Source organism: Felis catus, chromosome B3, assembly GCF_018350175.1.
Source record: "Felis catus isolate Fca126 chromosome B3, F.catus_Fca126_mat1.0, whole genome shotgun sequence".
NCBI classification, from domain to species: Eukaryota; Metazoa; Chordata; class Mammalia; order Carnivora; family Felidae; genus Felis; species Felis catus.
The window spans coordinates 36,566,836-36,688,731 of record NC_058373.1 but is presented as its reverse complement, the minus strand read 5'-3'; the positions used below and the strand labels follow the sequence as shown (position 1 = coordinate 36,688,731).

Genomic DNA, 121,896 nt, shown 5'->3' with positions numbered 1-121,896 from the left:
ATCCCATCAACACTAACCCAGTCATCACTATGCATTTCACCTTACATTTTATAGCATGTATGTCCATTATCTGCATGAGTCAGCTAGTGTCTAAAGCCCCCAAGGAGGCAGTCAGGGTCAGAACACCCAGGGCCAGGTCGGAGACGCTCTCAACTTCACCCCCTCCCCATGTTCTGTGGCCGGCTCCGGGAGGCACAGAGCACGCCCACCAGTTGATCTTCACCACCCCGTTGCTTGGCATGGGACCTGGCCTCTGGGAGGTCATCTTCCCCGCCTTCCACCTGGGGCTGGAGGATGTCTTTGCCAAAGAAGAGGACAGCAGGTGTCTGGGCACCGCCCAGAGACGGGGTGGGTCAGTCTCTCCCCAAGAAGCACCTCATTCTGCTGGAACCACGCAGAACCAGGCCTTGCTAGAACTCAGGGTTCAAAGACGTAAGGCAGAGAATGAACATAACGTGCATACGCATTAACTACCACAGTATTCTACCATGGCGTGATCCTCCTGGAAAACACAGAACCTTGCACGGGAGCCTTAGAAATGTCCAACTTTTGGTTCAACGACCCTGCTTCTAAGGCTCTGTGCGGAGAAATCCACAAAAAGTAGAACAGAACCGCTGCAGGGGGAAGTGAGAAACAACTCAAACCTCTAACCACGTGGTTAGACTGAGAATCAAGCGGGTCAGAATAGTTAATGGACAACTACATAGCCATTTAAGATCCATGCTTTTGAACTCTTCAGAGGTAAGAGAAATTACCGTAAACGGTGGTTAAGGAAAGAAGGAACAAATCTGTTTTATCCATCCCCGGGGGCTTCAGGTGAGTATTCTTTCCAACAGAACCACGAAAGAGAACTCAAAATAAGGTCCCAAAGTTGGCCTCACTTTTGGGTGACTGTTTCGGTGTTCGAGGAGCTCTTTTTCTAGCTTTACATCTTTTGGGTTTTTACTCTGAAGACGAAGCTTTCAATGAAGACCGCACACCACTGAGCCTGGCTTTGAGAACCCCAAGCCTCCAAACTTGGCACCAGGTTGCATACTCTGTAAAGAAGCTATTTTAATCGGGTAACCGATGCTAACGCTTCCCCGCCTCAGCTAGCAGGTTATCTGGAATGCATCTTAGAACGATCAATGGCCTGCTGGACTCAAAGAAGCCATCCCCAAAAAAATTGTATAAAAAGATTTATTGAAATTTATCAATGACAAACAGACATAAAACTCAAAGTTTGGCTCTTCTGAGGGGGAGGGGAAAAACCGGTGCAGATGTTCTTTTGTACAGATGAAACGCGGGCTAGGAAAAAACACGTCACTTCTAAAGCAATCCAGAAGGGGGACACGAAAGCAAACCTGTACACTCACTAGGAATTTGCAGTCATTTCAGATTTCCACTAGGTAAGAAAATACAATTTTGTGTTAGTTTATCCGTGCTCGGGTGTATGAAAAAAAAAACCCAGCCGACATGCAGCACTGCCTCCCGTGCCTAGGTTTGTAAAAACGGTCTAAGCACAGAAGGACACGTGGAAGAATTCTCTGGTCGTTTTTTGTGAAACAAGGCGTTCGAGTATTTTACAGAACAAGATAGGACAGTTTTGTGTTTCCTTAATCTTATTTTAAAGAGGTTGAAGTTTGAGGGTTTGCTTCTTCTCTTTTAATTGTCATGACCGAATCCGTTCTACTCATAACCCATAAGCCTGCTGTTTTCGGCTCTCTGGCTCATAGCTCTGAAGAGTGACGCCACAGTCTTCTTCACAGAGCAAAGCCCACCACCATCTGTGAAGAGGGAAAGGAATGAGAGACGGGGAATGTCCCCCAACCAGTGCCAAAATACGCCTTTAGGTTGCTATTTACAAACCAGGGCGTTGGATGCCTCTAGCAGGCCCAAGAAATGCAGAAATCACGGGAAGGAGCACAAGAGGTAAGACGTGGCTGGTGCTCAGCGCCTTCTGGGCTTCGAGAAACCAAACGGAGGCCAGCCACGACCTTCCAACTGACTCCAGAGACTCCGGAAGTACCAGGAGACAGAAGAGCCCTCCAAACCATCCTCTTTGAGAGTAAGAAACAAATGCTCACTTGGTGTGTACCTTAGCTATCGCATTTACAGGGACAAAACCAGACACAAAGAAAAAGTAGGGGAAAAAAATAAAGAGTGGCAGTAAAAATAGTATTTTATTCCACCCCCTCCCGCCCTCCCTCCCCCCACAACCCCCAGTACACGTTTCCCCTCTCGTTCCCACAGCAACGTTACAATCAGAAAAAAATAAGTTTCGGGGGGCGGGATTTCGGGGGGGGGGATGGGTAAAAACAGTCAAATCACAATAGGAATTTTTCAAAATAGGTTATTCCACTTAGTCATCGTCTTCTCCCTCATCTTCAGGTTCTCGTTTTCGCTTCTGACCCCTTTCTTCTTCTGGAAGAGGAAGGAAAAGGCGTTTAGGTTAAAACACTGAGCCTGCCTCTCACTCGACCCACCTGCTGGGAAACCAGGGGACCATACGTCTGGGAAGCTGGGCCCTCCCTGGCAGATCTGAGGGGGCAGATCTGCAAGCCAGGGAGGCACGGGGGCCCCGGATGGGTGTGTTCTACCCTCGGGCAGGTCCCCAGGGCCTGTGCGGTCCGCTGCCGACCGAGGGGGCCAGGCTAGCTGAGAGGAAAAAGGCTGCCATACCACCAACATCTTCTTCATCTTCCTCGTCGTCTACTTCCCCATCGTTATAACCCTCTTCATCCTCCTGGAAGAGAATACAGACAGCAGACATTAGTGATGCCCCTGGCCCAGGGACCCGCTGAAGGGGCCACTTCCCCAGACAGTGAGATCGAGAAGGTGGGGGCCTCTCAGAGCCTCACAAGAACCTGCCACCCCTGGATGGATCCAAAGCAGACGTTCTCTTGCATCAAGGATCCCTTTGAGAAAATGACAAAGCTCTGAACCCCTTCTCCAGAAGAAACCGCCCACATCACACACAGTATCTGCAAACAATGTTGGGGGGATGGCAGATGCTACCCCAGTTCAGAATTCTGACCCGGAGTCCCCGTAACTCAAGCAGCTTTCCAATCTGTGCGCTCTCGGGAGAGAAACTTCCCCAAGCCGACTCTGTCATGCACAAGCCAGCCGTGCTTTTATTTGCCCTCCAAGTAGTTTTCGCTTCAAGGGAAGACCCCGGTTTTAGCAAACCCAGGTTCTGTGGGCAAGTTCAACCTCACGCTACCCAGCCTGTCCACCGCCTTGCACACTTGGATCACTCGGAGGGGACGATCAATCCCAGGCCCCTGGAGGACATCATTCCCGGCTCCTTGAGATTCAGCAAGGTGTGTGAATTCATTCTCAGCACAGGATCCCTGTTTCACGCCGCTTCTGAAGTCCTATGCTAGCTGAATCTCTACATGTTGAACACTGTTCCTAAAGCACCAGGCAACCAGCCCATAGTTTAAGAAGAACCTGGTGTGGGGCAGTCAGTTAAGCGTCTGACTCTTGGTTTCAGCTCGGGTCATGATCTCTCCGTTTGTGAGTTCAAGCCTGACATCAGGGTCTCAGCTAACAGTGCAGAGCCTGTTTGGGATTCTCTCTCCCTCTCTCTCTGCCCCTCCCCTGCTCATGCTCTCTCTCTCTCTCAAAATAAATAAGTAAACTTAAAAAAAATAAATAAAAAGATCTTGATGAGAACCTTCTTTTTGTCAAGAGACATACCCTTTTAGAAGATCACCAAATAGTTTTTCAGTCTGTCTGCTAAGACTTTTTTGGTCTGTGTGTAAGTTCAACTTCACTGGAAGCTAGAACTCTTGCAGATGGTCAATGAGATTACAAAAAAAAAAAGAAACAAAAAAAACACAACAAAACCCTGCACGTTGGGACTCCTGTGACAGGAAGCGCAAGATGAAAAATCCATTAGCCAACATGACTTACTGCCCTGTCCTGGGGGGGGGGGGGGACTGTTTTTCTAAGTCTTTATTTTTTAAATATTTGCAATATTCTTGCAGCCTACACCTAGGGAAAAGGGAAACCCAGCAGCAGAACTAGGCGGGAACAAGGCCGATCTTTTTCTATTTGCCTTGCCTTGTGCCTCTCCTGAGTTTGGGGTGGGCAGGAGATCCTGTCCAAATGGGTCTGTGGCAGGATAGAGACAGGAAATCGGAGAAGGTAGGTACCCTGTCCGTGTTGTTCTCACTTTCAGCCTCTCCAGGTGTAAATTTTTGTTTTTTTAATGTTTATTTATTTTTGAGAGAGAGAGAGAGACAGAGTGCAAGCAGGGGAAGGGCAGAGAGAGAGGGAGACACAGAAACCAAAGCAGGCTCCAGGTTCTAAGCTGTCAGCACAGAGCCCGATGCGGGGCTTGAACCCATGAGCTGTGAGATCATGACCTGAGCCGAAGTCAGAGGCTTAACTGACTGAGCCACCCAGGCGCCCTTCCGGGTCTAACTTTTGTAATCAGAAAGAGCTGATTTAGAATTCTGAACAAGTCACGGAAAATGACTATTACAGAGAGACTCCGAACATCCAAACACAAAACCTAGCACAAGACCTTGGAGAAGGGTGTAAAAGCCTAAAATAGTAAGTGCTATTACCTACAAATTTTTATATTCTCTTAAGAATTCACTGAATTGATCCTTCTTTACAACTCAGATGTAAAACAATACCTATCTTACAGATGAAGAAATAGGCTCAGAAAGGTTAAGGAACTTGTCCAGGGACACAGAGCCAGCAAATGGTAGAGCTGGGATCCGCCCTCCTCAGACTGTGCTATTAGTAACCCTCACAGACACGCACAAACCTTGTCAAGACGCTGGGAGCAAGCCAATGTATTAGGATCACAGCATTATTTCCACGTGTGCTAGGGACCCTTGTCACTCTGAATGGCACCAAGCAGGGCCTTCTCCTATCACCCATGAGTTCAAAGCAGTCTTTGATTTTCTCTAACACACTCTAAGTGCTCAGTAAATATCTGAATTAACGTATGAATGCAAAAAGGCAGAAAATAAGGATGTGGATTCCCTAAGAACTAATTTTCGCATATAAACCAGGGCTGGGTTTATTCCATCAGCACATGGCTCCCCTCCTGACCTGCCTCCAGAATCTTCTCCCTCTTCCTCTCCTGGGGCTGGCTGCAAGCCTGGACTCCCCCATAGCAGCCCCATAAAAGGCCCCGAAATGGTCTCGTTTCCCCAACCAGGGTTTCGTGGCTGCCAAAGGCCGATCACTGAGGCCTTTAAGTTGAACAGAGTCATAGGCAGCAAGTAAGGGGGACTCTGGGAGCTGGTGCCCCTGCCCGGTTCAGCCTCTTACCTCTTCTTCTCCACTCACGTCCTCCTCTTCTCCTTCCTCCTCCTCCTCTTCATCCTCCTCGTCTTCCACTACCTGAGCATCTTCATCATACTCTTCCTCTGTGCAGCAGAAATGGGGACAAGGGAACTGGTGGTGAGCCCGCCTCCCTCACAGCACGCGCCCAGGCTGTGCACGGGTGTTCCGTACAGGTAGTCTCGCGTGGGGCCCAGGACCTTCCCACGCCCACTCAGGCCCAAAGCCTGGAAGCCCCAGTGTGACTGAACACACCCTAGGGTCATCCAAAAGCTAAACCCTCCTCCCAAGTTGTACAAAAACGAGACTGGGTGGAGGCTCAGCCCACAGAGAACTCGCTGGATCAGAGGAACAAGTTACAGGGTCTAGGAAGGCAGAGAAGTCAATTCATTTGCCAAGAGCATCTAGCCAAATTCCTTGCTTTAAAGGTGAACATCCGAGTCCCTGAGGGGGGACGTGACTTGTTCAAGGTCATACGTCAGAGTTAGCCACGGAGGTGGGCCTAGAAACCTGGCCTCAGGACTCCTGTCCTGGGCCCTTCCTGTCATACCACAAGATGGAATAAACTAAGGCAAATGGGTGTCTTGAGTATCTGACCTAACAAGGAAACTCAAAAATCCTATGTCTGAATTAATGGGCCAAATGTCTCAACTCTCTCTGTTACTGTGGCCATCAAGAACCCGCTGGGAAACTACACTACGCTGGCACAGGGGGGAAGGAGACGGGACACGCTCCTTTCCTTTCTTCCTTCCTTCCTCCCTGCAGGTCCTGCCGCTCACGGCTCAACCTCACCCTCCCCGGACCACCAGGGGGCCCAGCATGCCACGCGAAGCAGCCTCTTGTACTTCCGGGGCCCCTGGGGGCCCCTGGGGCTCCAGCATCCACACCCTGCAGGTCCCGCCTGTGGTCCTGTGGGCTGCAGCCACCAGGGGGCCCCACAACCTCTCCAGCTCATGACCTCATCTCCACTGCTGGACACCCAGGTGAATGGGACCCTCAGGCCACACCCCACCTTCCTCTGTGCGCTCACCAGCCCTGGGCTGGGGAGTCCACGGTCACGGTCACAGTCACACTACAGAGAGACACTGTAGGATCTCATTCCGGGGGTGGGGACTTCGGAAAAGAGGAAAAACCGGAAGGGAAGGTTTAGTTAGATTTCTTAAAGAGTTACCGCACTGTCAGGCAGTGTCACGATGCCTCTCTGGGGTTCGAGCCCCAGTGAGGAAGATGAGGGATGGTGGCAGCAAAGCAGCCCCACTCTCCCCACCCCACCCCACCCCCGACACCCACCATCCTCGTCCTCCTCATCGTCGTCCAGCCCCTCCACATAGCCCTCGGCGTCTGAGTCGGGGGCCTCCTTGTCATCCCGGTCGTAGCCGTCGAGATACGTGAGCTGTGGGAGGAGCTTGAACACGTTTTCTCGGTAGTCGTTCAGGTTGGTCACCTCACAATTGAAAAGGTCTAAGCTCTTGAGGTTTTCTAACTTTTTCTGCAAGCAGAGACATGAAGTCGACAGTGAATGATCTGTGGGAGGGCGGGAGGGCAGGGGGGAAGCAGGAGGGGGGACTGAGCCAGGTGGAGGAAACAGCTTTGCTCTGCCCAGCCCCGTCACCCTGGTTGGTGGGCCTCAGTTCCTTCACCTGGAAAATGGGAGGGCGGACTTCAGGGCCTTTGAAGCTCCATCCAAGGCCAACACATTTAGTCTGCAAACACAGCTTTGGCCGTGTCAGTGACCAGCTTCAAATTAACCTGGGGCTCCCTGGGGCTCCAGCCAAGAGCTTTGCGGCTGCCCCTGTGACGAAGGAGCCAGAGGGGAACGAAAAAGGCGCCACGAACAAAGAGACTCCTGATGTGTCTATTACTAATGATGGTGTGGACGACGGCCATTCACATAGCACACTAGGTATTAACTCAGTTTATCCTCACAGCCCCGATAAGGAAGAAGTGATTACTAATGTTCAGTTGCTCTCAAGATCTCAGGAGCGAGAAGTCATTCTCAGCAGGCAGGGAAGGAGTCTGGGCTGTGGTCTGGGTGGGCGAGCCCAACACCCTTCCCCAGCCTGAGGAGGTGAGCGTAAGGCATCAATCACATTGATAACCAGGGAAGGAGAAGCTCCAAAACCATGTGTGGTCTGTGCAGGAAGAATAGGGTGTGTCTGTCTGTCTGTCTAGGTCAGACCTTTCATCGTAAGCCGAATCACCATGTTTTATATACACATACGCTTGGCCTCTACACCTGCCTCCCAAAATACACATATACAGAACTTCAAAGATCTTCCTATGAAATCACGAAATCAAGGCTTCCAGGTAGATCCAAATAGTTTTGCTTTGCCCTAGGAGGTTGGTGGAAGACCTAAAGAGAAGTTCTGTGGGCCGCATATACTCGTAGTTGACTCCACGCCACAGCTGGCGAAGTCAGAGCTTGGGAAAGATGTGCCGGCTTCTGGTTCTGCCGTTCTGGCCCATCAACCTGCCCCTCGAGCGTCCACAGAGGGCAGGGAGTGCCTTTTGGACAAGAACCCTACAAACCCGAACTGAGGGATGCCCCAACTTCTACTCTGTAAACCTAGAAAGTGTGGCAAACTTGGCAAAATACCCTCATGACCTTTCCCTGACTCTAAGGTGGATGGCTTGTGAGAGGGTTCTTACGTGTGTGTTCGCAGTAAGAATGCTTATTTAACGTGTAAGTATTTCCGTATGTCAAGAAAGCTATTAGTCAAGGACAGCTGAAATCAAGGGAACACACTCACTCAGATCCAGGTAATGGAGAAATTGTTATTGTGACCATGCCTTATCCCTTTCTGGTGAGTAAACCCATGAAGTCTGGGGTGTGTTCAGCTCTATGGAAATGAACAGGAGCCAGAAACACGGCCCGCGTCTCTGAGGCCCTGGTCACTATCACACCAAGGACTAGAGACCATGGCTCAGTCGCTCTCTGCCCCTCAGAGCAAGGCCTGCATCGAGGCTCTTGCCCCATGCCATTCTGTGCCATCCAGGGGGCCATCCCACCATTTGGGGGTACCAGCCTCAGGCCAGCAATCCAAGGAGAAAACAGGTGGGCTACTCCCAGGGGCAGCTTAATTCTTGGGTGGCTCCTCCCTCCCCAGCGAGGGACTATGAACCAAGCTCAGGTTCCCAAAGCTGAGCAGAAACTGTAAGAAGAAAAGCACTGGACCAGAAGTTGAGGACAGGGTCCTACCCCACCCCGGCCCCCTGACTACCCACTCTGGCAGTGTGAACTTGCTCAAGCCATTTAACTTCGCTAGGCTTCAGCTTCTCTGCGGACAAGGCAGAAATAGTAGCTCCAAGTTGATCTCATAGCACACGAGAGTCAAATAACGTAAAAGAAGTGAGAAGAAGGAAAGGAAAGGAAAGGAAAGGAAAGGAAAGGAAAGGAAAGGAAAGGAAAGGAAAGGAAAGGAAAGGAAAGGAAAGGAAAGAAAAAAGAAAAGAAACAAACCCCAAACATTCTACAAACGCAAAAGTAGTATTCCCTGATATCAACTCCTCCCCCCTCCCGCCCCGAGGAGAGGGAAGGACCCGAGGACCCGAAAGACTCACCAGTGGCTCTATTGTGCTGAGGTCTTTAATTTTGTTGCCACTTAAATTTAGATGCGTGAGGTTCGGACACTTTTCTGCCAATACTTCCAGGCCCCCTGAGATTCTGTTATCGCTTAGTTCAAGCTAAACAGGGCAGGGAGGGGAAAAGCAGAAAGAGCTCTTAACACGAAGGCGGAGGGCCCAGGGTGCCCAGCCCTCAAAGTCATCTGAGGGCCTCGACCACGGGCGTGTTGGCGCACGCGGCCGCCTCACCTTCGCTCGCGCCCCCTCAACACCAAGCAACGAGTGACCCTCTCCCCTCCTCCCCGTGCACAGTCCTAGACCCTATTTACCTTCTTAAGTTTGTTTAACTTTGGTAAGTTTGCGACTGAGGTGAGGCCTACGTTGATTGTACTTAAGAACTCCAGTTCTTCAAATTCATCTGTGAGGCCCTCGATTTTGCCTTCGATTGACCGGCAGTTGTCCAGGACGAGCTCTTTCACCTGCAAAGGGAAGGCCAGCGGGCGGTCAGACCCAAAGAGCAGTCAGTCCGTCCTACACTGCAGGCTGCACCTCCTCTGTCTCTTCAGGGGCATCGTGCGGCCAGCACCCACCCGGGTCCTCCTGCCGTCTGCGGTCCTGAGGGGAAGGACGGAGGGGGTGGGCACACGCTCCGGGCATGGTGGTCTCGTTCCAACGCCACGGCCACACTTCTCCAAAACTCCCCTTAAAAATAAGCCGCCACAGTCCCCAGCTTCCCACCAGCACCAGCCACACCGTCGGATCCCCACCGCCCTCCTCCCAGGCCCTGTGGCCTCAGCCTGACCACCTCCCACGGCCAGCTACTTCCCCTCCTTCTGCCTCCGTGTGCCTGTGACCCTCGGCGTGCGGACGGGGCCCAAGACACACACGTACACCACCCTCACCAACTCACTGGCCAGAGCCTGCCCACTCGTCACCACAGTCACCCACTTGGCCTGGCCCCTGGTAGGGGCCGCAGACTAGGGGGCCCCCCACTCTCCGTTCTCTAGACCAGCCCCGTGCAACAGAACCTCCTGCAACGATGGATGCCTCCTGCTCTGGCCAAGAGAGGAGGCGCTAGCCGAGGGTGGCCACTAAGCACCTGTGACCCGGCTGGTGAGACTGAGGAACTGAGTTTTCACTTTCATTTTCCTTAATTTAAATGTAAAAGGATACTTAGAATTACCATACGGGATAGTGCATCTCTAGACCCTGCTCTTCCGGGCCCTGAGCATAGATGTGAAAGGAAAAGAATGGAAATCCGCAACCCTAGGACGGCCCCATAACGCATGCTGAGGTCGTCAAAGTACAAAAAGTCAGTCTTTGGAAGCACCTCTGTGACCCTGTCTGGCCCTTCTTTAAAACTCCCTGGAGGCAATTTTGCCACTGGAGTTCTTAGATTCTTTTCTCTTCTCTTCTTACTCCAATCTGGGTCCAAATCCTTTATTTCTGATGATGTAGAAAGACGAGTTTGGCTCAGGTCATGATCTCATGGTTTGTGAGTTTGAGCCCCACCTCAGGCTCTCTGCTGTCAGTGTGGAGCCTGCTTGGGATTCTCTCTCTCTTCCTCTCTCTCTGCCCCTTCCCCGCTCTCTCTCTCTCAAAATAAATAAATGAACGTTCAAAACACCCCCCCCCAAAAAAAAACTGAGTTCCTTTATTTAAAAAAAAAAAAAAAGACTCATGAAAAGCAACTTCTCATTAGGTGGTTAAAAGGTAGATTTGGCTGAAGGGAAGATTCCAGGCTCCAGGACAGACGGTGGGGAGACAAGCTGAGGAACACATCAAGTCCCAGGCCTCAACGTCTCTGGGGAGTCAGCAAGGGAAGCCGGGGTGCCCAGCCCTCCAGGAGGATGCCCCGGTGACCCACTCCTGCCCCAGCAGTCTGGCTGCTCCTTGGCCACCCAGGGCTGGCGGGCACCTTAAAGGTAACTTCCTGGCCGCATCTGGTGCTGGACACAACACCCCCACCTGTCTGCTCCCCACAGCCTCAAGGAAACACACATCACCATCTCGGGATCTGCTGCCCCCCTAGGACTTCCCCCTACAGGTTCTGATTGGTCACAGATGGTTCAGACAGTACGATCTAGTTCTTCCAAATGGCAGTCCCACACCGTTCGAGCCCCTCAGAGCCTTTTCTTCTCCTGGACAAGCAGATGGCCTTCTGTTCTAACCAGCCCCTGTCCAGAGCTCCTCCGGCCCCCTGAGCAGGCCAATTTGCTTAGACCTTCCTGCCGGGCCCAGGATGACCGGCTTGCCACAGTCCTCCAATCCTCCTTCCTGCTCAGGCGTCTCGAGGCCAAGCAGAAACCTGGGGGGACAGAATCGACAGTGGGCCTGCTGGGCCCCTTCTCAGCCCACCCTTGTCAGCGGGCAGACCAGGGGCGCTCGGGGCACATCTGGACTGCAGAGCCCCCACAGTTCCCCTGCTTTCTTCTTCCCTGGCAGACAGAGGTGGTGTGCCTAGCCCAGCGACAGTGGCAATCTGCCAGGAAGGGCAAAGCCAGGCGCAGGAGCTCCTTCCCAGAGCTGACCCGTTCTGGGCCTAGGCAATGGCCGCCAAGTCCTGCCTTTCCCCTCGGATCTGGGATGGGAGAAGTTAAATCCTTTTCCACTCCCTCAGTCCCCAGGAGAGGCCAGATGTCCAGGTCAAGCCACCTTCTCAAGGTCACTGGCAAGAGTGCCTGGGAATAAATCCTGAGAGGCCTTCTGCCCTAGGGCAGGAAATCAGCGTAGAGCCAGGAAGCCAGGCCTTAGGGGAGCAGGGCAAACGGAGGGAGGTTCACAGTGCCGGGGAAGGGGGTAGGCCCACCTCCTTCATCTGCACCAAACTCTGGAGCCACAAGGCCTGCGGTCTTCGGAAGGCGCTGCAGACTCTTGGAGCTCCACCAGAGAAAGACAAATACGAGCAGGGATTCCAGTCCACCCTCAAAGATTTCAGACATGTGGTTTTTCCAGACGGGTCAAGGGCTTCTCCTCTTAATGACCATTTGCCAAGGAAAAGAAAGCCTTAGAGATGGGGGTGGTGGGGCTGGGAGTCAGGGGAATTCCTCCCGGAAGTCGGCCTCTTTTCCAGAGAGGCACGGCGCTGCCTGGGAATTCTACGGACAGGCACAGGGTCCCAGTCCCGGCACCCCACACGACCGCCAACTGGGGGCCATTCCTCCCGGGGGATGATATGCAAGCGGCTACCACTAATGTTTTTATTAATAGGAACCATCAGATCTTTCCAGAGCCTGCACAGGCCCTCTTGAAGTGCTTTGCTGGCACCAGCTGGTTCACTGGTGGGAATGGGATTTTCCCATTCCACAGCCACATCAGAACCACCTATCCTAATGGCCCCTGGAATGGACATAAGACCCCATGCAGTGAACCAAGGTGGTCAGTGTTGACTCCCGACTGGTCCTCAGATGTTCCCAAATATGAGGCGCGCTCTCCCAGACTCCCCCAACTCAACCCTATAAGCTCTCCTGAAGCCCCTTCCAACAGGTCCACCAGCAGGGTGGGGACCGCTCCTGGCAGTCCCCGCCCTGGTTACACTTCCTCTGTAACCAACACAAAATCCAAGCCAGCCCTCCTTCAGATGACACTGCGATTAGGGAGCAAGGATGTGGAGAGGGGCTGGGGGACCTGGCACCCTGCTCTTGCCAAGCGGGAAGAGGCTGCTTCCAGCCGCTTGGGCAAGTCTATGCCCTCTGGAGTGCCAGCAGTGGCCAGTTATAGGTCAGGTCTGCGGGGCCTCTGGGACCACCACTGGTTTCTGCATTTCCTTCCTGGCAAGAGTTTCGGCAGTGTTTGGGGTGAGATCAAAGATGTGAGAGAAGGGCAAGGTTCAGACACTGCGGCTGCTGATATCACCAAAAAGCCCAAAAACCACGAGGGGGAAACCCACTGCTGCTTTGGGGAGTGACTGTCACTTTGGGGATGGCAGGTAAGCCGCCTGTGAAGTGCCTGAAGGTGACCAAACAGGAAAAAACAAAAACACCGGCCCAAGAGGTGATCTGGAGTCATTCCATGCCCGTCCCCCGGGTCCCCCTGGGTCCACAGAGGGTGGCCCTTTCCTAGAGCTCCAGGACAGACTCCCACGTTTGCAAACATCTAACCAGCCCCAGCGCTCCTCAAATCCACTCTGAGCTCCTGATCCAATTCCAACCCACTTCCTCCCGTCTCTGTGCGGTGGCCGCCACTCCAAGCCCTTCCAGGCAGAGAACATATCCCTGTTACATCCAGGGTGTGTTCGCCTTAAAAAAGAAAAAAAAAAAAAATTAAGGTCCACTTCCCCCTGCCAAATCCTGGGTGTGAGCTAAGTGCAAAGTTAAAATTAAACTGGAAATTTGTACTTTGGGTTGAGACTCTCTCCCAAGCTTCACTGGCCCTTTAAAAATATCTGAATGTGGTTGTTCTCTAGCCCAACAACTGGCTTACTCTGCTGGTAGCAGAAGCTTTTCAAACACCCATGGACAAAACTACACAGGATTCTAGGCTTCACTCCTCAGGTGTCAACACCCAAGAGGAGTCTGCATGTTCACACTCAGCCCTCGCGAGAGGTCAGTGGGGAGGCCACTGAAGCTTCCCAAGAAATCAGACTGTCCGGCTCCAGCATTTCCTGAAAAACTTGTCCCCAAAGCAAGGACACAGCAATCATTTCTCACCAATGGGAGCTGAAACGTCCGTGCTAAACACAAACACATTATTACTCTAAGGAACAACCCGTTGCTTGTTTCAAAACTGTGAAATCTTGTCTTCACAGCTCTCTCAAATGTGACCATTTCCTCTCTATTCTCTACACCACAGTCCTGATCACAGTCATCGAAGTCACTCTAAGTCCGATTCTGCCTCCCAGCGGGGTCTCTGTGACAGCGGGGGGTGCACTGGACTACACAAACCGGTCAAGGACCTGGCTGGCTGAGGACCCTGACTCTGTCCCTGAGGGCTGGGCTCTGCCTCTGCGGAAAGAGGAGAATGGGATCTGTTTAACTTGTGAAGTACAAACCCCAGCCTAGAACACATTCCTTGTGTGTGTGTGTGTGTGTGTGTGTGTGTGTGTGTGTGTGTGTGTGTTTGGGGGGGGGAGGGACGGGGGGCTCCAAGTTCCTACACTGACCTAAGTGGGCCCTCCACTCTGACCTCTCCTCAATCTCACCCTTGCATCACAAATCGAGTTCAGGCCCCCCCCCTCCCCAGGAAACCTTCCCCACACCCAGCTCTGAGCATCCCAGGGCACTGAGGGCAGCTGCCACATGAATCATTTAATCGTGTATTAAGCATCCGATCCTCCTAGAGGTCAGGGACTGTCCTTCCCCGTAATCAGCCTAGCGGGGAGCGGACACCAGAGCAACTGCTTAACAAATGTCCTGCTTACCGTGCCAGGCACAGCACTAGGTGCCGGGAGTACAGAGTGAGTCAAACTTACAGTGTCGCGGGTCCCCTATACACTGAATGAACCCGACCTCTAACAAACAACGTTTTCCACGTGCCTTGTGTCCCCCAGGAGGCAGGCCAGCTGCGCACACTCCTTTTGACCTGACCCGGTGCTCTGCACGCCAATCTCTCGCCTATTAAAAAAACCCTCCCTCCACCAAGGGTGCTCCTATGACACTGTTCACCTGGGTAAATGCTGAGGGGACTCAGAGGCAACGGTGAGCCAGTGAGCCGCAGCGGGGTCCCTGCCAGCAAGAGGTGTGGTGGCGGCTGGGAGGAGGCAGACGGCTGGTAAATAACCTCAGAGCAGCGTGCCAGGTAGCAGACCGAAGGCTGGGACAGAGTGCATTCTTCAAATGCCTCTGCCCCAGACGGGACAGGCATGTTAAAGGAAGACAGGAGGGACCCAAGAAAGGGGATGTACTATATCAAAGCCAGGACTGGCTATATAGTTGGCAGGGCTTCGTGCAAAATGAAAACATGAGCCCTCTTGGTCAAAAATTATTAAGAGCTCCAAACCCGCGACAGCAGCGCATTGAGCCCAAGGGAGGGCCCTCCTAAGCACAGGTCACATGCCCGTGATCAGCTGGCCCTGATTTAAATGGACAGCTTGGGCCTAAAACAGAGCCCTCTGAAGGCCAGAGCCAGAGAGAAGGAAGCTTTAGTGAGAACAGCTCTTTATTTTCCCAGCACTTCCGGAGGCAACGTGGAGAGGTGGACAGAAGGCAGGCTCTGGAGTCAGAGAGACTTGGCTCAAGTCCACATTCTCGACTTGCTAGCTCATCTCACCTCTCCTGAGCTTCCGCTTCCTCCAGTGACAACAGTGCCCATCACCTAGGGCTGGATTAAGTGAAATAATGAATGCACTTAGAGCATTCCCAGTTTGGAAAAAGCCACTTGCCTTCTCCGTGATCCACAAGCCACCTTTACCACGGTGTCCACAGCCATGCCACCAGAATGGGAACAAAGGCAAGCCGCCACATCTGAGCCACCAAAGCTGTCTCTCATGGAATGCACGAAGCCTCTTAACATTCTGGAGAACTAAGGTAGTAGGCCCAAAATATACCCCTCTCGACCTTACATCTACACCTCTCGTTTTTGGCATTGTTTTCCCCCACTGGCCTCGAGTCTCGATTTTCTTTTCTTTCCCTGAGCAAGAATGCAACACATATTTGTAGCTTTGGTCTTTACCTGTCCGTCCCCGACCAATTTAGTTTTCAGGTTCCAGTCTTGCACAGAAGACGAGACTCAAATCAAATTGACCCCGAGTTTTTTTGGTGCTCGTGGGTTTTAAATAGGTCAGCTTTTAAATGGGCCATCCCCCGCTGCAGATCCCATTTCTGGCTAGAAGGCCAAACTCTAGTTCGGCTTAACAGTCTTGTGTGGCAAGACCTGCCAAAACCCAGTCAGGTTCCATGGAGGGGAAAGTCAGGCTCTGGGAGAAAAGTCAGACATTTCGAAAGCTGGAAAGGCCTTTGGGATCATCTAGGTCAGTGGCTTTCTGACCACAACCCACAGTAAAAATATATTTATACCCTGGCTCAGTGCACACATGTCCTGTGCATACGAGACATGCACACCGAAACGAAACGTACCCTATTACAATTACTGTTTTCTGTTGCATTAAAGAAAAAAAAATTTTTTTTAATGCGATTTTTTTAATGCGATCCACCGTGTGTAAAATGCTGGTCAAGTTTAGCCCTCTTTTTTTCCAGAGGAAAGAGCAAGGTGCAGAGTTGGCCCCGAGTCCAGGAACCTTGAGCTGGGTGATTCTTCTGTCAAGCTACCCCATACCACCCCTCTGAGCAGAAATCAGACGCCCCAGTGGAAGACTGGGGAATCATCCACATAGCTTTTGAATTTCTGCTAACAGGAGGGTATTCTGCAGCCTCAGTGGTAGCCAAGACCCTGGCCTCCACACCTTAAAGATCTTTTAAAATCTTAACTTAAGGGGCAGGGTCCCAACACTACCTTAAAACCAAAAAAAAAAAAAAAAAAAAAAAAAAAATCTCTCCAAGAAAAAAAAGCATCTGAGTGTCTGGATTTTGTTTGTTTCCTACAATAGAGCTCTGAAGGCACGGGTGGGAGCACATGGCCGCGGGAAGTCGGTGACGCCATCCTTATTATTTTAGGGAACCGTGGAACGCAAGCCGAGGCGCGCTGCAGCGGTAATTAAGCTGTCGGCCAGGGCCCGGGTAATAGGCTAAGCGCCGGCTGGGGGAGGGCCCGCATTAACATAAACCCTGTGACTGGCTCCTGCTCTGCCTGGAACCGGCTCCCTACCTCCTCCAGCGGGTGCGGGGAGGTCTCGGTTTCTGCCTCGGAGACAGAGAGGAGCTGGTTCCACTGCGGATGCTTCCTCCAGCCAGAAGGACAGACTCGCAGTAACCGGAGGCGGGCGGGGATGGCTGTTGTAGGACCTGGGCTTCCGGCTTGTGGCATGGGCCCGCTTGGCGCAAGTGAGCCCCCGGCACAGGGCACAGCCGGGCCTCCTCCCTGATGTTTCGGCCCTGGCTTTCCTCCCCTAACACCTCATTCCTCCCTCCGGGGCCAGTCTACATTCTACTCCCCTTCAAGACTTGTCAGTTCCACTTCCCTGACCGCCCAGCCCCTGCCCTAGCCCTGTCTGCCTTAAGAGTATGGGAAGCAAAGTATTCCCAGAGCGGCAGAAAATAGGGCCAGAAGGCTGTTTGGACCCAGGACGTGGGGAGGGGGTGTCTTGGTCTGACTTTGCTGGGGGAAGGCAGTGTAGTGGGAACAGGGAGAGATGAGGTCTTGGCTCCGGTGGATGATGCGATCGGTTGGCAACCTAGCAGGCTACATTTTCTCTCCATGGTTGTCCCTTCCCACCTTTAGTGGGTACTGGATGAAGCAGGAGTTTGAAACTGGTCCCAGAAGGTGGTATCTGAATGGTGACCAGAAGGAGGAAAGAGGGACAAGAAGCATGAGGGTGCTGATCAGGCAGTCAGATGACCTGGACCCTGGTGCCCACCTTGCCAGGGACTTGCTGTGTGCCTTGGGGGAGAGCCACATCCCTCTCTGGGTTTCTGCCAGCCCCCTAATTCACACACTGGACAATGGAGCCTGAGCACAGAGAGGAGATCCTTTCTAGCTCCAAAATTCTGTGGGTCCATCTACTTTTAGTCCCACTCACATCCAAACTCAGCCTCTGTTCCTCCAAAAGGAAGTGAGAGATTTCATGGACCAAAAGAGCTCAGGAGTCATCACTGAGGGATGCCAGAAAGGAAATTTGGGGCCCCAGGCAATTAATGAAACACAAAAATCAATCGTGTAGTCTCTTAAAACACACCAGGGTCACAAAAACAGCCCCCAGAGGCCCAGGGTGCTGGGTTCCAAATGCAGCAGTCTGGCATCGTCCCATCTGATGTCTGCCTTTTCCCAGGGCAGCAGGGAGCAGGCACCTCAGCTCACGGGGTCCTATTCCCTGCTCAACAATGCTGCGGTTCATAAAAAAACCACACTGTTCACAATGATCTTATTAAATAGCCACAGCACTGGCCCCTCGCAACAGAAAAGCCATGAGGAGATTGAAGGGGAAGGCCCAGAGAGCAGAGGGGTAAATCCTGACCAATCTCCTAAAACGCTGCTTTGATCATGTCCTATCACGTCCCGTCACTCCTGGTCCACAGACTTTCATGGCCACAGGGACTGCAAAGCCGGAGAAGGATTCCCAGCCCCCCAGCCATCAGTGCTCCTGGACCAAAAACCCTGTGCCTCTTCCCAAGGCAGCTTGTCCCCACCTCACCTCTCTGCCAGCCTCCCTGCCCTGCAGCAAACACGGTGGCACCACCTGGCATTTCTTCCCTATATGACAGTTTACAAAGTGCTTCCCCAGGCATCACTGCATTGAATCCTCAGACAACCGGAATTCTACTCATCCTACTCGTCTCCCAGGGAAAGTGCTCCTTCCACCAGGGTCCTCTGAGAGCTGCTGCTCGGCCACAGAGGGCATCTGGCAGTTCTTCTTCCTGTGATCTTTTCTCCAAACACAAGCTTATTACCAAGGGCTGAGGTCTCAGTGTTCCCCGCTGGTGCCCTGCCCAGAGGGGCTGGCTTTCAGTAAATACTTGCTAAATGGTCAAACTGGAATGGGTCACTGAAGCTAGAGCAAAGAATGGAGGGGGGGGGGTGGCGATGGCTCTGAAGAATCTTCTAGATTCTAAAAGGCTAACTAATCCCTAATTCACTTTCCTTTTTTTAAATTTTATTATTATGTTTATTTATTTTGAGAGAGACAGAGTGTGAGTGGGGGAGGGGCAGAGAGAGACAGAGACACAGAATCTGAAGCAGGCTCCAGGCTCTGAGCTGCCAGCACAGAGCCCGGCGTGGGGCTCGAACCCATGAGTGAGATCATGACCTGAGTCGAAGTCGGACACTCAGCCAACCGACTGAACCACCCAGGCGCCTCCCTAATTCTAATTCACTCTCTTTAAAAAAAACTTTTTTTCTTAAGGTTTATTCATTTTTCAGAGACAGAGAGACAGAGCGTGAGCGGGGGAGGCACAGAGAGAGAGGGAGACACAGAATCTGAAACAGGCTCCAGGCTCTGAGTTGTCAGCACAGAGCCCGACGCGGGGCTCGAACTCACAGACCGCGAGATCATGACCTGAGCTGAAGTCGGACACTTAACCGACTGAGCCACCCAGGCGTCCCCCCTAATTCACTTTCTGAAGCAAACCATCCCATTAGTTCCACTCCTAGACAAATCAACAAGCATGGCTTCCTGGGCCCTCTGTCCCAGCTGCCTGATGTGGTTGATGTGGACTCCTGAAATCAGATTCAGGGACTGTCAGCCTGGCTGGGGTCACCTGTGGACAGCAGGGGCAGTCTGATGTGGAAATGCCACTGGAGTCCTCAGGTCAGCAGAGTCCAAAAAGAGGGCCCAGTGTGGACCTTGACTGCTACCCACTCCCTGTGGACCCCCAAGTGGAAGAATGGTCTGCAAAACAAAAGTTAATTCACTTCCTCAGATCCATGAGCTGGCAGGTCAACCCTCTGCCCAGCCCAGCCCAGCAGCACAGCCCATCTGAGAAGACACCTCACTACCCAGACTCAGACTCAGAGGATGGGAAGCGTCCCACAGCCTCTGGACGTGCCTCAGCCAAATTTGCAGCTGGCTATTAAAAAGTACATCACAGAACCAAAGGACCCCATCATCACCACCTCTCCAGCTCCTCAGGCAACTGACGAAGCTCTGTGAAAACCAACCCAGTGACTCACCCAAGGTCACACAGCCCATTATGGAATCAGACCTTGGGCTGTTCTCAATTCTCCCACACCCTAAAGCACAGGCCTCTCCGTGATGAACTCCTGGAAGCAAGAGGAAACAAAGGAGGAAAAAGAAAATAGCTGTGAGGAAAAGAGCCCCATGCCTGAACCTGGCCCTCCTCCCTCCCTCCCTCCCGCCTCCACACACACACACACACACACACACACACACACACACACACACACACCCAGCAGGACCGGAAACGCCGAAGAGGCAGAGAAAGGCTCAGTGGCCTCAGAGTCGAAACTCTCGACCTTGGCCTCCTTCCCTGCCACCTCTACCCAAAATGACAGTGGCATTGGCAATGACAGAAGCAGAGCAAGTAGTGCGGTGTGGAAGGCCTCATGTCCAACCACCAATAGGAAACCGCTGATTTGGGCAGAAATGGGAACCCATCATGCAGAAGAGCCTAAAGCTGGGGGCTGAAAGTTTTTTCTATCCAAGGCCACAAAGCAAATTAGCCAAGGGTCACACATGAGAAGCAATTTAATCTCCGTTCTTTCTCCTTGAGAAAAATGGGACACGTGCACCTTAGCCTAAGCCTGTAAATGAAAGGCTATGGGTAAAAGTATTTGCAATGGAAATGCTGAGAAGGAAGTGTTAGCTCCCCCTGTCTACTAAGTGGGAGGGCAGGGATGGGAGCAATGGCAGGAGGGAGAGGGAGGGAGGGGGAAGCGAGGGGTGGGCGGGAGATGGAAGGCAGAGGGACAGACAGACACTGAGGAAAAGACACAGGCAGTCAGAGGCGGGAGAAAGGATAAAGTTGAAGGCTCTGCACGTTTTGCTTTACTTCCAGAGTTCCACCCTCTTCACGTGGATTTTGGAGACAGAACTTTATTCATGTTTACTATCTTTTAAAATAGGGCATAGGGTGGGGCGCCTGGGTGGCTCAGTCAGTGGAGTGCCCAACTTCAGCTACGGGCATGATCTTGCAAGTTCATGAGTTCGAGTCCCAGGTCAGGCTCCGTACTTACAGCTCAGAGCCTAGAGCCTGCTTTGGATTCTGTGTCTCCCTCTCTCTCTGCCCCTCCCCTGCTCGCTCGCTCTCTCTCTCTCAAGAATAAACATTAAAAAAAAATAAAAATAAAATAAGGTACAGGGGCACCTGGGTGGCTCAGTGGGTAGAGTGTCTGAATTCAGTTCAGGTCATGATCTCATGGTTCTTGAGTTCAAGCCCCGCATGGGGCTGGCTGCTGTCAGCTTAGACCCTGCTTTCAATTTTCTGTGCCCTCCCCCACACACCCATCTCTCTGTCCCTTCCCTGCTTGCGCTCTCTCTCTCAAAAATACATCTTAAAAAATTTTTTTCTTTTAAATGCCAGAAGCCAAAACCAAAACCAAACCCTTATAACCTTTATGATTCTTGAAGAGTCTGAGAGGGGCTCAACGACTAGAGACAATGTAAAAGTGAACCGAATGTGTTCTGTCTCCCAGACGAGGTCATCCCAAGGCTGTGCTGACAGCAACAGGTCAACAAGGACTGAGGCTCCTTGGGCAGGGTCTCTATATACACTCCGCTCCGACGGGACTAAATCTTGAATTCTGAAACTTGAGGCAGAACAAACTTGAGGAAGGCACCCAGGGTGGGAAGGCCCCTGACAACGGTGGCACTGGGAGAACCATCAAAGGGACCGGTGATGTTTTGGCCGGAGGGTGGGGGAGCCTTTCGACAGCCATCTTTTCCCAACTATCTTGAAGGAGTGTCCTGTGCACACAGAAGTGCGTTTATTCCGTGCTCTCCTGTGCTTCGAGAACGAAGATCAGTGTGCAGGAATTACAATGAGGCAGTTTTCGGCCCCACGTAAACTATGAGAGTGTTTAAATCATTACAACTGTCCCAGAAAAGAATAGGCTGCTCTGGAAAAAAAACAAAACAAAACAAAACAAAAAAAACAGCGAGCGGTCTCCCAAAGCATACAAATCAGAGGCCTCTAAGTGACCGTCTGCAGAGGGCTCTAAACAGGGCTGAACAATTATTAAATGGAGTGATACTGTATGATGAAGCGCTGCAGACAGACAAGCCTTGGGTCTTTTCGCCTTTAAAAAAGAGACTATGATTTGCTTCTTTCCTCTTTAAAGAAGTGTTACTTGTTTAGGCCACAGGGCAATTTACAATTTACCCATTCAATACTGTGTACGGAGTATCTATTAGATGCTGGGCACCTGTGCTAGGCAGACGTTAGGGATACCGTGCAAAGCCCAACTTGCCAGGCTTCGTGGGCTCACACATCAGAGGGGACCGGGGTGAGGCAGGAAAGCGATCAATGTAGTCTGTATGTAATATGAACAGATACCATAAAGAGAAAACAGCAGTGGTGGGGAGGGATGCCACTTTCCTATCCAAGGGAGTTTCCAGCGGAGACTTGAAGCCACGGGAAGAGCTTTTCAGGCAGAGGGAGGGAACAGCCAGGGCAGAGACCCTGAGCGGGGAGCATGTGTGGCTCTTCTGGGAAAGAGGATGACAGAATTTGTGAAAGAAGGGAAGGAAAAGAAGAGGAAACGGTGGCAGGAGAAAGGGGTGGCGAGAAGGATGCTGTCACATCCACCCTTACACACGCCTGGGACATTCTGCACCTAACTTGTGGCAGGGTGGTGGGCTTCACAGGCAGTGGAGGTCCGAACTGTTGGGACCACAGCAAAGGGGGTTAAGACCCAATGTGTGACCGTAAGCCTGAGGTTTCCACTGCCCTTCCATAAAGGCGAACAGTGAAGGAGGCTTACTGAGGACTGCGCTCACCTGACTGTTTCCAGGTAGAGACTGGCCCACACCACACACCTCCGGGAAATCTCCTGTGGCGGAATGTTCTGCTTACGAGTGTTTGGGCTCATGAAGAGCATCAGAGAAAACCTGGTTTAGTTCCAGGCTCTACCACTTAGGAACTGTGTGGCTTTCGTTGGGCAAGACTTCACTGAGACTCCATTTCCTCATCTGTGAAATGGGGAGAATCCCCACCAACCCCACACGTCTCTGAGGGACCAGATGAGGTAAACTGTGCAGTCCTGGACGGTATGAGGAGGAATTTTACACTCAAGTTTCTCACCCAACACTTCACACTCCGGAGAGCAGAGATGAGGTGTTATGGAGCTCTGACTCCCCCACGCTGCCTTGCACTTAGCTCTCAATTAATGTTTGCTGAACTGAAAAGCATTAAAAATAACCTGGGAAAACATTCTGCCATTTTTTTTTCCTTCCTATTAAACTGCAGCACTTTGCCAGAAAGCTCCAGAACAGTCTCTCTTCACTGTAATCCTCCTGTTTGAGGGAAGAACCAACTGAGTCACACCAGGGCAGGGTGTTCAGAGGACAAACTGCCAGGCACGGGGACAGGAACAAGGCTCAGACCTCGGCAGAGGGCTCCTTGCTCTCTGCATCGCCCTGGCCTTTCTCAAACAGCCAGAGCTGATCCAGGTGGAGGCCACCAACAGAAGGGACTGCAGACCGTCCTAGGACCAGGTCAGTGTCTCCTGGAAAAGCCCACAAAAGTCAGACATACACACAATATACACAACGTGATGAAGCCTTGCTCTAATCCAATCACCTCGTTGTTCAGATGGGGAGACGGGTTGCCCCGACAGACAAAATAGCGAGTCCAAAGTGACTTCCATTATTTTTTTTCTTTTTACTTTTTTGAAGAAGTTAACGTTCATTCTCATGGTTTCAAAACCAAACAGCAGGGGCGACTGGGTGGCTCAGTCGACTAGGCGACCAGCTCTTGACTTCAGCTCAGGTCATGATCGCACGGTTCATGGATTCGAGCCCCACATCAGGCTCTATGCTGCCAGGGTGGAGCCTGCTTGGGATTCATTCTCTCTCTCTCTCTCTCTCTCTCTCTCTCTCTCTCTCTGCCCCTTCCCTGCTCATGTGCTCTGTCTCTTTCTCAAAATAAATACTTAAAAAAAAAAAAAAAGCATAAGATAAACAGTTAATTCTCCCTCCCATCCTGCCTAGTTAACCATCCCACCCATTAAGTATATCCTTCTAGAATTTGTTTACACATACACAAATTCAAAATCTTATTTTTCTCCCCTTTACCCAAAACTAGCATATTATATACTGATCTTTGCCTTTTTTTGTTTTTGTTTTCCATGAAGTTCATGTAACATAGTACACAAAAACCTTTCTTGTTTCTTATTTGCACCGTTTGGAATGTGCCATCATTTTTCTTAATCGGGACCTTATTGATGAGTATTTGGGTCGCTTCCAATCCTTTTCTACATTAATGTTGCGATTCAGATAAACGGGTACATATGTCATTTTGTGTTCATCCCACTTATTAACCAAAGAGCTGGAATCAGATCCTACTTCTGACCCACAGAGCAGCTGTCCTGGAGCCTCGGAGTCCTACAATGGAAAGGCTTCACCACTGCACCTGTGTGGACAAGCTACTTCCCCTCTGCTCATTCAACAACGCTTAGAGCCTACCCAAAACGCCAAGATGGCACCGCACCAGGCACCAGGGACCCAATGATAAAGGTGTCCTTGCCCTCTGCCCCCAGATTGGCCAGTCTGGAGGGACAAGCAGAAGGGACTGTCAGGACACATGGGGGCAGTTCGGCGTGCCTTGAGGGCCACCTAACCTCAGGGGGCCAGTTTCCCTGTCTGGTAATGGGTGTCCACATGCATACCTTAGGGGTGTTCTTGAGGATCAAAAAAGTGTTGTTTGCCAAACACCGAGCTGGACACAACGCTTGCAGTAGGTGCTCTGTAAGGGAGCAGCCTGACTCCTTTCCCAGAAGGGGTCCTGCTGATGGCCAGGCTGCAAGGGGTTCCAGGGAGAACACGCCGTCAGGCCCATTCCACAACCTCCTACGCTCTCTTCTTACTCGAGGTCAGAATACGCTGCTGTGCGGTTTTTGAGGCAGCACCTAAGCCCCTAATTGTCTTGGCCTACTTTTACCGGAAAAGAATTTGGTCTTCCCCCACTTTTCAGACCCTCTTTAGTACTCTGAGGCACCCTAGGTAGGCTTCTCATCTGTGCGCCCAGGCCCTCGTGGTTGAAGAACGTCAGAAACACGGAGACGTGCAAATAAGACTGGCACAGAAAGGCAAAGGAAGGCACGTGGAGAGCGGATTTTGCTGGGATTTCCCCGACGATGCAAAAAAATCACTTAAGGGGAAAAATCCGAAGGAGGGGCGCCTGGGCGGCTCAGTTGGTTAAGTGTCCGACTTCGGATCAGGTCGTGATCTCACAGTTCGTGAGTTCGAGACCTGTGTCCGACTCTGTGGAGCCTGCCTGGGATATTCTCTCTTTCCCTCTCTCTCTGCCCTTGGCCTGCAAGCTCTCTCTCTCTCTCTCAAAATAAATAAATAAACCGAAAAAAAATCCAAGGGAGAAAAATCATTGAACCTCACATTTACTTCATTTACTTTGATGTGTTCCATATCACAATAAAAAATATATATTTTAAACCAGATATGTTGGCATCATATGTCCATCCTCCTAGGGAAGACAAATGCAGCAGATTTTACAGAAAAGAGAAAGAAATGAAAGTCAGGAATCTAGAGCATTCTCATATTATCAGCAGCCCCAAAGTGGCTGGGAAGATGGGGGAAATCACAGTTAAGATTTGAGGCTATGTGCACAGCTCTGAAGTCAATGACCTGGCTTGGTACCCAAGCACAGCTCCTCAGTAAGATGTGACCTTGAGCTAGTTGCTAAACTAGCTTTCTGAGCCTCAGCTCCCTCATCTGTTAAAGTGGGAATAATCCCACTCAGCTTGTAGCATTTTTTTATACAGATTAAATAAGAACAGCTACTCAACGGTTAAAAGCAAACAAAACACATAAAAAGATACTACATTTTTCTCAATATTTAGTAAAAGGATGAAAACCTAGCTCCTCCTTTTCAGAACCCCAAACCAGAACAGTGGTCATCAGATTTATCCAGCCCCCCTAATACTGGGAAGCCGTTTCCCTAACAGGCTAATTAATGAAGTCTTACTTCACCAAAAGCTCCTTTCAAATTCACGCAGGACACCTTCTTCTAGATGAAAACTATCAGCCAATTAAGGCTCTTCCTGGTCCTTGGGAGAAGACGTGGGTCAGGGCTGGTTCTCTGACCTGATTTTACAGTGTGTTTCTCCCTGAAAGTAAGCCTGGGGGGCGGGGGGCGGGGGGCTCTGAGTCCTGCCTCACCATCTTGGGTCAGAGGTAAGGGCAGGGTCTCCCTAGCCCACCCAAAGGCACCTGGCCCCTCAAACCAGGGTGGGAGGGCTAGATGGAATCCAAAACGTAGCAATGGGACCTTCCAAGAAATTCTGCCATTTCAGAAAGAACACGAAAAATCCCACTTAGGGGTGCCAGGGTGGCTCAGTGGGTTAAGCGTCCAACTTCGGCTCAGGTCATGGTCTCGAGGTCTGTGGGTTCGAGCCCCATGTCCGGCTCTATGCTGACAGCTCAGAGCCCAGAGCCTGCTTCAGATTCTGTGTCTCCCTCTCTCTCTGTTCCTCCCCCACTCGCACTGTATCTCTCAAAAATGAATAAATGTTAAAAAAGAAAGAAAGAAAGAAAGAAAGAAAGAAAGAAAGAAAGAAAGAAAGAAAGAAAGAAAGAAAGAAAAAGCAAGCAAGCAGGGAGAGACCAACACCAGGTGGTCAGCCCTTGCCCAGAGGGCTCACTAGTGGTTACAAGATGTGTTTAAACTTTGTGCCCCCCACCCTCTGACTCACACAGCCATAAATGAGAAAATAAATCTGCTATTGTTAGTAAACACAAATTTGCAAGTACAGATCTTTCAAAGCCGGAGCCTTAAGAGAATAATAAGACCTTCTGGGATGAAAAGGCAGGGGGGGTCAGCTGGCCTGGGGAAATGACTAACGCTGGTGTGAGCAGAGTACTGGCCACTTATGTTTTGTCCCGCTCTTCTATCACATCATCTTTCCTACTTATCACCTCACGAATCTGCACCTTAACCTCGCTGGGCCTCTACTTGCTCGTCAGCAGGCTGATTCGTAGGTACTCTGAGATCAGATACTTTAGGTTCTGGTTCACGGGGGCCAGGTGTCCAGTGTAGGTTACCGAGTGATTGCTCAAATGCCACCTCATCAGAGAGGCCCTCCTGGATCACACACCCCCTTCAGCACAGCTCTGTCTTCTTGGGGCTTAGCACACAGGCATCGTGACTCTTTACCGACCACCTCCCTCAATGGAATGGGAGCACGGCACGGGCAGCGCAGATGAGAAGTTTGTCTAGTTCACTGCCGCATCATGCAGAATGCCTACCCGGTGCACAGTGGTCATTCAATCAATATGTGAAATTGATGCATTGAATGACCCCTCCACAGTATTTGCTATCTGCAGAAATCACCCTCATAACTCTGGTGAACATCAGACGCTAGCCGGCCAAGTGCTGTTTATCACCAGAGACATCTGGGGCCGTCATAAGCCTCCCAGGGCTACTAACGAAGCATCTGCCCGAGACGAGTCTGGTTTGCCAGTACGGTGGGCACCTTGCAGACCAGGATCCCGACCTTGCTGGAGTCTATGGCCCCTGGTCAAACTCACAGATGCATTTGCACTTCCACTTTAGACACTCCCCTGTGGCCACTCCTGGCAGTGACCACACTGGCCGCTGGGACTGAGGGAAGGTTCCCAAGTGCCTACAGAGGCCAAATGCCTGCCCTGAACCACGTACTCCTTCACTGTTAAGAGGAGAGCATTCCACTTCTGCTGCCACGACCGCAGCTCCTCCACCTCCACCCAGAACAGCAGCCCTAGAGGGAGGGCCCTGCTCTGGGAGAAGCCTCCCGAGACTCACAGAGCGCACCTAAAAGGACAGACACACCAGCTCTACACAGGCACATCTGCAACAGAGCCGCAAACTAGACGGGGGCTAGGAGCACAGCCACTCATCATGGCGGCAGGCCAACCTCTGCAGAGAGGATTCTCCAAGCCTTCCAGACAAAGCTGAGGAGCTGTACCAAAGTGCATGCCTGCCCACCCTTCCCAGGCTGCACCCAGGGTGCACCCGAATCTCCGTAGGGAAAAGGAGACAGGCAGAAGTGGCAGGAACGCCCCGGGTGACTGTGATGGCCAATTCCCGGCCCTCCATATGGAACAGGCCCCTGTGCCAGCACAGACAGATCCTTCCCACAGGCAGCTAGGCGGGAGGCTGGAGACACATGACATCATCACAGAGCCTTCCTGGGGCCCCCAGCTGCAGGGGGGCTGCCCCGGTCTCTGCAAACCCTCAACGCCACCCTCAGGCAGGGGGAATAAAGAGACACGAACCTGACCCCACAGAGAGCTGAGCCACAGTGGAAGTGAGGTGCCATGGAAATTAGCGCAGAGGAGAGCACAGCTGGAAGTCCTGGGGACTTCTGCATCTCGACATCACCTGGGAGGGACATGAATCGCACCCTTTCGTCCGGGTCAGTAGAGGAAGACTTCCTGGAGGAGGCCCATCGGGAGCTGTCTGAATGAAAAAGGCCGGACTGAGGCACGCCTGGGGTCCTGCAGCCAGGAGGGGAGTTGAGAGGCAGGAGGGCCTGCGGGCAGAGCAAGTGCTCCAGAAAAGAGAAGCCAGGCAGAGAGCCCAGTCACCCCTACTCCACAGGGAGAGGGGGGCCCTGGGGCAGGGGTGTCTGCAGCTCGCAAGCAAGCAAGCAAGCAAGCAAGCAAGCAAGCATTCCGGCTGTCTCTTGCCCGGGGCTCCTCCAGCCCCCTCCCACCTGCTTGAGCAGCTCCAGGGGAGGCCTCCTTCTGGGACAGGCAAAGACAGCTCTCCCCAAAATTGCTCTGGCCACACACAGGCTCAGACACCGAGCAAGGGCCTTCTTCAGACAGGCTGCCCCCTCCCCAACCCTGTTCAAACACTCCTTCAAGCCTGGGCTGGTTAGAATCCACTAGCCTTCAGGGGCTATCCGCGACCCACACCCGGCACAAACATTTCTTTCGGTCCTGACAACAAGCAGGCGTTATTGTTAGTCACCATTTTACAGACGAGGTAGCTGAGGCTCAAACCTGCTGGATGTGCTCTAACAGTGGAGTCAGCAGCTCGGGCCCTGCCCGAGACACCCGACTGCTTGGCCCTGGGGTCCCGTCCTCCTTACATAAAGGTCCCCTGGAGATCAAGAAGGGCCAAGTGCAGTCTTGCTCAAGAAACCTCACTCGACACTCCAGTAGCAGCCCCGTGAGGTCCAGGTTCACGTGCAAGTGTGATGAGCCGGAATGTAGGCCCGTGAGGGGGCCAGGCCAAGGACCAGAGCCCGGCACCCCGGCGGCGGGGGGATTCTGGACCCCTCTTTCCTCTTCCCCATTTTCCTTTCTCCATTTTCCTCGTCTTTTACCTCCACTTACTTTACTTCTTCCTACCTGCTGTGGAGTTCTGCACCCTGCCTCAATGTGGCGGTTCCCAACTGTGCTTTAGAGCCCCCTTTAGAGCAGTCTAAAAATACACCGACTGGGCACCACCCTCGGAGACTGATTCTGTAGCTGGGTAGAGCCTGGGAATTTCTTAAAATGCTCCCCTGGTGGTTCTGATACACAGCTGGGGTTGAAATCTGCCTTTCTAGCCACATGCATTCTTTCCCCTGTCCACGCTCTATCTCCCCAACCCCACCACAGAAACCACAATGCCACTGGTCTGCAACCCACTCCCCACCCAGCTCGCGTACCACCCCCCTCCCCCGCCCCCCTTCCCCCCAATCCAGAACATAGGAACTGGATTCACTAAATTCAAGCTGCTACCCAGATACTTACGTGGCATTCACAGAACTCCCTGCATCATTCTGGACGCTAGGCACACAGGCCGTGTCAGTGAAAGTGGGCTCCCCTCACCCTCCCTTCACAGCCACGCCATTTGGGCCTGCTGGGGAGGCCAGCAGCTACAGAAAAGTTGGTTACATAATGGGGGATGAGGGCCTCCACGGGATGCATGCCCCTGAAGAAATCTGTAATCCTTTTAAATTTACTATTACAGGTTCTTGCTTCAACCCCGCCCCCTACGCGCGCGCACACACGCACACACGCGCGCACACACACACACTCTCACTCTCTCTCTCTCTCTCACCAACCCCTCCCCCCCCCCCCCCCCCCGACTTCTGAGGGACGCAGCAGAATCCAGAGACCTGGACCTTCTGGACACTTCTGACGGCAGAGTCCCAGCACAATGTTGCTCACAGAGACACCACAGGCCTTTCTCCTCCAGACTTCACTCTGGCCCTCCATTCCTGTTCTTCCAGCCCGCAGCAGAACCCTGCCTTTTCCTTATTCCCAGCCGGAGGACAACTAGGGGGAAAGCCTCCTCACTCCCACTCTGCTAATGGAATGCTCTCACCTCAGACGTGTCTGAGCCTCACAAGACATCTGCAGAACAGCCCAGGGGGTTGCCTTCGCTGGACCCTACGGGATGGCCTGAGAGGACTTTGGTGGGTCTGTGCACACAGCCTAACCAGACAGCACCTACTAACACAGAGCAACGGATGCTTCCTCTGCTGGGGATCTCAGGCAGAGCCCTGCACCTTCCCTGCTTGTCAAAGAAGGGTAAAGAATGCTCTTCACCCCTAACCCATCACACACCAGGGCTGGGAAGTTCTGAGTAAGGAAAGAGTGCTTGGTAAGGTACAGGCATTTCTTGTACGGCACGAACTTTCGTGACCAAATTAAAAATAAAATAAGCCACAGAGTAGAGTTGTAGTCTCCTAACACAATCCACTGACATGCAGGAAGAAACTATTTGGACCTTGAAAAATACTTTTGTGTTTTATTAGTTTTTTGGTGTTCTGCTTTGCTGTGTGTGAATAATCCACTAAACTAAAAGGTAGACAAACTAGGGCTGAGGTTCAGATGTAAAAACCGGAAAAATCGGAGAAGCACAGGGCGCTAAGAAAGTGTGAATCACCCACTCAGAGGAAGAGCTCACACTCACCCAGGGGAGAGCTGGAGGGGAGGGGGTTGGTGGGCAAAAAAACCCTACATTGTTTCTGGTGCTTTGTTTCAGGGGCTCGTGCTTGGCTTTCCAGAAGGCGATGAAAATGACAAGAACATGCAAGGACCCTGGTTTCTTCATTCACCTTCATTTCTACAATGCCCGCCATGTGCCGAGTGCAGTGCTGTGCTCCGAGAGCACACAGTGATGTGTACCAAAAGCAGGGCCTTGAAATCATGCGGCTACACAGGGGGACAGAGATGCTAATTAAAACACTCACATTCGGGACTGTGAAGGAAATTTCTGTGAGAGTTTCATAACAAAAGAACCAGACCCAGAGCTGAGGAGGGTGGAGGGTGAGGGAGCTGGTGGAGACAATTAGACGCTAAGTCGGTGATGGTGGCAGTTATGGCCTGGAGTAGATATGCAGGAATAAAGGCGGCAAGTGAGGCCAGTGCCGTGGCAAGGCGGTGGGGGAAACGATGAGGGCAACCAGTGGCCAGTCCCTGCAGAACCTTCTCCTGAGAACACCACGTATTTGAAGCACGGCGACACAATTACATCCGTGTTTCGGCGAGAGCATGCTGGCTCAAGTCTGAAGCGTGGCTCGAGGGGGCTGTGGATGCAGGGACATCAGCTGGCAGGCAGTAGAGGACGTATTGCGAATAGACAGGACTCGTGACGGATAGAAGGTCGCGGCGCATCTAGGGGAGGATGGAGGTTACAGAGGTCATGGGTTCTTCCTGGGCATTTGCTTGTGGGGTGATTTGGGGACACTCAGGTGGAGACATCGGGTGGGTCCCGAGCTTAGCCAGGAGTCCAGGGCGGGGATGCACCCATCAGTCACAGAGCGAGCACGGTCCTTTCAGCTGTCAGGGCGGGAGGACACCACATGGTGTGGAGGGAATGCAGACCGAGAGGGCCCAAGGCCCGAGCGGGCAAAATGCTTCGTGGCCACAGAGAGGAGGGCAAGGGACACTAGAAACGAGGAGTGACCAGAGCGGTAGGAGACATACTGGAGAAAGGGAGCGCGGGAGGGAACCCGTTTCATGAAGGTCAAGGGTGCAAATGCTGCTGAGGAGTGATGTAGAAGACGACAGTGAAGTTGTCTCTTTAGAGCTGTTTAGGAAGCAAAGCAGACGGAGGAGGGTTGAGGTGTGAGAGAAGTGAGGGAATGGAGAAGGTGGTTCTAGACAACTCAGGAAGTCTGACTGTAAATGGGAAGACAGAGCTAGGCAGCAGCCACGGTGATACAGAATCAAGTGAGGTTTTCTGCTGGCTGGAAGATGGGAGAAACACCACAAGCCTGAAAAGGTCCGAAGGAGAGGAGCGGCATAGGTGCCCAGGGCAAAACACCGAGGACACCTGAGCGGGGCACAGATTCCGGCTAGGCATTTCTTGGGAAACCAGGCGTCACTTTTCCATGAAGAAGGCGGGGGTGGCCAGCAAGGGGGCAGGCTGGGAGGGCGGTGAGGAACAGTGCCGTCGCCCCGTCCGGGAGAGAGAGAGTGGTGACCTTACCCTCTGCACAGACTACCTGGGACCCATGGCTGGGGCTGCTCTGTGATGGTTAGATGTGCAGCTATACTCACATCCAGAAGCCACGCGTTTACTACTGAATTGCTTGCTCGTGGGGAAAAGACTTCTGCCAAGTTAAGAATCTCTAGCTTCTAACCTCTTTTCTCACTGAAACGAACGTTACTTTTTAATATAATGTGTGTTGGTAACGTATGGGGTGTTTTTTGGTCGTTTTTTGTTTTTTTTAAAGCGAATGCCAACTATGCGGTTCCAGTGGGACAGAGCATAATACCAATGACAGTTCTGGTTTCCTGAGTGCTTACCGTGGGGTAAGGTACTATCACATCATCACGTTACAGAGACAAGAGGAGGGAGGCGCTGTGAGGTGAAGGGGCTTGCCCAAGTGCCATGGCTGGAAGTAGGGGAGACAGGATGCACCCCCCAGGCAGGCTGGGTGGGAGCAGAAGCCCAAGGCACCCTCCTCACCCTGCAAGTCTCTCCTCCACGCTGGAAAACGTGGAAGCCAGGCCCCAGGCAACCTGCACAGTGTGTGGCACCTGAAGGATGGAAGGCACTGGGTGGTGAGCGTGGAGAGAAGGGGGTGGAGGAACAGGCTTGGCTGAGGGCCACTGGCACAACCAGGAACCTTGGAAGGCATCCACTTGGGGGTAGGAACTTAGGATAAGGATTCCTTAATGCCATGAGAAGGTTTGGGGTGGGAAAGAGCTAGAACTAAGGAGAGAGTGTGCAGTTGGAGAACATGGGACCCAGGGACAGGCGGCTTTTTTTTTTTTTTTTTTTTAGTTTTATTTATTTTGAGAGAGAGAGAGAGAGAGAGAGAGAGAGAGAGAGAGAGCCCAAGCAGGGGAGGGGGTGGGGGTAAAGAGGAGGATCTGAAGCAGGCTCTGTGCTGACAGCAGAGTCCGACGCGGAGCTCGAACTCACGGAGACCATGACCTGAGCCGAAGTCAGGCATTAAAGGACTGAGCCACCCAGGTGCCCCTCGAGCTGGCTTAAAAGCTGGAGAAATCACTATTGACCCTCAATGGAGGGAGTTCACAAAGCTACACATGGCATTCCCTCATTCCCCCAATCAAACCACCAAGTATTTGAGTGCGAAGGAAGCTTAACACTCATCTTTTAATGTCTTTCAAACAATAACAAGTGACGTGATCAATTTATGGGTCAAAGCCAGCACACTTTTTTTAATGAACAGAAATGTTTTACATGTAGTAAGGAAGCGTCTTGTCATTTGTTGGTAGAACATATGTACGTATATACCTACCGGGTAGTGGTGCAAAACATATTTTTACTGTTAGGATCAAGAAGTTTGAAAGCCACCAATCCAATTCAATACTCTCATTTTAGAGTGAAGGAGACAGAGAGGCCCCAAGAAGCCCAGCAACTTGTCCAAGTTAGTTAATAATAGCAAAACTGAGAACAGCACACAAGTCTTTAATAGCCCTCTGCTAATTTGCTCACCAAACCGGAATCTCCAAACGCAAATATCTCTGGGAAAGACAGCCTTGACTTTAATCCACATTAGGGTAAGTGATAGTGGAGGAGTAAGCTGATCTTTTAGATCTGCTGCCTAGGGCAAGTTCTGGTAGAGAAGATAGATGAGCGTCCCAGGGCAGCCGTGGGGCTAAAACAAACTAAATGCGAGTGGATGTATGGGGGTTGCAGGGTGTGGCTCGCTGGGCACAAGACAGGGACTAGTGTGGGAGGACAAAGATATTTTATCTTGTTTACAGTCTTTGTATTAACAAATATCATCAGGACAACTGGTTCTATGTAAGGAGGCTATTTCCACGTCCAGGCAGGTGGCCCAGGGCCACGGGTGCTTGGCTCATCTTGTTTCAACAAATTTTATTAAATGACAAGTTCTGAGTAACAGGTGCCTTCGCAATTCTCCATCCCTGCCCAACTCCATCTCTTTAATGAAAACATCATTGTTGGGGATTTATCATGTGTACAATTGTATTTCAATGTAACGTAAGATTCTAAGATTCAAAGTCAGGTCCCTTTTTCTCTGTATTTGTGGGAGGAAAGCGGTGGTGATGCGGAATGGGTGGAGTGCACTTCCCCAGGAGCCGAGACAACTAGCTAGGGCAGGGGGTGGGCAGGTCAAAACGGGGTGGGGAGACACGGCAGTACACATCTGTGAGGGAGTGGCTGCCTCTGGACAGCAGAGTAATGAGCCTCCTTTTCGTCTCAGAACTCAGGCCAAACAACTGGGCCAACCAAGCTCATGTGACCAGGGCTTCTCACCACTCAGCAACAAGCTCTGTGCTCCCCTCCCAGACGGAGACACCAAGGTAGAGGGGGCAGGCACAGGGGGGAGGAGCCGCCTGATGAGTAGCCGATACGATATCCATAAAGGGTCACCAACAGTCCCCGAGTTTTTTATTTCAACGTGGGATCATTCATTCGGATGGAGGTCCTGGGATGGCCAGCCCCCAAAGCTCAGTTAGGTGCCTGTATTACAAATAAAAAGGATTGTGTAAGTCTAGCATAAGTCACCTTGAAAGGCTGGTGGTGCAAAAGCCGCCAAGACAGGGACCTGGGTCTGCAGTCCGCTGTCCTTAAAGCATACGCCGAAGTTGTGGGGACTGGGATTCTTCCCCTTGGATTTATCTCCTCCTCCCCTCAGCCTGGCCAGTCTTATTCCTGTTCCCTCTGCTCGTTAGCTCGGGCACAAGTGGCTAGAGGTAGGAAGAAGGCTCTGAAACTCAAAGCCACTTTGTTGAGGGTGTGTTCCCCAGGAAACATGCATGGTGGGAGAGCAGCAGGGCAGGACCAGAGATTTCAGGATTATCTGTGGCTTTCAATGATCTGTGTTCTGAGGGTCTGATGTCAGCCATGGAGGACACAGCTGCTGCACCTTCTGCAGGCCTCAAAGCTCCGAGAAGACATTTGAAATTGAAGAGTAACCATAGAACTACAAGATACACAACACCCTTTTGAAATACGGAGTATGCAAGCTGAAGAATTTTAGTTGGTTACACAGAAGAACTTCTAGATAGAAGGGGCACTCAATTCTGAACTGGTAATGAGGACAATTTCTCTTCTGATGGAGGTTCTTGGATCAAAGCCAATTTCCACTAGGCATCAACTAGTTAAAGGGCACACACAAAAGAACTTGGAAACACTCCTAAAGCACCACCCAAATGAATGGTCTGCCACATGCTTAATAAAAAATTTCAGAATTAAAAACAATAAAATAAAAAAATCCAGATCCCAGCCCTCTCTTCCCCCAACTAAGAAAGGGATCACCAAGCTTTCTCTGTAAAGGGCCAGGTAGTAAACTTTACCTAGGGGCAAAACTAACAATACAACACAGGCACTTTTATAATGACAGAAAACAAATTTCCACAATTCTTTTATTGATGAAACTTAAGATCTGTAATAAATACAACTCAGGGTATTTGATGATCAGGGTAATGATGGTCTAACGAGACAAGTGGAATTCTTTTGGTGGGGGGGATAACATTTCACATAATTGGAATTCAAAGTTAAGCGTTCCACATCATCAAACTGATCGCAGTATTTCTATGTACAGATTATTCTTAGCTTATGATACCAAAACAGGCAGCTGACCCTGAATTTGACAGCACTTGTGCTAAACCAACATCTAGGGGTGCCAGGAATCTGCATTTTACATGCTCCCTAGGTGATTCTGATGATGGATGGGCCATGTTTGGGACGTGATGGACTACACAACTCTCAAAGTCCCTAATTTCCAACCAAAGAGGCCTCTGGTTTTACAGTAGGAGGAGAACCCAACTCTGTTGTACACCGTGACCACCCTCGCAACATGGAGGATGTCACACAGCTTTGCCTACCCTTAATTAGTCGTTAGGAGAGTTCAGTGAGATGATCCATGAATTGTTACTAGTATACCACATCTTAGGTAAGAGGACATGCCAATTCTCTTCAGTTTTTTGGATGCAGATGGTGACAAATAAAAACAGAAAATGCATTCCATGCAGGATCCCATACAAACCACTGCCTAAGAGTCTTCTCATGACTAAAATGTGTACCCCAACATCTAAAAGGACAGACTTATTTCAGCCTAAACAGATGTGATGTTCTGAACCAAACTCGGAAAGTGTATGGCTTCCCTCCTTAAAATGACAATTCAGAGCCCCCCGGTCCTGACCACCCACCTCAGTATCTTCAAGCGGGAGGCCGTCCAGGGTTCATTTCAATACCTTAAATGACAGGAAACTCAATCTCTCATGAGGTGGCACTATTTTAAAGCCAGAGAAGAAAAAGCTCTCCCCTTAGTGTCTGATCAAAAAAAATAAATAAAAAGGTGCTTCAGGAGATGGAACAGAGAGTAAGATGATGAGTATGCAGACTGGCTGTGATAAGCTCTCTATGCCTCAATTTCCCTGTGTGTAATATGAGGATAATAACAGTACCTACACCTCACAGTGCTGCTGTGGGGACTAGATTAATTGATCTGTATAATCCACTTAGAATTGTGCCAGGCACAGCATGGTGCTGTGTAAGCATTCGCTATTATTATTGTTGTCGTGGTGGTTGTTGTTGTCCAGAACTGCAGAGCAGCTCAGAGTTGTGCTCTATTATCTCTCCAAGACCAACACTATCGCATATTGGGCACCTGACGGCCAGAAGAAGCCACTTTTGTCACTTACTCATTAGACCAGCTCACTAGTCCCCTTGTAAAGATGAGGAAATGAAGGTTTAAAGAGGAGGTTAGGTTACCTGCCCAAGATCACAGGGACAGGTTAACTTACCCTACCTCTTTTTGGCCAGAAGAATTCAAACGCAGAGGTCTGGGCAGCTCCAAAACCCACCTTCAGTATGGAGCCCCCAGACTCAAAACTACCACCAGCAGCAGCAATCCAGGAACAAAACATCACTGACCATGACCATCCGGAGCCCCCGCTCAATTTTCTGCCTGTGGATCCTTGGTTGGCTTGCATAAACTGGAGTTAATATCAGGCTACATGAACCCAATTAGGCAGTAGTCTGGAAAACATCATGCGACGTATTCCAAAGGTCAAAGTTAAACCTGGCTTCCTGGGCAGCCTTTGCCAGGCACTGCCATCAAAGCTAGTCTCACGCAGACACCAGAGTTTAACCAGAGAGGTGCTTAACCAGCACTGACATCGGCTTTTAAAAAGTCCCGGAGAGAAGCCAGAGACGTGACGCAGAAAGGCGGTCGGCAGAAAGACATCGCTTACTTTTTAAAAAAGCAAACCTTATTCCCTTCTCTTTTCGGTTTAGGGTTACTACCGTGAACTGCCTTCCCCAGGGCAAAAATAAAAGGGGGAGGGGCAGTGGAAAACTGGGGTGGAGAGGGGGGCCTCCCCTCGCAGACTGCAGGGCGCTGTAACACCCACCTGAAACACGGGGCGCGACCTACCTTCCCGGAGAGCCCAGCCCCGGAGGGCGTTTCCCCAACACATCGACAACTCGTCCCTCCCGGGTAAGCGGCTGCCGTCCTTGGCTCCAGTCAGGGCCGCTGGAGTCGCGCGCGCCCCCCTCCCGAAAAAGAAACCTCATGTTTAATTTCTCCCCCGACCCTCCTATCAGTTTCTCCGAAAGAGCCAACACCCGGGCGACCAGTACGTCTTTAGGGCCACATTTAACTACGTCTGAAAACGCCAGCAGGAGGAAGGGCGAAACACTGGAAAGAAGAGGGGGTGGGGGAGGTAGGGAGAACGATGGGGGGTGGGGGGAGCACTTGCGGGGAGGATCGTCGCCCTCCCTGGGCGACCGCCGCCGCGACGCTCCAGCCAAGCCTCAGGCCGTTGTCTCGGGGAAGAAAACCCCATCGGGGCCCACAGCACGACCGGGGGTCCCCGGAGCCGGCTTCCCCTGCTGCCTCCACGTCCGGGGCCGTCGGGGCGATGGCGCAAGACTCCGCACACCACCCCCACCATCCCCCCCCCCACACACACATACACAGCGACAACAGCCACGGTGACAAAATGGCAGCCCGGCGCCCGGCAGTCGTGCCACAGGCGAGCAGGGCCCCGGCGGCCGCCCCTGCCCCCCAATAACGCGTCGGCGCCCTTCGGGCTCGGCCTCCGGCGGGCCTGGCCTTTGCAAAAATAATAATAATAACACAACACCTCGAGCTCCAAAGCAGCGGGGGAAGCCAGGAGGCCCGCCCGGGGCCGGCCCCGCGCGCCCGCGCCCGGCCCGTGCGCACGAGGCCCGGCCGCCCCGGCGCCAGCCCGCCCGCCGGCCCGCGCCCCGCGCCGCATGGAGCCCGGCGCCCGCACTCGCAGCCCCGCGCTCGGCGCCGGCCGCGCCATGGGGGAGGGGCGGGGCGGGCCGCGCGAGACCCGGGAAACATGGCTGCTCGTCCTATTTCGGCGTCGCGGCGTGGCCACCAGCCCCCGGATCCGAGTTGGGAGAGGCTCCGAAGGTGGGTATGTGGGGGCCCCCGGGGGGGGGGGGAGCGCGGCGGGGAGGGGCGCAGGGGGCGCTCTCCGAGAGCTATTTGTCTTAAGAACGTTTACAAAAAAATAGTTCCTCCTCCCCCACCCCTTTTGTCCCTCATTAGCAAGCTTTCTCGCTCCCCCTCCTCCCCAAATGTGCAGAAAGTGCCCCCTCCATCCCCACCCGCGCCCCACCCCGCCTCGAGGCAGGGGGCAGGCGAGTGGGCAGGGAGACTCGGAGGCGAGGGGGCGAAGCGTGAGAAATCGCTCCCAGTTCGGCGCGGCGCGCTCCCCTCCCCCAGCACACACTCGGGGAAGTTTAAAGAGCCGGTTCGACCCGCTTTCGATCTCGCTCCCAGTTGGCCGGCCGGGTGGCTGGGGCCGGCCTGGCGAACCGCGCCTCCACACCCACCCGCCACGACCCCGGCCCCCCACTGCGCGCCCTTCCCCCTCCGCACGGGGGGCTTCCGGAAAGTACGCGGGAAGACCGCGGCTCCGGCCCCCTCCCCCATCACCACACCCAGCCCCCAAATCCTCCGGCTCGGGGTCTAAGCGGGGATGAAACCGGCCAGAGAAAGGCAAACCGCCGGCAAATTGTTCGCGGAAACTCCTGCCTTCTCGGCGGGCACCCCCTCCCCTCCCTCCGCCACCCCCTCCCCGCCCTGCGCGCCATAAGGCACTGCACGTCTACAGTCCACAGCTGCGTTATGGTGGGGGGGGGGGGCACAAAAAGGATCTTGTTTTCAAAAGTCTCACTCAGGTTTGGGGGAGGAACTAGAGAAAAGAGGAAGCAAGGCCTGCCTTCGCCAGGGATTCGGGTTTTAACGGGCTGAAGGGGCGACAGGTCAGCGCACCGTGCTACCCAAACTTCCAACTCTGTGGAACCCTGGCCACCGAGGCTGGAGGAGGGGTCCTCCGGCCCGCGCTGCCCGGGTCTCGGAAGGGGCCGCGAGAGGAGCCGGCCAGGGTCTCCGCCCCAGAGCCGGGGTCTCCGCTGAGCCGCCAACTCACATAAAACACTGTTTGAAAGCGAGAGGGAGCCAGAAATACAAACGAGCGTTCGAGTAACCCACCCTCACCTTCCCCCTCCTTGGGGGTGGGCTTTCGCCCGAGCCTCCCAGTTCCCATCCGTGTAAGTTTCCTCCGGCCGTACTCCCGCCGCTGCCCAATCAATAACGGCGACCAGAAGGCAAACTCCCATCCCGGAGCTGCGTGTTTCCTATGCCCGCATAAATCTGGACCCGGCCAATACCCACCACGGGCACCAGGTCTGGGCAGCTCGCGTCCTGACAAAGTTTCCCGTGCCCATTTATTAACCAGGCGCCGAATGGCTGCCGAGGAGCCCACCCCGGAGAAAGCCTGGCCGGGGGGCGCCAGGGCTCAAAAGCTGGCATCTCAGCGAGGCCGGAAGGAGCAGGGGCGAGGGGGGACCGGGACGTAGCCTTTGGGTAACTTGCAATAGCGATCGCTCGAGGTGGGGAGGCGCGGGGATTATCTGTGCCTTAGCACGTTCGAAAATCCCTCCCCCCTTCCAATTTATCCTCCCTTCGGAAGGAAAGGAAGAAACATCAGCATCTGGCCCGAAGGTGGGGTGGAAAGAGTGAGGGAGAAAGAGGAGGAGAGGAAGGGAGGCAGAGAAAGGGAGGGAGGGAGAGAAAGGGCGCGTTCACGAACACTACAAAGTTACAAATATGGCTCCCCCGTCTCTCGCCTCATCACTGCAAAGAAATGAAGACGCACTTTAAACTCGAGCCATTCCCAACTCCACTGCAGCCCCCTCCCCACGCGCTCTCCCCGGGGGCCTCGGCCCACATTTATCAGAAACTAAACCGGACTCGCGAAGCCCAAAACTTATTGTGTGTGTGCGAGCGAGAGAGAGAGAGAGAGAAAGGGAGGGGGAAGGCGCGGGAGGGGGGCGGAAGGGGGGATTCATTTATAAAATATAAAACCCCCTTTTTTTGTTGTTAAATCCAGGAGGCAGCCCCCCTCCTCCTCTGCCTCGTTAATCTTTCCCCCAGACGGAGTCAAGGGAGCAGCGAGCTCAGAGGGTTATTTTGCCTCATTCTCTCCGACCCAAACGCGTGCGCCCGCTGGCCCCCGGTGGGTGCACACTCGCACGCACACTCTCGCACCCACACTCGCACACGCGGGAGCACACGCACAGGTAGTCACACACCAAGGGCAGCGGCGGCGGCAGCCGGAACATGCTCGGATGGCATTGCAACCCCCCAACCTTGCAATTCATTTGCAGTCCGACCCCGAAACCCACACCTCCCGGGCGCCCCCCCCTCAAAAAAAAGTGCCTCCCCCCAACGCACACACACACACAAAGTAGGAGAATGGACCGACAGAGATATTTTTGGCAAATGCTCACATCAGAGGGCGTCCTGTTCCGCAGCTCTAAATGAATCCGTTTGTCCATTTCCATCTCTCGCGCTCTCTCTCTGCAGAGGCTCCCGCGCCGGCGGAATTCAATCAATAAACCCCGAACCCACGGCCGCGCGTTTTAGGACTTTGAAGGCTCAACCAGCTCCGCTCGGTTCTCGAGCCCCCAGCACCCGCGGCGCACACTAACCTGATCACGGTGGAGGCGGGACCTGCGGGCCGGCGGATGAGCGGCAACAGCTGGAGCCAATCGCCGCCGAGGGTCTCCGGGCAACAGCCAATGGTGGCAGCGGCGGGGGGGGAAGGGACCAATGGGCGGGCTGCGCAGCCGGCCAGGGAGGCTCAGCCATTTGGTTGTGGTGCCGGAGACGGACCCCTTTAGATTTCGGGGCGGCTGAGGAGCGCGGCGGCTGCTTGGTGGCTGAGCTAGGGGGGTGGGCAGAATGGCGGGGGAAGGGAAGGTGACTGCGCCTCGAGAGCCTAGCCGCTCGGCCTCGCCAGCCCGCCGCCGCCGCCTCAGCGTTTGGCCGGGGGCGGGGCCGCAGGTGCGTTACTCGAGGGGGAGGGGCGCGGCCGGAGGGGTCGGGGTCGGGATCCTCGCAGGGCCGAGGGCTTCGCGGGGACGCCCTGGGCCTGCCCGCCTCGCTGGAGCGGGTTGGTGAAAGAGGTGGACGTCCGGCGCGAGGTCTCGGGGCCGCGGGCTGCCCCGCGGGCGGGCTGATGAAAGGCCTGGAAAGAGGGGGGAGGGGTCAAGGGTGCAGTGGGAGGAGGGGCTGGTCATTTTCTGGGTCCGGAGGGCCGCGCGGTGGAGCGTGGCTGCTGCCCTCCACCCCCTCCGCGGGTTCCCACCCCCCCCCCCGGCTGCGGCTCACAGCCCGCGCGCCCCTTCGCCTCCCGCCTCGTCCTCGTCCAGCCGCGGCCATCGCCGCCCCTCTAATAAACAAGTAAATGAAAGCAAGATGCGTCCACCTTTGGATGACTTTCCTCGCGGTCTTGACCCTCTCTACGGAGGGGCCTTTCAATTTGCTGTCATGTAAGGTCAGCCTGGAAGGAGCGATCACCAAGAGGCACCCAGGATCTTGTTCAGCCAATAAATGAATGGAGACCATGGATTAAGAGTTGTTGCTGAATATACTGAATATTAAAAAAAAAAAAAAAAAGTGAAAAGGGAAGGTGCTAATAACTTCTGGTTTTCTGGTCCAAACATAATTTGATGGGCTTTGTAGACCTAGTGAAAGGAAACGGCGCACAGTTTATTCTAATCGTCCACCTGACTCATTTGGTTCAATTTGGGTTGCCAAAGAGGCTCTATTTGGAGCACTTTCTCCAGGTTTTACGGTTTGCTTGCTTTGGGTTTTTTGTTTTGTTTTGTTTTGTTTTGTTCTGTTTTGTTCATCACATTAGTTTTTAGACCTTAAAGCCTTCATCCCCACTGGGTTACCTACTTCTTATGGCCAGGCCTTGGACCTTGTCATGTACTAGGTTGGCTGCCTATGGCTGTTAATAAATCATGGGAATTGTTGTCAACAAGGACGGATCCATCGTTACCCTTCCACACAAGTGTTTTTCAGTGCTTCTATTTCTGTGTGTCTACACTTTTCCTTATACACGCCAAGGTGGTTTTTAGGTGGGGATACATTGTATTTTATTTTTCAGGCACATGGGTTCAAGGGAGCGATAAAGCAGTATGTATGTTGCAAATTTGAAATATTGTTACATAACACCAATACAGTTTCATTCTTGAGCATATAAAGTTGAGGAGGAAATAGAAAGTGACGGAATGTAAATAAAACGCAGAGAATGCTCACACTGGGGAAGAAACTGTAGTAACTCTGATACTGTAACCTGATGGATTGTAAACTTAAAATCCTACAGCCAAGCATTTTACTCGGTAAATTTTTCTTTCAGATAAAATAATAAGTGGAATTTGAAAAGTGATAATGTTTACCCTGAGTAGCTGGGAAATCCAAAATAAAAATGGAAAGCCATTGTTTTATTTCATCAGGGTAGTAGCGTGTAATGTATTTGACTTGTTGACTTAGCCCACATGTTTGTCTTCCTCAGTTTTTATAATCTCGTTGAACTCAGTTTGTGTAGTTGGAATTTATTTATTTTAAAACTGTATTGGCTTTGTTATAGGACATACAGGGACCCTAAATTACCTCTCTTTGCCAGAGTCAGTTGTTATTTCTGGATATAGCATTTAAGGTGGTTTCGAAACAGCTTTTCCTCACATACATTAAGTCAATATGATGTGTAGAAGATATGTAACAGAGGAGTACTGAAGGTTATGTTCTATTTGATGGTAAATGCTTGTCTTCAATTTGAATTTTTGACCACAGTTAAGTCCACACTGCTAGCAATGTGATAGGGAAACAGGGCCTTTCCAGAGGACTAATCCTTTAAAAGCCAACCAATCAAATGCAGAGATGTTCCCTTATCCAGCTCTGCTAAACAGAAGCAAATAGCTCACCTTGTCACACAAAGATTGCAGAAGATGACTTGGAAGCCTAAACCCCCGTGAAAGAGAGTTACAGGACAAATTAAGGTTACAATTGAAAAAAATTGTAGTTTGGTCACTAAGTCAAAATATCAAGCAACAATTGTTTTTAGAAGGATCTTTTAAACATTTTGATAGCAGATTTTGTATTGGTGTCAGAAAATTGAAAGAAGGCTTCACTAGATTCCAATCGTACAGAAGTTGAAATATCCAAAAAGTATATATAACCAATTGAATACTTAACTTCCCATATTCCAACATACTTTTTTTAAACGATTTTTTTTTTTAAGTAATCTCTATACCCAACATGGGCTCTAACAACCCCAAGATCAAGAGACACTTGCTCTCCCACTGAGCCAGCCAGGTGCCCCTCCAACATACTTTGAAAGGACAGACTTCCTCTCACTTCCACAAATAGATTTGTTTGTAGTTTATTTCTAAGAAAATTTTAATGATTCTGACTTTTTCTTACCAAAAGGAAATGGAAATTTCACTCTAAAGCTGAGCCATTTACCCCATGCCACTTGACAAAAAAAAAAAAAAAAGAACTCTTAATATTCCTTATTTTATGGAGTTGTTTCTTAAATTACATTTCATTGCATAATATAGTATTAAACAAACGCTCTGAATGATTCTGAATATCAGAAGATAGAGTAAGAAAAGCGCATTCTATAGTGGGAGTTTGGTTATAAAAGTTGCAGTCTGTAACTTCTGGAGCTGGATTTGATTCACACTGAGAAGAATAAATGAGCTAGAAAGTTGGCCTTCAAGTAAGGAAAGATGTCTTCCTGCCTTCCAGGATATTCTAGAATGTTTTTCCTTCAAGAACCATTCCAAATAGATGAGCACCCTATGTTCTCTAAGAGGTCTGATCTGAGCAATGGATGTCTTAGCTTCTTGATACATGTTGGAAAGTACTGTTTTATAAATAACCCACAGTGAGGCTGCCGCCGTGTAAGCTCATTTGCCCTTGCTTGGTGTCCAAAGATGGAGGCCCTCTGGTTAGCATTCTTTTTAGGAGTTGAACGAATGTATTCACAGGTCAACTTTTCGTTCTTCAGCCCGAATCACATACATTGGAACCTGGCCATTGTACTTTTTCACCTACATCATGGTTCTGCTGCCTGGACCCCAAAAGACAATGATATGGAAAGACTCCAGCTTAATTATGTTCTCTTTTGTCTTTCTATATAAATAGCTTTTAGAAATGTAGATTATTCTTTTGAAATCCATGGTAACAAATGTGAAGACTACTGCATTTTGGTTTGAATAGCAAAAGACTGTTGAGGTCCAGGATCTAAAAAGTTAACTATTAATTCTTTTGCTTAATAAAGCATTGAGTGGTTTTATTTTTTAAATTATTGAATAGTTACTTTTTCAATGAGTTGGGCATAGAGAAAAAGCACTGCTAGATGAAAAGTCATCCCATGTGATTTTTAAAATTAAATTAATAGTAAAAATTTTAAAGCCACCTTAAGGATGCTTTATTTTGAAAAGGAAAAAAAAAAATCAACATCACCTGCACACTAGTTTGGAAATCACTAGAGTTTTTTTGAATCCGATTCTTAAATATATTTATTAAAGATAATTCAGGGGTTGCAATAAGAGAAAGTTGATTACCGTTCACCAAGAACACCAGAACTATAAGCTCTGGCATCTGGTATTAAAATATGACTAAAAATAGATGCCTTAAAGGCAAATAATGGAATGAGAAGCCATTAGAACAAGACTGTGACTAAGGGTAAGCTAGGCTGAAAAAACAGAAATGCAATTAATTTCAAACTTACTATTTGTTTTATTTTATTTTTTTCCTTAAGTAGACTGCATGCCCAGTGCTGAGCCCAACATGGGCCTTGAACACACAACCCTGGGATCAAGACCTGAGCTGAGATCAAGAGTCAGATGCTTAATCTACTGAGCCACCCAGGCACCCCCCTACTCATTTGTTTTAATCTATCTGCAGTTGAAGTTTGCCACTGAAGAAAAAGGTACTAAAGTCTATTAAGATATAGGCGGTAGAGAACAGACTTTCTAAGAACTTTTAATATTTTTAGTATTTGCCAGTAGTGTTTGTAATTGTAAAAGTGCATAGCAAAACTGTCCTCTCAGATTATCTCCTTTGTGGCAATAGTTTACTATTTGTACCTATAAGTAATTATTTTAAAATATGAACTCTACAACTCTTCTTGAATTAGAGATCAATTTCATGCATTCTGAGAAATTAGCCATTTTTAAATGAATTTCTAGTTGAAATAGCAGGTCCTCAGGAGAGTATACCTATACCCTAAATTTTCTCTGGAATTCCTGAATCCCAGCAACTTGAATCTAAAAATTATGCCTTTATTTGCACATGACCGAACAAAGATAGCCATGTTAGGTGTTTGAGGACTTTTACCCACCAGAGGAGCACAGGCTTTCCCCTGCTAGATTAGTTCTGTCCCAAGAATTCACCTGAAATCATTTTATATGCCTTTGCTTCTCTCCTCTCTCCCTCTCCCTCTCTCTCTCTCCCTCTCTCTCTCTCCCTCTGTCTCTCTCCCTCTCTCTCTCTCCCTCTCTCTCGGCAGAGAGAGAGAGAATTCCAAGCAGGCTCTGCCCTGTCAGCAAGGAGCCCGACACCGGGCTCAAACTCACAAACCATGAGATCATGACCTGAGCCAAAACCAAGAGCCAGACTGAGCCACCCAGGTGCTCTTCTACATATATTCGAAGGGAACTTGAGTTGAGTGTGACAAGTATTCTTTACTAGGCTAGACTAACTCATTATATGTCTGTGTTTCTTTTCTCTTCTTTTTTTTAAATTTATTTTTAATGTTTATTTATTTTTGAGAGAGACAGTGCAAGTGGGGCAAGGGCAGAGAGAGAGGGAGACACAGATTCTGCAACAGGCTCCAGGCTCTGAGCTGTCAGCACAGAACCTGATACGGGACTCGAACTCACAAACTGTGAGATCGTGACCTAACTGAAGTTGGATGCTTAACTGACTGAGCCACCCAGGTGCCCCTGTGTTTCTTTTCGTATGGAGAAGCAATGCTATAGATGAGGCCAAATAGCAGGCAAACACTAAGCCTGTGGATTGCGGTGTGTAGCACTTTTTATAACAGCTAAAGAAAGAAACAATATATTCATGTGCCCAGGAAAAAAGTTTGGGAGAGTGTGCCAGAAAATGTTTCAAATATTTTTTTACAAAGTTTCTCTATGGGTGATGGGGTTACAGTGTTTTCTTGTTTATGTTTTTTCAGTTGATAACTTTTGCAATGAGATAGTTATTTGTAATGGAAATATAGGTATAGCAGATTTGAGGGATGCTTGTGCTAGTTGGAATTCTTGGCTGCAGACAACAGAAGCTTTCCCTGACCCATGCAAGCAGAAAATAATTTCATATAAGGCTATCACAGAACCTAAGCAGAACAGGGTCCGGGAAAAGAGCAAACGGGAAGCTGGGCAGCCTGGGATTGCCAAGATGGTGTTCCATGTATAGGCTGCAGAGGAACCCCCCCCCCCCCATACCTCAGAAGTGGTATCTGGACTGTGGACTCTGCCCCCCTCCATTGCTGCAAATGATCTCTCAGGAGCCTCCATTTTTGTGTCACTCCCTCAAGGTTCAGAGCCCTTGGCAGGAATATTTGCAGATGTCCCGGCTATCAGGGAAAATGATTATCTGCCCTCTTTAGCTTCTACGGTGGGATGTGTGACCCTGCCTCCTATCTGTTTCAGGATTCTGCCCAAAGAGTATTCTGACGTGAGGTGACCAAAAGTAAAATCCACTAAAGCGTTCTGGTTGAATAATACTGTGAATGTTTCTTAATGATCCGAATTACCCCTGTCTTAGCTCCTCTCTGGCTCTCTACTACTTACCAGGAAAAGACTTGCTATGGTCTGAATGTGTTTCCCCCAAATTCACATAATGAAATCCTAATCCCCAAGGTGATGATATGAGGAGGAGGGGCCTCCAAGTAGGAGGTGACTAAGTCATGAGGCTGGACCTTCAGGACTGAGATTAGCGCCCTTATGAAAGAAGACCCACAGAGCAACTCAGAAGACTGTGGTACCTGATCTCAGACTTTTAGCCTCCAGAACCGTGAAAAATGAATGTTTTGTTTTGTTCCTAAACCACCCAATTTGATATTTTAAAAAAAAATTTTAAGTGTTTATTTTTGAGAGAGAGAGAGAGACAGAACATGAATGGGAGAGGGGCAGAGAGAGAGGGAGACACAGAATCCGAAGCAGGCTCCAGATTCTGAGCCGTCGGCACAGAGCCAGATGCAGGGCTTGAACCCACAAATCGCAAGATCATGACCTGAGCCGAAATTGGACGCCTGACCGACTGAGCCACCCAGCGCTCCCCAATTTGGTATTTTGTAGTAACAGCCCAATCAGACTAAGACAAGACTGCAGCATCTTCCTAGGGTCAACCTAAAACAGAGCTAAAAATCTGAAATCCTTGATTCCCTTCATTTCCTTTCAAATGCTTCCCTGTCCAAATCCTAGGCCATAATAAGTGATATATATGTGTGTGTGTGTGTGTGTGTGTGTGTGTGTGTGTGTGTGTGTGTGTGTATTATTGTTCATGTCAATGAAATACTTAACCAAAACAGAACTGATGATAACTCTGGGACTTTGAGAAGAAGGATCCCGGTAGAGATATTTGATTTTTAAGTCACAAGGAATTTAGTCCTGAGGAACACACCAAAGATAGGAGTGATCTACGTGTTATATTTCATGACTAAACACAGCAATCTCTGGATATCTAGTGATCTAAGATCTTGAGTAGTGATGCATTACTGACAGTGGTTTCAATGCACTACTCTGAGCACAGGTTCAGGCTCCAGTGCAGAACTAAGCTGAAGTGGATGAGATTTGTTGTAAAAATTTATGGGGAGTAGGCAAGTGGTCACAGGCTAAGTAAGGGATCATAAAAGGATGCAGTCACTTTAAGGACAATTTTGAAGAAAAAAATGCTGATGGTGAGAAAAAATGTCAAAACCACAAACACATCAAAGAGGCCATCTTCCTGGGAACAGAGAGGAAGGCTGCAAAGGATCTGCTGATAGAAAACATATTAATCCTGGGGTACTGCCTCTTTCCTCTTGCCCCCCATCTTCTCAGGTCACTTAGCATAGATTGCTTTCAGTGAGAAAAAGCAAATGATAACCTTGCAAAGACTCTCAACAATGATCTAGGCATTCAGCTGTTTTCTCGTTTGATATTTATAACTATTAAAGCATGGCCTAACTGTTACACGAATAGAAGTTCCTCGGGAATGGCAATAACTTCTCTCCAGAGAGGCAGTGCTAAAGATGCTGTCCACTGACACACCACATGCTCTTCGTGACCAACTGCTTTATTTATTTAAATGTAACATTTACTCAGACGATTTGATGCAAATTGTGGCAGGCTACTAATTATTCAACAAAATCTATTTCCTCTTCTTCCTGGACACAAAGTGTGACTATGCTTCCCAGCTGCCCTAGTAGTTAGAGCAGGCCATATGACCGAGTCTTAGGCAGCAAAGCGTTCTGAGAAGTGACGTTTGCCGGCTTGAGGCCTTATACCTCCCACGCAAGCCGACTGAGATGCAGGTGACAGTGACCTTAGTTAGAAGCCATGTGTTGTTCTTGAGGGTGGAGCCTTCCGCAGCTTGGGTCTCTAAGGAGAGCTGGTCTACCAACCTATTCACTTGCTAATCAAGAGGTAAACTGTGACCGAGACAGAAACTTCCATGGTGCTGGGCCATTACATGTTTGATCTATTTATTACTGCAAGCCTATGCTAACTAATACACTAATAAAGTTGCTTTTCCCCCTTAGTTTTCTGTCCATTTATGATTTTGTAGATGCATTGCAAATTTGAAATATTTATTATTGTGTTTGCAGTGTATCTTTGAATCATAGGTTCTCAGAAGCACCATAAAGCAGGCATAAAAGAATTGTGTTAAATAACAAGGACTTAATGAAGAAAAGATCATTGTAAGAGAGTCTACATAAATGACACACAAATATCTCTTTCCCCACATATAATGCTCAGTTCATAGTAGGTGTAAAATAAATGTCTGTCATCTCATCAATAAATGAGCCTCCCTCGCGAGCTCCACACTGACATTTCCATTGCCCGTGAGACAGTTCCAAACAGCTCTCCTCAGGAACATCCACAGAACATTCCCCAAACTAATCTTCCCTGTCAGCCTCTGCCTGCTTTGCCTCCACCAAAATACCATTGTGCTCCTCACTCTCCTGTTTTTGTCTGTCGCACCCTTGGTGTTGTCCTCTGTTGACTCACATAGCCAAACGGTTGCCTGTCTTCTGAGTCTGATTTCCCAAAACTCTTTGTCCCTTTCAGCCTTTTTTTTTTTTATTTTTTATTTTTTTTTTTTTAAATTTTTTTTTCAACGTTTATTTATTTTTGGGACAGAGAGAGACAGAGCATGAACGGGGGAAGGGCAGAGAGAGAGGGAGACACAGAATCGGAAACAGGCTCCAGGCTCAGAGCCATCAGCCCAGAGCCTGACGCGGGGCTCGAACTCACGGACCGCGAGATCGTGACCTGGCTGAGGTCGGACGCTTAACTGACTGCACCACCCAGGCGCCCCTGTCCCTTTCAGCCTTTACTCCACGCTAAGAGTGCTTGACCCAGCTCCTGTCTCCCTCATGTCTACATTGACCAAATGCGACCTAAAGTTCCCAGGCTTCTGTTTTTTCCACCAAAAATGTTTCCAAAAAAAGTGTTTTAAGGACCAACATAGGATTACCAAATTTTACTTTTGCCAGATAAAAAAATTTTTTATGGTTGAGAGATGTATATACACACACATACACATACACATACATACACACATATATAAATATATGTTTATATATTTTCTTTGTCCGTTCATCCGCTGATGGTCCCTTACATTGTTTCCATGTCTTAGCTAGTGTAAATAAGGCTGCAGTGAACATGGGCATTTATCATTTATTTATAGACTTTTAAAAATGGTAATGTAGAGAGGACTCATTCAGAATATAGGGGAGTCCTTCACATTACATATTAATTTTATGCAAACTCACCACAGTGTCCAAGACTTTCTACCCACGTAATTGGAAACTCTCCTGTGGGCCCTCGCTTGCCCTGAGGTCCCGATATCCTCTTATGGCCAGATGAATGTTGTTCTGAGCTGTGGTTACAATACTCCCATGACCAACAGCCTCTGGCTCCTGGTGGCCTACACCCTCCCCCCCCCCCCCCCCCCCCCCGCCACAGCCTGGCATTGAAACTCCCAACAAGGAGATCCCACACTACCTTCTCCCTGTTCTCTCTAGTTTCCAGACAAATTGGACCTTCTGCTATTCCTTTCTTTTCTATCTTGCACTATATGTTTCTCCCAGCTTACATATTCTTTTATTCATTTATTTTTTGCACCAGTCAAAACTCCACCCAGAATTTAAGACCAAATTTGATGCCACTGCTTTTGTGAAACCTTTTATGATCCACCCGAACAAACAAGATCTTTGCTCACCTTGACCTTCTGTAACAGGTCAAGGGCAGCAGGGGGCCGGTGCCTCCAGGTGCTTTTTTATCGACCCCTCCCACAATAAGTCCCCGAAGATAAGAATAATGTTGAACACATTTTTGTTACCCCTGCCTTACTGGAGCATTAAATATTCGGTATATATTCAGTAACTAAGTAAATGTTTTGAACATACTGGGCACCCTATTTTTAAAAAGCCCCTTTGACACATTTCAATAACTTTAATCTTCAGTGTCAAGTAAATAGCAATTGAAACGGATTGCTAAGTAAAGTATTCTTTCTAACATGAGGGAAGCAAGAATAAATCCTTGTTTCTATGAGCATAACACAGAAGCTTTCCTACTATAAAATTTTTATTTTAGGCTTCTACCCAGGAATTGTCTTGTCTTTTATTTTAGGTTCCCACCCAAGGATTGAATTGTCTTAAAAGCAATTCGTAAGAGAGATGGGAATGACAGAGCTCACTAACTCTAATTTTGTGTCTATGCCAATTTTAAAGAGGATACACAATTTTCCTTCCTTTGGGTTTTGCATTCTTCAAAAAGCAAGAAGGAATGAGATGGCAAAGCTCAACGATGTGAAACCATGAAACTCCTAGAAGAAAACATAACGGGTAAACTCCTTGACATTGGTCTTGACAATGACTTTTTGGATGTGACACCAAAAGCAAAAGCGACCAAAGCAAAAATAAATAGGTGGGACTACATCAAGCTAAAAAGCTTCTGCACAGCAAAGGAAACCATCAGCAAATGAAAAGGCAACCTACAAAATGGGAGGAAATATTTGTAAACCATACATCTGAGAAGGGGATAATATCCAAAATATATAAAGAACACATACAACTGAATAACAAACAATCCAATGATAAAAAATGGACAGAGTGGGGTGCCTGGCTCAGTCGGTGGAGCATACAACTCTTGATCTCAGGGTTGTGGGTTGAAGCCCCACGTTGGGTGTAGAGATTGCTGAAAAATAACATCTTTTAAACAAACAGATGGGAAGAGGATCCGAATAGACATTTTCCAAAGAAGACCTACAAATGGCCAACAGGTACATGAAAAGGCACTCAACATCACTAATCATCAGGGAAATGCAAATCAAAACCACACAGAGATATCCCCTCACACCTATCCAGGAGTTCTAGTATCGAAAAGACAAGAGATAACAAGCATTGGTGAGGATGTGTGAGGAAAGGGAACCCTCGTGCACTGTTGGAAATGTAAATTGGTGAAGCCACTATGGAAAACAGTATAGAGTTTCCTCAAAAAATTAAAAAAAGAGCTACCATATGATCCAACAATTCCACTTCTGGAATATATCTGAAGGAAAGGAAATCGTTATCTTGAAAAGATATCTGTACCCTCACATTCACTGCAGCATTATTTACAGTAGCTAAGACATGGAAATAACCTAAGTGTGCATCAGTGGATGAATGGGAAAGAAAAATGTGAGATCTATCTGTTTATCTATAACTCAGTCATAAAAAAGTAGGAAATTTTGCAACAACACGGACAGAACTTGAAAGTATGCTAACTCGTTGTAAGTGGAATAAGTCAGACAGAGAAAGAAATATTATATGATCTCACTTAGGTGTGGAATCTTAAAAAAACCAAAGTCATAGGTACAGAGAATAAGATTGTGGTTGTAGGAGGGAGGGGTCAGGAGGTTGGACAAAATGTGTGAAGGTAGTCAAATGGTATAAACTTCCAGTTTATAAGTTCTGGGGATTTATTGTACAGCATGGTGACTGTAGTTACTACTGTATCATATATTGAAAAGCTGCTAAGAGAGTAAATCTTAAAAGTTCTCATCACACACACACACACACACACACACACACACACAATTGTAACCATTTGTGGTGATGGAAGCTGACGAAACTTAGTGTGGTGATCATTTTGCAATATGTGCATATATCGAATCATCATGTTACACCCCTGAAGCTAATACCATGTTATGTGTTCATTATATCTCAATACAACGGGGAAAAAAATATTCTGATTATTTTCAAAAAGAGGGAATGAGAAGACAAAGCTCGTCTGTTTCACTCTCCTTTAACAGCTGGAGTTCTGAGCACTTGTACTGCCATGTTTTGTCTCTGACCAAAGAAATCTAATTTCCACCTCTCATGGTCTATAAATATGAACATCAGTATGTCAGTGTTGCAGGCTTACTCCAATTATATGAACAGGAAATTTAGCAAAGGTGAGGATGAGTATATTTGATTAAGCTATTCATTGTTTTATGGAAGGTGTGAAAATAAAGGACTTTCGACGTGGGATTTGAATTTGACAGAGACAATTTGGTAAGAGGCTTTATGTGTTTAGCCTCACACTAGAGTGAGAGATGGGAAAAAACAGAACGGTTCTTTAAATTAATTCCTTTTAAAAAATGAATTCTCTTGACTTCCAGCTCTAGTTATGATTGAGTGCCTGACATTGGACTCACCTTCCTGCTGTAAACAACAATAGAAGCTAGACAATTGTATAAGACAACAACTGCGGGCTTTGAACAGAAACCAAGGCAGGGTTATTACCCTTCAGAAAAGGGAAGCGCATGAGGTCAGCCTTGCATTCATCCCAGCACAGGGACGTGGAGCCCAGGCAGGGAGCAGCAACGTCTCTGGGCAGAGGAAACAGAGGTCAGAGCGCAAGCCCTCTAACACTGCTGGCTGTGGAGGGCAAGGTGCCTGGGAGGAGGGAGTTGCAGAGAAGGAATCCTCCACCATTGCATCCAAACTTCCCCTGAGTACTTGGCCCACTGGTAAGCTGTGTATGAGCAGGGCAAGGCTCCAGGAGACCCAGCAGAGAACAGTTTCCAGGAGGTGATTGCCAAACAGACTTCAGAGGCTTCACTATCAGGGGAAGGAGACAGGGGAGGGTAGGCCCAGCCTAATGCAGAATGTATAAACATTCATGAATACGGAGGCACGCATGGAGACCCCAGAAAGGTCACACCCCGGGATTGAGGACCATGAAATACCAACGTCAACAGAAGTTTGGATTCCAGTCCACGTGGAGGACTTGGAGGCGTCAAGTCTTCAGTGGAAGAAGTAACTGCGGATGTGGTAGAAATAGCAAGAGAACTGGAATTAGAAGTGGAATCTGAAGACAGGACTGAATGGCTGCAGTCTCAGGATAGAACTTAATGGATGAGGAGCTGCTTCTCATGGGTGAGCAAAGAAGGCGGTTTCTTGAGATGGAATCCACTTCCGGCGAAGATGCTGTGAAGATGGTTGGAATGACAACAAAGGATTTAGAATATGACACAAAGTTAGTTGATAAAGCAGCAGCAGGGTTTGAAAGGATAGATTCCAATCTTGAAAGACTAAAAGATAGATTTCCAATTTTGAAAATGCCATGAAACAGCCTCACATGCTGCAGAGAAATCGTTTACGAAAGGAAGAGTCAGTCATTGTGGCAAACTTTGTTGTTGTCGTACTTGAAGAAATTGCCACAGCCACCCCACCCTTCAGTCATTACTGCCCTGATCAGTCAGCAGCCATCAACGTCAAACAAGACCATCCACCAGCAAAAAGTTGATGACTCACTAAAAGCTCATGTGATGGTTAGCATCTTTTAGCAGCAAAGTATTTTTTACTTAATGTACATTGTTTTTTAGACATGATACTAACTGCACACTTAATAGACTATAGTGTAAATAAGCATAACTTATCTGTGCACTGGGAAACCAAAAAAATCACTTGAATCTTTATTGTTTTATTCACTTTATTGTGGTGGTCTGGAACTAAACCCATAGTACCTCTGGTATGCCTATATACTGCAAACTATGAACATTGTGAGAAGATCTAGCAAAGACCTAAATAAAATGAAACGTGTAATGGTCATTGAATAAAAAATTTGATATTATTAAGATGGCAGTTTTCCCCAATTTGACCTATAGATTCAACGTAGTCCTTTTTTTAAAATTTCATTAAATTTTTTTAATGTTTATTTATTTTTGAGAGAGAGAAAGAGTGCGCATGTGCACAGAAGTGGGAGAGGGGCAGAGAGAGGGAAACACAGAATCTGAAGCAGGCTCCAGCCTCTGAGCTGGAGTACAGAGCCCGATGAGGTGCTCGAACTCACAAACCATGAGATCATGACCTGAGCCAAAGTCGTACGCTTACTTGACTGAGCCACCCAGGCACCTTAGATTCAACACAGTTCTAATCAAATTCCCAAGTAGCATTTTTTGGCTAATCAACAAGCTGATTCTACAATTTATATGGAAACCCAAAGGACCTAGCAGAAACAATCTTGAAAAAGAAAACAAAAGTGAAGGACTTACACTACCTGATTATAATGTTACAATAATCAAGTACAAGAGGGGTGTTGGTACCTTAGTAAACTACAGATCAATGTAACAGTATAGAGAATACAGAAACTAATCCACATGTATACAATAATTGTTTTTTGACAAAAGATTCAAGGTCATTCATTAGAAAATGAAAATCTTTTTTAACAAAAAGTATAGGTACAACTGGGTATCTGCATGGAAAAAAATAACCTTGGCCTTTGTCTCACAGCATAAACAAACATTAATTTGGAGTGGATCAGAGATCTAAACATAAAATCTAAATTTTAAAGCTTTTAAAAGGAAACACAGAAGAATATCTTCATGAGCTTGGAGTAGGCAGATATTTTGGATGGAATACAGAAACACTAGCCATAAAATTAAAACTCATGAGTTGGACTTCATAAAAAGTAAAAATTTCACCATTAAGATAATAAAAAGGCAAGACACAGAGTGGCTGAATACATTCTCAAGGTATACGTTTAAAAAGGACCTGAATCCAGAATATATGAAGAACTCTCAAATCAAGTAGACACCTGACAAAAGAAGAGGTACGAATGGCCAATAAGCACGTAAAAGAAGCTTATATCATTAATCAGAGATATGCACTCTAAAAACATAAAGACTATGTCATACCCTATAGAATAACTAAAATTTAAAGGAATGACAATAGGTCCATACCCCTTGCTCTGTCCCTTCACTTCCCAAATGATTCAGTCCTAAAATCATTGTGTGGAACAGAGCAAGGTAGGTGCCACATGATGGAGATTTGGGGGAAGGGGCAGCCTCATTGGGTTAGAACAGTGTATCAGGACTCTAGCAGGGTGAGGGGGCAAGCATGTTTAGGAACAGTTCAACATGGCATATTAGAGCATAAGCAACTTGGGACAGGTGGTCACACAGAGGGAAGCCCGGTATTAGATGTCAGAGGCTGAAGAGGAAGAGCCCAGAGTCCATAATGGGAGATAGCCTAACATGGGGAGTTAGAGCCCAAGCTGAGTGAGAAGGTATCCGTGTGAGGGTGACCCAGCATGGAAGTCAGAGCCTAAGTGGACTAAGGAGGTCATCCACTTGGACAGGTGGCCCAAAGCAGGGTCTCAGAACCTGAGCAAGGAGAGGAGGGTATCCTGGTAGAAATAGTGAGAAGGGTGACCACACTGGGGAGGAGATAGCAGTGGACATGGGAGATTGGATATATTCGGTGTATTGATCAAATAAATGAATATAATGATAACATATGTCAGAGAAAAGAGCTAAAAATATGGAAAGTGGAAAAACAAAAGTGAACCCCACCATATGAGTTGTGTTAAAATTGGAAGTATTGGTGTAGACTCATGGTTTTCAATCAATGTAAAGGGGGTATAGAAATAAACATAGATGTAAGTGTGTGCATAGGTGTGTGTGTGTGTGTGTGTGTGTGTGTGTGTGTGTGTGTGTATGTATCCATCCACATATTCCCTAGTTTTCTCCTGAGAGAGGCCTTGGAGCAGTGATATGCTAATAACAATGAGCACATGAAGTGCCTAAATCTTGGTTTCTAAATACCATCTTCCATTAAAAGAAACAAAGACTCCTTGGATAAATGGCTGATTCCAGAGGTAGGCAGAAGAAGTTCACGGCAATAGTGAATGTTCTTGTGCCAGAAAGCAGAGAATTGTTCCAAGAATGATAGGGACATTTCAAAAGGACACAGAAGTCACTTTATAGGGCCAAATATGGTACAAATTGAGTATCAAAATAAACAATGATAGTAAGAGGTTATTACCTACTGAAGAACATTGGAAAACACAAGTCCATGCAGATATAAATTAATAAATGAACAAACTGAAAGTTTGCAAAGCAATTAGTTACCTAATATCAGAGTACTTCCCTACAAAAATATAAATTGCAAAGAGAAAAGAGTAACTTTATATTGGAGAAGACATGTAGACGCCACCTTATTCAAATGATCAGAGTCAATATTATCAGTAAGGACAAATTAAAGTCACGTACCTTCTATGATAATCTTGCCAAAGATGTATAACATGGATACGATTATGAAGAAACATCAAACAGCCCCCAAATTTGAGGCCATTCTACAATATAATTGGCTTGGAAACTTTAAATCTTTAGGAAAGGCAACCTGAGAAAAGTTCCCGTTTAATGAAGACTAAAGAAATTTGACAATTAAATGCACCATATACTTTTTGAACAGGATTCTTTTACTAGAAAGAACATTATTAGGACAATTGTTAAAGCTTGAATAGTGTCTGAGGATTAGATCTCTGCAGTGCACCAAGATTAACTCCCTAATTTTGATTGTCATGTAGAAGAATGTCCTTGATTGTGTAAAATACACACTAAAGAATTAGGGGAACATGGAGCATCACATTGGCAAAGGAAAATGTTCTTTGTACAGTAGCTGCAACTTTTGTGACTGTGCTACAACTTTAACAAAATATATTAAAAGTATGATCACACACACGTACAAGATAAGATCGAGTTTTGGCAAGGATGTGGATCAGCTGTTCCCTACTGTGGGTGGATGGTTAAATGGTACAGCCACTTTGGAAAAGTGTATGTCAGTTTCTTATACCATCAAAGTTACACCTACCCTATGCCCCCATAATTCCACTCCTCGAAGTGCCCATAAAAAGCCTTTTATTAGAATGTTCTTAAGCAGATTAATTTGACATAGCCCCAAACTGAAAGAACCCATGTGTCCATCAATAGGTGAATGGATAAATAAATTGTGATTTATCCACGCATTGGAAAACTTCAGCTATAAATAGAACTGCTGATACACAGAATAACGTGAATGACTCTCAAAAGAATTATGTTGAGGGGTACCTGGGTGGCTCAGTCAGTTAAGCATCGACTTCGGCTCAGGTCATGGGCTCATGGTTCATGAGTTTGAGTTCCGCGACCGGATCTGTGCTGACAGCTCAGAGCCAGGAGCCTGCTTCGGGATTTTGTTTCTCCCTCTCTCTCTCTGCCCCACCCAACCCCCCTTGTGCTCTCTCTCTCAAAAGTAAACATAAAAAAAAAAAAAAAAGAATTATGTTGAGTGAAAGAAGCCAGACACCGTCAATTTATACTTATGATTCCACTTATATTTAGTTTAAGAAGAGTCAAAACAAAACCAAAGAAATTGAAATTAGAATAGTTATTGCTTTGGGAAAATAAAGATTGACTGGAAAGGGACAGGAGAGAACTTTTTGGGTGCAGAAATGTTTTATAGTTTGATTGGCTGATGGTTATATGTGCATGTGTATGTGTCAAAACTGATCGAACTGTACATTTAAGATCTATGCATATTATTTTTATAATCTATACCTCAATTTAAAAAGCTACATTTAAAAAAATTCACTAAATCATCAGCAGTGGTTACTCTAAGGAGTGGGATTCTTTCATTTTCCACATAGTGCATTTCTGAGGTGTTTGAACTCTCTTCAACATGCATGTGTTAGTTATTTAAAAGAACCACATTTAGAATCCAAAAATATAACTACATAAATGTAGGATTTGTCCAAAGGGTGCTCAAGCAACTAGTTGTTTCAGGAGGAAGTTAAGTTAGACCTTCTTCTGTAGTTTATACCCTGCCCCCAAGTTCAGGTAAGTGAAAGAGGTAATTAATGTATAAAGTCAAGCCATAATTTTAAATCAAGCCATAAATAACAGAAAATAGAGGTTAGCATTTATTTCTGAATGGCAAATAAACTAATATTGAAAGCAGTGTTAGGAACTCTAAAGGAATAGATTTTTGCTACACAAAAATATTAAGATACATAATAAAATTATATGCGAACAAAATTAAACACAACAGGAAGTTGGGGGAATTTACAAAAATACAGTGTTTGACAGATTTATAGGCAAAGCATGTGAATTCTAGAAAGGAAGGAAGAATAGAAGGGATGAAGGAGGGAGGAAAAGAGAAAAAAAGGAAGGAAAGAAAGAAAAAAGGGAAGGGATAAAAGAGAGGAGAAGAGAAGGGAGGGTAGGGGAGGAGAAAGGAGGAAGGAGGGGGAAGGGAGGGATAGGAGTTAGGAAGGGAAGGAAGAGGAGGAGGAACACAATGGCTAATCAACAAGTGAATAAAAACTAAACCTGAAATTTTACCTATCCAATTAGCAAACATTATTGTACATTCTAGTATTTGATGGCAGGCATAGGCAGGCAAGACAAATTCTTGGTCACTACTTGTAGGAGTGTAAATTGCTATATTTCTGAAAACCAATCTAACAATGTGTATTCATAATCGTTAATATGTTTATATTCTTTGAACCAGAAATAGCACTTTTTGGAATCTTTCTAAAGGAAATAATCATAAGAGTCACTCTTTTCAGGATTATTCGTAATCGCCCAAATGATTTTAAATAATAACCCAAATGCCAACAGTATGGGACTAATTTGTTATATCATAGGATATCTGTTTGATGGATTATTATTCTACCATTAAATAAAGCTTACAGTGAGTTTTCAACAACTCTTTTTTTTTTACTTTTTTTTTTTTTTAATGCTCATAATAAATTAAGACTAGCAAGGCTGACTCCAGTTTGCCTCCAAAACAGAAATTTCCCACTGGTGCAAAAACACTGTCTCTAGACACACCACATCCCCCCTCATTATATTGTAAATATATTAAACGTTAAATGGTACCTCTGCCCCATATGTACTATTCAGGGTTTGTTCAGGACAACACAAGCCACTTCACGTCTTCTGGGTCTACAGGTTTAACACAGCAGTAGGGGTTTACACGGTTGTTGGATGAGCAGGGAGGGAGCAGAGCTGGGGCAACTGCTGCGAAGGCACAGGTGGACGCTGGAGGTCTCAGCGGAAGCAGGGGTTCCCCGAGAGCTTGCCGGACAGCCTCGGTGACGCGCATCTGCTCAGCATCTGGCTGTCACCACCTCTGGAGAATAACAGGTTCCCTTTCCCTTCTACCTGCCAAATTTCCCCTGAATTCCTTTCATGCAAACGCCAACCTCCAAGTGGGGGCATTCTGGGAAATGTAGTTCCTGGCTGCTCTGCATTGCGGAAAAGGGGTGGGAGGGATGCTGTGCTGAACAGTCTATCTGGCACTAGGTACCAAGTCCGAGGATTGTCCTCACACTCACCTGTCCGAGTCGGCAAGTAGTCAGGAGGCCACAGGCGTTAGGGTTGAATAAAAAAAGAATTTGGATTAGAGATAACAGAAGTTGAATTATATATGTTCTTATTAAAATAGCTCATTTTTCACACATGAGGCATTTCTAGCTCATTTTATTACAAATTGGCAAAGCAAAACAAAGCACCAAGCTGTATGAGTGAAGCCAATTTACAGATCCTCTTTAGAAAAATTAGAAAATGGCATTAATAAAACTACTCAAAAAACTATTCAAAACCCTCATACACTGGTAGGAATGTAAAATGTTGCAGCCACTGGGGAAAACAGTAAAAAGCTAAGCATATTACTCAAAAAAATTTTTAGGGGTGCCTGGATGGCTCAGTTGGTTAAGCGTCCGACTTTGGCTCAGGTCATGATCTCGCAGTTTGTGAGTTCGAGCCCCGTGTCTGGCTCTGTGCTGACAGCTCAGAGCCTGGAGCTTGCTTTAGACTGTGTGTCTCCCTCTCTCTCTGCCCCTCCCTCACTTGTGCTCTGTCTCTGTCTCTCAAAAATGAACAAATGGTAAAAAAGAAAATGTTTTTAATTTTTTAATCTTAGAAAGAAAGAAAGAAAGAAAGAAAGAAAGAAAGAAAGAAAGAAAGAAAGAAAGAAAGAAAGAAAGAGAAAGAGGCACCTGGCTTGCTCAGTTGGTAGAGCATGTGACTCTTGATCTCAGGGTTATAGGTTCAAGCCCCATACTGGATACAGAGATTATTTAAAAATTAAAAAAAAATCTTTTCTCAAAGAAGTTAAGCCTAGAATGACCATATAACCCAGCAATTCCACTCCTCGGTGTATAGTCAAGAAAAATATAAATATATGCTCAATATGCTCACACAAAAACTTACACACTAATGTTCATGGCAGCATTTTTCTTACAAGCCAAAAATGGAAACAAGCCAAATATCCACCAACTAACTAATATACAAGCCAAATATCCACCAACTTACTAATATAATGACTTATACTAATGAATAAACAAATGTGGTATATCCATACAATGGAATACTGTTTGGCCCTGAAAAGGAACGAAATAACTGACACGTGCCAACACGGATGAACTTTGAAAATACTATGCAGTGTGACAGACATAAAAGCTATAGGCTTTATTGTATCCTTTGTATAAAATGTCCAGAAGAGGGAAATGTATAGAGATAGAAAGTAGATTCAGCGCTGAGGAGAAACGGGGACTGGAGAGCGACTGCTGGCAGTAATTGCTAGTAATCGCTAATACCAGGTTTCTTTGGGCAGTGATAAGAATGTTCCAAAACTACAGGGGGTGACAGCACTATGTCTCTGTGACACACTACAAATGTGTCACACTACTGTGATACACTACAAATCGCTGAGTTTGCAAAACTTGCGGCAAAATATACGTAAAATAAAATGTATCATTTCGGGGCGCCTGGGTGGCGCAGTCGGTTAAGCGTCCGACTTCAGCCAGGTCAGGATCTCGCGGTCCGTGAGTTCGAGCCCCGCGTCAGGCTCTGGGCTGATGGCTCAGAGCCTGGAGCCTGTTTCCGATTCTGTGTCTCCCTCTCTCTCTGCCCCTCCCCTGTGCATGCTCTGTCTCTCTCTGTCCCCAAAATAAATAAATGTTGAAAAAAAAATTAAAAAAAAAATGTATCATTTCAACAGCGCTTAGGTGTGTGGGTTCTGTGGCGTTAAGCACGTTCCTGTCGCTGAGCAACCATCACCTGCATCCGTTTCCGGAACTCTTTCTGTTTTGCAAAAACCGAAACTCCGTGTCCCATTAAACAATAACCCTCCGCTCTCTCCTCTCCCAGTCCTGAGCTGGACTTCTTGAGGGTCCTGGTGTAAATGGACTCATACTCTTTATCTTTTTGTGACAGGTTCATTTCACTGAGCGTGGTGTCCTCACGTTTCATCCATCTTGGAGCATGTGGCAGAATATCCTTCCTTTTCAAGGCAAGATAATATTATGTTTATCCCTTCATCTGTTGACAAACACTTAGGTTTCTTCCATTCTCTGGCTATTGTGAATAATGCTACGATGAACATGGTTGTTCAAATGCCTTTTTTTCTCCCCCAACACCCTGCTTTCAATACTTAGGAGTATATACCTAAGACTGGAATTGCTGGGTCATATGGAGGTTCTGTTTTTAATTTTTTTTTAACGTTTATTTATTTTTGACAGAGACAGGGAGAGAGACAGAGCATGAGTTGGGGAGGGGCAGAGAGAGGGAGACAGAGAATCGGAAGCAGGCTCCAGGCTCCGAGCTGTCAGCACAGAGCCCGACGTGGGGCTCAAACCCACAGGTGGAGAGATCATGACCTGAGCTGAAGTCAAGCACTTAACCGACTGAGCCACCCAGGTGCCCCTCTTATGATAGCCATCTTAACAGATGTAAAATGGTATCTCACCGTGGATTTTTTTTTTTTTTTTTTACAGTTCACAAATTTGTGTGTCATCTTTGTGCAGGGGCCATACCAATCTGCTCTGTATTGTTCCAGTTTTAGTATGTGTGCTGCTGAAGGGAGCACTCATTGTGGTTTCAATATGCATTTTGAATTATTCACTTTTTAAGGGGTAATTTTATGGTATGTGAATTACATCTCAATTTAAAACAACTATTCATTGAGAGGCCTTGTGCACTGAGCATACCTAATGTCCGGATCTTGGCTTCTATGTTTCTTCACTAAAAGAAACCTGATCTGTGGTGAAAGGACAAAGTGAGCCTGGGATATTAAGCAAGGAAGTGCTTAAACAGGGATGCGGCCTGTCTAAAGGACACTGGCCAAATTGGGGACAGACTGAGCATCAAAATGAGTAATGACTACACTTGATTGTAAAATATGGCATAAATAACAATCCATGAACTCATGGCAATAGAAAGGGAGAGAAAGAGAGAAAACAGTGATTCTTTATAGAAGAGTCCCAGCTAATAGACGTAAAAGGAATTAGAGAATTTAGAAATCACCATTTTGCAACTCCTAACGAAATAATCGGTTCAAGCAAGGGTTCGGTAATAGGTGCTAGAACCATTAAGTGAACAACTATTAGGAAACCGAATATTCACATGGTGGCATCTCCCAGATTACTTTTAATTACAGATGGAAACATACACCTTTGCAGTGGAGAAATCTGGCAATTACTACTTTAAACACGCGGTCAATTTAAACATCATGAATGGTAGAAAAACTTGACCTCTGTGCTTCCGAATATGACGCAGTGGTAAGTATACAACATCAGCTATTATTCTTACTAAAATGTGTGGCCTGAATGTAATCAGCTTTCTCTAGACCTGATCTTCATTTTCCAGTAATTCAGCAGATAGTGGGACTATTCTCTAAGACAGATGACCTAAAATCTTCAAAAAGTTAGGGCCATTAAAAAAAAAAAAAAAAAAAAGGAAAGAAGCAACAGCAGCAAAGGGACTGCTGTAGATTAAAAGACACTGAGGAGGGGCGCCTGGGGAGCCCCTGGGGGCACTCAGTTGGTTGAGCCTCCAGCTCTTGGTTTTGGCTCTGATCATGGTCTCATGGTTTGTGGGGTAGAGCCCGGCATCCGGCTCCGTGCTGTCAGTGCAGAGCCTGCTTGGGATTTTCTACCTTTCTCTATGTTCCTCCCTGACTCACGCTGCCCCTGTCTCTCTCAAAATAAATAAATAAACTTTACAAACAAAACTAAACAAAACAAAAAAACCGAGGGGCACCGGAGGGCTCAGCCTGTTGAACGTCTGACTTGGGCTCAGGGACCCTCTGTTCCCCTCTCTCTGCCCCCCCTCCCCCCCCCCCCCCCCCCCCCCCCCGCTCACTCTCTGTCTCAAAAATAAACAAAAAAAGACACTTAAGAGACCTAATTAAACAATAGCAGCAACAACAAAACTTCACACCTGTTCAGTAAGGGTCTATTGCTGGCTGCATGTAGATTTTGTAAACTGGTGTTAAAATCAGGGACGCACATTATCACGCTAAAATACTTATTATTAAAACTTGTTAACGAATGGAGATTTTCATGGCAAATCTCTTTCGTATTCCCTCCCCTGTGGGAAAAGAAATCATAATCACAGAAATGGCTGCCCTTGAAAGTATGTAACACAGCATGTGCTTCAAGATATTTGTATGATTTATCACGAAATCACAGATTCAGCATGGAAGAAAAGAGAAATGTACGGAACAACTTCTCGTTTCACTGAGCATGCAAACCCTTTCCACCTGTTAACGTCATTAACTGCAGTATGGGCCACTATAACATAACATTTCTAGACAAATGGAGCTTTTTAAATAGCACTGCCCAATGGAAATATAATGTGAGCCACAAATGTAAACCCATGTATAATTTTACCTTTTTTAATAGTCATGTTAAAAAAAAAAGTAAAAAGAAGTAGGCAAAATTCACTTTAACAATATATTTTACTTAACCCAATACATTCAAAACATTATAATTTCACTAAGTAATCGATATAAAAATTATTAAAAAGACATTTTACATTGTTTTATTGTACTGCCTTTGAAATCGGTATATAATTTGCACTTCTAGCACATTTCAATTTGGACTGACCACATTTCATACACATATAAGTTGGACAGTACAGGCCTAGAGTGTAAATACTGAAATACTGAGTCTAAACAGAACTGGTTTTAAGTGCTATAAATGAACAGTGTCAAATACAAAACTTTTTCCTAATTATATACATTTGATTTGCTTTTGCACTAGAAATTTTTTCAGGGATGAAAAAAAAAATAAGCCGAAAAATTCTGTTAACCAAGCACGTGACTAATATTTTTGTATTTAGGGTAAAAGAGTGGAAATAACAGTGGGGGGGGGGGAAGAACCTCCAATTTTATACATACACATTCAAAGTCATTAAGCACTAAATTACCTTATAATGCAGTTTACCCAGAGTATCTGGATGCAAGGGACATAAATGTTCCAAATTCTCCCGCCAAGCCAGCCTTAGTTATTTTCCTCTTAGGTTTCCATCACCCAGACCTTAATGCACCAGCACCTGGGCTGATGCAGTTTCTCTCTGCTCTGTTCCGGAAGTTGTTCCAGCCCTGCCTCACAGACACCACCAGATCTGTCCTCCTCTTCCACGTCCCCGCCTCACAGACTGATGCTCCTGTAGGTGCAGCATCCTTCCAGCCATCCTGGATGGAAGGTTTCTGTTATCAGGCTTAACCCCGTCTTTCCATCTTGAATGCCATCCACCTTCCCCCAGTAGCCCAGGCTTGCCCTTGATGTTGCACTTTCTATCTCCCCTCTATCTCTATGCTCCCCTCCCTCTACATCCCCTCTATGCTCCCCTCCCTCTATCTGGCAAGTTGAGTCCTAGCTGCCTTTCCCTGCCTGGTATAAATTTCAAGTCTTTCAAGGAAGCTTTGCTGTCCTGCCTGCCAGCAAGCTACTCTCACCCCTTGTGACCACACTGAGTTGCTTGTTGTCCACTGCCATTCACTCTCGTGACCGTCCCCAAGGGTATCTTACCTTGCTTGTGAGCCCGCAGGGCCAGATCACTGAGTGCTGCAGATTGTTGCCTCACACTGGCCTCAGCCCCCTGCATGGGGCTGCAGTGGGCACTCGGGTATAGAATTGCCCCCTTCCCCTGCCCCCGGAAGCCTTCTCCACAGTTCACAGATGCCTACAAAGTCCGAAGACATGCATAATTCTTACACTTCAAAACATATGTGTGAGACTCATGGCTACTTTTGGACAGAGCGAAGATCAGGGCCTTGGAAGATATTTGCCCCTTGTGTTATTCTTAGTTTTTTACCCTGTTGTGTATCCACGCCTGCTGCAACATGACTTTGTCGCTCCTCCTGTCGAGAGATGGACCCCACTTCCCCAGCCTTGAATCTGGGCTGGCCGTGTGACTTGCTTTGGCCATTAGAATAAGGCAGAAGAGAGAAAGTGCCTGTGGGACCCTAGGCCTCCAAGTAAACCAGGATCCGTGTGGACACAGTGGGAAGAGAGGGGGGTCAGGGGTCTGCCCTCCCCCTCCCACCGTATGCCAGTCTGGCTCTGCCAGTAATGAAGGAAGATACCTAAGGGCAAGGCCTTTCACCTCCCGGACCTCGGTTTCCTCATCTACCAAATGAAGAGATCCAACCAGGATAATGCTAGAGTCTTCTAGATCTTTATCATTTCGTGCTCATGAAAACTATTTACACATGTGTATTATGTACAGCCATTCTCACCCAACTGGACTCCTGAATTAAATTTTTGCCAGCCATTGTAGAAAACGAGAGTACCCTCTATGCGGAGCAGATAATGCAGACAGGGTGTTCAATGTCTTAGCAATCACCGAAATCTTAAACCATCTTTGAAAATAGTCACTAGAATTAGTCACTAATTCTCCAAGTGCTTTCACGTACCATTGTCTTATCTCGTTCTTCCAACCCTGCAAGATGGTTATCTGTTTCTTGTTTCTTTTCGGGAAACAAACCCCCTATTGGTGAAACTGCTGGGGGTCGCACAGTTAGTGCATGGGGGGTAGCGCTGAGATTTAGACCTTGGTCCTGCCCAGAGTCCATACCGTGCCTGCCAGGCTGCACTGTCTTGCAACAATTGAGGTGGCTCAAAATGAGACATAGAAGTTAGTGCATAACTACCTTCTTGCATTCTGGTGTGAAGACAAATGTGGTAAAACACTTTTATTTTTTTTATTATTTTTTCAATTTTATTTTTGAGAGAGAGAGAGGAAAAGACAGGGGGAGGGCCAGAGAGAGAAGGAGGCACAGAATCCAAAGCAGGCTCCAGGCTCCGAGCTGTCAGCACAGAGCCCGACGCAGGGCTCGAACTCATGGCCCACGAGATCATGACCTGCGCCAAAGTAGGACTCTTAACGGACTGAGCCACCCAGGCACCCCTACTAAAACACTTTTAGAGCTGGCAATTTTTTTTATACCTTCATCCTTTTCTTTCAGAGTTTATGCCTAGGGGCAAGGCCTCAGTTAGACCTTTCTGTTTAATTTGCGTTTCTCTGGTACAGTTCCTCCCGTTAGAGCCTGTCATCGGCAGGGATTCACATTTCACAGAACAGCACTCACATTTACAACGTGGATGTTATATCACAATGTGATGATATCTCTACTTACAAGGTACACTGACAAGAATGGGGGGGGGGAGTTGTTTTTCTTATGATTTTAAATTTGTGGCCCTTTACTGGATACCAGTGCTGATAGAGCATTGTTAATTAATAGCCTTACAATCCTTCCGGGTATCTAACAAATAACAAACTGTAAAGAATCACATGTTTTGTATTTTGAAAAAGGTCATGTTCGTTATGCATAAACATTTAAAATATGCTCTAATTTGGTTAACTCCAGCTTGAAATTTCTGCATTTTATAATACAGCCTCGATGAAAGGAAGAAATGGGCTACATACTGAGAACAACATTTTCCACTCACATCTGAGCCCTTCAGGGTACAGAGAACCCGAATCGGATAGGATGGCTGGTTTCATGTTCTTTCTAGAGACGAACAGAATACATCTAATTTCCTCCAGCACCTAAAGAGGGAATTACTCTAGAAGGGTGGCTGGCGGTCTACACACGCTCCCGTCCTTTCCCCTGAAACGACACGGGACACTAGCGACTTACCAACTCGAAGGAACATGAAACAAAAAGCGAAAACACAAAAACCAAAGGTAGACGTCTGCTTCTAGCTAGGACAGAGTAGCTGGTATCAGATATATTCCGCTGAGAACCGCTACGAAAACCACATTTTTAAAAAAGCTGCTTTTGGGGGCGCCTGGGTGACTCCTGATTTTGGCTCGGGTCATGATCCCACATCTCATGAGACTGAGCCCCCCTCCCCCCACCGCCCGCACAGCACGGAGCCTGCTTAGGCTTCTCTCTGCCGCTCTCCAATGCGTGCATGCGGGCATGTGTTCTCTCTCTCCCTCTCGCAAAGTAAATAAATAAACGTTATTAATTAATTAATTATTTATTTATTAAAAAGCTGCTTTGTGACTGCATTGGAGGGTAAAGCAAGCCCGCTGGCGCCTGGAGGAACAACATCCTACAGCCAGGAGAAGCGCAGCGACTGGGACCTACACTTTTAGCAGCGTTCCCCCTCGAGGTGCGTTGCCAGTTCGCGGTTCTGGCGATAGAGACTGCAAAGCAGCAGCGCAGCACCTGCAGCAAACTTAGCAGGTTATGGAGGCAAAAGTTGGAGCACAGGGCTGTCGTAAGGTAGCCGGGATTTGAGGCGTGAAGACCCCGGAAAAAAGGGAAATACCAAGAAGCGAGCCTGAAATTGTATTTATCATCCCATCTCCAGACATTTGTTGACACCTAAATTGAACTCATGAGACGCCAAGAAAATTAACAGGCAGTTGCTAAGGGGCTAAAAAGCTAAGCAGAGATTTTGGCAATCTCGCCAAAGGAGACAAATATGGGAATTTAAAATCCACCAAGGTAAAACCCAGGCCCTCCCGCTGAGACTCATGGATGGTCGTTGCTCTAAGGGGTGGACATAGACCAGCTTCAACTCGACCAAGGTGGTCTGTCTGAATCTCTCTGTCTGCCAGGATGAGGAGGGCATCCATGTGGGCGGGTGGCCCAAGGCAGAGTACAGGAGCCAGAGCACCATAAGAGGGGCTCCTGGGTGGCTCAGTGGGTTAAGCATCCGACTCTTGATTTCAGCACAGGTCGGGATCTCATGGTTCGTGAGTTCAAGCCCTACACTGGGCTCTGTGCTGACAGTGGGGAGCCTGCTTGGGGTTCCCTCTCTCCTTCTCTCTATGCCCTTCGAAGCCCTGCTTGCTCGCTCTCTCTCTCTCTCTCAAAATAAACTTAAAAAAAAAAAACACACCATAAGAAGGGGTATTGCATAACAGGGATGCCCAGCACAGTGTGAGAAGGATAGTCATGTGGCAGGGGAGGGGCAGACTGGCACAGGAAGTGCGTTCACAAGTCGGGGTGGCCCATGCTGGAGACTCAAAGCCCAAGCAAGGTGAAGAGGAGATCCCCATAGAGACAAGGGCTATCGGGGGGTGTCAGATACTGAGCAGGTTGGGGGCGCTCAGGAGGCCCCGAGTGGGGTGTCAGAACCCGCCCAGGAGAAAGAAGGGCATCCATCTAGAAGGCCAGCCTGGTATTGGATGTCGGATCCCAAGCAGGGTAAGGACGAGTGCTTATGCAGTGGGCTCGTCCAATGTGAGAAGCTGAAGCCCGGATGGGAATTTTGCGTGAGTGAGGGGTTGGTGGCAGTGATGTGAAATTGGTTATACACCAAATAACTAAACATATTAGGGATGATGGAGCCATGCTTCTCACTGTCAGAAAAGAGTTACAAATATGGAAAAGGATACAATTTGAACGCTGTGATGTCAGACTGGAATTCAAGGTATTGGTATGAGCTTCTGGCTATCAATAGATACAGATAGAAATAAATATGGGTGGAAACACATGCCTATGTTTGTACCATATACATACATATGTACATGCACACACATGTGCCTGTTCTCTTGCTCTGTGTACTGAAAGGACCTGCAACGAGGCACATCCCCACAGGGATGAGCACAAGTGAGCCTGAGCTATCTTATGCTGGAAAGCCAGGAAGTACTCAAAAATGATGGGGATATGTCAGAGGGACGTAGATACCAGCTGAAGGACTCTCATTAGTCAAATCAGGGACAATTCGAGCCTCAAAACACATAATGATCGCAATGGATTATGACCATCTAATCAGTCAGGAAACCATGAGTTCATACTGCTATAAACAGGTGAATAAATAAATAGCAAGTATGATGAAGAACAGGATATTATATAGTTTAATATTACTTGCCCGTGAATATGAGTTGCAAAGGGCAATAGAATAACCTTAGCTGTTACACATACTGCAGAATTCCACTTATATGACATTATGGAAAGGGCAAAACTACAGGATGGAGGACAGGTCAGTGATTGGTAGGTGTTAGGAGTGGAGGGTAGACTTGACCGAAAAGGGGCAGCGTAAAGCAGTATTTTCTGGAGGGACAGACTTGTTCTGTATCTAGCCCCTGGTGGTGGTTACATGACTCCACATATTTGTCAAAACTCACCGGACTGTGCACCCAAAAACACATTTTACCGTATACAATTTTTTTTAAATGTTTATTTATTTTTGAGACAGGGAGAGACAGAGCATGAATGGGGGAGGGTCAGAGAGGGGGAGACACAGAATCTGAAACAGGCTCCAGGCTCTGAGCTGTCAGCACAGAGCCCGACGCGGGGCTCGAACTCACGGACCGCGAGATCATGACCTGAGCCAAAGTCGGCCGCTTAACCGACTGAGCCACCCAGGCGCCCCACCGTATACAATTTTTAAAAAAGAATTTTAAAGGAGTACCTTTGCGGTTGAAAAGCCTGAGAGACAACACTTTAATCAAACAAAGTGAAAATCATCAATAATGTCACCAACTGAAGCCCTGTGATACCCGAGAAGATGCAATAACCGGCTACAGATCGTGTACACGGTGTGTTACATTCAGATCTAGGTATTCCATTTGTTTTGGGGGGATTATAAGTGGCCTTGTGTTTTAAATTTTGTTTTGCACATGCTTGTTGCTAGTATATTAAAATGTGATGAACTTTTGTGTGTTGATTTTGGATCCTGGAACCTTGCCAAGGTGCTGTCTCTCAGGCTTTTCCTTGAACATTAGAACTTTATGTGACTTAACCTATGCTGGGTTTTTTCTTTCCCAGAGTACTAGATTCATTTATTGTTAAAAATCCACACTTCTCAGTACAACCTTCTTACCATTGCTTTGTTGTTGTTGTTGATGGAATGACTTTCTGTTTGTTTTATTGTGTGAGAACATTTTTTTAAAAAACACTTTATTTTTTTTTAAGTTTATTTATTTATTTTGAGAGAGAGAGAGAGAACACAAGCAGAGGAGGAACAGAGAGAGAGGGAGGGAGAGAATCCCAAGCAGGCTCCTAGCTGTCAGGGCACAGAGCCTGATGCGGGGCTCAAACTCACAACCCATGAGATCATGACCTGAGCTGAAATCAAGAGTCAGATGCTTAACCAGCTGAGCCACCCAAACGCCCCATGGTGAGAACATTTAACGTGAGATCTACTCTCTTAACGAATTTTTAAGAATATAACACAGTATTGTTATAGGCGTGATATTATATAGCAGATCTCTAGAACTGATTCATCTTGCTTCACTGAAACGTCAGGTCTGTCGAATAAGAGCTCTTTATTCCCCTCCTTCCTGTTCCTGGCAACCACCATTCAGCTTTCCATCCCTATGAGTTTATTTTAGTTTCTTCAGATGAGTGGAATCAGGCAGTGTTTGTCCTTCTGTGACTGGCTTATTTCACTTAGCATAGTGTTCTCCAAATTTGTTTACATTGTCACATACAGCAGGATTTCTTTCTATTAAAAAATTTTTTTTTAATATTTATTTATTTTTAGAGAAAGAGTGAGCAGGGGAGGGGCAGAGAGAGGGAGAGGGAGAATCCCAAGCAGGCCCCGCGCTGTCAGTGCAGAGCCCAATGCGGGACTCAAATCGTGAGATCATGACCTGAGCTGAGATCAAGAGTCAGACACTTAACTGACTGAGCCACCCAGGCACCCCATTTTCTGGTTTGTTTTTAAGTTTATTTATTTATTTTGAGGGAGAGAGAGAGTGAATGAGAGCAGGGGAGGGGCAGAGAAAAAGGGAGAGAGAATCCCAAGCAGGCTCCCTGTTGTCAGTGCAGAGCCCCTTGTGGGGCTCAAACTCAAGAACCACGAGATCATGACCTGAGCTGAAATCAAGAGTTGGATGCTTAACTGACTGAGCCACCCAGGCACCCCAATAGTAGCCATTCCAATAGAGGTGAAGGGATATCTCTTTGTTATTTTGATTTTCATTTCCCTCATCATTAGTGATGTTAGTCATCTTTTCATATACTTTTGGATATTTGTATGTCTTCTTTGTACCTATGGTGTTTTTGAAGGTTTCTCTGTCATATATTTTTCAGTGGTTGCTCTAGGTATTATGTTATACATGTATAGCTTATCACCATTCACTAGTGGGCTGAATTGTGTTCCCCCCAAATTCATATGTGGAAGCCCTACTCCCCCAATATGACTATATTTGGAGATAGGGTCTAGAGGAGGTAATCAAAGTTAAATGAGGTCATGGGGTTCAGCCCTAATTGGGTAGGACTGGTGGTCCTATAAGAAGAGGAAAAAAGATCTCCCTCTGCTTTTCTGTGGGAGCACAAAGAAGAATTATGTGAGCATACAGCAAGGGAGTGGCCATCTACAAGCCAGGGAGAGAGCTTTTACCAGGAACTGAATCAACTGGAACCCTGATCTTGGTCGCCTAGTCTCCAGAACTGTGAGAAAATAAATTTCTGTTGTTTAAACATAGTCTGTGGTATTTTATTATAGCAGCCCAAGCAGACTAAGACAATTGGTCTCAAGATTTTATGATTTTGAGTGACGTGTAGAAGGATTTAGGTCTCTCTATCCTCTTCCATATCATAGTCTTAAATATTTATTCATATGCATTAAGAACCATACCACACAGCATTTTAATTTTTGCTTCAACCATCAAACATAACTTTAATTATCAACATTTTAATTTTTTTTGTTATTCTTTTTTCATTGCTGATTTTTCAAATTTGCTCCTTTTATCATTTCCTTCCTATTGAAGAACTTTCCTTTTTTTTTTTAAGTTTATTTATTTTGAGAGAGAGAGAGAGCGCAGGAGAGGGGCAGAGAGAAAGGGAGAGAGAGAGAATCCCAAATAGGCTCTGAGTTGTCAGCACAGAGTCAATGTGGGGCTCAAACTCACAAACCGTGAGATCATGACCTGAGCCTAAACCAAGAGTTTGTTGCCTAACCGACTGAGCCAAAAAGGCACCCCTAGAACTTTCTTTATTTACTATGTTAGGGTCAATCTTCTGGTAACAACTTCTTGTAGTCTTCCTTCATCTGAGAATGTCTTGAACTGAGAATTGTCTTGTCATTACCGAAGGATATTTTGGTATTTTCTCATGATTACATTTGGGTTATGCATCTAGAATTTCTAGAATCCTAGAATTTCTGATTCTTTAAAAAAAATTTTTCCCATTTCTCCATTGAAATTCCCTATCTGTTCACCCATTTGCCCATGTTTTCTTATAGATTCTCTATCATATTTATTGTACCAATTTCAAGGTCTTTGTCAGCCAATTCCAACATACGAGTTACCTGTGGGTCTGCTGCTACTACCTCTTAATTCCAGGTCACATTTTTTGCTTCTTTGCATGTTTAATAATTTTCTTGTTGCATACTGGGCATTGTGAATAATATGCTGTAGAAACTCTGGGTTGAGTGATCTTCTTGTAAAGAGTATTATATTCTGCTATGGCAGCAGTTAAATTACTGGCAAATTACCTTGATTCTTGGGGGATTCGTTTGGCCCTTGTTCGGGTAGCTATATTCAGTTTGGCCTGTGGTCCTCAGATGTGGTCTTTACTCATAAAGTGTGGCTCTTCTGTTTTGTCAGTGGAAAGCCCAAGCCATTTACCAAATTTCTCTCTTTTGGTTGGACTTCAATGCCAAACTTAAACTCCCGGGTCCTAGGCAACTGCTAAAATCTCAGCTAAGTTCCTTAGCCTCCTCCCCCCCCCCCCAATGTTTATTTATTTTTGAGAGAGAGAGAGAGAGAGAGAGAGAGAGAGAGAGAGAGAGAAACAGACAGAGAGAGAAAGAGAGAGAGAGAGAGAGAGAGAGTAGGGGAAGGGAAGAGAGAGAGGGAGACAGAGAATCTGAACCAGGCTCCATGCTGTCAGAGCAAAACCCCATGTGGGGCTAGAACCCAGGAACCATGAGATCATGATCTGAGCCAAAGATGGACACTCAACTGACTGAGCCACCAAGTGACCCTGACCTCCTTCTTTTTGCTGGAGCTTTTTTTAGAGCTTTTCTTGGAGCTTTGTTACATGCATACGTACCTTAGGAATCAGTCAAGGATTTAAGGGAAATTTATATGAAAAATTCAGATCTTTTTCTTTTGTGGCTTTTTTTTCTTTCTGGGACTCCCCATCCTTCAATTTCCATTGTGTCTCGATCACTTCCAGAACTGGAACTGTCTTCTGGGGAAAATCTGATTCAATGTGTACATCACACAGGAGCTTCCCTTTTTCAAGGATAATATCCTTCCCATCTCTCCCTACTTTGGGTTGCTCTCCTGTGCCTTCACACAGTTGTTTTTTATATTTTGTCCAGGATTTATAATTGTTATTGGCAAGAGAGTTAATCTACAGGCCACTATCCCATTACATGAACTGGAGCTAGATAAATATGTTTTGATTCAAGGGTATTTAGAATTAACTATAAAGATGAAGAGGCAAATCAAACAAGCCGTGTTAATATTTATGTCTTAATGAATTTATTTCTGTCCGGCACTTTAGGAGTTTGTACTGTTTGATAGAATTTAGCATGCTAGGTTTGCAATTCTAACTTATAATGTGTAATTGAATAATTGGTTTAAGCTTGTCATTTAATGTTTAAATCTCATTTATTTTATAAGCAGTATGGGAAAAATTAAAGGCATTTTGACTCATCATATTTATATTTAATTGATTGAATTTGCAAATAGATACTTTGGAGAGGTTTCTCTGTAAGTCAGATATTGAAATACTTAAAAAGGAAACTGACTATATTAAATTTCAAAATTTAACTTGAAATAATTAAAGCATTTAATTACATTTATAAGAGGAACCAAAATTCATACAAGCTCCTTATTAATAATTATTAAATTTTTCTGCATTTATAAGGAAAATAAGAGAACGATTTACATTGTAAATTGAACTGGGATTTTACGTTTGTAATTTTAATAAATTGAACAATTAACTTTAAAACAGTATTCTAAGTGGGGATTTACTTAGATTAATAGACATAGATTAAGTGCATGAGTTTGAATTCTATAAGACTTGGTTACAATTGCTCTAGAACATAATTTATTTAATGTCTGTCATCCTCAATTTTTAATCTGTAAAATGGGAATAATGGTACCTCCCTAGAAGTATACATTTCAATAAATAATAATACTCATGATGCTAATAATGATTAATGATAACATATTTTCAGAGGAGAATTATAGAACAATGTGTATAGTATGATTCCAGCTCTTGGTTAAAAAAGAGATATACAAACATAGGTACTACAAAAAAAACTCCAGGAGATGTGGTGCCCAGGTGGCTCAGTTGGTTAAGCATCCAACTCTTGATTCTGGCTCAGGTCATGATCTCATGGTTGTGAGATCAAGCCCATGTCAGGCTGCTAGCTGACAGCATAGAGCTTGCTTAGGGTTTTCTCTCTCCCTCTCTCTCTGCCCCTCCCCTACTCTCTCCCTCTTTCAAAATAAATAAATAAACTAAAAAGAAAAAAGAAAAAAAAAGCTCTAGGAAAATGGGGCACCTGAGTGGCTCAGTTGCATCTGACTCTTGGTTTCAGCTCAGGTCATGATCCCAGGGTTGTGGAATTGATTCCTGTGTGGGGCTCTGTGCTAAGGGTGAAGCCTTCTTAAGATTCTCTCTCTCTTTGTCTCTCTCTCTCTCTCTCTCCTCTGCCCCTCTCCCCCACTTGCTTGCTCTCTTTCTCTCTAAAAATAAAAATTAAAACAACTTTTTTTAAATTAATAAAAACCTCCAGGAGGCTATGTGTTTGACTTTAATTTTTATACACAATTAGCTATCATTTCTAATTTTTCCACCATGTAAATATGATATTTGTGTGTGTGTGTGTGTGTGTGTGTGTGTGTGTGTATAGTCATATATAAAACTTTTAGTTGTAGCTAATTATTTTGTGGGCTGGGATCATGAGTAATTTTTACTGCTTGTTTCTTGATTTTATTTATTTTCTATGTTGAACAGATGTAATATATAATCAGAACATATACCTGAGCTTTTTAAAGTTAAGAAAAAGACATCCATCTTTCCTTGGTTTTAATCTTTCATGGAGATCTTACCACAAGGATTCAGGGAAATAGAAAGAAGTCATGCTTGGTATAATCCATCAGCATAGCCATTAAGAAATCTTTTTTTTTTTTTTTTTTTTTTTAGCACATTTGGTTTGAGATTGGGTGCAGACTGATTTCCATCCATCCACGCTTCATTCCTGCCAATAAATGTGGTCTTGCTTCACAGTGTGATGGAGGTGTGCCTTCGCCTGCCCTGGGTCCGCCAGTAGAGTGTGTGTCTGGGGAGAACCCTTGTATCCTTTCCTTTTTCCCTTTTGCCACTCAATTTCACTCTTCGTGCTCTTTTCTAAAGACCTTAAGCACTCTTGAGGCCTTCCTGATACCCCCACACCCACTCTAGGGATTTCCTAATCTGTCTCTTAAACTCCTTCCTCTCCCCAGAACCCGCATCAGAATATCCAAATGTCTACTGAACATACCCGCCTCAAACTCAGCAAACCAAACACTGAGAGAGTTTTGTACTCTACAAACCAGCTTTTTGTCCTTTTTAAAAAATAATCGTTAATGTGATCTCCAGCTGTGTATTTAAGCAGACAAACTGTATTTAACTTGAACTCACAGGTCATTTCTTCCCCAAGGTGCCTATAAGATATTCTCATCATTTGTTCATTGTCTTGAAGCAAAAGCAATACATTGTGAGCCTCAAAAATGCACTCCCCTACTGAGAAGAGGCAACCTCTTTAAAGAAGAGTCCCAAATAATCTATGTAGATACCCCATCTCTTACTCCAACTATGGCCTGCATGTAGTGACTCACTTCCAAAGAGTAGAGTATAGGAATGGAAAAAAATAATAATCTTACAGTATTAGAAGCCTTGCAAACACCTTAATCAAGTGATGAAGGTTAACATCATCAGTGATGCCAGGTAGATATCAGGTACCTCCTGGTAAGATGTGATGAGTAAGGCACTTCACCTCTGTGCTTCACCCCAAAGCCTGTATCTCCAGTCTAACCATGAGAAAGCATGTGGCAAACCCAGACTGTGGGACATTCTACAAATACCTGACCTGCACGCTTCAAAACTGTCAAGATTATTCGAAAACAAACAAATAAACACATAAACAAAAAGACTTGAGAAACCATCCCAGATCAGAGGAGACTAAGGAGACATGATAACTAATGTGATGTGGGATGCTGGACTAGATCCTGGAACAGAAAGGACACTAATGGGAAAGCTGGTGAAATCTGATAAAATCTGGAGTTTCCGTAATGATGACGTTGCCTTTCTAGTTATGACAAATGCACCATGGTAATCAAGAAGATAATATGTGAGGAAACTGAAACTGGTTAAACAAGGAATTCTCTGAACTATATGTGCAAGTTTTCTGTTAAGTCTACAATTATTCCAAAGTTAAGTTTTATTTAAAAAAAAAATCACTCCCCCGTATACTATACCCTGTGTAAAGGCCAACAGGTCAAGCATGTCTATCTGGATATAAATGGTACCTCGTTAGTTAGATACCACGTGGAATTGAGCAATACAAGCAACATAATTTATTTTTTACTTTATATTGATGATAATGGTTTGTGGAAGAGAATGCCAACTGCCTACATATCCATCCTTCACTAACAGAACCCACGTTGGTGCTCAGCTGAATGGCTACATTTACTATCTCCTTTGTAACCTCAAGTGACCCCATGACTAAGTTCTGAACAATGCAATGGAAACAGAAGTAGACGGCATTTCTGGGGAGTCTCCTTCAACAGGGTGGAAAAAGCTCCCTTCCTCTCTCCTGCGGCTGGCATGAGAATGGGAAGACCCTAAGGTGGTCTCCCAAGGCTGATGGACCCACAAGAGAACATGAGTCTGAGTCTTTGATGAAGTCTGGGAGGTGTCACACCCAATTCTGACTGATCCACATGCACATCATTTTTTAAAAGTGGGAACAATTCAAAAAAGTATATAGGTGCATACAGAAGACAATAAACATGAGCTCCAATTCCACCACCCAGAAATAGATTGTTTGGGGCCTATCCAGTATCATTTGTTGATTAAAAAAAATTTTTTTAACGTTTATTCACTTTTGAGAGAGAGACACAGAGCACGAGTGGGGGAGGGGCAGAGAGCGAGGAAGACACAGAATCTGAAGCAGGTTCTGAGGTGTCAGCACAGAGCCTTGACGTGGGGCTCGAACCCACCAACCACAAGATCGTGACCTGAACTGAAGTCTCCTAACCCAGGTGCCTCTATCTAGTATCATTTATGAGATAAATATATATTAGATTTTAAAAACCTCTGAGGGGGTGCCTGGGTGGCTCAGTCAGTGAAGTATCTGACTCTCCATTTTGGCTCAGGTCATGATCTCATGGTTCTGAAATTCAAGCCCCGAGTCGGGCTCTGCACTGACAGCACAGAGCCTGCTTGGGGTTCCCTCCTCCCTTTCTTTCCCTGCCCCTACCCCACTTGCTCTCCCTCTCAAAAAAAATAAATACACTTAAAAATTTTTTTAAAAAATGAAAAGCTCTTAGGATTCTACATAGTGAGCTATCTTTTTTAAAAGTTTGTTTATTTTTTTTTTAGTAATCTCTACACTCAGTGTGGGCTCGAATTCACAACCCTGAGATCGAGAGTCACGTGCTCTTCTGACTGAGTCAGCCAGGTGTCCCTCTATCGTATTTTTAAAATGGTTTGTTTGGGGTTTTTTTAGTGTTTGTTTATCTTTGAGACAGAGAGAGACAGAGCATGAGCAGGGGAGGGGCAGAGAGAGAGGGAGACAGAATCTGAAGCAGGCTCCAGGCTCTGAGCTGTCAGCACAGAGCCCAGCTTAGTGCTTGAACTCACGAACTGCGAGATCATGACCTGAGCTGAAGTCAGACGCTTAACCAACTGAGTCACCCAGGTGCCCCGCCCCTCTATCTTACTTTTAAAAACAATATTATATCATGGGAATTTTTTATATGTTTATTTTCTTTTTTTTTTTAATTTTTTTTAACGTTTATTTATTTTTGAGACAGAGAGAGACAGAGCATGAACGGGGGAGGGGCAGAGAGAGAGGGAGACACAGAATCGGAAGCAGGCTCCAGGCTCTGAGCCATCAGCCCAGAGCCCGACGCGGGGCTCGAACTCACAGACTGAGAGATCGTGACCTGAGCTGAAGTTGGACGCCCAACCGACTGAGCCACCCAGGCGCCCCTATGTTTATTTTCTTAAATATTGTCTTGATGTTTGTACAATATGCATTACGGTGATGAATGACTATGAGGAGTACGAATTTGGTGTTACACAGACTTGTGTTCAAGTCTCACTTGCGCTGTTGACTGTGTAACCTCAAGCAAGTTGTGCCCTCACTCTATAAAATGGAGATAAAGAGGAATTACCTTTGAGAATTATCAAGAGGATGAGGGGCGCCTGGGTGGCGCAATCGGTTAAGCGTCCGACTTCAGCCAGGTCACGATCTCGCGGTCCGTGAGTTCGAGCCCCGCGTCAGGCTCTGGGCTGATGGCTCAGAGCCTGGAGCCTGTTTCCGATTCTGTGTCTCCCTCTCTCTCTGCCCCTTCCCCATTCGTGCTCTGTCTCTCTCTGTCCCAAAAATAAATAAAAAAAAAAAACGAAAAAGAAAAAAAAAAAAGAAAAAAGAGGATGAAATGAATTAATGCATGCAAAATCTCCAGCACAGGGTCTGGATCTTAGTAAGGTCTTAATAAAAATAAACTATGGTGATTATTATCATTCTCTACCCAGTTCCCTCTTCTTGGGCAGTTAACCTGTCAGGATCTAATTAAGAAGTAGAAACTGCACAGGAGAACTTAAAACAGAAGGAATTTAATGCAGGGAATTGGCTACGCTGCATTAGGTGATAGGAACGCTGAGAAATCAAACAGGAAATTAACCCAAAGATTAGCAACAGCAAGAAGGCACTACCACTGTTCAGTGAAAGGAGAGAGGGAAATGGCAGTGGAAGCGGAGCCTAAGGGCAGGGTCACAAGGTGAAGCCAGAATCGTGGTGGATCTTTCCTATGGGAGCCACAATCATGGAGGAAGTTCAGCTACTTCTGGAGATGCCATTAGAGGTGAAAAGCGTAGGGAGAAAGACTCTGGATTCTCCCTTTCTCCCACCTCATATCTCTTTCCAGACCCTCTCATTGGCCAGACCCATCTAGGGGTCTGGGAAACAGAGTCTTCAGGGATCAGTTTTGGGGTACAGAGCAGAGAAGGGGAAGAGGATCTGGATGGAATGGATCCAATGGAAACAGATCAAGGACTAGCACAGTCTACCCCTTTTACTATGCAGTATCCATTCTCACTGACCCCCCCCCCCCCACCATATCTCACAACTTCATATTTGAAATGCCTATCTCCTACACTTGGTTTCTCCTTCCCTCCAATGAGAGGACTTGTAAATCCCACTAGTCATCATAGTCACGTTGGGTCTAAGATCTCTGGGAGCATTTCAGTCCTCCCCATTTAGTTTGGATGTGGCTTGTCATGGCCTAGTGAATTCATTGTGAAACTAAGCACCAACAACATTCCTCATATAAAATACCAGGGGAAGAGGGATGGGGGGAAAGAGATATCAATGGTTAATACAAACCAAAAAGTATGTACTGATCTTTCAGTTCTCATTTCTATACCTGGTCACAAGGCCATCACCGATCACATACCATTTTGTCATTGATATTTTATTCCACCACCCATTCCATCTTACCCTGGCCCTCAGTGCCTTCGCTAGTTGTGATTATTTACTTCGTGAAAAATACCTTCACACATGAATGACCTGAGTCCTTGTTATTCCGTGGCTTTATTGGGTAACTTCAGTCTTTAATTGGCCTTTAGTATTGGACATGCAATTATTATTCTGTAACTGTTTCTCTATTCTAAGTGGCACCCCAGTGACGCCCCTTGGTTGCAGATATGATTCTTCCTACACCAGATGTGTAGTGGAAAAATTATTTTCCCTTCACAATTGGTACCAACCACCCCACACAGTGCAGTTCTCCTTTCTCAGCCTGTCAATTCAACTCAACTTCAAGTTTATGGAACCATTATGGAATCTCCTGAAGGGAAAATACTTTTCTTGAGGGCCTAGATCATGAAGCCAGCAGAACCCAAGGTTTGGGAACGGGAAACAAGAGATCTTCAGGTCTAAAGTGAGACCTGAAATATTGGCTAAAATATTGGCTAAAGTGAGAGGGGCCACTCCCAGTTTTACATCTCAGTTCCCAGACCCTTTAGGGCAGCATTTCAACCTTGCAGGTGCTGTCTCTGAGTAGACACCAAAAAAATAGTCTTAAGCAAGTGATTCTCTGTTTAACAGGGCACCTGCTTCTGGGTGATGGCCTGTGTGATCAAACCAGTGAATTTCATCGACAAGAGCCTATTGATGCATTTCTACTGCTATGAAGTGAGTACTTTGGTAAAAAAAAATAAGTGTATGGGATTTAATGATGATAAATAGGATTTTCTCTAACTCCACAGATGACATACTGGCAAAACCCTGGTGGGCAGGGAAGACAAATGAATACAGCAAAACAAGAGTTTATCCTATTTAGGACAGATGGATGCATCTCCATCTTGGAGTTGGTTTTCTGTGGAACCAAACACGCAGTCAAGCGTTCAGACTCTATGAAGTCCTTGAGGCATGCCACGGTCTTCTTCTCAAAGGAAGGCTAGTTACTAGCTCAAAAAGACACAGCTTTGCTTGCTTCAAAACTCTATGAGATTATGCTGTGATTTTCTTACTGGGACTTTCTTGTTCCATAAAACTTTGAGTACCATTGAACCTGTTGGGTCACAGGCCAGAGCCACAGCCTGGACCCACTATAGAATCTGCTCTTACTCTGAGCCCCACTTAAAACTCACCGTCTTACAGATCACTTGGCAGATGGGCTGGAGCATCACACCTAAATATGAAATATATACCCTTTGAGATCTAACGTTCGGGAATGGTACAGGTAGTTCAGTAAAATACAATAATTTTATAAATACTTTGCTTTGTCCACCATATGTCAGTCACTCTGAGAGGGGCAGGAAAAAAGCGAAAAGTGGATTCACCCTTTGAAGAATTTCATGTAGTCAGTCGCACAGCAATAGGAACCATGACTATGGCTCCTTGTGGACAGCGCCACGCTACATTTAGGCGTGCAGGGTTATGAGCATCACTCAAGGAGAAGGCAATCATTCCTGCCCTGGCAGGCTGAATAGGAGGAAGAGGCAATATCTGGTCATATTAAACTGAGCTGATCAGCTCAGTGAACAGCAAAATATTTTATTTGGGCCAAATATGAAAGGTGTTAAGATATTTCATGACTCTGAGATTTAAGCTGTTCTTAAGTATGTAGTATACCTAACAGATAAATTTGGTTTCTGGATGTTGAGCCTAAAAAATGCAACAGGATGGTTGGGTGGCGCTTGGGTGGTTCAGTTGGTCAGGCGTCCAACTTCTGCTAGGGTCACAATCTCACAGCTCCTGAGTTCGAGCCCTGCATGGGGCTCTGTGCTCACAGCTCAGAGCCTGGAGCCTGCTTCCGATTCTGTGTCTCCCTCTCTCTCTGCCCCATCCCCACTCATGCTCTGTCTCTCTCTGTCTTAAAAAAGTAAATAAAACATTTTAAAAAAATTAAAAAATTGCAACAGAATGAATTTCCATTTCGCCTTTATAAAAAGGGAGAATTTAAAATTAATTTAGGTAATTTCTGATTGCTCTTCAAATCACCAATATAATCTTCACCGTTACCACTTTCTGCTCATGGCCTGGCACTGAATCATATACTTAATACAAATATACACTTAATTATAAATCATATGCTAAATGTGTGTTCTAAGTATATTATTGGATATAATAATATTGGCACCAAATTTTGAGAGTTGAATACAGCCATTTTTTTGTCTCATAATGATAAATCAGATGCAAGGTACTCAGAACACCCTAGAGAATTAATTCTCATTCACTATTTCTTTTCTTTTAATTTTTAAAAAATGTTTATTTATTTTTGGGACAGAGAGAGAGACAGAGAGTGAACGGGGGAGGTTCAGAGAGGAGGGAGACACAGAATCCGAAGCAGGCTCCAGACTCTGAGTTGTCAGCACAGAGCCCGATGTGGGGCCGAACTCACGGACCATGAGATCATGACCTGAGCCGAAGTTGCATGCTTAACCGACTGAGCCACCCAGGCGCCCCTCTCATTCACTATTTCTACTCTGTGTGTGTGTGTGTGTGTGTGTGTGTGTGTGTGTGTGTGTGTGTAAGACTAGGAAGTCATGGAAATACATCAGGAAATGTTCAGCAACTTGAATCAACAATCTGTATATGACATCTTGTATAAACTGATGTCAAATGTGATTAAGATTGAATAATTTATATTTTCCTATTGATAGCAAAAATATTTTGAGCTTTGTTTATAAGAAATGAATTTCTCTGATGCCTCTTTTCTAGGGGCCCCTGGGTGGCTTAGTCGGTTAAGCATTCAACTCTTGATTTCGGCTCAGGTCACCATCTCATGGTTTCGTGGGTTTGAGCTCTGAGTTGGGCTCAGCACTGGCAGCTCAGAGCCTGCTCAGAGAGATATTCTCTCTCCCTCCACCTCTCTGCCCCTCCCCGACTTACACTCTCTCTCTCTCTCTCAAAATAAATGAATAAACTTAAAAAAAAAGGTTTAAAAACATAAAAAATACAAAAACAAACTAACACATACACAGGTATTTAAATGTCTTGCCTTATCCTGTGATAGCTAATATCTTAAGGTTTAATGTATACTTGAGGTGATGTTGATAGTTAATAATAGTGTGTGTAAATAATACATCTCTCATAGTCTTCCTGATAAGTTCAAACCTTTTTGGCTAACTTTTTGTCAGACCTGATCCTTTAACGGTTGCTGTTTTTCAGCCTTGTGGGTTGACGAGAGATATATAAGGTTTTGCCTCTCTTTGCTGTTGTTCAATTGTACTGGCTTTACTGGTGTCATCTGTGATCCAAGGTCCCTTTGAAGGCCCAACTTTACAACATGTTGGGAGGGTTATTTAAGTGAAAAGGAGATAATACAGTCCGTAAATCCATGTAACCGAGTGCCTGTAAACTTCAGTGCATTGCTGTGAGCTGGAAGAGAGGAAATTCTCGAAGGCACCATTGTCAGCTGCTCCAGGTCGTGGAGCCACCTCTCATCCCCCAGCTCCCAGGCTCACCCTTGGATAACGTGGCTGTCCTATGTTGAGGTGACGGTACTAATGTCAGCCTCATTACAGGCACCTCGTCTTAGTGTGCTTTGCAGCTACTGCGTTTTTTTATTTTTGTTTTTGTTTTTGTTTTTGTTTTTACAAATTGAAGGCTTGCGGCAGCCTTGGGTCGAGCAAGTCTATGGGCGCCATTTCTCCAACAGCATTTGCTCACTTCATGTCTCTGTGCCACGTTTTGGTAATTCCCACAATAATTCAAGCCTTTTCTTTATTATATTTGTTATGAGCATCGGCGAGCAGTGATTATGACTCACTGAAGGCTCACATGACGGTTAGAACTTTTTAGTGATAAAGTATTTTTTAATTAAAGTATATGTACATTGTATTTTTTTAGGCATAACGCTATTGCACACATAGTAGACTACAGTACGGTTTAAACATAATTTTTAGGGGCGCCTGGGTGGCTCAGTCCGTTAAGCATCTGACTTCAGCTCAGCTCATGATCTCACAGTTCACAAGTTCGAGCCCTGCATCAGGCTCGGTGCTGACAGCTCAGAGCCTGGAGCCTGCTTCAGATTCTGTGTCTCCCTCTCTCTCTGCCCCTCCCCTGCTCACACACTCTCTTTCTCTCTCAAAAATAAATAAACGTTAAAAAAATGAATATAACTTTTATACTCACTGGGAAACCAAAAAAATCACTTGACTCATTTTATTGTGATATTAGCTTTACTGTAGTGGTCTGGAACTGAACCCACAATGTCTCTGAGGTAAACCCGTGTTACAAAATCATGCCTGGGTAAAAACCCATTCCAACTGCAAGGCAGACCAATGGATTTTAATGTAACAGCCTACTAAAAGTTTATTGATATGGTTTCAGGTTCTGCATTGCAACTAACCTAAAAAATCGACCACAATGATCTGGAAAGACTACTGAAATATTTCTCCTTTTCCAATTACAAGTCTATACGAAATCAGATTATCTTCAAATATTTCTACCAAATAACATATCACAACATATTAAATGCCAAAGCAGATATAAGAATCTGGTTGTCTTCTATTAGGCCAGACCTTAAGGAGATTTGTAAAAATTAAATTTGTGTAAAATACAATTTTTTGGTGTTTTTTAAAAATACAGTTATTTTCATAAAATCGCTTATGGTAATATGCAATGGGTTATTGTTGTTATCTTAAAGGCAATTAATACATATTTTAAGATTCACAAATTAAATTCTAATATGGTGTCAATAGATATAACTTTCATAAGGGAAAGCTCTTAGAATCCTCGATGATTTTGAAAACACCAAAAAAATGAATAAAATGAATGTACCATGGTAACATCAACAACATGAATAAATTTTATTAACATAATAAGGAGTAAAAACAAGTTTTGCCAACACTAGTATTACGTCTGCTTAAAAAATTCAAGCCATGATGTCAGCATCATGGCCGAATAAGATGTCCCTCATCTGTGTCCTCCCCTCCTGCCCCCAACAACAACAGTTTGGCATCCATCCATGGACAAAAAGTGCCTTTGTGGACCCTGTGGAATCCAGCACCATACACCCAGGGACCTGGGAGGAGTCTCACCCACCCGTGCATTGGGTAATAGACAGACACACCTCGGTCTCAGCTGTGGACCCTGCAAGGAGCCACAAACTGGCTACAGCCCCTCTCGGTCATGACCTGGAAGCCCCTGGGAAACTGTCTTAGACAATCCCCCACAGATGGAAGTCCAGGGTTCTAGTACGCTGTCAGAGCAAACAGAAATATGAGTTTGGATGCATCGTAGAGGGAAGAGAGACAGTTTGACTTTACTTGCACACACACACACACACACACACACACACACACACACACACACCCGCCTCAAGGTGACGACTTAGGGCCAAGAGAGATCTTCTCAGCTTATGACTTCTCTCTTGGGGAAAAGAGAGCATGTGAATGAGCACCTGGCTTCCCCAGCTGTGTGGGATGCTCCCAAAGAAGCTCATCTCTCTCTCACTGCATCCAGCATACTGAATCATGAGCTGCGTGAGTTGGGGGTGGGCAAGAAGAGGCTGGGAGAATAGCACATGTGACTCTCTGAGGGCATTAAAGGGTGCAGATCTACTAACTGTGTTGCAGACTGCATCACAGAGCCTGTACGCAAGCCACTGGGGACACTTTGTTCATGAATCTCCCAACTGACCCATGGGCACCCACAGCACTCTGTATAACACACACACACACACACACACACACACACACACACACCGTGGCCAGCCCCCGTGTGCTCCTGATGGTGGCAGTGAGAGCAAGGTCTGGCAGACGTCTTAGCGAGCATGTGCAGAAAGCCAGCCGGCATCTACAGGCCACGGAGAGACCACAAACTTGAGCTTTAGCACCACCTTTGGGAAAACAAAAGAGAGACTGTATCAGTGCTCTCAGCCCGGTGCATTTCAGAATAGAAAGAAGGCATACTGGCTTCAGAATTCTGCCACAAGGGGGAGCAAGAAACACGGAGCAGGTGTCTCCACCGAGTTTCTGCGAAAGCCTCAAAATGCCTAGTAGGGCTGATGGAAGGAATTTTTCTCCCAGAGGCAGTTAATAAAGACTGGAGGATGTGGCCCAATGCAAAACTTCAAGAAACATGAAAAATTAGGGAAACCTGACACCACCAAAGAATCACAATAATCTCCCGTAGCCAGATCCAAAGACATAGAGATTGGTGATTTAACCGATAAAGATTTCAAAATAACTGTTTTTAAGAAAACTTTGAGAAAACTCAGTTATAAGAAAGCACCGACAGCTGGGGCACCTGGGTAGCTCAGTTGATTAAGCTCAGTTGATTAAGTGTTTGACTTCAGCTCAAGTCATAACCTCATGGTTCATGAGTTCAAGCCCCGAAATGGGCTCGACTTTGACAGTGCAGAGCCTGCTTGGTAATTTTCTCTCTCTCCCTCTTTCTGCTCCTCCCCTACTTGTGCATGTGCTCTCTCTCTCTCTCAAAATAAATAAATAAATAATCTTTTTAAAAAGGTGAAGAAATCTTATGGAACCTATAGATTCCATTAAAATAAATAATTTGCAAATTATTTAAGTTCCAGAAGGAGGAGAGAGAGAGAGAGAGAGAGAGAGAGAGAGAGAGAGAGAATGGGGCAGAAAGCTTATTTAAGGAAATAATGGCTAAGAATTCCCAAATCTGGGGAGAGAGTTGGATATCCAAGTTCATGAAGCTCATAGGCCACCGAACCAACTCAAAAAGACCCTTTCCAAGACACATGATAACAAAGCTGTCAAAAATCAAAGACAGATAAACAATCTTAAAAGACACAAGAGAAGAGAATTGTGTAACTTACAAGGGAACTTCTGTAAGGCTATCTGTAGATTTCTTAGCAGAAACCTTACTGGCCGGAAGAGAGTGGGGTGATACATTCAAAGTAAAGGGCTGAAAAGAAAAAGCTAACCAAGAACACTCTACCCAGCAAAGTTATCCTTCAAAAATGAAGGAAAAAATAAAGGTTTTCCCAGACAAACAAAAGCTGAGGGAGATCATCACCATGAGATCTGACTTACAAGAAATGCTGAGAGGAGTTCTTCAAGCTGAAACAGAAGGATGGAAAACAGTAACATGAAAATACACAAAACTGGTAAAGGGAAGTATATAGACAATTTCAGAATATTCGGATACTATAATACGGTGGTGTGTTAGCCACTAACTCTAGTATAAAGATTAATGGACAAGAGTGTTAAAAATAACTACAGTGATAAAAAATTATAGTGACAGTAATTTGTTAATGAGCGCACAATATAAAAGACGTAAACTGTGACATCAAAAACAGAAAAGGGGGAATCGACTTTTTATATGCGACTGAAGTTAAATTGTTATCAGCATAAAATAGACTGTTATACCTCATATAAGATGTTTTACCTAAGTTTTTTGGTAACCACAAACCAGAAACGTACAGTAGATTCACAACAGATAAAGAGAAGGGATCTAACAGACATATACAGAATATGCCATCCAAAAACAACAGAATATACATTCTTCACATGGAACATTCTCCAGGATAGATCATATGTTCATTCACAAAACAAGCTGAGCGAACAGAAGAAGACTGAAATAATACCAACTATCTCTTCTTTCCACATGGCGTAAAACTAGAAATCAATCAGAGGAGGAAAGCTAGAAACTCCATAAATATGTAAAAATTAAACAACACATTCCTGAAAAACCAATGGGTAAAAGAAGAAATAAAAAGAGAAGTAAAGAAATACCTTGAAACAAATGAAAACGGAAACAACACATCAAGACCTATGACACACTGCAAAAACAATTCTAAGAGGGGTTGAGGTAAGTGCCCACATCAAGAAAAAAAGAGAGCACTTAAATAAACAGCCTAACTTTTCACCTCAAGGAACTTGACAAAGAAGAATGAACTGAGCCCATAGACAGCACAAAGAAGGAGCTGACAACGATCAGAGAAGAAATAAATGAAATAGAGACTGAGAAAACAATAGAACAGATCAACAAAACTAAGAGGTTTTTTTTTTTCATTTTTAAATGTTTTATTTATTTTCTTTTTTTTTCTTCTTTTATTTTATTTTATTTTATTTTATTTTATTTTATTTTATTTTATTATTATTTTTTTAATATGAAATTTATTGACAAATTGGTTTCCATACAACACCCAGTGCTCATCCCAAAAGGTGCCCTCCTCAATACCCATCACCCACCCTCTCCTCCCTCCCACCCCCCATCAACCCTCAGTTTGTTCTCAGTTTTTAAGAGTCTCTTATGCTTTGGCTCTCTCCCACTCTAACCTGAAGAGGTTTTTTTTTTTAAGTTTATTTATTTAGAGAGAGAGAGAAAAAGTGCGAGTGGGGGAGGGGCAGAGAGAGAGGAGAGAGAGAGAATCCCAGGCAGTTTCCACACTACCAGTGTGGAGTCCTATGCAGGGCTCAAACTCATGAACCTCAAGGTCATGGCCTGAGCCAAAGTTGGATGCTTAACCGACTAAGTCACCCAGGCTCCCAAGAGTTAGTTTTTTGAAGACATAAAATTCACAAAACTCCAGTTAGACAATGAAAAAAAAAAGAGATAAGTCTCAAATAAATAAAATTAGAAAAGACAGAGGAGATGGTACAATTAATACCACAGAAATATAAAGGATCATAAGAGAGTGTATAAACCAAGACACCGACATATCGGACGGCCTAGAAGAAATGGGGAAATTCCAGGAGGCGTGCAACCTACCAAGACTGACTCATGAAGAAACAGAAAATCTGAACAGACCAGTAACAGGTTAGGAGACTGCATCAGTCATCAAAATTTTCCCCAGGGCACCTGGGTGACTCAGTCAGTTAAGCATCCACCTCTTGGTCTCCGCTCAGGTCGTGATCTCACGGCTCGTGAGTTCAAGCCCCGCATCAGGCTGTGCACTGTCAGTGTGGAGTCTGCCTAGGATTTTCTCTCTCCCTCCCTTTCTCTCCCTCTCCAGCGTATTCTCTCTCTCTCCCTCTCTCTCCCCACCCCCTCTCAAGACAAATAAATAAAGTTAAAAAAAAATTCCCAATAAGAAAAGCCCAGGACCAGATGGCCTCCCTGGTGACCTTCTGCCAAACATTTAAAGAAGAATTAACACCAAACCTTCTCAAACTCCTCCAAAAAATAGAAGAGGAGAGAGCACTCCCAAACTCATTTTACCAGGGCAACATCACCCTAATACCAAAGCCAAATAAAGATCCCACGAGATGAGAAAACGATAGGCCAATAACCCTGATGAATGTCGAAGCAAAGATTCTCAAAAATAATTAGCAAACCACGCTGAACAGCACATTAAAAGGATCAGACACCATGATTAAGGGGTGCGGTAAGCCAGACGGAGAAAGACAAAGACTGTTCTCTAATATCTGATATACTGATATCACTGACATGTGGAATCTAAAAAAACCAAATGCACGGAAACAGAGTAGAATGTTTGTTGCCAGGGGCTGGGGGTGGGGGCAAAGGGGAGATGTTGGTCAAAGGATACAAACTTCCAGTTGTAAGATGAGTACGTTCTGGGGATCTCACGTACAGCATGGTGACTATAGATTATAATGCCGTATTATATACATGATAGAGTTGCTAAGAGAGCAGCTCTGACATGTTCTCACCCCCCAAAAAGCAATGGTCATCATGTGAGGTGATGGAGGCTAGAGTGGTAACCATTTCACAATAGAGAAGTGTAACAAATTACCACTTTGTACACCTTAAACGTACACAACCTTAGGGGCGCCTGGATGGCTCCGCTGGTTAAGCATCCAACCTCAGGTCGTGATCGCGTGGTCTGTGAGTTCGAGCCCCGCGTCGGGCTCCGTGCTGACAGCTGGGAGCCTGGAGCCTGCTTCGGATTCTGTGCCTCCCTCTCTCTGTGCCCCTCCCCCACTCACGCTCTGTCTCTGTCTCTCAAAAATAAATAAACATTTAAAAAACATTTTTTAAATGTTCACAATTTTATATGTCAATTCCATCTCAATAAAGCAAGGAAAAATGTTGACCAGAAAGACTTATTAAAAGTGGTTGCATAAGGGGGAAAGGGAATGGAAGAGGAGCTGGAGGAAGAAGTGAAAAATAAATAAAAAAGAGGGGCTTTGCAGGAACAATGTAAAGAGCGTGCCATAAATTGAGGAGAGGAAATACCTCAATTTTATGTAGTTGAGGTTAAAAAAAATTTTTTTTTTGTCATGTAATGTGATATGGCCTAAGCAGGCCGAAGAGATCTTACTGAGGTAAACTTCCTAGTATATAAAAGGTTCTACTAGTTTCCCCAGGTTGTCTTTTTTATGAGAGTCCTATTCCTGCGGAAAGGTAATTTCGATTCTCTGACAGTATCTCTCGTATCTCCTTGTTGGAATGTGTTTTAACAGAACACAAATCTCTCCCGTTTCTCAAATGGAGATATTTAAAATGCAAATAACCTTGAGAGGGACAGCCCACAAATTAAATTTACGGCAAGGAGTAAATGATTGATAGTAGATTTCCTTGTTAAGCATGTACTTAGTGGGAGGCTAACAGAGCACGACTTTAAATTTCTTGATCGGGTGTGGGAATGGAGGGGATAGAAAAGAGGAGGACAGACAGGTGCATCGAGGCACCAAAGGCAAATTAGATCCCTCATAATTCTGCTGAAAATCAGTGCTCATGACACATTTTATTTTGGGGTTGAAACAAGAAAGAGTTCACCTTGCGTTTATGGTTCAAGATATGCCACAGGGAAATTGCCACCTGTTTAATTTTCACCGTGATTAACAACTAAATAAATATTAATTTACTCTCTAAAAATATACAGATTGTATAGGCATACATATTTATGGGATAGACTATTAAAAATGCAAGTGGATGATAAACACACAGTTGAGAAGTAATGGATACCTGGTGTGAGAGGAGCATATGGGTAGCTGTAAGTTACCAGTAAAATTCTGGTTTGAAGGATTGAATGAAGGAATGAATAAATGCAATAAAAGAGGGGCATTGAATGGACTGATGGTTTTGGTGCCATATTTAAAAAGAAATTTTTTTTAATGTTTATTTTTGACAAAGAGAGAGACAGAGCGTGAGTGGAGAAGGGGCAGAGAGAGAGGGAGACACAGAATCCGAAGCAGGCTCCAGGCTCTGAGCTGTCAGCACAGAGCCCGACGAGGGGTTTGAACTCACAAACTGCAAGATCATGACCTGAGCCAAAGCCAGACGCTCAACCGACCGAGCCACCCAGGCGCCCCTGGTTTTGGTGCCATATTAACTAAGCATCCTCACTAATCAAATTCTGTACGTCTGAAATTCAACAGAAAAAGGGGAAGTTAAGGCCCAGTGAAGTAGGTGAAATCGAGGATTAGGTTCTGTTAGTGGCGTCTACACATCTATTGCTTTCTAGTAGAGGAAGCAGCATTGGTGATGTTGGAAAACAGGTTCTTGTTTTAAAAAAATTTTAATGTTTATTTATTTTTTGCAAGAGAGAGACAGAGCACAAGTGGGGAGCGGCAGAGAGAGAGACACACACACACACACACACACAGAATCCAAAGTGGACTCCAGGCTCTGAGCTGTCAGCACAGAGTCTGACACAGGGCTTGAACTCACAAACTGTGAGATCATGACCCAAGCCAAAGTCGGACGCTTAACCGACGGAGCCACCCAGGCGCCCCTGGAAAACATGTTCTTCAGCAGCTCCCCTGGACTGGTGAGTCAGGCCAGGGCTATCCTGAGAGGCGATCCGATTTTGCTGGATCTCTTGTAGGGAGTAAACAGAAGCAGCTGTGCATCTATCCTGAATGACAGAGCCCTTGAGATTGAGTCATCAGGGGTCTGCTCAATAATTGGGTGGGCTGGAGCCCCGCAAAGTGTCAGCCCCTCGGAGACCAATGCAGGAGACTGAGAGTAGATCTTAAATGCTCTCACCACAAAAGAGAAATGGGCCTTCCTTCCAGGTGGCCTTAGCAGGGAAGGAGGTAGTGACCGAGGCTATAATGACCGAGGCTGGTAAAGTCCAGAAGGGCAGCCCTCCCGTGCAGAACCTCCCTGGAGGTGTTTGTTATACAGGAGAAGCCCAGAGCACTGGACAGGCAGGGGCCTGCCTCCGTGTCAAGAGCCTTATCTGGGAGCCAGCCACTCCTAAATATGGCAGGCGCTGCGGAGGGAGGGGTGGCGGGGCCCACAGCTTCCTGGTTTGTAGGTGGCAGCGAGTACTGGCTTCTCCAGCCGGGAGCGGAGGAGTTGATCAGGAACATTCAACCACTCACTGGGAGAGCCCCTCCATCCCAAGCCTGGCATGGGACCCTCTCTGATCTGTCATCAAGCCTCAGTTTATTCACTCCCGAGGCAGCCTCCGTCTCATGTGGGGTCTACTGGTTGGGCCTTTCGTGAGATTCAACCCTGTCCACCGACCTCCGGTGTTCTCGTTTATTTGTTTATTGTAATAAATTCAAGTGCTCATAAATAGGTAATATAATGACATATTCCAGAAATCAAAAGCAAGAAAATGCTATATACAGTGAAAACTCCCTGCCTTCCACCCTTAGCCACGCCTTCTTTCCGGAGGCAACAATTATTGTCAGATCCTCGTGCTATCTCTGTTATATACCTACGTGTATGTGCATCTCAGCAAGCGTATGCTCCTTTTTCGATCCTTTGCACACTAATAAAGAATATCATAGGGGCGCCTGTGTGGCACAGTCGGTGGAGCGTCCAGCTCTTGATTTTGGCTCAGGTCATGATCTCACGGTTGTGGGCTCGAGCCCTATGTAGGGCTCTGTGCTGAGCATGAAGCCTGCTCAGAATTCTCTCTCTCCCCCTCTCTCTGCTCCTTACCCGCCTCAAAATAAGTAAATAAACATAAAAAAAGAGAATACCATATACATGGTCCCGTACTTTTTTCCTCTTCTTTATCTTGAGGATGTCTTCATATCAACAGACTAAGAGCTTTGTCCTTATTTTTTTTTTTAATTTTTTTTTCAACGTTTATTTATTTTTGGGACAGAGAGAGACAGAGCATGAACGGGGGAGGGGCAGAGAGAGAGGGAGACACAGAATCGGAAACAGGCTCCAGGCTCCAAGCTATCAGCCCAGAGCCCGACGCGGGGCTCGAACTCACGGACCGCGAGATCGTGACCTGGCTGAAGTCGGACGCTTAACTGACTGCGCCACCCAGGCGCCCCTTTGTCCTTATTTTTAACGACTGCGTGATTTTCCACTGTGTGCACGTGTCATAGCTTATTTAACTGGCCACCCATGGATGGATATTTAGATGTTTTCCGGTCTTTCCACATTGTAAACAATGTTGCATACAATAACCTGGTACCGTGTAATTCCCATGTGTGAAGTGTGAGAATATCTGTAGGCTTAATTCTAAGAAAATCTGAGGTCACGGGTATATTCACGGCTTTGATAGATACTGCCAGATTCCCCACCACAAATGCACCGATTCCCCGAGGACTGGGTGAGAGGCCTTATTTTTTAGAATCTGTGCCTCCTGGGTGTATTATTAATCTTCCTGATTGCTGCTAGCCTCCTAGATTTAAAAAATGACATCTCCCTGGTGTTCTCATTTGTTTTTCCTTAAAAGAGGGGAGTTGAGCATGTTGTCATATGTCCAAGATGCATTTTCACTCTTCTCGATAAACCGTTCATTCAAATGTTTTACCCATTTTTCTATTGCGTGATCTGTCTTCTTAGTGATTTGTATGTCCCTTTGGATGTGCTTTATTTCTGGCATTTGTCTTGATTTTTCTCACAGCATTGTGTGTGTGTGTGTGTGTGTGTGTGTGTGTGTGTGTACAAGCGGGGGAGGGGCAGAGAGAGAGAGGGAGACACAGAATCTGAAACAGGCTCCGGGCTCTCGATGCCAAGCCCATCTCGGGGCTCAAACCCACGAACCACAAAATGGTGACCTGAACGGAATGAGCTGAAGCTGGATGCTCAACCGACTGAGCGACCCAGGTGCCCTGACAATGCGACTCTTGGTCTCAGGGTTGTGAGTTCAGGCTCCACAATTGGGTAGAGGGCCTGCTTAAGATAAACATTAAAAAAAAAAAAAAAAAAAAAAAAAAAAAAAAAAAAAAAAAATTAGAACCAGCCTCTTCAGATACACATATACGGGCAAAGCACCCATGTTAACCTAAGGAAAAGTCACATCTTTGACATATTGCTTGATCCTTTTCATGCACGTGGCAAACTTCCATTTGTTCAAGCATTTTCTTGTGTAGTGTAGGGGTAATATGATTATCCGTCCTCTCATGGCCCCTGACCCTGAGCTCAAGTCTGCCATCGTGTGGCCACTGCTGAGCCAGCGAGAGGGCTCCAGATTGTATTAGCCACCCAAGGGTCCACCAGTGGTATCTGTCATTGATTTTTTGTTTTTAATCACCTTTATTGAGGTCTAATGCAGACATAATAAGCTATATCTTATGCACACATGTTGGCTCAAAAAATAAAATGTCACAAAATTTTGCTGAGAAAAATACAGCACATCGTCACTGAAAAAAAAGAGTGCCGGCAGGTTTTCCCAAGCCCACGAATGCTGTTTAGTCAAGGACTACTATGTGCCATCCCTGCCGCATTCGCCTCCCTCTGGCCCCAAATAGGTCAATCTTCAACTCCGTTGTGGAGTCTGTTACCCCAAAGCATCATGGGATGTTGGAGTTGGAAGAAGCCCCTTGCAGGCTAAGGAGTCCAGTTGACCAATTCAGTATCATGTAGGAGAAAAGATGCTGTGTTAAGGCAAAGGACACCTGGGCATCCTTGTCGCGGCCCATCCAGTATCCAGTTGCCTGGCCAAGACTTTTAGTGTTTTTGAGACTCTATTTCTACAACTACGACTGAGGGGTAAGCAATACATGCTTGGTCTATCTTTAGGTTGTTCTGAGGATGGAATGAGATAGAAGGTGTGAAAGGTATTAGTAAAGTCAAAAGACAAAAATATAAGGGGTTATGATTACACAGATAAGAAAGAATAAAATGGAGTCATACGAAGGTCCCCTTACCCAAAGTCATCTTCTTTTTGATTTGGTGACACGAATTCAAGGAGCTCTGAATCTCATTCGTCACACTCGACAGAGTCTACCCCCCTTCCCCCCCCTCCCCCCGCCAAGTGTTGTGTTAAGAACACTTACTGTGTTAACAATTGTGTTAACTTATTGTGTTAACAAACAATAATGGTTATCCCTGCTCTGAAGAAACTCATCATCTAGTGGGGTAATCTGTTTCATTTTCAAAAATAAAATAAACTTTTGGGTATGGTACAGTGAAAACTGGTGTCCTTTTCTGTATGTATATTAGGTTCTATACAGAGTTTACAGAAAAGTAATCTAATTCATTTGAACTTTGTGTTTGTAAGACGCATTCACAGATCTGAATATAGCACAGCATTTTATCATTTATTTTTATCACTTAAATTTTACCATTTATTGCACTACATTTTTTTTAACCTATTCTAGTAGTGACGGGCATCTGGTTGTTTCTAGTATGGGGCGATGGTGAACAAGGCTGCCGAGAAGTTCCTTAGATCTGTCTCCAGGGGCACAGGTACCCGAGTTGCTCTGGGGGTAGACAGCTGAGTCGTTGGTTATGGGTAACTTCAAGTCTACTGGACGGTGTTAAACTGGTTTTTGAAGAGGTTGCTCCAGTTCTTCTCCCCACCAGGAATGTAGGAGACTTCTCCAACTGCTGTTGACAGACATTAACTTTTTTGCCACTCTGACCAGTGCTTTGTGGGATCTTATTGTGGTTTTATTTGCATTTTCCTGATGTGGAACCTTTCTATATGTCTATTGACCTTTTGGATTTCTTCTTTGGAGAAATGCTTCCTCAAGACTTTGCCTGTATCTCTACTGGCGTTTCCTTTTCTTACTGATTTGGACTGAGGATTACTTAAGAATTCTGGAACTCTAGGTGGACAGGTACCCGGGGATCCTGGTGTGGTCCAATGGGAAGAAGTTATAGCTTTGACATCTCTGAAGTCGCCAGCTATGCTTCCTCTCTCAATAGGTCACTGGGAAAGATGGCTTTTCCATTATACTTTTGTTATCAATTTTTATCCTAATCGCACTATAGCCAATCCTCTGAAGTTGTTGAGACTTGATTGATGAACTACTGTACTGTCATTTTTGTAAAAACTCCAAGTGTGATGGGACGAACGTACCTTTTGCAGATACTTGTTGGAGGTCTGTGCGTGTGCATCATGTCAAGTGGTTTCTTTGTGCTCCTCAAAATCTGTACCGCTTATGATTTTTTTTGTCTGCTTGTCCTCATCGTTACTGAGTTGAGTACATGAAGATATTTCGTTGCAATGACAGATTTGTCTATTTATCCCTGTAATCCTGTCCACTTGGGCTTTACATACTACCAGACCATTTCTGCCCGCTTTTGCTGTGTTACAAATCCACGTTATTGACCCACCTTGCTGTCACAGGATATAGGAAGCCCCTACATCTGCCTGATGATGCCTGTAGCTCAGGTATCATGAAGTATTTCCTTCCACCTCCCTTTATAATTGTACTTCTCTCACTTTACAAAAGGAGGGCACCTCACTCACCCATTTCACTTCCCACAGTGCTTCATTGCTTCTGGAGCACCAAAGGGTTCTCTGAAATATTTATTATTAATACTAATCAAGCCTTGAAGGCAAGGCTTTGTGTTTATCATTGGTTAGACATATATGTGTTAGAGCACAGTGTTACATTAGATTATCATGGGATTTTCTGGCATATAGCCCAAGAACATTTAAAAAGTTGAATGACATGACATAATAAAATTCCTCCTTTTTCTACCACTGATCTACGTAACCATCCTTTCCTGTTATTTACATATATAGAAGTGGCAACAGAAATAGAATTTATTTCGAAACCTGTCTCATTCAACTGATCAGTAGCATTTACCACAGATTTGCAAACTAACTGAAAAACAAAAGTCCCAGCCATTTCATCAAGAAATATAGACATAATTTAATTTAAATAAAAGATATTTAATGTGATTTAAACTTTTACGTTTAATACATATAAAAATTTATAATTATGCTGTTTTAGTTAATTTTATGCCAATAATAATTGCAATGGTAACAACTAGAATTTTTTTAACATTTAGATCTTCATGGTCACATGAAATTAAAAAATGAAAATCAATTTTCCCATATTTTAGTTGCAGATAAGGATAATAGGGTAATGAATTTAAAAAAAAAACCTTTAAATATAAAGATTTTTTAATGTAGAATTCTGACTTTAAGGAGAAAAAAAGAAGGATGTAAAATGTTTGGCTGTTAAAGATGAGTTAGTTCAGGTACATTTTAAACAGACAGCAATGGGAATCAAACTGCATAGTATTTATTTTCCATTGTGTACATTCATTTTTTTTTAACTTTTTTTTTTTTTTTGAGAGAGAGAGAGAGAGAGCAAAGCACACCAAAAGGCAAAAAGTTTGAAGAGACTGAGCAAGCATCAGAATCAGGCACGTTGGAATCATCAGTCTTGGAATTTAAACAACTATGGCTGAAATACTAAGGGATCTAATGGATAAAGTAGACAGTATGCAAGAACAGATAGACAATGTAAACAGAGAGATGGAAATCCTAAGAAATAACCAAAAAGAAATGCTAGAGATTAAAGACACCAAAAACCCCCACTATAATAGAAATGGAGAATGCGCCTGATGAGTTTAATAAACTGGACACATCTGAGCAAGGAAATCTCTGAGCTTGAGAACATCTCAATAGAAACCTCCCAAGTAAAGAGCAAAGAGAATAAAGATGGGAAAACAGAACAGAGTATCCAGGGATTGTGGGATAACTACAAAAAGAGCAACATACATGTAATTAATGGGCACTCTAGAAGGACAGGAAGGAGAGAAAGAAACAAAAGAAACACTTGAAACAATAATCACTGAGGATTTCCCCCGAATTAACGTCAGACACCAAACCATAGATCCAAGAAGCTCAGAGAGCACCAAGCAGGATAAATGCCGAAAAAAGAAGGAGGAGAAGAAGGAAAAGGAGAAAAACCCCACACCTAGGCATATGGCTTTCAAATTGTAGAAAATAAAAGATTAAAAAACTCCCGAGAGAAGCCCGGGTTGGGGGGGGGAGGGGGAAGATACAAATTACATCCAACTTCTCTTCCGAAGCCTTGCAAGCAAGAAGAGAATAGAGTGAAATGTTGACAGTGTTGAGAGAAGAAAACCACCAACTGAGGATTCTGTGCCCTGTGAAATTATGCTTCTGAAGAGAAGGAGTTTGTTTGAGCCTTTCTCAGATAAACAAAAATTGATGGAATTTGTTGCCGATAGACACGCCGGCAAGAAATGTTTAAAAAGTTCTTTGGAGAGAATGAAAATAACGTGGGTCAGAAAGTTGGATCTACATTAAGAAGTACATCAAAGGATTAAGTAAAGGCAAAACGAAAACTTTTGTTGTTCTTATTCTTTTTTTAAGATTTTATTTTTAAGTAATCTCTACACCCCACGTGGGGCTCGGACTCACAACCTGAGATCAAGAGTTGCATATTCCCACTGAGTGAGCCAGCCAGGCACCCCTGTTGTTCTTATTCTTAACTGATCTCACCGATAAAGGTTTGTTCAAAGTAACAACAGCAGGAGTGTCTGAGGCGGGGCGGGGGGGGGGGGGGGCTCAGTCGGTTGAGCAGCTGAGCATCCGACTCTTGATTTCAGCTCAGGTCACGATCCCAGGCTTGTGGGATCGCGTCCCGCATCGGGCTCTGCGCTGAGTGTGGATGGAGCCTGCGTAAATCCTCTCTCTCTCTCCCCTGCCCCGCCCTTCTCCTCTCTCTCCAACAAAACAAAACAAACACGAAACAAAAAATAACCCCCCACCAAATGATAATAGCAATAATGTATTTGATTATGAATGCTCGTATATATATACTTATATATAAGTGAAATGATATCTGGGGGCCCTGCACCATCCTCTAAATTTTGCCATGAACCTAAAACTTCCCCCACAAAAGAAAGTCCTTTAAAAAAAATGTCTATGGTAGGGATGGACATTAGTGTTGTTAAAAAAATAAGGGGCACCTGAGTGATTCAGCTGGTTAAGAGTCCAACTTCAGCTCAAGTCATGATCTTACTGCTTCTGAGTTGGAGCCCTGTGTCAGGCTCTGTGCTGACAGCTCAGAGCCTGGAGCCTGTTTCAGATTCTGTGTCTCCCTCTCTCTCTGCCCCTCCTCTGCTCTTGCTCTCTCTCTCTCTCTCTCTCTCTCTCAAATATAAAATAAAACATTAAAAAAAAAGTGTTATGAGAAGAAAGGAAAAGCACAATAAATTGCAATTGGAGAAATGTGTGAAGAAGTTTCCCAGAAGACATGTCATTTGAACAAATTTTGAAGAATTAATTAGATTTTCCTAGATTTGGCACAGGGGTGGGGAAGGGAGGCCCTTCTGCTTCAGAAAAAGAACTGCACGAGGCTTTATTTATTTGTGTCTGTACCGAGCACATACTGAGCGTGTTGCTAGGTGCCGTGTAGGACGCAGAAGTACGAGAACTTTCCACTATGAAAACAAGACAAAACACATCACATGGGGAAAAAAAAAAAGCGAGCTGTTAAATTCCACGGTGTAATTAGGTGTCAATATTATCAGCAGGACCCAGAGATGGGGCAGACCATTGCCTGAAATATTTGCAGCACAGTGGAAAAGAAGCCTACCGGGGACCGAGGGAGAGATGAGAGGTACATTCTTACCACCCCCTTTCCTTAGTCTTCTAGCTTAAAAGTATTATTATTTCTTTTTTTAATATTCATTTATTTATTTTTGAGACAGAGAGACAGAGAATGAGTGGGGGAGGGGGAGAGAGAGAGAGAGAGAGAGAGAGAGAGAGAGAGAGAGAGAGTCTGAAGCAGGCTCCAGGCTCTGAGCTCTCAGCGCAGAGCCCCACATGGGGCTCAAACCCACGAACTGCAAGATCATGACCTGAGCCAAAGGCAGATGCTTGACTGACTGAGCCACCCAGGCACCCCTGTTATTTCTTAATGCTATATGAGTGATACCTGAAAACACTTGGGCAAAAAATTCAAGTGTAAACAGTAAAAGAAAATCAAAGCCTCCCTTTACCACTTCCAACTCCCCTCTAATCCTATCTCTCTCCCCAGATAGAACTACCATTGCCAGTTCGGTGTGGATTCACTCAGGACTTCATGCGTTTATGTACAAGTAGGTACATACACAAATACACAGGGGTTTGGTTTTTTTTGAGTTCCTGTATCTTTTATATAAATGATTCTGAACATTTCGTCAACTCTTATTTTTACTCCAATATATTTAGGGAACTTTACATGTCAGTCTATTTAGATATACCTCGTTATTTTTAACGAGTATTCCATGGTATCCTTAGTTCCTTAACTATTCCCCTCTGATCAACCATAATAGGGGCAACCCATTAAGGTTCTACTTAATTTGAACAATAGCAACAACAACAACAACAACAACAACAACAAGAATGAACCCCAGGCTGCGTTTAGTAAATGGAGCCCTCACTCTAGGGAGGCATAACCCTACTGCTGATTCCAAGATCTGAATCAATGCACAGATCCAGAATGGAGGGGCATCTGGGGACCCTTGAAGAAGAACACAGCAATGGTACTACAAGGGTGACCTCAGGATCTTTTTCCAAGCCTTCCCCAAAGAGATTGGTGGTCTTTGACTAAGTAACTATACATGAGAAAAGAGAAATACCAAGAGCTCGACAGCCATGGTGGTCCATCAGTGAGGGTGGGGAGTCCAGTGGGCAGGGGAATAAATGGTGCTTAGATATGAGATATGCCTCATAGGAGGCTCCAAACTGGAAGAATGTTCCAAGATGTTCGGGGTGGAGAAGGCAAGACTAGGTAGAGCTCTTTGCAACACTACAGATTAAAGAAATGAAGATAAGAACAAGATACCCATTCACCAAGCTGAGTGGTAAGTCAATCCATCGTTCATGGGATGGAAATCAGTGTTTGCCCTTTGACCCGGCAAACTTACTTTCAGAAATTATCCCATAGAATTGCCCTCACATGTAGGTAGAGGGAAAGCAGAGAGTGAGAGAAGCTGGTGAACTTCTGTTTTACTTAAATCATGGGCTTAACCTCTGGGATAAAGTGTTTTGAACCCATCTGGTCATTACTTTCCAAGTTCCTGAGGGTAGTGTTGAAACTGATACACTTAGAAACGGGAAGAATCTTTACTCTGGATCCTGAATCCCCCGGAGTGAGGGCTGTTATGGTGGGAAAACCCAGACCTCCCCTTTTTACCATATCAAAGAGTAAAATCGCATCCCCGGAAGGACTGCAGCAACTTGAAGGATGCAGGAGTGGCGATTTTGATCACATCTGCAATTTACCTGACGAGGTGGCTGAGGCACAGCTTAGAAGAACATGGAGAATGGAATGACAATGACTTTCACTGCATCTCTTTCACAGATGTTGTCTCTTTCGTAGCCCCTGGTATGTCATTATCCATTGGGCCAGTGCTTCTTCCCCTGTCCCAATAAACAGCGACACCAGGAGCGGTTTGCTTTCCCATGACAGGGACTGTCGAGTACTTGCAACATCTTGGCCTCAGACATATCAGCTACATGGTTTTGTTCCTCAGTCTTTTTTTGTTGTTTTGTTTTTTTTAATTTAGAGAGAGAGAGAGAGAGAGAGAGAGAGAACGTGCAAGTGGGGGAGAGGGGCAAAGGGGGACAGCGAGAATCCCAAGCAGGCTCCATGCTTGGCTGGACATGGGGCTCGATGCCACCAGCGTGGGATCATGACCTAACCCGAAATCAGAAGTCAGGCGCTCAGCTGACTGAGTCACCCAGGCGTTCCTGTTCGTCAGTCTTGTACTTAGAAACCTTGATCCTGTCACCAACCCATTAGGACATAGTCCTGGTCCTCTATACTGATGTCTCTGTGCTAAGCGGGCCTGATGAGCAGGAAAGAGCAGGCACCCTGCCTGACTTGGTAAGATACTTGGATGCTGAAGGGAGGAGATACAGCCCAAGAAAAATCAGGGAATTGCCACATCCGTAAAGTTCCCGGGGGTGGGGGGGGGGTCCAGTCATCTGAGTTATGTTGGATACTTGCTCCAGAATGGAAGGCAAGTCTGACAGACATAAGGCACTTTATAGGACATCTTTGGAGAAGCAAAAGCCTGCCAGCTTTGAGCGAGGCCCAGAGAAACAATGCTTCTCAAGCTATACCAGGCTGCAGTGAAGGTAGTCTGTCCCTAGTCTAACCCAGAACATCCAATGGTGTTCAAGTGCGTGTGGCAGGTTGGGCTGTGTGGAGCCCAGGGCCAGCCTCAACATGAGAAAAGTCGTATGAAGGGTACTACATACATGGCCTAATATACATGTTTCCTTTGCTGTAATTTCCTTTTGCTATAGTACCACATGATTTTTGTTGTTAATGTATTTTTTTTTTTAATTTTTAAAAAAAGTTCATTTGTTTTTGAGAGAGAGAGAGAGCACAAGAGCAGGGGAGGGGCAGAGAGAGAGGGAGACACAGAAACCGGAACAGGCTCCAGGCTCTGAGCTGTCAGCACAGAGTCCGACGCGGGGCTTGAACTCATAAACTACAAGATCATGACCTGAGCTGAAGTCAGACATTTAACCGACTGAGCCACCCAGGCGCCCCCTCATTCAGCTCTTCTAACCACAGGCAAGCGGCTTATTTCAAGTAGTACAAAGATTAAAGAGGGCGACCTAGGAGCCAGAAAATTTACTCCCATTACTGAGGGTAAACGAGGGTAAACTGAACACCTGGATGGAGTTCCTCCTTAGACTGAGTGGTCGAATTTGGTGTCAGAAAATTCCTGGACTAATCATCAGACTAAAGTCCGATGCATTACAGTTCTGTTTTGGGAAGCATTCTGGACTCACTCATTTTGATCACGGTTCTTCCATGTGGCACAGAAAAGTGAAAGAAGGCTTCTCTGGAAGGCATTCTAATTGTATCAAATTTGAATCAACTACTTTGTAAGTTGCAGTATTCCAGGAGTATATATAACCAACTACACACTGAACATTAAAAACATTCTACAGCATACATTAGAAAAAACATTCCCCTCCCCTCCTGATTTTATAAATGGAGCTTACATTTGTAGTTTCTTTCTAACATAATTTTCATCTAAGCTTGATTATTTTACATATATAAAAAAATAGAGTTACATCCTGGATAGGAAGGCTGAGTGGTTTACTCTGTTACCTACTACTAAGGATAGGATGAGTGGTTATGATGTGCCCCTGAGGTGATGTAGAGTGAAGCACACAGCATCACACATGCAGTACCCTTGCCTAATAAAAAAGAAAAAAAAAAAAATGGAACCTGAATCTCATCAACCAGTGGACCCAACAACATGTTAAACCATATCATAAGAATACAATCAGGCTGCCGGTGCCTGGGTGGCTCAATCGATCAAGCATCTGACGTCAGCCCTCATGATCTCATGGTTTGTGAGTTTCAGCCCCACATTGGGCTCTCTGATGTCAGCACAGAGCCCACTTCAGATCCTCTGTGCCTGCCCCCCGCTCTGCCCCCCTCCCCTGCTTGTTCTCTCTCAAAATAAATAAATAAACTTTAAAAAAAAAGAATACAGTCAACCTAAAGTTATCTTTATACCAAAGAATAGCGTTCCTTTTCAGATTATTGGTATACGTGATTGAACTGGTTCCAGAAAGCTAAATATTTACACACTCACCATAGTGAGCAAGAATTCATCTTACTGCACTTTGACCAGAATTGCTCATAATCATCCATTTTAAATTATGTACACTATTTAAATTAGGCAAGATAGTATTTGTTATTGCATTAATTTGAACACAATTGAGGTTAAGTGTATTTTTTGCTTATTGATTAGCTGTTGTTTTCTTTTTTCAGAATTGTGTATTCATATTTTTTGCCCATTGTTCTGTTCGCTCCTTGATAATTTTCTTGCTTCTACATATGAGGCTTTTATTTGGTAAAGAGATTTACCCTTTATTAAATTTGCTGCAATTTTTTCCAGCTTCTACTTGGTCTTTTAATTATGTTTATAGTCTCATATAATTTTAATGTTGCTAAACTTGCCACTACTTTCCTTTGAGTTTCTAGCATTGCTCTTGAATTTAGGCAGTTTCTCCTTATTTAGAGAGATATTCTCCTGACCAATAGAACCTGACAGATATACAACTCTACTTTTTTTCTATTTATTTCTTGATGTTTATATACTTAACTATTTAATCTATCTAGACATTTTTTGGTATAAGACATAATAAAACTGGATCTAACTTATTTTTCCCCAAATAACAGCCCTGTGGCTTGAACACGATATTGATAATTCTTATATTCATGTAATTATTAGTATGTGAAGTTATAAAGTTATCAAGACCCAATGTTCCTGCTTTATTGCAGGAAAGAGCAATTTTGCCAAAACCTGAACGGCTTTGGTCTTGATGTATTTTTGCTCAATTTTGTTGTTTTCTTTTTTTTTTTTTTTTAATTTTTTTTTCAACGTTTATTTACTTTTTGGGACAGAGAGAGACAGAGCATGAACAGGGGAGGAGCAGAGAGAGAGGGAGACACAGAATGGGAAACAGGCTCCAGGCTCTGAGCCATCAGCCCAGAGCCTGACGCGGGGCTCGAACTCACGGACCGCGAGATCGTGACCTGGCTGAAGTCGGACGCTTAACCGACTGCGCCACCCAGGCGCCCCTGTTGTTTTCTATGAAGTAAAAACGGATGCTAGCTTTTCCCTCCCTTATGTTACTGATTAACAAACAAGAGATCAACTCATTTGCATTTTATAATAGTGAATAATTGCCTATTGCATATTTTGCAAGCTAATATTTAATTTTCACTAACAGCAATAAATTTTGATTTCTGTTTGCACGCACTATTCTAAAACTAGGAAACCCAATTCCTTAAATTACTACAAGTGAAATGCTGACTGATTCTAGTTTTAAAATGTACTCCTAAAGAGAAGTTCAAAAATGTTTTAAAAAAAATCAATTGACAAACAGAGAAAGTAATTAACACCCACATGTCTGTTGCACTAATGAACCTTGGGGGGGGGGGGGGGAAATGACAAGGTAAATTTCATCATGGGAAGAAGGGAAGAAGAGAACCACCTACCGGACAGCGTCAGAGTGGGTTGGCCAGACATTTCACAGAGAAGCCATGAAATCCAATGAGAACCCAGCAAGGCTGGATTCTGGAATGCCGCTGGAACATGTCTTTTAATATATTTAAAACCCAAATGAAAACACTGTCTGCTTCCAGATGCATCACTGGGTTTAAATATATTAAATGATGCCGAAGAAGGAATACAGGTTGCCCCCGTTATCCAAAAGTACAGTATGCCTATGATACCTATCGTAAGCCGAAATGGCATAAAGTGAAGAAGCAATTACCATTAATTTATACCGAAAATTTTTTGAGTGTTCCCGGACCCCCCCAAAATAACCTCCCTTAGGCTTTTCTGATATCTTAGGGCACATCTTGTTAACAGATGCACAAAACAAATTGAGATAAAGCACAAATGCTCCAAGATACTGTTCAAAGCCGAGGGCTCGCTGCTGATACCGAGTGCAGTTCCCAGGGAAGGCGCTTGGCGGCGCCACTCTCCCTGCTTGGTGTCTGCTGTCTCCGCAACCGCTCACTGCAAAACACTGAACGCGCTCTTTTTGCGTGTGGCCTTCTTCACAAAAGCAAAACTCCTCTTCGGATTTCCTTCCGTCAGTGAAACCAGGTACTAACGTAGGTCCCTCGCAAAAGCCAAGAGGCATATCGCAAACCTTCACACGGTGGGGGTGCCTGCCAAATGTATACAAATCTTACACGCTCAGAACTGAGCGTTGAACGAGTCGCCAGGAGGCGACAGGTGCTGCGACTGAGCAGAAAACTAACCTAGCGAACATGGCAGAGTGGCGTTCTCAACTGAATCGTTACTACATTATTAAATTATTTCACTTCGCACACACCTGCCATTTTGAGTTCATCCTTCTACAAATTAGGGAACAAACAAGCCGAACTGTTCAAGCTAAGTTGGACAACCCTTTCGAAGGTAAGAGCAGAAAACGTTCAGAAACTGTTTGGTGAGAGCCCACTGCTAGCTAGACCAGAATGTGTTACGTACATTAAAGCTAAATTTAAACCTGAAGTCAAGTCTACCATGATTTGGAATAAATATAAAGTGCTTGTATTGACATTATATTTTATGTTGCCTTCCCCCCCGGGGAAGAAAAAGACCCATAAATGTGTGTCCTTGAAAGCAGAGAGTGTAATATGTGCTCCGTGACATTCGTATGACTCATTGCTACGGGGTAGAGCTAGCCTGGGAAGAAAACAGAAAGATCTGGAACAACCTGTGCCTTCACTGGACATGTAAAACGTCTCCAAAGGTTACTGCTGTTAGCGTGATAGACCGTTCCGTGAACAATGCCTAGGGTCTGTCTAAATGTTGGACCATGATGGGATTGGCCATGCGTAATATCAGTACAAAGTCTTTAAATGTCTGCTATGAGTCTCTCCCCAGCCACTGCAGTTAACTCTTGGGGTTATTGCCTGCGTGGGTCTCACCTTGTTCATGAGCCTGCAGGGGTGGAGCGGTAACCCCTGAATATTCCTGCTTCTGGTCTAGCTCCCCATAAGCTCTCCTAGGTACTCACTGAAGAGCATTTCAGAGGAGCCCACAGTTTATGAAGGAGCTGTTGGGAAGGTCTCATAGACATTAATTTATACTTGGGGGGAAAAAGGAAAACATTTAGGAGAACCACAGCTACTTTTGTGCAAAATACAATTTTGCACAAAGAACAAAAATACAGAGAACAAAAATATCCTTTAAAAAGTTTTTAAGTGTTTATTTTTGAGAGAGAGAGAGTGTGTGTGTGCATGGGAGAGGGGCGGGGTAGGGGGAGGGAACAGAGGATCCAAAGTGGGCTCTGAGCTGACAGCAGTGAGCCAATGCGAGGCTCGAACTCCCGAACTGCGAGATCAGGACCTGAGCCAAGGTTGAACGCTTAACCAACTGAGCCACCCAGGCGCCCCTAAAAACGTCCTTTTTAAACAACAGATTCTTTTACTGCTGAACTTCTAGACCCAAATGCTTAAGGCCTTGAATTACATTTGAAAAATGTGCAAGAACAGATGGTGAACAGTAATCATGCAGTTGTGGAAAGGACTGACGTGGAGTCAGAAGAACAGGGTTTCGGCTTCTGCGAGTTAGGTTCTGACTGTGCGATCTTGGACGAGTCACTTGACTTATAAACCAAAGACATATACAAAGGAGAGAAAAAAGTTAATGTTAAAGCAGATACATGCAAATATGAACATGTTTAGTAACCCCTTATCCTCCATATGATAAAATAATTTTCTTTATAATCAGTAATAATAGTTTTCTTGATTTGGTTTTAGTTTTACAGCTATTTAAAAGGAACTGGGGCATCTGGGTGGCTCAGTCGATTAAGTGTCCGACTTCAGCTCAGGTCATGATTTCATAGTTAGTGGGTTCCAGGGCCGCGTTGGGCTCTGTGCTGACGGCTCAGAACCTGGAGCCTGCTTTGGATTCTGTGTTTCCCTCTCTCTCTGTCCTTCCCCCGCTCTCTCTCTCTCTCTCTCTCTCTCTCTCTCTCTCTCAAAAAATAAATAAATATTAAAATTTTTTAAAAGGAACAGATATAAATTTTAATGATATTTCAGGTATGAACTAAAATTTGCACTTACCAACAAAAAATTATATCTCATGATTGGCACACGATTTCACTGTTTTCAATTGTAAATACAAGTAGAAACTCCAAGAGGTCACAAAGAATAACAGAACTGAGGTAACTCAGGCTCCGCCTTCTCATCTTTCCAACCGTGTGCCATCATTGCTGACGTCAAGTCTCCTATCTAGACGCGGGGACATGTCATATCACCAGTGCCAGAGGCACACACTGCGTCAAAGAGGGCTCGAAGAATTCTGAACAATTTGAATTTAATCGCAAAACAAAAGTGCACAGCTGAGTGTGTTAGGGGCCAATGGCCTAACTGGGAGTTCTCCAAATTAGCCTCCGCGTAGAACAGGTGCTTACCAAACTGTAAGTAATAAACAAAAGTGCAATTTCAAGGCTTGTGTGTATATTCCTTTTTTTTTTTTTTTTTTTTTTTTTTTAGAGAGAGAGCCAGTGGGGGGAAGGGCAGAGAGAGAGAGAGAGAGAGAGAGAGAGAGAGAGAGAATCCCAAGCAAGCTCCACACTATCAATGCTGGGCTTGATGGGGGCTTGAAACCACAAACCATGAGATCATGCCCTGAGCTGAAATCAAGGCGCTGGTCTCCGCTTACGTGTATATTCTTGAAACCCAACTGTAGTCACTGCTCTTCTTAAGAATGTAGAACAACAAAAAAATTTTTTCAGGGAGCTGGTGTTTTTCTTTCAATGATTTTTTTTATCAGAATTGTCAGAGTAGTGATCATAAAAAGCAGATCAATTTGCAGTCAGTTTTATTATCATTTGAAAATTCTCTTTAATGTTCCCCTCTTGCTTGCACCAGGGACAGGCTCACCTTGCCCTTGGTAATCCACCTGACCTAGTCTCTTGCATTTTGCCTAGTGAGATTGGCACTGACTACCCCATCCTTACCTCCCCAGAACCTGCCATGGCCCAGGCCCAGCATTCACAGAGGACCTTACATTTAGAATTTAGATGTACCACCTTTTTTCCCCCATTTTTTAAAAAATGTATTCATTTAAATTTAAGTTAGTTAACATACAGTGTAGTATTGGTTTCAGGAGTAGAACCCAGTGATTCATCACTTACTTATAATGCTCAGTGCTCATCCCAACAAGTGCCCTCCCTAATGCCCATCACCCATCTAGCCCATCCCCCCAGCCACCTCACTACTAGCAGCCCCCAGTTTGTTCTCTATATTTAAGACTCTCTTATGGTTTGCCTCCTCCTCTGTTTTTATTTCACTTTTCCTTCCCTTTCCCTGTGTTCATCTGTTGTGTTTCTTAAATTCCACATATGACTGAAATCATATATGTGTCTTTCTCTGCCTGACTTATTTCACTTAGCATAATACACTCTAGTTCCATCCACGCTGTTACAAATCACAAGATTTCATTCTTTTTCATTGCTGAGTAGTATTCCATTATATCTTTATCTTTTCTTTATCCATTCTTTACCCACATCTTTATCTTTTCTTTATCCACATCTTCTTTATCCATTCATCAGTTGATGGAAATTTGGGCTCTTTCCATAATTTGGCTATTGTTGATAGCACTGCTATAAACTTTGGGGTGCATGTGCCCCTTTGAATCAGCAGTTTTGTATCCTTTGGATAAATACCTAGTAGTGCAATTGCTGGGTCATAGGGTAGTTCTATTTTTAACTTTTTGAAGAATGTCCATAGTATTTTCCAGAGTGGCTGCACCAGTTTGCATTCCCACCAACAGTGTGAAAGGGTACCATCTAAATGAGGCTATTCCTATAGTCACAGATAGACCAACAAGAATGAAGGAACAATGAAGAAATGACTGTTTATATGCCCTTCTGGTCCCAAGATTATGGCCAAGTAGATATCAAGGTCACCAATAATAATTGGAGATTGCCAAGGACTTGTTTTAATGTGTTTTCAAGTCTGACTGAGAATTCTGACATTTTGAAATAAATAAGAAATTATGAATATCTAAAATCAGGTTTTCTTTAAAAAAAAAAAAGAATGAAGGAAGATGTTCACCTTACAATTTTTAACCTGTGCCATTAACTGGACTTCCATGTGTAAATTAATATTGTTAAAAATTCTGAAGTTATCTTGTGAATAGCACAAGTATAATGAATTGTATATTTGGGGTGTTTTAAGTGCATTATTTTGTGGTAAGTAAATGTTAACATGTGCCACAATTAAAAAAATTTTTTTTAATGTTTATTTTTGAGAGACAGACATAGCACTAGCAGAGGAGGGGCAGAGAGAGAGAGGGAGAGACACAGAATCCGATGTAGGCTCCAGGCTCTGAGCTGTCAGCACAGAGCCTGATGTGGGGCTCAAACTCACGAACCATGAGATCATGACCTGAGCCGAAGTCAAACGCTTAAGTGCCTGAGCCACCTGGGTGCCCCTGCACGTACCACAATTTTTATAACCATTTTGTCATTTCTACAAAATGACAAAGTAATAGATATAGCTGAGCCTGTTTGCACTGTTTGCGTTTCCCGTAGGAACCGATCCTATGGGTTTTCCAGGATGCAGGACTTCTAGTAGTTAAAAGTGGGACAGTCCCGGGGTGCCTAGGTGGCTCAGTCAGTTAAGCATCTGATTTCGGCTCAGGTCATGGTCTCCTGGTTCATGAGTTGGAGCCCCACATCAGGCTCTGTGTTGACAGCTCAGAGCCTGGAGCCTGCATTGGATTCTGTGTCTCCCTCTCTCTCTGCCCTTCCCCCGCTCATGCTCTGTCTCTGTCTCTGTCTCACTCTCTCAAAAATAAACATAAAAAAAAAAAAAAAAGAAGTGGGACAAGTCCCCTCCAGGCAAACCAGAATTGTTGGCTGTCTTGCCTAAACCCTTCAGAGTATAGCACACTCTGATCTTACAAGATGGCTGGTTTCTCACTGGCTGAGTCTGGAAGTCTTTTCTGGAGAGGAACAGAAGCTACCCATTCCCCCTTTATGCTGAAACAGGCACTCATACGAGGGGCATTCAGCCTAAAAGCATGAGGCCTCCATATTCCACTGCCCACTCCTCTTCAAACTGACCTCTCTCGAACTCAAATCGAGCATTTATCTGATGACAACAACAAATGCAATTATGTAATATCCCTTGTATAAATCACACTAGAGTGTTTTACAAACTAAAAACAAGATGAATGTAGACACTTGATGATTTTTTTAGGACCTGGCAAAGAGTTAGCTTTCTCAAAATCACCTGGAGGCTGCTGCCATACCCATGTGGTATAAACTCAGAAAACCCTAGATTTGGGGTTCCAAGGCTGACGTATGAAGTATCTAAGACAGTTGAAGGATACAGACTTTTGAAAGTGTAATGAAATAAAAGGTTTGGAGAGTGTGTGATCTTGCTAAAACTGTGCCATGGGTGAGTCCAATAACTTAAAAAATCAATACACAGTGTTACTGACAACCCCAAGCTATTGTATTGTGGAGGTTTTGTGCTGAAACAAGTAGTAGTAAAAGAGAATGATGGTGTTTTTCATGCTTTATGTGTTGCCCTCCAACCAACGGCATGATCTGGGGAATCCATAACTAGTGATTTATGGCACAACTCAAGCCCTGAAATAAAGTCATTTGTGATCACGTTTGATCAACGTCGTTGCCTGTTGTTATTTACAAAACAATAAAAGACTTCCGGACCCGAAAGATAATCACCCACATGTTAAAGGAATAAACGGGTTACAGAAACTTCATTAACTGACCACTTAACACTTGGCCTTTCACAGCACCAGTCAGATTTAAGCTGCAAGTTCCGTTAAAATAAAGCCAGTCATAGTTTATGAATGATTGGAAATGGATCAGCTTTGTGGAGAGCCAAATAAGAGCCTTCCACCACAAGAGTATGGTTTGAACATGCTCACCTGTGACTGTGGAAAAGGAAAGCGGGACAAACTCTGTCGAGGGCAATTTGGTCCCAAATACAAACTTTTATGTATAGTGTATCTGATTGAGAAGAGCCATTTCTCAGAATTTTGTTCACAGAAATATTGGCACAAATTTGCAAAAATATGCAAACAAGGAAAGCTGATTGCTGAATAGTTGTGCTATTTGTGATCGTGGAAAGTTGACCACCTAGATGTTTAACAATAGTGTTAAAACCTTTATTGTAGATCTATACTTGCAACCATCGAAAAGAAGGATATAGATTTCTGTGCATCGTCTTGGAAATGAGTCTGGGATACACTGGGGATAAGATAGCAAGTTTCAGAGCAGCATGCACGGGATAATTTATTTTGTAAAATAAATTCAAAAAAACAATCTGAATACACATTCATATGTATGCTCATAAATAATTCACGAAGCACTATATTCACAGCAAACTTAAGAATGGTTCGTGCTTGAAGAGTGGGAATGTGTCATTTAAATGTTTTTAGGATGTGCTTACATTACTTTTTTTTTTTTAAGGCAGAATTTCCTTTTCTTTGTTTTTTTTTTTTTTAAGAATCAGGAATATGCTGTCAATTAGGTGCTGACTCTGAAAATCATTGTACCTCTCCCTTGCAATAACCACATCAGAGACAAGGGGCAGCGGTAATTGTATGTAAAAAGACACCAAGGATCCAGCAAGGAAAATTGGGCCTCTTCACGCTATCCCAGGTACAAGGATGGAAAAAAAAAAAAAAAAAAAAAAAAAAAAAGAGCTGCTCTAGCCTGTATTTTTGGCAAGGTTTTAATCACGTTACACGTTGAAGTCACTTACGAAATGAAGATAACATATTATTTATTTATTTATTTATTTATTTATTTATTTATTTTTAATTTTTTTTCAACGTTTTATTTATTTTTCGGACAGAGAGAGACAGAGCATGAACGGGGGAGGAGAGAGAGGCAGGGAGAGAGGGAGACACAGAATCGGAAACAGGCTCCAGGCTCCCAGCCATCGGCCCAGAGCCTGACGCGGAGCTCGAACTCACGGACCGCGAGATCGTGACCTGGCTGAAGTCGGACGCTTAACCGACTGCGCCACCCAGGCGCCCCAATAACATTATTTAAAGAATCAACGTTCTCTATTGGTACCTATTCATATTGCACTATTTTAAATTTGAAGGATAAAGCATCCCTTTCCTTCTTTCTCAAGTTCTCTCTCACTTCCCTGGGTTTTCCCAAGCCTACATCCGTCTCTCTCTAGAAACCATTCCTTTAAAGTCAACTTTTTTGCCTGCACTTTTTAAAAAAGTTTAATTCCAGTGTAGTTAACATACAGTGTCATATTAGTTTCAGGTGCACAACATGGTGACTCAACATATATTCCATATATGGCCCAGTGCTCATCAAGGTAAGTGTACTCTTTTTTTTTTTATGAAACTTATTGTCAACCTGGTTTCCATGCAATACCCAGTGCTCATCCCAACAGGTGCCCTCCTCAATGCCCATCACCCACCTTCCCCTCCCTCCCACCCCCCATCAACCTTCAGTTTATTCTCAGTCTTTAAGAGTCTCTAATGGTTTGCCTCCCTCCCTCTCTAACTTTTTTTTCCCCTTCCCCTCCCCCATAGTCTTCTGTTAAGTTTCTCAGGATCCACATAAGAATACTACAGATATTTTTAATTCCAGATGAAAAAGATGTGAAAATTTTGAGATCGACGTTTTTGTAGAAAATTTAAAAAAACGGCATCAATATGAAACTCAAACAGATCATTACTAATCTTCAGGGGTTTTTTTGCAAATTCTTTTTGATTTAACTTTATGTTTCAAAATTTACATCCAAATTAGTTAGTATATAGTGAAGCAATGATTTCAGTAGATTCCTTAATGCCCCTTACCCATTTAGCCCATCCCCCCTCCCACAACCCCTCCAGCAACCCTCAGTTTGTTCTCCATATTTACGAGTCTCTTTTGTTTTGTCCCCCTCCCTGTTCTTATATTATTTTTGTTTCCCTTCCCTTATGTTCGTCTGTTTTGTCTCTTAAAGTCCTCATAGGAGTGAAGTCATATGATTTTTGTCTTTCTCTGACTGACTAATTTCACTTAGCATAATACCCTCCAGTTCGATCCACATAGTTGCAAATGACAAGATTTCATTCTTTTTGATTGCTGAGTGGTACTCCATTGTATATATATACCACATCTTCTTTCTCCATTCATCCATCGATGGACATTTGGGCTCTTTCTATACTTTGGCTGTTGTTCATAGTGCTGCTATAAACATGGGGGTGCATGTGTCCCTTCGAAACAGCACACCTGTATCCCTTGGATAAATACCTAGTAGTGCAATTCCTGGGTCGTAGGGTAGTTCTATTTTTAGTTTTTTTAGAAGCCTCCATACTGTTTTCCAGAGTGGCTGCAACAGCTTGCATTCCCACCAACAATGCAAAAGAGATCCTGTTTCTCCGCATCCTTGCCAACATCTGTTGCCTGAGTTGTTAATGTTAGCCATTCTGACAGGTGTAAGGTGGTATCTCATTGTGGTTTTGATTTGTATTTCCCTGATGATGAGTGATGTTGAGCATTTTTTCATGTGTTGGTTGGCCATCTGGATGTCTTCTTTGGAGAAGTGTCTATTCATGTCTTTTTCCCATTTCTTCACTGGATTATTTGTTTTTTGGGTGTTGAGTTTGATAAGTTCTTTGTAGATTTTGGATACTAACCCTTTATCTGATATGTCATTTGCAAATATCTTCTCCCATTCTATTGGTTGCCTTTTAGTTTTGCTGATTGTTTCCTTCGCTGTGCAGAAGCTTTTTATTTTGATGAGGTCCCAGTAGTTCATTTTGCTTTTGTTTCCCTTGCTTCCAGAGACATGTTGAGTAAGAAATTGCTGCGGTTTTTGTCTGCTTTCTCCTCGAGGATTTTGATGGCTTCCTGTCTTACATTGAGGTCTTTCATCCATTTTGAGTTTATTTTTGTGTATGGTGTAAGAAAGTGGTCCAGGTTCATTCTTCTGCATGTCGCTGTCCAGTTTTCCCGGCACCACTTGCTGAAGAGACTGTCTTTATTCCATTGGATATTCTTTCCTGCTTTGTCAAAACCATACGTTGGCCATACGTTTGTGGGTCCATGTTTGGGTTCTCCATTCTGTTCCATTGATCTGAGTGTCTGTTCTTGTGCCAGTACCATACTGTCTTGATGATCACAGCCTTGTAGTAGAGTTTGAAGTCCGGAATTGTGATGCCTCCTGCTTTGGTTTTCTTTTTCAAGATTGATTTGGCTATTCGGGGTCTTTTCTGGTTCCATACAAATTTTAGGATTATTTGTTCTAGCTCTGTGAAGAATGCTGGTGTTACTTTGATAGGGATTGCATTGAATATGTAGATTGTTTTGGGTAGTATCGACATTTTAACAATATTTGTTATTTGTTCTTCCTATCCAGGAGCATGGAACCTTTTTCCATTTCTTTGTGTCTTCTTCAATTTCTTTCATCAGCTTTCTATAGTTTTCAGTGTATAGATTTTTCACCTCTTTGGTTAGACTTATTCCTACGTATTTTATGGTTTTTGGTGCAATTGCAAATGGGATCGATTTCTTTTCTTTTTTTTTTTTTTTTTCAACGTTTATTTATTTTTGGGACAGAGAGAGACAGAGCATGAATGGGGGAGGGGCAGAGAGAGAGGGAGACACAGAATCGGAAACAGGCTCCAGGCTCCAAGCCATCAGCCCAGAGCCTGACGCGGGGCTCGAACTCACGGACCGCGAGATGGTGACCTGGCTGAAGTCGGACGCCCAACCGACTGTGCCACCCAGGAGGATCGATTTCTTAATTTCTCTTTCAGTTGCTTCATTGTTGGTGTATAGGAATGCAACCGATTTCTGTGCATTGATTTTATATACTGCAACTTTGCTGAATTCATGAATCAGTTCTAGCAGTTTTTTGGTGGAATCTTTTGGGTTTTCCATGTAGAGAATCATGTCATCTGCAAAGAGTGAAAGTTTGACCTCCTCCTGGCCGATTTGGATGCCTTTTATTTCTTTGTGTTGTCTGATTGCAGAGGCTAAGACTTCCAATACTATGTTGAATAACATGGTGAGAGTGGACATCCCTGTCTTGTTCCTGACCTTAGGGGGAAAGCTCTCGGTTTTTCCCCATTGAGGATGATATTAGCATTGGGTTGCTCGTATATGGCTTTTATCATCTTGAGGTATGATCCTTCTATCCCTACTTTCTTGAGGGTTTTTATCAAGAAAGGATGCTGTATTTTGTCAAATGCTTTCTCTGCATCTATTGAGAGGATCATATGGTTCTTGTCCTTTCTTTTATTAATGTGATGAATCACGTTAATTGTTTTGCGGATATTGAACCAGCCCTGCATCCTAGGTATAAATCCCACTTAGTCGTGGTGAGTAATTTTTTTAATGTATTGTTGGATCCAGTTGGCTAATATTTTGTTGAGGATTTTTGCATCCATGTTCATCAGGGAAATTGGTCTGTAGTTCTCCTTTTTAGTGGGGTCTCTGTCTGGTTTTAGAATCAGGGTAATGCTGGCTTCATAGAAAGAGTTTGGAAGTTTTCCTTCCATTTCTATTTTCTGGAACAGTTTCAAGAGAATAGGTGTTAACTCCTTAAATGTTTGGTAGAATTCCCCTGGAAAGCCATCTGGCCCTGGACTCTTGTTTTTTGGCAGATTTTTGATTACTAATTCAATTTCCTTACTGGTTATGTGTCTGTTCAAATTTTCTATTGCTTCCTATTTCAGTTTTGGTAGTGTATATGTTTCTAGGAATTTGTCCATTTCTTCCAGATTGCCCATTTTGTTGACATATAATTGCTTATAATATTCTCTTATTGTTTTTATTTCTGTTGTGTTGGTTGTGATACCTCCCCTTTCATTCTTGATTTTACTTATTTGGGTCCTTTCCTTTTTCTTCTTGATCAAACTGGCTAGTGGTTTATCAATTTTGTTAATTCTTTCACAGAACCAGCTTCTGGTTTCATTGATCTGTTCTACTGTTTTTTCGGTTTCGATAGCATTAATTTCTGCTCTAATCTTTATTATTTCCTGTCTTCTACTGATCTTGGGTTTTATTTGCTGTTCTTTTTCCAGCTCTTTAAGGCATAAGGTTAGCTTGTGTATCTGAGATCTTTCTTCCTTCTTTAGGAAGGCCTGGATTGCTATATACTTTCCTCTTATGACTGCCTTTGCTGTATCCCAGAGGTTTTGGGCTGTGGTGCTGTCATTTTCATTGACTTCCATATACTTTTTAACTTCTTCTTTAACTGCTTGGTTAGCCCATTCATTCTTTAGTATGATGTTCTTCAGTCTCCAAGTATTTGTTACCTTTCCAAATTTTTTCTTGTGGTTGATTTCAAGTTTCATAGCATTGTGGTCTGAAAATATGCACAGTATGATCTTGATCTTTTTGTACTTAGGACTGATTTGTGTACCAGTATATGGTCTATTCTGGAGAATGTGCAGTAGGGAAGAATGTATATTCTGCTGCTTTAGGATGAAATTTTCTGAATATATCTATTAAGTCCATCTGGTCCAATGTGTCATTCAAAGCCATTGTTTCCTTGTTGATTTTTTGATTAGATGATCTGTCCATTGCTGTGAGTGGGGTGTTGAAGTCTCCTACTATTATGGTATTACTATCGATGAGTTTCTTGATGTTTGTGATTAACTGATTTATATATTTGGGTGCTTTCACATTTGGTGCATAAATGTTTACAGTTGTTAGGTCTTCTTGGTCTTATAGACCCCTTGATTATGATAATGCCCTTCTGCATCTCTTGATACAGTCTTTATTTTAAAGTCTAGATTGTCTGATATAAGTATGGCTACTCTGGCTTCCTTTTGTTGACCATTAGCATGATAGATGGTTATCCATCCCTTTATTTTCAAACTGTAGGTGTCTTTAGGTCTAAAGTGGGTCTCCTGTAAACAGCATATGGATGGGTCTTGTTTTCTTATCCATTCTGTTACCCTATGTCTTTTGATTGAAGCATTGAGTCCATTGACGTTTAGAGTGAGTACTGAAAGATATGAATTTATTGCCATTATGATGCTTGTAGAGTTGGAGTTTCTGGTGGTGTTCTCTGGTCCTTTCTAATCTTTTGTTGCTTTTGGTATATATATAGATAATATATAAATTTTCATTTTTTGTCCACTCAGAAAGTCCCCCTTAATATTTCTTGCAGGGCTGGTTTAGTTATTTTGATGAGGTCCCAGTAGACAAACTCCTTTAATTTTTGTTTGTCTGGGAGACTTTTTATCTCTCCTTCCATTTTTAATGACAGCCTTGCTGGATAAAGAATTCTTGGCTGCATATTTTTCCTGATTCAGCACACTGAATATATCCTGCCACTCCTTTCTGGCCTGCCAGGTTTCTGTGGATAGGTCTGCTGCAAACCTGATCTGTCTTCCCTTGTAGGTTAGGGACTTTTTTTCCCTTGCTGCTTTCATGATTCTCTCCTTGCCTGAGTATTTTGTGAATTTGACTATGATATGCCTTGTTGATGGTCGGTTTTTGTTGAATCTAATGGGAGTCCTCTGTGTTTCCTGGATTTTGATGTCTGTGTCTTTCCCCAGGTTTTCTGCTATGATTTGCTCACATAACCCTTCTACCCCTATTTCTCTCTATTCTTCCTCTGGGACCCCTATGATTCTGATGTTGTTCCTTTTTAATGAGTCACTGATTTTTCTAATTCTTAAATCATGCTCTTTTGCCTTAATCTCCCTCTTTTTCTCTGCTTTGTTATTCTCTATAAGTTTGTCCTCTATATCGCTGATTCTCTGTTCTGCCTCATCCATCCTTGCCACCGCTGCATCCATCCATGATTGCAGCTCAGTTATAGCATTTTTAATTTCATTCTGGCTATTTTTTTTTTACCTCTTTAATCTCTGCAGAAAGGGATTCTAATCTATTTTAGACTCTAGCTAGTATTCTTATTATCGTGATTCTAAATTCTGGTTCAGACATCTTGCTTGAGTCTGTTAAATCCCTGGCTGTCATTTCTTCATGCTCTTTCTTTTGGGGTGAATTCCTTCATTTTGTCATTTTGAAGGGAGAAAAGGAATTAATGAGGTAGAAAAATTGAAATTAAAAAAATTAAAATTAAAAAAATATTAAAATGAAAAATTAAAAACACACCCACACAAAAATTGAATAGATGATGCTAGATCCTAGGTGTGTTTTGGTCTGGGTGTAGAAAGTGGTTTGACAGATTAGAGAAACAAAAAAAAAAGGGGGGGGAGAGAAAAAAAAGGAAATTGAGAATTTGAAAAAAGGAATACACTAAAGTAGACTAAAATACACAAAAGTAGAGAATATAGAAGAAAAAATTATAGAAAAATATTTTCAATAAAATTAAAAGGAAATATGATTTTTTTCATTTTCTGTATTTAAGAAAAAAGAAAAGAAATGAAAAAAAGAAAAAAGATAAAAAAGAAAAAGGAAAAGAAAAAAAGAAATTGTTTGAAAATTTGAAGAAGTGAATACACGGTAGTAGACTGAAATAAAGTGATGTGAGTAAGATAGAATTTGAAAAAAATTACATGAAAGCAAAAAATATAGTAATAAAAATTAAATAAAAATATTTTTAAAAGAAATTGAAAGTAAAATGAAGTTTTCTTTTTCTGCATTCAAGAAAAGAAATGAAAAAGAGAAAAAAGAAAAAGAAAAAAAATGAAATTGTTCAAAAATTTGAAAAGGTGAGTACACTGAAGTAGACTAAAATAAAATGATGGAAATAAATTTTGAAAAAATTTACACAAAAGTAAAAAATCTAGTAATAAAAATTAAAGACAGATATTTTTAATAAAAATTGAAAATAAAAATGAGTTTTTTCTCTTTCTGTATTCAGGAAAAAGAAAAGAATTGTAAAAGAGAAAAAGGAGAAAGAGAGAAAAAAGAAAATTGAATAGATGAACCTGCTGACAGATTGAAGTAGGACTGAAATTGCTGTGTTTTCCCCTAGAGGTCAGTCCATGTAGCTCTTTATAGTCCATATATTAAATCAGCGGTGAGGTTTGTGTTCTTAAAGAGCGAACTTGGCGCAGTTGGGCAGGGCTCGGTGTAACATCTCAGCTCTCCCCTAGATGGCGCTGCTAGCCTACTGGGGTGGATTGTTGCCGTGCTCGTCGGTGCGCATGCGCATGCGCGGGAGCGGTGAAAAAATGGCACCACCCAGCCACCCAGTCTGTTCTCCCGGATCAGCAATCGCGCACCGGTCCTCCGTCTTCAGCTCTCCTCCACTCCCCGCTTTTCCACTCTCTGTGACCAGGGCCCAGGCAGTACCTCTCTCCTGAGTTTTGTCTCAGATGCGGCTGTTTTCCCCGGCCCCTTGCTTCCGAAGGACTGCGGCTTTGACCCGCTCCGCCCCTCTGCAGGAGGCTCTCACAGAGTGATGGCTGAATGAGCAATGGCCAAATGTCGGCTGTACCCAGGAACGCCCGCTGGATTCTGCTGTTGCTGGTGCCCCAAGACTGCAACCAGGTGCCAGCACCCCCCCCCCGCCTCTCCCCCCGGAAAAAACGCAAGACAGTGTAGCCTCAGCGTTTCAGGGACCATGGAAAATCGCAACACACATCTGACACCAGGCTTCACCCTCAACAACCTTGCCCCAGGACCAGCGAATGTGGCTGCCTTCTGGGGTCTGCTGGGACCAGGTGGCTTCAACAGTCTCTACCAAATGTCCTTCCAGCAGTGGAACCGCTTTCCCCGTGTGGCCTGAGAACCTCCCTGACCCTACTCTGTTCCTGGGGATTCACCTTTCCCACCAGAGCACTGCCAGGTATCGAGCTGCGGGGTTGCAACCTTTGTGCTCCCCTTGTTTACAGTCTTAATGGAATTTAAACCCCCTCCTTTCTCCTTTCTCCCTTTTTAGTTTAGTCCCTGTGGCTGATTCCAATTTTCCGCTTTCTCTCCAGCTGCTTTTGGGGAGGGGTGCTTTTCCCATATGCTCCCCCCTCCCCAGTCTCCATCCTTTCTCTGCCTGCAGGGCTTCTTGCTCCCCTAGTCCAGCTCTTCGTGTCGCGTACCTGCTGAATTCTATGGTTCAGGTTGTGCAGATTGTTGTGTTAATCTTCCAATCGGTTTTCTAGGTGTGTAGGATGGTTTGGTGTTGGTCTGGCTGTATTTCACGGATGTGAGACACACAGAAAGCGTCCATGCTGTTCTGCCATCTTGGCTCCTCCCTAGGTAAGTGTACTCTTAATCCCTATTCACCTATAGCACCCATCCCCTCACGCACCTCCTCTCTGATAACTATCAGTTTGTTCTGTGCAGTGAAGAGTCCGGTTTTTGGTTTCTCTTTTTTTCCCTTTGGTCACTGTTTTGTTTCTTAAGTGTCACATATGAGTGAAATCAGATGGTATTTGTTCTTCTCTGATCGGCTCACCTTGCTTCAGCATTATACTCTCTAGCTTCATCCATGTTGTTGCAAATGGCAAGATTTCATTCTTTTTGATGGCTGAATAATATTCCATTATAGATCTCTATCTATCTATCTATCTATCTATCTATCTATCTATACACGTGATTGAAAAGCCTGGCGGCCAATTTGAACATCACCCTCATCAATGACTTGGTCGCCTTTGACACAGTTGACCAGAATTCCATTCTTTTCTTTAATTACAAAAATGATTTTAT

At 45.1% G+C, this 121,896-nt stretch overlaps 1 protein-coding gene, 2 long non-coding RNA genes and 1 other non-coding gene across 9 annotated transcripts; 2 read left to right on the top strand and 2 right to left on the bottom strand.

Annotated features, from left to right (window-relative positions):
- Window positions 1-1,163: 1,163 nt before the first annotated feature.
- ANP32A (acidic nuclear phosphoprotein 32 family member A) lies at window positions 1,164-40,862 on the bottom strand. Of its 5 annotated transcripts, none has more exons than XM_003987005.6 (7): window positions 40,740-40,862; window positions 9,180-9,329; window positions 8,848-8,970; window positions 6,577-6,775; window positions 5,275-5,372; window positions 2,662-2,725; window positions 1,164-2,403 (listed from the first exon to the last, which is right to left on the bottom strand). In XM_003987005.6, the coding sequence occupies exons 1-7, from the start codon at window positions 40,791-40,793 to the stop codon at window positions 2,342-2,344; spliced, it is 750 nt and encodes a 249-aa protein (XP_003987054.1). In that variant the 5' UTR covers window positions 40,794-40,862; the 3' UTR covers window positions 1,164-2,341. The 5 variants fall into 5 exon arrangements, with proteins under 5 accessions (XP_003987054.1, XP_006932500.1, XP_044915052.1 ...); XM_006932438.5 differs by lacking the exon at window positions 40,740-40,862 and adding an exon at window positions 39,622-39,774; XM_045059117.1 differs by lacking the exon at window positions 40,740-40,862 and adding an exon at window positions 38,054-38,254.
- Window positions 38,213-62,326, top strand: LOC111560803. Of its 2 annotated transcripts, none has more exons than XR_002742878.2 (3): window positions 38,213-38,352; window positions 40,816-45,238; window positions 62,032-62,326. It is a non-coding gene; the product is annotated as an uncharacterized LOC111560803 (long non-coding RNA). The 2 variants fall into 2 exon arrangements; XR_002742877.2 differs by lacking the exon at window positions 62,032-62,326 and adding an exon at window positions 51,156-51,462.
- A 250-nt stretch (window positions 62,327-62,576) lies between these two features.
- LOC111561059 lies at window positions 62,577-62,683 on the bottom strand. The gene has a single exon (XR_002743428.1). It is a non-coding gene; the product is annotated as a U6 spliceosomal RNA (small nuclear RNA).
- A 16,995-nt stretch (window positions 62,684-79,678) lies between these two features.
- LOC109500610 lies at window positions 79,679-100,982 on the top strand. The gene is made up of 3 exons (XR_002743341.2): window positions 79,679-81,440; window positions 100,308-100,396; window positions 100,817-100,982. It is a non-coding gene; the product is annotated as an uncharacterized LOC109500610 (long non-coding RNA).
- The last annotated feature ends 20,914 nt before the right edge of the window (window positions 100,983-121,896 follow it).

Excerpts from the sequence above, each read along its gene's own strand:
- ANP32A (XM_045059117.1), bottom strand. The coding sequence starts at position 38,239 with ATGGCGCGGCCGGCGCCGAGCGCGGGGCTGCGAGTGCGGGCGCCGGGC. Across the intron at positions 6,776-8,847 it reads TCAGCACAATAGAGCCACTG|AAAAAGTTAGAAAACCTCAA; the intron begins GTGAGTCTTTCG and ends CTCTGCTTGCAG. Across the intron at positions 5,373-6,576 it reads CGATGAGGAGGACGAGGATG|AGGAAGAGTATGATGAAGAT; the intron begins GTGGGTGTCGGG and ends TCTGCTGCACAG.